Source organism: Nicotiana tomentosiformis, chromosome 5 (assembly GCF_000390325.3).
Source record: "Nicotiana tomentosiformis chromosome 5, ASM39032v3, whole genome shotgun sequence".
NCBI lineage: Eukaryota > Viridiplantae > Streptophyta > Magnoliopsida > Solanales > Solanaceae > Nicotiana > Nicotiana tomentosiformis.
Genome location: NC_090816.1, coordinates 28,515,187 through 28,659,365, shown reverse-complemented (window position 1 = coordinate 28,659,365; position 144,179 = coordinate 28,515,187). Strand labels below are relative to the sequence as shown.

The 144,179-nt window shown below is 37.9% G+C and overlaps 7 protein-coding genes, 3 long non-coding RNA genes, 2 other non-coding genes and 1 pseudogene across 19 annotated transcripts in view; 6 read left to right on the top strand and 7 right to left on the bottom strand.

The window, feature by feature from the left end:
* The window catches only part of LOC104094253 (double-stranded RNA-binding protein 2-like), a 4,437-nt gene extending 3,899 nt beyond the window's left edge, over positions 1-538 (bottom strand). Inside the window, exon 1 of the mRNA XM_009600129.4 lies at positions 1-538. This exon is cut by the window's left edge and continues 4 nt beyond it. Coding sequence (XP_009598424.1) covers positions 1-242 — 242 coding nt within the window. The 5' untranslated portion in view covers positions 243-538.
* A 4,724-nt stretch (positions 539-5,262) lies between these two features.
* LOC104094252 (uncharacterized) lies at positions 5,263-7,519 on the bottom strand. Its single transcript, XM_009600128.3, has 2 exons — positions 7,361-7,519; positions 5,263-6,148 (listed from the first exon to the last, which is right to left on the bottom strand). The coding sequence occupies exons 1-2, from the start codon at positions 7,500-7,502 to the stop codon at positions 5,496-5,498; spliced, it is 795 nt and encodes a 264-aa protein (XP_009598423.1). The 5' UTR covers positions 7,503-7,519; the 3' UTR covers positions 5,263-5,495.
* Positions 7,520-7,550: 31 nt separating this feature from the next.
* On the top strand, positions 7,551-7,622 carry TRNAP-AGG (transfer RNA proline (anticodon AGG)). Its single transcript has one exon. It is a non-coding gene; the product is annotated as a tRNA-Pro (tRNA).
* Positions 7,623-34,889: 27,267 nt separating this feature from the next.
* LOC117279171 (uncharacterized) lies at positions 34,890-35,306 on the bottom strand. The gene has a single exon (XM_033658660.1). It carries the CDS (start codon positions 35,304-35,306, stop codon positions 34,890-34,892), a length of 417 nt encoding a protein of 138 aa, XP_033514551.1.
* Positions 35,307-44,226: 8,920 nt separating this feature from the next.
* LOC138891770 (uncharacterized) lies at positions 44,227-45,234 on the bottom strand. The gene is made up of 2 exons (XR_011408094.1): positions 44,464-45,234; positions 44,227-44,362 (listed from the first exon to the last, which is right to left on the bottom strand). It is a non-coding gene; the product is annotated as an uncharacterized lncRNA (long non-coding RNA).
* A 6,728-nt stretch (positions 45,235-51,962) lies between these two features.
* LOC104106142 (uncharacterized) lies at positions 51,963-52,424 on the bottom strand. Its single transcript, XM_009614630.1, has one exon. The coding sequence runs from the start codon at positions 52,422-52,424 to the stop codon at positions 51,963-51,965; it is 462 nt and encodes a 153-aa protein (XP_009612925.1).
* A 3,237-nt stretch (positions 52,425-55,661) lies between these two features.
* On the top strand, positions 55,662-79,849 carry LOC104106136 (uncharacterized). Of its 3 annotated transcripts, XR_011407739.1 has the most exons (9): positions 55,662-55,775; positions 56,933-57,064; positions 57,310-57,611; positions 58,694-58,744; positions 77,039-77,329; positions 77,411-77,511; positions 77,780-77,967; positions 78,056-78,105; positions 79,617-79,849. It is a non-coding gene; the product is annotated as an uncharacterized lncRNA (long non-coding RNA). The 3 variants fall into 3 exon arrangements; XR_011407738.1 differs by having other exon boundaries at positions 77,780-78,105; XR_011407740.1 differs by having other exon boundaries at positions 77,039-77,333; positions 77,414-77,511; positions 77,780-78,105.
* LOC138891475 (uncharacterized) lies at positions 58,751-68,820 on the top strand. The gene is made up of 2 exons (XR_011407741.1): positions 58,751-67,919; positions 67,999-68,820. It is a non-coding gene; the product is annotated as an uncharacterized lncRNA (long non-coding RNA).
* LOC104106134 (protein TOC75-3, chloroplastic-like) lies at positions 70,335-71,624 on the bottom strand (annotated as a pseudogene).
* A 1,021-nt stretch (positions 79,850-80,870) lies between the features above and the next one.
* Positions 80,871-84,679, top strand: LOC104106137 (uncharacterized). 2 transcript variants are annotated; one of them, XM_009614620.4, is made up of 4 exons: positions 80,871-81,289; positions 82,959-83,113; positions 83,275-83,568; positions 83,988-84,679. In XM_009614620.4, exons 1-4 carry the CDS (start codon positions 81,265-81,267, stop codon positions 84,609-84,611), a joined length of 1,098 nt encoding a protein of 365 aa, XP_009612915.1. In that variant the 5' UTR covers positions 80,871-81,264; the 3' UTR covers positions 84,612-84,679. The 2 variants fall into 2 exon arrangements, with proteins under 2 accessions (XP_009612915.1, XP_009612916.1); XM_009614621.4 differs by having other exon boundaries at positions 80,873-81,225.
* Positions 84,680-95,635: 10,956 nt separating this feature from the next.
* LOC104106138 (uncharacterized) lies at positions 95,636-107,732 on the top strand. The gene is made up of 4 exons (XM_009614624.4): positions 95,636-95,782; positions 105,446-105,631; positions 106,220-106,259; positions 107,415-107,732. Exons 1-4 carry the CDS (start codon positions 95,780-95,782, stop codon positions 107,498-107,500), a joined length of 315 nt encoding a protein of 104 aa, XP_009612919.1. The 5' UTR covers positions 95,636-95,779; the 3' UTR covers positions 107,501-107,732.
* A 2,017-nt stretch (positions 107,733-109,749) lies between these two features.
* On the bottom strand, positions 109,750-115,814 carry LOC104106139 (auxin response factor 7-like). Of its 5 annotated transcripts, none has more exons than XM_009614627.4 (11): positions 115,656-115,814; positions 115,127-115,236; positions 114,437-114,532; positions 112,845-112,901; positions 112,611-112,763; positions 112,402-112,486; positions 111,940-112,030; positions 111,655-111,825; positions 111,456-111,569; positions 110,992-111,371; positions 109,750-110,892 (listed from the first exon to the last, which is right to left on the bottom strand). In XM_009614627.4, the coding sequence occupies exons 2-11, from the start codon at positions 115,133-115,135 to the stop codon at positions 110,249-110,251; spliced, it is 1,800 nt and encodes a 599-aa protein (XP_009612922.1). In that variant the 5' UTR covers positions 115,136-115,236; positions 115,656-115,814; the 3' UTR covers positions 109,750-110,248. The 5 variants fall into 5 exon arrangements, with proteins under 5 accessions (XP_009612922.1, XP_009612923.1, XP_009612920.1 ...); XM_009614628.4 differs by lacking the exon at positions 115,656-115,814 and adding an exon at positions 115,624-115,642; XM_009614625.4 differs by lacking the exon at positions 115,656-115,814 and adding an exon at positions 115,330-115,609.
* A 12,789-nt stretch (positions 115,815-128,603) lies between these two features.
* LOC117279172 (small nucleolar RNA R71) lies at positions 128,604-128,710 on the top strand. Its single transcript, XR_004509588.1, has one exon. It is a non-coding gene; the product is annotated as a small nucleolar RNA R71 (small nucleolar RNA).
* The last annotated feature ends 15,469 nt before the right edge of the window (positions 128,711-144,179 follow it).

Below are 144,179 nucleotides of genomic sequence, written 5' to 3'. Positions count from 1 at the left end.
ATTCTAGCAGCAAGCGAGTAGGAAGGACCGCGATTAGCGAGTGCATTTAATGCAACCTCAGCAGCAGAGTGCTCAGCCTGGCGAAGTGTAGAGCAGTAATTCGGACTCTCAAAGATTTCTCCATTGAAGTTAACAGTAGCCTTGAACCGCGGCGCGTGATCCGGACCTTCTCTAATACAAGTGTAAGACGGCAAGTTGAAGCAACTCCTTTGTGCCAGCTCCTGCAGCTGGTTTTTGTACATTTCTTCTAAATCTTAGACAAAAGCACAAAAATACTCAGGAGCAAGGATCAAAATGAAATCAGCTGAGATCAATGAAGTGAATCGGAGCTCCGTTTCCTCTCGCCGGCGGCATGGAGGACGATCGTCGGAAGAGGATCGGAGAGTTGCTAGGGTTTTGTATGTATAAAATGTGAGTGTTGTATGTAATGATTTTCTAGAGAGAGAACGCTAAATATCAGAAGTTTTACTGAGAGAGAGTGGAGAGAGATGTTGAGCTTTTTCTTCGTAAGCTAGAATTAAAATGTAGCCTTTGCTTTTTGTTCGCATTCATTAGATTGTGCATTAAATTCTCTGCACGCGTCCATATGACAAGTTACAGAAGGATAAATTTGCATCAGCTTAATTTTATATGGTTTGTTGACTGGATATAAAATTCAAAAACAATATCCGTTAAATACATATTAAAAGCACCATTATAATGTGTGATTTAAGCGTGAAATGATATTTTTATAATTATAAGAATATAATATTGAGCATAATAGAAATTTTTCAAAGCTAAACAGTTTTCATATATCAAATGGTTTTTCTTTTAAACAGATTAAAATAGAGGACAACATAAAATGATATTGAAAAACTATTCGTTGAATAATTGAAGGCAATATGTGTTGAAAATTTTATTCCACGAGATGAATGTAGTTTTATCGGCATGAATAATAATTTTGATCTTACTAGAAGTGACAATAATTATTCATAAGAACAAAATGAATTGAGTTGTTACAGACTTTGAGCCCCTTTGGATTGGCTTATTTTAACTGTTTTTAAACCAAAATCGCTTTTAAGCCATTTTGTAGTGTTTGAATAAAGTAAAAAAATACTTTTAAGCACTCGTTTTAAGCTAAAATGATAAAAATAAGCCAAAAATTAGAATTTCTAACTTATGACTTTTGATTTAAAAATCACTTACAACAAGTCCATCTAAACGGGCTCTTAAAGTTATATAAGTCAAAAGTGCATAATTAAAATTTACTTTTTTCAATGGAGATGATGGTAAGAAAATGTGGATTTCTATTAATAGTATAAATAATTTTTATATAATATAATTTTTTGAAGAATCGGTGAATACTTTGCTAAGAAAAAGGGGTTTGTCTTAGTTTAATTGAATATTGCAAGTTACCATTTTTTTTATTGTCAACTTGCACTTGCCATTAAGAAAGTATGTGTAGTTGGTTTTAAATAATTTAATAGTGTAAAAAGTGATCGTTTTCTTTCTTGTTTTTTTTATAAATGTAATTGGTAAAGTTGTTGACATGTGATCAGGAAGTCACGGTTTCAAGCCGTGGAAACAGCCTCTTGCAGAAATATAGGGTAAGGCTGCGTACAATAGATCCTTGTGGTCCGACCTTTCCCAGGACCTTTCGCATAGCGGGAGATCAGTAAACCGAACTTTTTTTTTTTTGTATAAAAAGTAAATTCGTTGGTTATTAATGAGAAGCTAGGGAGTGGATAAGCGAGGGAAAGAGATACTACTTATTAAATAACTCATCTGCCGTCCTTTTATTTGTTAGATTACTGATAAACAACACCTTAATAAATGAACAGAGGAAAAAGTTGAAATGGGATTCTCCTAATCTGAATGCAGCCAACTTCATGCTTTTCCTCGTGTGTGTATATATATAACTAGTTTTAGGGTACGCGCGTGTACCTATAGCAATAAATATAATTTTTTTTTAAAATTATATATATATTTGTTAAATAATGTGTTTGAGTTATTGAAAAACAAAGAAAAAAATGTAAGTTTCTAAATATAATGAATGTTAATCTCACTAAGCTAGCTCATTAAATAAATAAATCCTACTCCACATAAGTCTTTATGTGTCTTATTATGATTTATGATACATGAAATATGTATCTTATGAAAATTATTCTTATCTTTATTACCAAATACTATAAACAAATAACAAAAAAAATACTTTACAATAATTATTCAAAGATAATAAAACAAATTGAAGAATTTGAATCTTTTGGTCTTTTAGAAATTTGTGAGTGAAGAGATACAACTATAGCCCCTAGAAAAATATTGATAAATAACAATATAAAGTCTTAGTAGCTGATATTGAATTATAAAAAATAATGCAATACGATATGAAAAATATAGGGAGCTATCATTTATTGAAATGAATATAAAAAGAAAGGAAAATGATAATGGCACTTTTTTGAATACTTTTTGTCTTATGTTATATCCTTATTACTTCAACATAGCATTTTATCAATGTAACTTTTAATACTATATTATAATAAATTCTGCTCTATTTTCTTATTTATTTCACGGCAAATGCTCTTATCGTGTAAAACAATTTGTGTACCTTAAGAGTTTTATCAACTTGGCAAATAAGTTTACTTACATGATAATTTTGAAACAAAATTGAATTGACTTTTTTGCTGCTTTATTAATTCAAAGACTTAATTATTTGTTGAGATTTCATGCTTTTATGATAGTATAAAAGATACAAATTATTTTCGAACTTTTTTGGTACTCGAACATAATATCATTCTCTTTATCGGTTTATGTAATATTGAAAACTACATTTAATAATTAGAATAAATATTTAATTAGGTACAAAACCTCTTGCTAACAATATATAGAAACATGTTGTTAGAATTATAGGTTCCCTAATAAGAGGAATCAATGTGAGCATATTTCTATGGAAATTACCGTGAGTATACATAAGGAAAAGAAACGTAATACTCTTACTTCTCTTAAATAATATCTATTTTAAAGTCCTTAATATTAGGATTTCTTACTTAATTCAATAAGAAAAAATTTAATAATCGAAATTTTAGTTTCTTTTAAAGTCCTAAATATTAGGATAATAATTAAATGACTATTTTATCTAGTGTGAACTCTATTTTAAAAGGGTAAAAAAGGCAAACGATATTTTGCTAAGGGCCTTCGTGCTTTTAATATAGTATAGATATATAATCTTTAACTCATGGCAATTTTTTATACTTTTTCCTTTTACGAATTTAAGAGATATAATACTAACAATATATCAGAACAATTTTACAGATTACAAGGTCACAACAACTATCAATTTCAATATGTTTAACCCAAAAATAATTTCAGGATAAAATAGTTGAATCTATATTTGATGAGGTCACTAATAATCGGTTCAAATTAGAGCTTAATTAAATAAATCACTTGACTAGGCTAAATAAGTAATAAATGATAATGATAATATGATCGTCAAAGTGAATAAGCAAAAGAAAAATAATCTTATTGAGATTGTTTACGAGACACAGTACTACAAAGTAAAGATCGATTGCCCGGTTTGACAAGAGCGAAATACAATAGCTTATAATAATGGATGAGTAGAGCAGAATCTAAATGAATTACAAGTGCGGGTTGGAGGTATTTATAGCCTAAGCCTAACGTTCATATCCTTAATTTAACTCCCACATGTTGCTCTGGATGGTTATTAGTTACCGAGGTACTCGCCAGTTGTGAAATAAGCGTCAGGCATAGTGGATATAAGTAGATCTCGAATATTTTGGAAATGATTGAAAACCAAGCAAGACTCTGGGTTACAACTGCATCACTAGATTTACCGGGTCGTTCTCGTAGTGCTTCACCGAGGCATTGCTTCTGTCTCCCCAAAAAGAAGCTACCGATTAAAGATATTTCTTGTGGGGACAGACTTCTGCCGTTCATTCATCTCGCTATATAAACTACTCACATGTCAAAGCCAGATTTTACCAATACACAATCAAAGCTAAGAAGAGGAGTTTTTATGTACATCTTTAATATGTTCATAAGCTAGCTTTTTTATTTACCAATTTATGCTTATTATGAGCAGATATATTATAGTTTAATTTAATGAATTTAATAGTGTAACATTTTTTTATATTATCATTTAAAAATTAGATTCTACATTTATTCTTTATTTGGGTGAATGAGTGGGTGGGTGGGTGTTGAGGAGCCAAAATTTGACCATATGCTCCACAACTCTAGTAGTATAAAAACAAACTCATGTCTTAAGAAATCAAATGGTCTAAGTTGACTTTGAGTTAAAAATGTAGATCGTTTAATGGTCAATCCTACATGACGGCAGCAGATTCACCTACTTTTGAATACATAGACTCCTGGATAGTTTTTCAATTGTTCAAATATTTACTATTTGGTTTTCTAGAAGTACCTAATATTATCTCAATAAAACTTATCGATGACCCAACAAGATTCTCAAGATCTTTTTCACTTTCCAATTTAAGCAACTCAAAAGTGACTTATTAGCTGCTGATATATGGGTAAGCAGAATCTACCTCATTGATTTTCTCAACACCATCTTTTTGTCCACGAAGTTTCGAGTCAGTTTTTGTGCACCTCGACTTTTTCATTGAGTAACTGCTACTTCGCGTTAGTGTAGGTATCGAGTAACTCTGCCCATCAAGACTTAGGCAGATAAAAAGAAATCACTTAATAATTTTTGTCTCTATTGGATTTTGACATATAGTCTACAATTTTTTACCCCGTGTTATTTATCGCTAGGCCACAACCTTAGTCTTCCACCAAACAAAAAATTATATGTCCCAACATGTTTGGCCAAGATATCACTGAACGTTTCTTATCCACTAGGAGCAATTTTGCATTTAGTGCATGAAAAAACCAGCTAGCTGCTACTGGTTAAATACATCCTGTGTAAGTTATCTTATCTACCAATAGTCTCTCGAGCATTCAAGATTAGTTTATTTGATGCTGAGTTTTTCAAACAAATGAATCCGACTAATCAACCACTCTGACCCCCATTCTTCATCCATTTCTGGACACTAGCAAAAGGAACTATGAAAGAAAACTGCAACGGCATTAAAAGGGCAATCCGAGTCCGGTGCATAAATCATTCCACGTTCACGGTCCGAAAAAGGGCCGCTCCCCAAGGGGGTGTGATGTAACCTACCCTGATACAAGTATCAATGGCTGATTCCACGGCTCGAACACGTGACCTATATATCACGCGAAGACAACTTGACCGTTGCTCCAAGGCTCCCCTTAAAAAAACTGCAACAGCATGACAAAATATAATAGCCACCAAAGCTAGTTTAGGTACACGTAAGCTGGTGTGAAGACCACCATTATAAAAAGATAATAATAACAATAATAAAGATGACAGCCACCTAAGCTTATATATCTAAAGACTCCAAGTATTGAAACTTATAGTGCGCATGCATTACAATATCTTAAAAACCTCAAACCTCAAATTATTCTAGATGTTCTTCTCATCATCACAAGTTCTTAAAAGCTGACTCATGAGTTGGTTTCTGCGGGGTAAGTTTTGCCAATAGCGCCTTGTTGTGACAATGCTCGGCATCAACAAAGTAGAAGCTTCCGTTAGCCTTGAATGTAACGAAAGGTCTATTGGTTTCAGGAGGTCTGATATCTGAAAACTTAATTGTCTTTGGAATATAAGTTGCCAGCCAAGACATCATCTCCACTTCAAAAGAATCTGAACCTGGTTTCCACGTCAGTTTGTGAATATAAGGGCTCACAAACCAGTGAAGCGCAGCGGTAGTAGAAGCACTGAAGAATATAACAGTAGACGCAACTGCTCCCTTTAGTATCACATTCGAATCAGTAGACGTCATGAAGGTTATGACGGGGCCTAAAGACACAGAGAGACAACAAGTTGAAAGGGAGAGAAGCTTCACTTTCTTGATCGTGTTCGAGATAGGACCATAGTAGACAACTCCACCATCCTTTTCGTCATTTCCCGCTTCTCCTCCTTTACGAGGCCCTATGCTGATCTTATTGTCCTCTTGTGCTGTTGCGGACAGTGATAGCCACCTTTTATGAACAGCAGCTGGCTGTGTCGCACAATTAAGGTTAGTTTTGGTACCACCGACAAGTGGCCAAGTTCCATAACTAGCCCGACGACCACCTGAGAAGGTAAAGGGGAGCAACAAGCAGACGATTGAGCACAATCATCATGAACAAGTCATCAAACATAGAGTAAATAAAGCGAGAAGCAGAAACGGATGTGAGATGTTGTAGCTAAGGTTTACAAAAAATAAGTAGTTAACGAATTGATCTGAATATTTGACAGATCTTGGTAAAAATTTGATATTCTAACATAAACAGAGAGGCTGAAAATAAAAATTCACCAAGGAATGGTATGAAAAAAGCGAGGAAAGGCCAATCTATACAAATTCATCACAAGAAAAGGCCAGAAAGAAAACGAGCAAAGTCCAGCATTTGACATCCCTAAAACATAAAATTTAGCTTTTTGGATAGTTGTTACCTATTGTATTGTATTGTTACTTTAAATACACAGTTTGTTTTGGTTGTTACTTAAATTTTATTGTATCATATCGTTAAATTCGTCATTCATAACGACGAGAAGTGCCACTTTATGTAACGACCGATTTCGTGTGGTCACGTCGTTACCTTATTTTTTCTCCCATCTTGCCCTTCATTATTATTAAATAATACTATTTTATCCTTTACCCTACCTTTTTATATAGTAATTCTACCTCGTACGTTACTTTTTCTTTATAAAATTGCAAATTTATTCTTCATATTATTGTTCATGACATCGTAAAACAACGGCAAACAATACAATCTATTCATACATTGTATACATCAAAACAACACAGTACAATATAATACAATACGATACGGTACATTATGAAACGATACATAACAACCATCCAAACAAGCTGTTAGGAATAAAAATAAGTTAGAATTAGGGCTGAGAATCTACAATAACAAACTGCAATAAACCAGAAGTTCCATTTATAGCTATTCCAAGTTTCACCTCAAAGAATCATGCTTTCCTTTCCACAAATATGTTTCTAAAGAAATTTAGAGTCAAATATGAATATTGCCATCTAATACTCATGATCCGTCCCAATTCTCAAGTCCTAAATATGCGGAACTAAGAGTTCAGCATTTATTAAAAGCAAAAACTGGAGTCATCAAACCATTTGTAATGGGGGAGGGCACGAAAAGATAAAGAGAAGGGTGTTTCTTGCATTCATTTTCTTTCCTAGTGACCAAATATATATGTGGACACAGAAAAAATTAAATAGAAGGGGAAATTATACAGAAATGAAACTGGTAAAAAGAGCTAGAAGAGGATTAAACGCAAAACCTGATTGGAAATTCCTGGATTTTAGATAATTCGCTTGAGATCGAACCAAGCGAAAAAGGGCTCCTCTTGGCATCGTCAATTCTGATGCAAAAACCCACAACTGGAATCTCCGCTTTCCAGAAAGGTTTTTGGGTTCCTTCATCAGATGGCTAGTACAATATATATTATTTTCTTTTTGTACAAACGAGTTGGGCATTTGGTCTAGTGGTATGATTCTCGCTTAGGGTGCGAGAGGTCCCGAGTTCAATTCTCGGAATGCCCCTTCCTTTTTTAGACGATCCAATTTCTTTCATATTTTCTAATCGTAATTTCATTTTGATTATGGTGATGTCCAGATCATGGTAACTGCAGGCCGGCTCCAACCTTATGTGGAGTAAGGCTTGTGCCTTAGCTCCCAAATTTAGGGAGCCTCATTTTAAAAAATTAATAGGTTCATAGGTATTTAAAAAATAATATTTAGTATTTTTAATGCAAAACTAGAGTTTTTAATATAAAGGAAAGAATTTTTTTAGATATATAAATAAAATAATAATTTGACTTACTTAAAAATGTGTACATGAATAGTTTTCATAACTTTTAGTTTTCTATTTTTTACTCTATTAAAAAATTTGCCTTTTGTTCCTTAATTTGTCAAGTCAATCTTTCTTTTGTTTCATTCTCTCCATATTTCAGAAAACCCTACATATTCTTTTGTGTTTTTCTTATATATTCTTACTCACTTCTTTCTCCAAAATTTTATTACTCACCTTCTTTTTCTAAGATTTTACTAGTTCAAGTGTTCAGCAATACTTTTAAACTTTCAATATTTCTATACTCCACTTCTATTACTTTGTAAAATCTTATCTAAGATCAACAATATCTCAAGAAAGATTAAATAAGTTAGCTATATTATCAATCAAGCAAGAATTATTAGAGAAAATCGATTACAAAAAAAATTATTAATAACTTTATATCTCAAAAAGTTAGAAAAAAAGATTTCAAATAAAAACATATATTATAACTTTCTTTTAAAAATTTAGGCTTCGTATTAAACTTTGACTTTAGAGTATGTGCTTGAGTCGTCCATGATGGTAATAAATCACCTCGTGGAAGGAATACCAAGGAGACAATGGAACTTGGAACATCTCTTGTTTGAATGTGATTACTCCAGAATCATATGGGCGACACTGCTACAACAGATGGGAGAAACACACTAGATTGGAAGTTGGAATGAGGAAATTGAATGGCTAACTAAAAGGTGTACCTACATAATTCGAGCTCACATACTAGTATTTCTTCGCAGCTGCGGTCTACCATATATGGGCGAAGTTCTCCAACGAGGATTTCAAGGGAAAATGACCTTATGCACTCAGTGGATTAAAGATATTGTACTGGATTACATCTCCGAGGGCAGAATGAATTGAAATGGCATACCGTTTTGGAAAGCTAAGTGGGCGTTTGGACATAAGAATTGTAAAATTCCAAAACAAAAGTGAAAAGTTTTCCATGAAAATGGTATTTGAAAATTAGAGTTGTGTTTGGACATAAATATAATTTTGGGTTGTTTTTGAAGTTTTGTGAGTGAAAATTTTGAAAAATATCTTTTTGGAGTTTTTCAAATTTTCAAAAAATTTCAAAATTCATCTTCAAGTGAAAATTGAAAATTTTATGGGTAAAAGTAAAAAAAATTCGAAAAAATAAAAAAATTCTTATGTCCAAACGGGCTCTTAAATAACTAGCCTACCTAGTACGGGATTGAAAATGCATGTTGATCGTTGAGGAATTGTTTTATTTCTTTGGTCTAGCTCTAGAGTTAAAATGAGCTAGCGGTGTATATATTTATATTTGGTTAAATAAAATTTTGCTCGTTTAACCAAAAAAGAAAAAAAATTCACCTTGTGTTTGTTTGGGATTTAAATTTTAGTCTTCAATCCTCCTATGTTTTTTACCCTCTTCAATGGCCGCTAGGTCACATTTTGAAATAATATTTAATAGAACAACGTTTAAGAATTAAGATGTTGCATTGCATTATACCTTCTGGGAATAAAGAAATTAAAATAGTAAAATTATTGTACGGTTGTTGCTTTTTACGATCTCACTTCTTTTAATTGCTCTTTATTTTGTTTTATAGGATAATGTTCGAGAGAAAAAAGTTTAAGGTATCAAATCTGATTTTACCTTATATACGTAGTTATAGAGGAGTGATACAAAAATAATAAGTTAGATAACCAAATGTTTGGTATTTTAAAAAGAAATAAAATTGTCGAGTACTCCATATCACTAGCTTTTACGACCAATAAATGTTATCAATCTGTATTGCTGCAATAAACACTTAAACTATTAAACTTTCTGAAATATATAAACAAAACAAAAAGTTAGTAATACTTATTTAACGAAATAAATTCTGAAAAAACAGTATATGAATAAATCGAGCCAACTGAATACACAGTGTGTCCTTAAAGAAATTATTTCCCTCAAGTACCCGAGGTGCTGGAATATATCCTCCCAGGATAGAACTATTTAACTCACCGGAGTGTTGGTACTAAATACGTCGGTAAACAGCGAGCCACTCGAAGGCTGTAAAACACACTGAAATTTTTGTGCAGAAGAAGAAGAAGATCAGAAAATTTCGTAAGGAAAGATTCTGAGATTCAAAGTATATTTATAGAGTTGCTGGCATTGTTTCTGAAAAGGTTCGCAACCTTTCAGAAAATAGCCATGGCTGTTGGAACAGGTTATTTGAAATATTACGGGAAAACGGATTTAAAATAATCCGGGAGTTATTCCTGACTGAATTTTTCATTAATTATTTAATTAATCAATTAAATAATTGAAAGGAATTTTGTCCAAAAAGATTAATCAATCGATCTTTGACCAAATCCAAATCCAAAGCCGAGCAAGCGAGCGACGACGACGGCGCGAGGTTTGCCTTATTCTTAGCTCATTAAGAGCTAGAAGAAGAGCAATTATATATATACCCATCAAAAAAAAATTCTTCCTCCAATATGGGACAATGTCCTTTTGCCAAGGAGGAAAACTCAAATATTTTATTTTTTCTCCATTTCTCATTCACCCTGTTTAAGCTACACAAGCTTAAAATCCCAACAATCCCCCACATGAATGGGGAATGGCTATAAAATAAAGGAATGCACGGACGCGTGTGTGTTTTACATGCAAGAATTAATTGCATCTGGATAAGTAGGTTTCCCTTTGAACTTTCCGTAGTGAACTTATATCGGATATACTCGGTCAATCGATAGATTTGATATCTTTGAACCGTCGAGCTTTGTTGTATACCTAGACAACATAAGTCACACAATCAATCCTTTACCATTTATGGTTCTCACGGTTATGTTCGTTTCAGCCATGAACACCGCCTGGTTTCATGAGTGCTTAGAGAATGGGCCTTTACTTTCATTCCCCTTGAAGCGGCTTACACTTCACACTCACATAGGTGATTTCTAAACGTGTAATCCTATAGACACACTATCTAGTCATATCCTGCCAGACTTAGCAAATCATTAAAAAACCTTTAAGCTTTGTTGACTCATCAAAAAGTCTTAATACTTTACCTCGATTTCTGAACATTGTCTTCATCACGAGAATGGGTTGAGTTATTTGACAATTTTTAACCGTCATTCATAACTTTGTTTGATCTCTTTGAACCTATCTCGTGGGATCTCCAGTCTGCTAGGTAGAGTTACCGTCATGATAACTTGTCCTAGGCCTTAACCCCATTCCCTTTGATGATCTTTCAACTGCCTCTCTAGATAGGCCTTTTGTAAGTGGATCTGACACGTTATCTCTTGACTTTACGTAGTCAATTGTGATAACACCACTAGAGATTAGTTTCCTAACGGTATTGTGTCTCCGTCGTATATGACGAGATTTTTCATTATACATAATGCTCCCTGCCTTGCCTATTGCCGCTTGACTATCACAATGTATACAAATAGGTGCCAAAGGTTTGGGCCAAAATGGAATATCTTCCAAGAAATTTCGAAGCCATTCAGCTTCTTCACCGGCCTTATCTAAAGCTATGAATTCAGATTCTATTGTAGAACGGGCGATGCATGTTTGTTTGGATGATTTCCAAGACACTGCTCTACCCCTATTTGTGAAAACATATCCACTCGTGGATTTAACTTCAGATGATCCAGTAATCCAATTTGCATCACTATATTCCTCGATCACAGAGGGATATTTATTATAATGTAAAGCGTAATTTTGGGTATGTTTGAGATACCCCAAAACTCATTTCATTGCCATCCAATGTATGTGATTGGGATTACTTGTAAACCGACTCAGTTTACTAATAGCACATGCTATATCTGGTCGCGTACAATTTATGATATACATCAAACTTCCCAATACTCTTGCATAGGCCAGTTGTGAGTCACTTTCACCTTCATTCTTTTGAAGTGCATAACTCACGTCAATTGGAGTCTTGACAATTTTGAAATCCAAATACTTGAACTTGTCAAGTACCTTGTCAATGTAGTGAGATTGTGATAATGCTAGACCTTGTGGAGTCTTGTGAATTCTGATTCCTATGATCACATCAGCAACTTCTAAGTTTTTCATATCGAATTTGCTAGCCAACATGCGCTTAGTAGCATTTATATCTGCCATATTTTTGCTCATTATCAACATGTCATCAACATATAAACAAACAATGACTTCATGACCTGGAGTATTTTTAATGTAAATACATTTATCGCACTCGTTGATTTCAAACCCACTTGCCAACATTATTTGGTCAAATTTGGCATGCCATTGCTTGGGTGCTTGTTTAAGTCCATAAAGCGACTTAACAAGTTTGCACACTTTCTTTTCTTTACCAGGAACTACAAAACCCTTAGGTTGTTCCATGTAAATCTCTTCCTCTAATTCTCCATTTAAGAAAGTTATTTTAACATCCATTTGATGGATTTCAAGACCATACACGGCCGCTAGTGCCACTAACACCCTAATAGATGTTATCTTCGTTACTGGCGAGTAAGTGTCAAAGTAATCAAGGCCTTCCTTTTGTCTATAACCTTTGACAACAAGTCTTACCTTATATTTGTTATTAGTGCCATCAGCTTTTACTTTCCGTTTAAAGATCCATTTCGAACCTAAAGGCTTATTTCCCGGAGGAAGATCTACCAATTCCCATGTATGGTTATCCAAAATTGATTGAATCTCATTATTGACTGTCTCTTTCTAAAACGCTGAATCAGAAGATGACATAACTGCTTTAAAAGTTTGAGGCTCATTTTCAAGCAAGAATGTCACAAAATCTGGTCCAAAGAAAGTAAATGTTCTTTGACGTTTGCTACGCCTTGGATCTTCTATACTTGGAGTATTTTTCTTTGGTTCTTTCCGAGGTCGTTTAGGTCTTTCACTTAACGACTCACATTTAGTTTTATACGGATAGATGCTTTCAAAGAATTCAGCATTATCTGATTCCATTATCGTATTAACGTGAATTTCGGGATTATCGGATTTATGAACCAAAAACCGACATGCTTTACTGTTTGTAGCATATCCAATGAAAACGCAATCAACAGTTTTGGTCCGATTTTAACCCTTTTAGGTAAAGGAACTTGTACCTTTGCTAGACACCCCCACGCTTTGAAATATTTCAAGTTAGGTTTTCTTCTTTTCTATTTTTCATATGGAATAGATTGTGTTTTGTTGTGGGGTACTCTGTTGAGTATTCGGTTAGCTGTAAGGATAGCTTCGCCCCGATTTTTCCTTTCCGCAATTCCATTGGATTGAGGTGTGTAAGGTGCAGTAGTTTGATGGATAATTCCATATTCCGAACATATTTCTGCAAACGAAAATTCATATTCTCCACCCCTATCACTTCTAATCATTTTGATCTTTTTATTCAATTGATTCTCCACTTCATTTTTGTATTGCTTAAATGCTTCAATTGCTTCATCCTTACTATCAAGCAAATAAACATAACAATATCGAGTGCAATCATCAATAAAAGTAATAAAATATTTTTTCCCACCTCGAGATGGTGTCGACTTCATATCACAAATGTCAGTTTGAATTAAGTATAAAGGATTTGCATTCCTTTCAATAGACTTATAAGGATTTTTTACAGACTTAGACTCAATCCATATTTGATATTTTGATTTATTACACTCGAATTTAGGCAATACTTCTAAATTAATTAACTTCCGTAAGGTTTTGTAATTGACATGTCCTAAACGAATATGCCATAAATCATTTGACTCCAATAAATAAGAAGAAGCTGGAATTTTATTCATACTGTCAACAACCATTACATTTAGTTTGAAGAGGCCCTCTGTGAGGTAGCCATTTCTAACATACATTTCATTCTTACTTACAACAACTTTATCAGAAACAAATAAACATTTGAATCCATTCTTAATAAGTAAAGAAGTATAAACTAAATTCTTCCTAATGGTAGGAACATGAAGAACGTTGTTGAGCGTTAACACCTTGCCAGAAGTCATCTTCAGGAATATCTTCCCATAACCTTCAATCTTGGCTGTTGCAGTATTTCCCATGGAAAGCTCTTCTTCGGGACCAGCAGTAGAGTAAGTCGCAAATGCTTCCTTGATAGCACAAATATGTCGAGTGGCTCCAGAGTCAATCCACCACTCTTTCGGATTTCCAACTAGGTTGCATTCCGAAAGCATTGCACACAGATCATCAATGTCATTATTCTTCTCTACTATGTTGGCCTGTCCCTTCTTCTTATACTTTTTCGGGAGACGACAATCAGGGGCTTTGTGACCGTTTTTTCCACAATTGTAGCAGCTGCCCTTGATTTTCTTTTTGTTCTTCTCCTTAGTCTGTACAGAAGACCTCTTTCTCTTCTTACTTTTTGGAGCAGTCTCCTCAACGATATTAGCTCCCATGATCGTTGAATTTCCACGAGACTTCTTCTCGGCTGTTTTGTTGTCTTCCTCAATATTGAGACGAATCACAAGATCTTCCAACTTCATTTTTTTGCGCTTGTGCTTAAGATAGTTCTTGAAATCTCTCCACAAAGGAGGCAATTTTTCAATCATTGCAGCCACTTGAAATGCTTCATTCACAACCATACCTTCAGCAATAAGGTCATGAAAAATAAGTTGAATCTCCTATACTTGGGTTCCAATAGTTTTGCTGTCTATCATTTTATAGTCTAGAAACTTGGCAACCACGAACTTCTTCAAGCATACATCTTCAGTCTTGTACTTCTTTTCAAGTACGTCCCATAATTCTTTCGAAGTATTCATCGCACTGTACACATTGTACAAATCATCCTCTAAAGTGCTTAAGATATAACCTTTGCAAAGAAAATCTGCCTGCTTCCACGCCTCAACAATCATGAATTTCTCATTGTCCGGCATGTCCGCAGCATGCACTGGAGGTTCTTCACTAGTGAATTTCTGCATACCAAGTATGGTAAGCCAGGAGAATACCCTTTGCTGCCATCCTTTGAAGTTGGCTCCGAAAAATTTCCCCGGTTTCTCTGCCGGTGGAACAATAGTCCGGCTTGACGAGGCTATCGTCGTTGCAGCAACAGTCACAGAAGAATTTCCGTTATCATTTGCCATTTCTCACTGTAAACAATAGAAGCGTTCAATTAGTGGCAAAACCAGAACCGTAAACAATACTGTTATTAACAACAACCAGTATGTATAATAAATAAAACTGAAGTTTTTATATACTGTTTCATAGAAAACGATAAAGTTTTTATGTTCTTCAAATCGTTTTCTGAATTTTAATACTCTGATGAAGTTTTTATATCTTCAAATCAAAATAGTAAAATTCAGAAGGAGTAAAAAACACACAGGTTTTAATCTCCACAAATAAAATAAAGAATATAATAAACTAATTTCCTTAAGATTGTTATCAATCTGTATTGCTGTAATAAACAATTAAACTATTAAACTTTCTGAAATATATAAACAAAACAGAAAGTTAGTAATACTTGTTTAACAAAATAAATTCTGGAAAAATAGTGTAGGAATAAATCGAGCCCACTGAATACGCAGTGTGTCCTTAAAGAAATTATTTCCCTCAAGTACCCGAGGTGCTGGAATATATCCTTCCAGGATAGAACGATTTAACTCACCGGATTGTTGGTACCAAAAACGCCGGTGAACAACGAGCCACTCGAAGGCTGTAAAATATACTGGAATTGTTGTGCAAAAGAAGAAGAAGAAGAAGAAGAAGAAGAAGAAGAAGAAAATCAGAAAATTTTGTAAGGAAAAATTCTGAGATTCAAAGTATATTTATAGAGTTGCTGGCATTGTTTCTGAAAAGGTTTGCAACCTTTCAGAAACAGCCATGGCTGTTGGAACAGGTTGTTTGAAATATTGCGGGAAAACGGATTTAAAATAATTTGGGAAAGAAAACGGGCCTGAAATGACCGGGTCGCGGGTTATTCCGGATTGAATTTTTTGTTAATTATTTAATTAATTAATTAAATAATTGAAAGGAATTTTGTCCAAAAAGATTAATCAATCAATCTTTGACCAAATCCAAATCCAAAGCCGAGCGAACGACGATGACGCAAGGCTTGCCTTCTTCTTAGCTCATTAAGAGCTAGAAGAAGAACAATTATATATATACCCATCAAAAGCTTTTTCTTCCTCCAATATGGGACAATGTCCCTTGCCAAGGAGGGAAACTCAAATATTTCATTTTCCCTCCATTTCTCATTCACCATTTTTAAGCTACACAAACTTAAAATACCAACAATAAACTCATATACATTCTTTGTTTTAATTTAGGTGAGAATGTTTGATTGAGCATAAAGTTTAAGAAACAATAATAAAATTTTAATGGTCCAAATATTTATATTGCTATAACTCATTTCATTAAGAATAAGATGAGAGGTTTAAATTTAAATTATTTATATTGAAAGATATTATTCTTTTTAGAACATACTAAAAGAGATCTGGTAACGTTGTACAATACAACGACTACAATTTTACAACCACTTGATATTGTTACGTACTCTAAGGAAGTATGAAATATTGAAATGTGTTAATACACAATAACAATTATTTCTCATAATAATATTGGTAATTGCATATTAGTTTAGTTGGACAAAAAAAATCCCCCCATAAAAATTTATTTGTTTTTACACACATTTAACACATAACTAGTTTCTGAACACGTGCGTTGCATATATAATCCCATGTCAATTAGTAAAACAGTAAATTTGAAGAGAAAAGTTACTAATTCAAAGTGACGAACAATCAATTTAATTATTTGAATAACTTGATTACTGTATGCTAATTGAGTAGACATCTTCTAAACCTAAAATATTGAACAATTAAATTTAGTTAGGTCGGTGCGATGAGTTAATTTTTTGCGTTATTTGGAAAAACTTTATTTGAAAGCGCAAGAAAATCATAAATTTGTTAGCAGCGGAGTACAACTTTTTGCCCTATATTCTTTACTACTTTTTGGATAAATTTATGATATTGGACATATATTTTTTCGTAATGGTAATTTAAATGTTCTGCTCTAGGGTTATTTCTTTTTAAACACTTCAACGTTCAAGTTCTCAAAGAAAAAGAAAGAAAAATATTGTAACCATTTTTTGGGTAATACTATTCTCTTTTTGAAACTCTTGTAACTTCACTTTTAAAAATTATATTTCTCATATCTTCCACCTAGTCAAGTTGGGAAGAAAAAGAGAGAGAATATACTTGTTATAAATTTTACATTCATAAAAAAAAAATGAGTACCCCATAAAAAAAATTATGAAACTCATGTCTAAATCGTATTTATTCATAACAAATTTTAAAGAGACGGTAATCATATATGTGTACCATAGAAATTCATTTATTTATAGAGAATTAAACTGAAAGTTTTCTCTTTATCAATCATACATGAATTATTCCACGTAAATTTCTTTTCCCTGAAATTCCACCAAAAGAGAAGGATGCATTATGCTGTAGGGGTGCTTATCAGACGGATCGAGCGGTTATTTATACTTAACAGTTTGACTTATCGGTTTATCGCTTTATAAATGTAGTAATCCACAAGGGATCCAATAAGACATCAGACGAATTGGTATCAGATTAATGATTATCGGACGGTTTATCGGCTAAACAAAACAGAATAAAAGAAAAGTAAAGAACGAGAGAATTTGTCATTTTGTGTGACTTCAGACTTCAAATGAAGCTATCGCTATCTAGCTAAGCAAATATGTTAGAAGATTTATTTTTGAACCTAACATGTTCTACGCGTTGGCTACCTTATCAGCAGTGGCGGAGCCAGGATCTCCGCGAAGGGGGTTCAAGAAAAAAAAAGATCGTAGTTAGTGGGAATTGAACCTATGAATCTTTCAAAGATTTTGAACCCCCTTGACCACTAAGCTACACTTTTGGGTTATGTCAAGGGGGTTCAAAACTTAATATATAGAGGTAAAAAATAAATTTTACCTTATATATACAGTGTAATTTTTCGGCGAAAGGGGGTTCACACCCCGATCCGGCCTCCTAAATCCGCCCATGCTTAACAGTTATATGAATACGAAAGATCACGAAAACCTGAGAAATGTGACTACCAGCTGCTTCCTCTTATCAAACATGGATATTATGACTAAAAATATGAGCAGAACAAGTAGGGGAAAATGACCAGCTGAATATTGATGCAGAAGACAATGGCAGCAAATCTCTGATCAACCATGTAGAAGACCATAGAGGTAAAAGTATAAATATAAAAATTCATAACGGGTTAACGGTTTATCCGATAAGGAAATTGAGTAATTCGACCACAAACCGTTAAGCCATTAATTATAAAATTTTAATATGTTCACCAACCATTACCATGATAATCCGATACCAATAAGCCAATAAGCCATTTTTGCAGTTCGATTAATGGTTACGGTTCGGTTTTGGACATTGTGAACATCCTGAATCAAGCGGGATTTTGGGAAGAAGCTGGTTAGGGTTTTCTGTAGAATGTTCGAGAAGAAAGAAAATAAGAGAAAGTGATTTGTGGCTCAAAAACTGAATTATCCATTCAGCCCTTTTCTATTTATATGTATTTCTTTTACAAATAAGTGTTCATTACAAAAGAAGCCTAACTAATCAACTAATGGCTATGTACAAATAAAATAGTATCTGGCAAAGTCATTAAGGCTACCTTATTGGGCCCGCGGCCAAGTAGTCGGATAGACCAATCCCCCTCCCCCCCTTCAAGTTGGAGGGGGAGAACACCTTCAACTTGGACAAGAAGGACTGATGAAGTATACCAGTAAGAGGCTTAGTGAAGATGTCGGCAAGTTGATTCGATGTGGAAACATGAAACAACTGGATCAAGCCATCTGCTAACTTCTTCCTGACAAAATGACAATCCATTTCGATTTGCTTGGTTCTCTCATGAAACACAGGGCTCTTAGCAATGTGAATGGCAACCTGATTGTCACAAAAAACAGAAACAGGATAAGAAATAGGAACAGAAAGGTCAAGAAGCAGCCTAGTGAGCCAAGTTAGTTCAGCCACCACTTTTTCTAGAGAGCCCTATATTTTGCCTCAGATGAGGAGAGGGAAACAACATGTTGTTTCTTAGATTTCCAGGCCACCAAACAGTCACCCAAAAAAACACAAAAACCAGAAACAGACTTGCGAGTAAGGATGTTCATATTTCGGTTTGGGTCGGTTTTTCCCTTAAAAAAAACCAAACCAAGTAAGTCGGTTTTTCAAATATTGGAACCAAACCAAACCAATTAAGTCGGTTTTTATCGATTCGGTTTTTGTCGGTTATTTGTTTTTTCAGTTATTTGTCGACTTTTTTCTTAAATATGAGACATATACTACCAACCGCATATTCCGGCGACTACATTTTCAACGTAATGCTATCAAACCAATTGCTCTTTGAGAAATCTATCATTTACCAAGATATATTGATGATAAATGATTCAAATAGTGATGAATAACTTAAGTACTCAATTAAAAATCGATTATTTTTAACATGAAATAAATTTTTGTACTTAGTAAAAGAAAACTACCAATCAAACTAGAAGGCAAAGAATTAGATTATTATAATAGCAAAGAACTAGACTAAAAATACAAATGGCTAATATGTACCATAAAATTTTAGAAACTTTATATAAAAATATACATATATATAGGTGTAATAATAAATTTAAATAGCTACCTATATAGTCGGTTTGGTTCGATTTTTTCGGTTATTTTTTGATTAAAACCAAAATCAAACCAAATTTGATCAGTTTTTAAAATTTAAAACGAAAACCAAACCAAACCTAAAAATATCGGTTTTTTATAAACACCCCTACTTGCGAGTATCAGGACAAGCTGTCCAATCACTATCAGAATATGATGTGAGAGTGCAATCAGGAGAGTTAGAGTAGAATAGCCCAACATCAATGGTGCCTTTCATGTATCCCAACATATGGAAGGCAACAGTCACACCAAAGCAGAGATCAGGTCAAGTATGAGTCAAGAATAGAAGCTTTCCAATTAGACTCTTATACCTTTCAGGATGAGCAAACAACTCCCCAGAACCAGCTTTTAACTTGGAATTCAAATCCAAAGGAGAAACAACAGGGGTCACCTCCAAACAGTTATATTCTTTAAGTAAATCCAAGACAAACTTTCTTTGATTTAGGAAGACATCATCAGGAGAAGTACTGACGTCAATGCCCAAGAAATAGTGTAACAGACCCAAATCTTTTATTTTAAACTCATTATCCAAAAATTCCTTTTAAGCAAAAATCTCAACAAGATTGTTCCCTGTTAAGATGATATCATCTACATATACAGCAAGAATTACAATATCACCAGAAGACCCTTTTACAAACAAGGAATAGTCATTTAAGGAATGAGTGCCCTCTTGAACACAAAAGTTTGGGACAACTTTGCATACCATTGTTTGGAAGCTTGCCTCAAGCCATAGAGGGATTTCTTTAGCTTGCAAACTAAGGGGGCAGATGAGGAAGATGAAGAAATGGAAAGACCTTGAGGAAGCTTCATTTAAACCTCTTCATATAAATCACCATGAAGGAAAGCATTATTCATATCAAGGTGAAACAGAGACCCACCTTGCTTGATAGCAACAACTATAAGACATTTAATAGTAGACAACTTCACAACATGTGAAAAAGTTTCAGTGAAATCCACTCCCTCAACATGTGTATCACCCCTAATCACAAGCCTTCCTTTATACCTTTCTACACTACCATCTGCTTTATACTTTATTTTATAGACCCACTTGTACCCAATAGGTTTTTTTCCAGCAGGTAGTTCAACAATATCACAAGTCTTACCGGCATCTAGTGCCTCAAACTCCTTTCTCATTGCTTCTTTTTAGGGTGGAATAGGTGCTGCCTGAGCATAAGTGTATGGTTCAGATTCAGTAGGCTGAGCAGAAGAACAAGAAAAAAAGGCAGGTAGCTGACATTTATAGTCCTGTAAATAGGATGGAAGATGGTGTGGTTTGTCAGATCTCCTTAATGGAGGGGCATTATGTACAAGAATAGGAGGAAGGATGTCAGGATTGAAAGTTGGGGATTGAATAGAGAAAGCAGGATTGGAAACAGTAGGAGAATTAGGTGGAGTATGCAGATAAGCAGAAGGTGCAGCTGGAGAATTAGAACTATGAATAGTATAAGTAATAGAGGGTGATACATGAGAGGATGGATAGGGACTGTTGACATGAACAACAAGAGTAGGTGGCTGAGAAGGTGCAGAATTAATAGTGTCATTAAAAGGATCCAGCGCAACACTGGGAGGAAGAGTATGGGACTGTAGAGCAGGAGATGGAGAAGGAGAAGATTTATCAAAAGGAAATACAAGCTCATGAAATACAACATCTCTAGAAATGAAAAATTTGTGAGTATCTAAACAATACAGCTTGTATCCCTTTTTGGCAAAAGGGTATCCCAGAAATACACGTCTCATGGCCCTTGGTTGGAGCTTATCTCTTTGTGGAATTGGTACAGTTGCATAACACAAGCAACCAAAGGATCTTAGGTGAGAATAATATGGGACTTTCCCATATAATATTTCAAAAGGTGATTTGTTGTTGAGTAATTTAGAAGGAAGTCTATTGATGATGTAAGTGGTTGTTAATAGGCAATCACCCCAGAATCTAAGTGGTAGTTTGGACTGAAAGAGAAGTGATCTAGACGCTTCAAGTAGAGTTCTATGCTTCCTCTCTACCACACCATTTTGTTGTGGTGAGTGAGGGCAGCTGGTTTGATGAATGATGCAATTATCAGAGAAGAGGGAAATAGCCAAGTGACTGGACCCAAGAGGGAAATGGCCAAGTGACTGGACCCAAGCTCCAAGGCATTGTCACTTCTAATGGTTTGAACATTCATATTGAATTGAATTTTGACCATGAGAACAAAAGCTTTTAGAATAGAAAATGCATTACTTTTAGACCCCATTAAGTGAGTCCAAGTAGATCTACTAAAATCATCCACAATTGTTAGAAAGTATCTAGAGCCATAGTAAGTAGGGGTGTGATAAGGTCCCCAAGTGTCAACATGAATAAGTTGGAAAGGTTTATTAGTCTGAATACTACTATCAGGGAAGGGCAACCTAGTTTGTCTAGCCATAGGACATACATTACAAGGAAAATATTGTTTAGAAGAAACATAGATAACAGAAATAATTTTCATTCTCACAAAGGAACATGTGCAAGTCTTTGGTGCCAAACAATGTCCATATCATCTTGTGCAGCTTTATTACAAGTGGAAATGGAAGTATTTACAGAGGTGGGAGTGTGATTAGAAAGATCAGAATATAAGCTGCAAGAATTAAAATTTTCAGCAACAGAGTTGTGTGGGAGAGATGTCAAAGGCAACTCTCACTTGTAGAGTCCATCATCCATTCTACCAAGCTCCAGAGGCTTCTTCAGAAAATGGCCCTGGATAAAATATCCAATATGAGTGAACAGAACTATACAACGCAATTATTGTACCATTTTATTCACAGATATTAAGTTATGATGAAAAGAAGGGACATAAAGGACATTGTGTAAAGTGATAGATTCATTTAATGAGTAGGAACCTATACTGGTCGTGGAAAACTATCTAGAATTGAAAGTGTTTTAAATAATCAATGATTAGATCAGCTAAGTTTGGTATATCCCAAACCCTACACCTGAGAATGTAAGTTATCACAGGTATTAAAATTAATAACTGACCTAATTCAATTAGTAAGATATTTAGGAATGATAAGGTGTGACATCTGCCTATTGATTAACCAGTTTGCTAACCTACTTGTCGGCTACCCGCACTCTGTAACCGGAATAGGGCTTGGGACTTAAAATCACCCACTTTTAGAAGTATGGAAGGTGGCGCCTAAACTAATCGGACTTGCTTGAATCGATAGGCTAACCAGACTTCTCTGTCTATTCAATTGATTTTGTTGCAGACTCTTCCCCATGCCTATTTGTTCCCCCGGCCCTGTAGCTAAAGTCAAGCCTCTTCATCCATTCATGGCAATCGGTCTAGTAGGTAAGAAGTGAGTAAGTTCAAAGAGTAACCTTTAAGAAAAAATGATAGGAATACTCGGAACCTAGCTCTATCGGAACTTACCTCAGCAACTTTCACTTCCTATCAGCTTCGGACCGAAAGAGAGTGAGATGGAACCCAGAAGAGATATAGCCATTTGGAAGAGATACTAGATAAGGAATAGTTAAGGGAATTATATTGAAAAGGACAACTTTATTTGAGGTCTTGTGATCAGTGGCACAAGAATCAATTATCCAGATTAACTTTGTAGAGTTGGTGGTTTGTGTCAGCATACAAGAACTAGAACCAGACACTATAGGATTAGACAATACTATACCAGCAAAATTGGCAGATGTCATGAGATGAGGTGGAGTGATTGAATCAGATGGTTGAGAATGCTGAAGCAGATTTATCAACTGAGTGTACTGCTGCTGTGTTACACCAGGTACTGCAGACCTTTGACGCTCAAAAGACACAATAATACCATTGTTGGCATTAGGAGTGAGGCCAGATGAATTTGAGTTGGAATCATTGGGAAATTCACTTTCTGTAGTCACATTGGCTGCAATTCTCTTGCCTTTGGTAAACTTGAAATTAGGAGGAAACTTGTAACGACCCGGCCGGTCGTTTTAAGAGTTATAACCCACTTTTCCCCATTCCTACTTCTTTTTGTATTATTCAGCTATATTATGTTATATCGGGTAAGTTGGTTCGGGTCCGAAAGAAAATCGGAGTGAAATGAGACACTTAGTCTCATAATTAAATATTTTAAGTTAGAAAAGTGGACCGGATATGGACCTATGTGTAAACGACCTTGGATTTGAATTTTGATGATTCCAATAGCTCTGTATGGTGATTTTGGGCTTAGGAGCGTGTCCGGAATATTATTTGGAAGTCTGTAGAGGAATTAGGCTTGAAATGTCGAAAGTTTTATTTTTTTGAAAAGTTTGACCGGAGGGTTGACTTTTTGATATCGGATTCGGAATCCGATTCTGGAAATTGGAATACCTTTGTTATGGTATTTAGGACTTGTGTGCAAAATTTGAGGTCAATCGGACGTGATTTGATAGGTTCCGGAGTTGTTTGTAGAAATTAGAAATTTCAAAGTTCATTAGGCTTGAATTGGGGTGTAATTCATGGTTTATTGTTGTTTGAGGTGATTTGAGGGTCCGACTAAGTCCGTATGATATTTAGGACTTGTTTGTATATTTGGTTGAGGTTCCGAGGGGCTCGGGTGAGTTTCGAATGGTTAACAGGTTGGATTTTTGACTTGGAACTCTGCTGGAATTTTTCTGATGCACCATCTGGTTTCCTTCATCGCGTTCGCGAGTGGAGCCTCGCGTTATCAAAGGGGAACTGAGAGGCTGGCAATATTTTCTCTTCGCGTTTGCGAAGGGTGGACTGGGTGTGCATCGCAGACGCGGGAGGTGTTGCGCGTTCGCGAAGAAGAGAGGAAGCAGCCAAAGACCCCAGGCAATTGGTCTACGCGTTCGCGTAGGGGGTGTCGCGTTTGCATAGTGAGGGGGAAAGAAGCATCGCGTTCGCGATGGCTCGAACGCATTCGCATAAAAGGCATTGAGGCAGAGGCATTTTTGTGCTTCGCGAACGCGAGGGTAATGTCGCGTTCGCGAAGGAGGAATTTGGACGGGAGCTATTTTGTGCTTCGCGAACGCGAGGCACTGACAGTGAGTTTTAAGTTTTGAAAATGGGAGTTTTTTGGCGATTTGGAGCTCGGAAGTGAGGCGATTTTGGGTGATTTTCAGAGGAAACAATGGGGTAAGTGTTCTTAACTCAATATTGGTTAAATTACCTGAATCCATGGTTGTTTTATCATTTAATTGGTGAATTGATTTGGGTAAATTTGAAAACCCTCTTGGTTTAAATCGAAGATTTGAGGGTCGAGTTGGGGTCGGATTTTTGTAAAATTGGTATGGTTAGACTCGTGGTTGAATGGGTTTCCAGATTTTGTAACTTTTGTCGAGTTCCGAGATGTGGGCCCTACAGGCAATTTTTGAGATAATTTTTGAATTTTTATGGAAAATCAATATTATCTTGTGGAATTAATTCCAATGAATTTTATTGACTGAAACGAATTATTTATGACCAGATTCGAGACGTTTGGAGACCAATTCACGAGGAAAGGGCATTGCAGAATAAGAATTTCGTGGGTTGAGTTAAGTAACGATTGTAAATCTGGTCCTGAGGGTATGAAACCCCGGATTTCGTATCATTCTACTATTTTGAAGTTACGCACATGCTAGGTGACGGGCGTGTGAGCGTGCACTGTTGGGGAATTGTGACTTGGTCCGTCCTATAGCAATTGTAAAGTTGCATACTTTGTTGAAACCATTTGATACTTATATGTTTTAGAAGGAATTTCTGTAAATTGGGCTGAATGCCATGTTTGGGCCTTGCGCCAATGCTGTTTGGACCCTTAGGGGCTGTTTCTTACCATCCTCTCAGATTATAGCGTTTGGGTTGAAGGAGCCCCTCCAGAGTCTGTACACACCCTTAGTGAGCGTAAGTACCTACTAAGTGCGAGTGCCGAGTGCCGAGTGACTGGGAGGCAAGAGTGATTGTAAGGTATGCCTGAGTGGCAAGAGTGATTGTGAGGTATTCCCGAGTGGCAAGAGTGATTATGAGGTATGCCCGAGTGGCACGAGTGGCTGTGAGGTTTGCCCGAGGGGATGTTTATTATTTAATCATTTTTGCTCTCCTTTGCATTGAGCCTTTGTTTGAAAAACTGTTGGAAAATTGTCTTTAAAAATGATTTTTACTGGAACTGGGTTTAAACGAGATGTTTGATTCAAATCCTGATTTTTAAGAGCATGTGGTATTTTACTGAGATTTCCTGATATGAACGTTACATGCTTTAATGCTCGTCACTACTGCTCAGTCTTTATTTATTGTTGTTACTTACTGAGTTGGCGTACTCACGTTACTCCTTGCACCTCGTGTGCAGATCCAGGTGTAGCTGGACACGGTAGCGGTTATTGAGTGTTCTGGTTGCAGATTTTCTTGGAGATAGCAAGGTAGCTGTTTGGCGATCGCAGCCTCTGCTCTTCTCCCTCTTATCTTCCTCTAGTTGTATTTAGCTATTTTCCGGGCTGAGTTAGCCTTGATATTGTTAGACATATTGTAGTATATGCTCATGACTAGTGACACCTCGATGTCATGCTTTTCTTTTTTGCACTTCTATTTTTCTTTGATTTGAACTCTTTAAATGAAGGTTGTGTGTTAAATAACCTTGAAATTATCTTTGAAATAAAAATATCGGTTTGTTTTGGAAATGAGTCGGCTTGCCTAGTTCCACGATAGGCGCAATCATGACAGGGGTTAGTTTTGGGTCATGACACATTGGTATCATAGCCTAGGTTACATAGGTCTCGCGAGTCATGAGCGGGTTTAGTAGAGTCTTGCGGATCGGTACAGAGATATCTGTACTTATCTTCGAGAGGTTGCAGAACCTTTAGGAAACTTCACATTCTTGAATTCTTGTCGTGCGAATTTATTGATTCTAGTAATTAAACATATGTTGTTTCATTCTCTCACAGATGCTGAGGACTCGTACTACCGGTCAGGAGGGCCAGTAACCAGTACCACCAGCTAGGGCCGCGAGAGGCTGAGGTAGAGGCCGTGGTAGGGGCAGGGGTGCAGCTCGTACAACAGTTGGGGCAGTACCTACAGATCCACCGGTTGTCCCAGATCAGGATCAAGTTCCAGTTGTTGATGCACCAGCTAAGGCACCACTTGTGCCTACTATGATTCCAGGCCTTCAGGAGGCCCTTGCTCAGATTCTGACAACGTGTACTGGCCTTGCTCAGGTGGTCTCTATTTCGACGGCCGCAACCACTTCTCAGGCCAGGGGAGGCACTCAGACTCCCGTCGCTTGCACACCCGACCAGGTTATTCAGGGACTTCAGACACCAAAGGCACCATTAGCCCAGCCGGTTGCTGTTGCTCAGAATTATGTGGTTCCTACTATGCCTAAGGATGATCAGCGTAGGTTGGAAAGGTTTGGGAGACTTCAGCCACCACCTTTCAGTGGCACAGAGAAAGAGGATGCTCAGGACTTTTTGGACAGGTGTCAGAGGATACTCCGTACTGCTGATATTTTGGAGACTTGTGGGGTCTCATTCACTACCTTTCAATTTTCTAGGGATGCACTCAGATGGTGGGAGACTTACGAGAGGCGCAGAACTGTTGGCGCAGCACCCCTTAGTTGGCAGCAGTTCTCTGTGGTCTTTTTGGAGAAGTTCGTGCCTCGATCCCGCAGAGAGGAGCTGCGTAGAGAGTTTGAGCGGCTCCGCCAGGGTGATATGTCTGTGATGCAGTATGAGATGCGGTTCTCCTAGTTGGCCCATCATGCTATCTGGTTGGTTCCCACGGGCAGAGAGAGGATCATGAGGTTTATTGATGGCCTCACTTATCAGCTATAGTTGCTCATGACCAGGGAGCGGGTTTCAGGTGCTACCTTTGATGAGGTTGTCGACATTGCTCGGCAGATTGAGATGGTTCGCGGTCAGGAGAGGGTTGAGAGGGAGGCAAAGAGGCCTCGTGGTCAGGGTGGATTCAACGATGCTCCTTTTGAGGGTCAGTTCCAGCATGGTAGAGGCCGTCATTTCAGACAGGCTCAGTCAGCTCGGCCATTTTATCGGGATGCATCATCTGGCCATGGTTCTCATAGTTCTCATCAGGGCCACTCATCACTTAGTGCCCTTCCAGTTCAGAGTTCGTCCCGTGCTCCACCTATTCAGGGCTCTTCCATGCTAGGTTCTTCTATCAGTTATCCGGGTGCCAGGGGTTCCCTTTAGTTTCCGCTGCAAGCACCAGGGAGTTATTTTGAGTGTGGGGAGCTTGGGCATATGTGGAGGCAGTGTCCTCGTCATCATAGAGGTCTATCTCAGCAGAGGAGTCAGCCTCCGACTACAGCACTAGCTACCTCACCACCCGCCCAGTCAGCTCGGGGTAGAGGTCAGTCAGCTAGGGGTCGCCCTAGAGGGGGAGGCAGATCAGGGGGTGGTCAGGCCCGTTTCTATGATCTCCCTGCCAGACCAGATGCTATTGCTTCAGATGATGTGATTACAGGTATTGTCTCAGTTTTCCACAGAGATGCCTTAGTATTATTTGACCCTGGTTCCACGTATTCATATGTTTCCTCGTATTTTGCCCATTTTCTGGATATGTCCCATGAGTCCTTAGTTTCATCTGTACATGTATCTACTCCTGTGGGCGATACTATTATTGTGGACCGCGTATATCGATCATGTGTGGTGACTATTGGGGGTCTGGAGACCTGAGTGGATCTATTGTTGCTCAGTATGGTTGACTTTGATGTGATATTGGGTATGGATTGGTTATCTCCATGTCATGTTGTTCTAGATTGTCACACTAAGATGGTGATGTTGGATATGCCAGGAATTTCGAGGGTTGAGTGGAGCGGTTCTGTAGATTATGTACCAAGTAGGGTGATTTCATATTTGAAGGCTCACCGCATGTTTGAGAAGGGTTGCCTATCTTATTTGGCTTTTGTGAGGGATGTTAGTGCAGAGACTCCTGTCATTGATTCTATTCCGGTGGTACGTGATTTTTCGGATGTGTTTCCTGTAGACCTGCCGGGCATGCCGCCTGACAGGGATATTGACTTTGGTATTGATTTGGTGCCGGGCACTCAGCCCATTTCTATTCCACCGTATCGTATGGCACCGACGGAGTTGAAGGAACTGAAAGAACAGCTTCAGGAACTCCTTGATAAGGGGTTTATTCGGCCTAGTGTGTCTCTTTGGGGTGCACCGGTTCTATTTGTGAAGAAGAAGGATGGTTCCATGAGAGTGTATATTGATTACAGGCAGTTGAATAAGGTCACAGTCAAGAACAAGTATCCTTTGCCTCGTATTGATGATTTATTCGACCAGCTTCAGGGAGCGAGGGTGTTCTCCAAGATTGATTTGAGGTCCGGTTATCACCAGCTGAAGATTTGGGATTCAAATATTCTCAAGACGGCTTTTAGAACCCGATATGGCCATTATGAGTTCTTGGTGATGTCTTTTGGGATGACCAATGCCCCAGCAGCATTCATGCATCTGATGAACAGTGTATTCCAGTCCTATTTGGACTCATTCATCGTTGTATTCATTGACTACATCCTGGTGTACTCTCGTAGCCAGGAAGAGCACACTAAGCATTTGAGGGTTGTATTGCAGAGATTGAGGGAGGAGAAGCTTTATGCAAAGTTCTCTAAATGTGAGTTTTGGCTCAGTTTAGTAGCATTCTTGGGGCACGTGGTGTCCAGTGAGGGTATTCAGGTGGATCCGAAGAAGATAGAGGCGGTGCAGAGTTGGCCCAGACCGTCCTCAGCCACGGAGATTAGGATCTTTCTTGGTTTGGCGGGTTACTACCATCGCTTTGTGGAGGGATTTTCATCTATTGCATCTCCCTTGACCAAATTGACCCAAAAGGGTGCTCCATTCAGGTGGTCGGATGAATGTGAGGAGAGCTTTCAGAAGCTCAAGACTGCTTTGACCACAGCTCCAGTGTTAGTTCTGCCATCAGCTTCAGGTTCTTACACCGTGTATTGTGATGCCTCAAGGATAGGCATTGGTTGTTTTTTTTATGCAAGAGGGTAGGGTGATTGCCTATGCCTCGCGCCAATTGAAGACCCATGAGAATAACTATCATGTCCATGATCTTGAGTTATCAGCCATTGTTCACGCCTTGAAGATTTGGCGTCATTATTTGTATGGGGTTCATTGTGAGATCTATACTGAACACCGGAGTCTACAGTATCTGTTAAAGCAGAAGGATCTTAATTTGCATCAGCGGAGATGGTTGGAGCTTCTTAAGGACTATGATATCACTATTTTGTACCATCCGGGGAAGGCCAATGTGGTGGTCGATGCTTTGAGTCGCCAAGCAGAGAGTTTGGGGAGTTTAGCATATCTTCCAGCAGCAGAGAGACCTTTGGCATTAGATGTTCAGACCTTGGTAGGCCAGCTTGTCAGATTGGATATTTCGGAGCCTAGTCGGGTATTGGCTTGTGTGGTCTCCAGGTCTTCTCTTAATGACCGTATCAAGGAGCGTCAGTATGATGACCCTTACTTGCTCGTTCTTCAAGACAGGGTTCGGAGAGGTGATGCTAGGGATGTGACTATTGGTGATGACGGGGTGTTGAGAATACAAGGCCGGATATGTGTGCCTAATGTAGATGGGCTTCGAGAGCTGATTCTTGAGGAGGCCCACAGCTCGTGGTATTCTATACATCCGGTGCCGCAAAGATGTACCACGATTTGAGGCAGCACTATTAGTGGAGTCGGATGAAGAAGGATATAGTTGGGTTTGTGGCTCGGTGTCTAAACTGTCAGCAGGTTAAGTATGCGCATCAGAGACCGGGTGGCTTGCTTCAGAGGTTAGATATCCCAGAGTAGAAGTGGGAGCGGATCACTATGGACTTTGTAGTTGGGCTCCCACGGACTTCGAGGAAGTTCGACGCTATTTGGGCTATTGTGGATCGGCTGACCAAGTCCGCGCACTTCATTCCAGTTGGTACTACTTACTCTTCAGAGCGGTTGGTTGAGATTTATATTCGAGAGATCGTTCGCCTACATGATGTCCCAGTTTCCATCATTTCAGATAAGGGTACTCAGTTCACATCGTAGTTTTGGAGGGTCGTACAGTGAGAGTTGCGTACTCAGGTTGAGTTAAGCACAACTTTTCACCCTCAGACGGACGGGCAGTCCGAGCGCACTATTCAGATATTGAAGGACATGTTGTGTGCTTGTGTCATTGACTTTGGGGGTTCATGAGACCAGTTTCTGCCACTCGTGGAGTTTGTATATAACAACGGTTATCAGTCGAGCATTCAGATAGATCCGTATGAGGCTTTGTATAGGAGGAGATGTAGATCTCCGGTTGGATGGTTTGAGCCGGGTGAGGTTAGGCTCTTAGGTACAGACTTGGTCCAAGACGCATTAGATATGGTGAAATTGATTCAGGAGCTGCTTCGCACGACGTAGTCCAGGCAGAAGATCTATGCGGATAGGAAGGTCCGTGATGTGTATTTTATGGTTGGGGAGAAGGTTTTGCTGAATGTATCACCCGTGAAAGCTGTTATGAGGTTTGGGAAGAGGGGCAAGTTGAGCCCCCGGTTCATTAGGCCTTTTGAGGTGCTTCAGAGGATATGAGATGTGGCTTATAAGCTTGCCTTGCCACCCAGCTTGTCAAGTGTGCATCTAGTATTTCATGTTTTCATGCTCCGGAAGTATATTGGAGATCAGTCCCATGTTTTAGATTTCAGCACGGTTCAGTTGGAGGGTGATATGACTTACGATGTGGAGCCGGTGGCTATTTTGGATCGGGAGGTTTAAAGGTTGAGGTCAAAGGATATAGCTTCAGTGAAAGTGCAATGGAGAGGTTAGCCTGTGGAGGAGGCCACCTGGGAGACCGAGCCGGAGATGCGGAGCAGATATCCACGCCTATTCGAGACTCCAGGTATGTTTCTAGACCCGTTCGAGGACGAACGGATGTTTAAGAGGGGGAGGATGTAATAACCAGGCCGGTCGTTTCGAGAGTTATAACCTCATTTTCCCCATTCCTACTTCTTTTGTATTATTCAGCTATATTATGTTATATCGGGTAAGTTGGTTCGGGTCCGGAAGGAACTCGGAGTGAAATGAGACACTTAGTCTCATAATTGAAAATTTTAAGTTAGAAAAGTGGACCGGATATGGACCTATGTGTAAATGACCTCAGATTTGAATTTTGATAATTGCAATAGCTCTGTATGGTGATTTTGGGCTTAGAAGCGTGTCCGAAATATTATTTGGAAGTTCGTAGAGGAATTATGCTTGAAATGCCGAAAGTTTTATTTTTTTTGAGAAGTTTGACCGGGGGGTTGACTTTTTAATATCGGGGTCGGAATCCGATTCTGAAAATTAGAATACCTCTGTTATGTCATTTAGGACTTGTGTGCAAAATTTGATGTCAATCGGACTTGATTTGATAGGTTCCGGAGTTGTATGTAGAAATTAGAAATTTCAAAGTTCATTAGGCTTGAATTGGGGTGTAATTCATGGTTTTAGTATTGTTTGAGGTGATTTGAGGGTTCAGCTAAGTCCGTATGATGTTTTAGGACTTGTTGGTATATTTGGTTGAGGTCCCGAGGGGCTCGGGTGAGTTTCGAATGGTTAACGGGTTGGATTTTTGACTTGGAACTCTGCTGGAATTTTTCTGATGCACTATCTAGTTTTCTTCATCGCGTTCGCGAGTGGAGCCTCGCGTTCGCGAAGGGGAACTGAGAGGCTGGCAATATTTTCTCTTCACGTTCGCGAAGGGTGGACTGGGTGTGCATCGCGGACGCGGGAGGTATTGCGCATTCGCGAAGAAGAGAGGAAGCGGCCAAAGACCCCAGGCAATTGGTCTACGCGTTCGCGTAGGGGGTGTCGCATTCGCGTAGTGAGGGGTAAAGAAGCATTGCGTTCGCGATGGCTCGAACGCTTTCGCATAGAAGGCATTGAGGCAGAGGCATTTTTGTGCTTTGCGTACGCGAGAGTGATGTCACGTTCGTGAAGGAGGAATTTGGACGGGAGCTATTTTGTACTTCGCGAACGCGAGGCACTGATCGCATTCGCGAAGAAGAAACGTCTGGGCAATGAGTTTAAGTTCTGAAAGTGGGACTTTGTCCCATTTTCAGTTTTTTGGCAATTTGGAGCTCGGAAGTGAGGCGATTCTGGGTGATTTTCAGAGGAAACAACGGGGTAAGTGTTCTTAACTCAATATTGGTTAAATTACCCGAATCCATGGTTGTTTTTATCATTTAATTGGTGAATTGAGTTGGGTAAATTTGAAAATCCTCTTGGTTTAAATCGACTTGAGGGTCGAGTTGGGGTCGGATTTTTGTAAAATTGGTATGGTTAGACTCGTGGTTGAATGGGTTTTCGGATTTTGTAACTTTTGTCGAGTTGCGAGACGTGGGCCCCACGGGCGATTTTTGAGTTAATTTTCGGATTTTTATGGAAAATCATTATTATCTTGTGGAATTAATTCCAATGAATTTTATTGACTGAAACGAATTATTTATGACCAGATTCGAGGCGTTTGGAGACCAATTCACGAGGAAAGGGCATTGCAGAATAAGAATTTCGCGGGTTGAGGTAAGTAACGATTGTAAATCTAGTCCTGAGGGTATGAAACCCCGGATTTCGTATCATTCTACTATTTTGAAGTGACGCACATGCTAGGTGACGGGCGTGTGAGCTTGCACTATTGGGGAATTGTGACTTGGTCCATCCTGTAGCAACTGTAAAGTTGCATACTTTGTTGAAACCATATGATACTTATATGTTTTAGAAAGAATTTCTGTAAATTGGGCTGAATGCCATGTTTGGGCCTTGCGCCAATGCTGTTTGGACCCTTAGGGGCTGTTTCTTACCATCCTCTCATTGTTTTCGATTGAAAATCTATACTCAGTCATGTTTATACTTGTTTACCGCATAACTCTGTTTTATGACTCTATTTTGATGCATATAAATGTTTTGGGCCGAATGCCCTGTTTTACTGAAATGCCCGAGAGGCTTGAGATACTTATGACTGAGTGAGGCCGAGGGCCTGATTTGTCAGGATGAGTGTGGATCGGGGATGCCTGCCTGCAGCATACTTATGACTGAGTGAGGACGAGGACCTGATTGGTGAGGATGAGTATGGATCGGGGCTGCCCGCCTGCAGCATACTTTATTATTATCGCACGTGAGTTGTCCGTGCAGATTATAGCGCTTGGGCTGAAGGAGGCCCTCCGGAGTCTGTACACACCCCTAGTGAGTGCAGGTACCTACTGAGTGCGAGTGCCGAATACTGAGTGACTGGGAGGCAAGAGTTATTGTGAGGTATGCCCGAGTGGCAAGAGTGATTGTGAGGTATGCCGGAGTGGCACGAGTGACTGTGATGTTTCCCCGAGAGGCTGTTTATGATTTCATCATTTTTGCTCACCTTTGCATTGAGCCTTTGTTTGAAAAACTTTTGGAAAAATGTCTTTAAAAATGATTTTTACTGGAACTGGGTTTAAACGAGATGTTTGATTCAAATCCTGATTTTTAAGAGCATGTGGTATTTTATTGAGATTTTCTGATATGAACGTTATATGCTTTATTGCTCATCACTACTGCTTAGTCTTTATTTATTGTTGTTACTTACTGAGTTGGCGTACTAACGTTACTCTCTGCACCTCGTGTGCAGATCTAGGTGTTGCTGGACACGGTAGCGGTTATTGAGTGTTCTGGTTGCAGATTTTCTTGGAGATAGCAAGGTAGTTGTTTGGCTATCGCAGCCTCTGCTCTTCTCCCCCTTATCTTCCTCTAGTTGTATTTAGCTATTTTTCGGGATGAGTTAGCCTTGATATTGTTAGACAGATTATAGTATATGCTCATGACTAGTGACACCCCGATGTCGGGTTTTTCTTTTCCGCACTTCTATTTTTCTTTGATTTGAATTCTTTAAATGGGGGTTTTATGTTAAATAACCTTGAAATTATCTTTGAAATGAAAATATCAGTTTGTTTTGGAAATGAGTCGGCTTGCCTAGTTCCACGATAGGCGCCATCACGACAGGGGTTAGCTTTGGGTCGTGACAAAACCCATGAAGCTTGTAACACTTATCAACCAAGTGCCCAGGCTTCTTGTAGTATTTGCAAAAGAGATTACTCAGGTTTCCTTTGGTCTGGTTAAAATTAACCCTTTGCGTATACTATCTTTGAGGTTGAACAAAAGGTGCTTTGTTGTTGAGACCAGACACATTAAAGGATGCAGACTCAGAACTTAATTATGAACCAGGATTCACTTGTTTTTATTTTTCATCTTGTAACAGGAATTTATAGGTGCTATCAAGTTATGAAAGTGGTTGCATCATCAAAATATTACTCTTAACCCCAACATATATCTCATTCAAACCCATAAGAAATTGGTGGACTCTATCTTCTTCTTCCTCTTTCAGAAGTTCAGCTTTAATAAGACATGCACAAGTATTTACTTTATTACTGTGCATTACCCTCAGTTCATCCCATAATTTCTTAAGTTTGTTGAAGTCGGAAGCTATGTCAAGAGCTCATTGCATAGTGGAAGCAAGCTCTTTCTTTATCTCAAAAACCTTGGTCCCATTAACTGCCCCATATCTTTTATTTAATTGTTCCCAGATGCTTTCAACAATTTCTGAGTATTGAACACTTTCAGCAATTTCTGGAGAAAGTGAATTGGTCAACCAAGCGATGACCATATTATTACATTTGTTCCATTGTTTAATGTGTGGAGAATTTTCAGCAAGTTTGGGGCAAGTACCATCTACGGAACCAATTTTATTCTTAGCAGACAAAGACACAATTATACTTCTTTTCCACCTACCAAACCCAGTACCAGAGAAAAGTGTGTGGACTAAGGAAATCCCAGGTATATCGTAGGGATGGAGGAACATTCGATTCGAGGAATCAATAACATTGTTATTACTGGTTCCTTCAATACTACCCATTGTTCACAATACACCAAACACAGAATATGCCAAACACAGATATCACAACTACGAGTGTACATAGGTCGGGTTGGTTCGGATTTTGAAATTATCAAACCAAACCAATTATATCGGATTTTTAAATTTATAGACCAAACCAAACCAATAAAAGTCGGGTCTTTCAATATCGGATTTTCTCGAATTTTTTGGGTTTTTTCCCCGCTAAACTTATGCTCCAAATATTTCTATAGTCCTAAATATAATTTTACCAATAACAACCATGTTTTTATTTTTTAGCATTGACCTCAACTATGCTACTCAATAGGTTGTATGGTTCTACTTTATAAAGGTCTCTACTTTATAAATTATTTTTCACTTTACACTAAAATGCTAATAAAAGCTTAAAGCAATTGACATGTCCAACTTTAATTGAACCTTAGATAAATAATTAGAAAGAGCAGGTTGGAGTATCATAGACAAATCAATTATTTTAAGAATTGTAAAAAGTCTAATTTCTCCAACTGTCAAATCAACTGAACCTTAAAGAAACAATGTAATACAAAATCTTCTTAAAGAAATAATGTAGGAAATACATCGCTCTTAATTTTACATAGTCCATATTATTTAACCAAATGATTCAAAATATAAGTAAAAATATTTCAATATCTTTTGAAGTAACAGTCAATTACTCATGTTAATCATCTAAGAGAAACAAAATAAACAAATGAATTCGATAATAGGGAGGAATACAACAGATTTGCAAAAAAACTCGCTAATCGGAAAAATAAAAATCTTAGTTAATTGGAAAAAAGTAAGGCGTATGTATGCAATTAAAAGAAAACATGTAAAATGAGAAAGGGAAGAGCCTTACCGATGAGAGCAAAAGAGAGTTGATAGGGTTTGAGCTAATTGGGGGTTTTTGGAATGAAACGATAGGGTTTCTTGCTTTTGGAGAAGAGACAAATTGATTTTAATTGTTTAAGTGTTTAGAACAGCTTTAGGACTAATCTAGTTTTGCTTTAGGACTAGGTTTTGGTTTGGACTCAATTATTCTTTTATGGGCCAGAAAAAAACAAACATTTACATGGGCTATAAAATCAACTTAAAATATTATGCTAAATACAGAAATTATAAAAGAAATATTTATAACTTACATTCTAATAAATATTTTTATCTATCTAATATATAAAATATGCATACATGTAATGTCGGGTTGGTTTGGTTTCGGTTTGACTTTTTTTAGTTAATACCAAACCAACCCTATTATGGTCGGATTTTATTTTTCAATACGAAACCAAGTCAAACCAAACCACTAGTCGGGTTATTTTCGAGTTGACTCGGATTTTCGGGTTGGTGCGGATTATCGATTTGGTTTGTACACCCCTAATGACAAAAATAACCCTTAGAGTTCGAGGAACAATCAAACGTTACTGTAAAACACAGAGTTTTGAGAAGGAACGATATTACGAAGCTCTTTTGCAACTGAAAAGAGTACGGCATTGATAATCATGAGAGTATCCAGAAAACTAGAAGTTGAAGACACAAATGAAGACTGAAACTTGAAATCCTAACTTTGACGGTGGAACTTGAACCCTAGCTTCAAAGTGAGACTTGAACCCTAGCTTCGACAACTACAATCACCAGCTCGAAACCAAGAGAAAACCTCATATCGACCGAGGTATTGAAGATATAAACTGTAAATTGCAGAGAATTCGAAAAAAAAAAGTATTTTTCGGAGAAAAAAAAACGATTTTGAATCTTCCTCGAAAATGAACATGGGTACCATCGCTCGATTCAGCGTGGCGAGATCAATCAGGATCCATGCTCTGATACCATATGAACATCCTAAATCGAGCGAAATTTTGGGAAGAAGCTGGTTAGGTTTTTCTGTAGAATGTTCGAGAAGAAAGGAAATAGAAAATGATTTGTGGCTCAAAAATTGAATTAACCATTCAACCCTTTTCTATTTATATGTATTTCTTTTACAAATAAGTGCTCATTACAAAAGAAGCCTAACTAATCAACTAATGGCTACATACAAATAAAATAGTAGTTGGCCAAGCCATTAAGGCTGCCTTAGTGGGCCTGAGGCCAAGTAGTCGGATAGCCCAACAGACATCCCTATTCTACTTAATATGTATCATCAATTCTATTATCTTCATTTAGTCAGAACCTTTCAAACTCACATTATATTACTCTTATTACAAGCACCTTCATTAATATCCTTTTTTTTCCTCAATAGATCAATGGTATTCAATGAGGTCAACACTTTTGACTGCATGATTGACAAGTACGTTTAATGATTTTTGCAGAAAGTTAAATAATATTACATGTCACCCAATAAATATACCTCTTTATATAGAAGGCAGTAGTAAGAAAACAAACTTATCTAATAAGAAAAAGAAACAAATTTACTTGTGATCTACTACAGATAATGCTGAGTGAAGTATCTGAAAACGGAATTTGTGAAAGTAACAACATAAATATGACTTTTTGGTGTGCACTTTTAATAGATTACAGTAAAGAATGTCAAAAATGTTTGACAAAAAAATATAAATCTTGGTTCAACTAATTATATTTATATAAATGAGGGTTAATCTTAGTTAACAATAATATCCCAAAGATGAAGTTCTCAGAAGTTTAATAAATACTACGTAGATATATTTTAATAGCACCAGCAACACACAATCAATATTTATGAAGTCAAAGGAAATAATATAGCATTAAATATTGATGAATGGCAATAAATGTCACTTAAGTAAATAGAATGAATGAGTCACCCAAGAAAAGATAAAATCAGTGAATGTTCTTTCTGACAATGATGAGTTATGGAGAATCCTTTGAATATCTGAGTTATTCTCGGATCCAGTAGAAAAGTATAGACAAGAATCGTAGTGAAAAGGTTGTGTTTGTATGCTTGCAATAATATCTGATTCTCTCCTTTAAAGTCAAAGTATATTTTACAAATGAATATTACATGTCCCCTATCATTGTGTCTCTTTCTATTTATCAGGAACATATTCCTAAAAACCCTAACAGTACAAGTATAGAGAATATCCACTAAAATATTCTCTTTTATGTCCTATATTGAAACTAGTCGTTATAACTCTGTCAATGGTGCTCGATCTCGTCCTCGATCCTTGATGAGTCTTCGGCTTCAGCCCTTGTTGACTCTTCAATCATGGACTTCACCATTTCTTAGATTACTTTGACAAGTGACAGTTGGGGACGTTCCACCAATACTGTTTTGACTTAAGTATTCTAAAGATAGATTTTGACTGATTCAGTTAGTCCCTCCACATATTGAGGCTAGCTTCGCGGACGGATTCGATAAGCGGATTATGTTGTAGGTGGTCGAGCTAATCAAGTGGACTACGTTGGTCATGGTTGATGCGACGAGTAGGTAACGTGCCTCTGTGGGCCGCACATTTCGAGTGCTTCGAATTTCCCTGGCGATTTGCTGGAGTTATGCTATCCACAAGTTAGGATGACGTCATGAAGTTATGCGTCATTATGACGCATATTTACGATGCGTCATTTTATTTCGCGTGTGGCCTTTGATTAGACATTTCGCTTTGGTTCCGGTGCCAATCATGATGAGCCATTTTTGGTTTCGGTGCCATGACCTTTATAAATAGAGGTCTTTGAACACGATTTTGGAGTTTAAATCTTCTAACGCTTCAAAATCCCATACCTTTCTCTTGCTCTCTTCTTCTCCGAATATCTCTTCTCCGTTTTAGTGACTTACATTGTTCTTCATTCCCTCTCGTTGGTTATTCTCCTTTCAGAGGCTGGAGAGGGGAGTCATGTTACTCCTTTGGCAGTGGTGTTACCCTCCCATGGGGAAAGCGTTCCTGCCGCCGTTGAGGATGAAACCTTCTCATCGGTGAAGGAGATAATCCCCAAAAACTCTGATTCCAGATCCGATTTTACCAAATCACCAGAGGTCGCACCTGGAGCTTTTCGGTCAACGATGACAGCAAAGGAATTAGCGGAGATTAAGGCCAAGTTCGGCTTTCCCAATCATATCGAGTTGATCTCGATCGAGGGGGATACGGTACAGGTCCACTGTCTTGGGTATTGCGCCATTTATGCCTACCCCTTCCAAGTCGGCTATTATTTTCTCCTCCTTCTGCTGGTGGAGGAGTTTTGTCGTCACTATGGCATTTGTCCTACTCAGCTCGCCTCGTACGTCTATAACGCCATAAATATGCTCACCAATTTGCTGAGCTTGCCGGGGTAGAATTGACACTGCGACATTTAATTGATCTATTCGCTCCTAGCTTTTATAGAGGAACGATGTTGAACCTTCGCCACCAAGGGGGCAAATGCTTGGTGGTGAAGATTGACGACAAAGCTAGACATTAATTCTGGTTTAACTTCTTTTTTATCAGAATCGAGACGTTGTGGCAAATATCAACAGCTTTCCTGAGGCTTAGAACTATACTCGTAAGTACTTTCATTTCTCCTCCGTGTTCGGTCCTGAATTTTGACTTCTCGCCTTCTTCTTTTGCAGCCAAGATCTCGCCTCCTTCTTTGGATGCTTATATTTCTGACTGGGTTAAGCGGCTCCTCCCTCACATCGTAGGGAATCGTGAATGGACAACTTTTTTCAAGAAGTTTGGGCATGCCCTCCCTTCGACTTATAATTTTCTTTTTACCATAAGTGTCTTAATTTTTTTTTTTTTTCCTTCACTGATTTTCCCTTTTCATGTTTTAAATTACCATCCATTACAAAGGTTAAGAGCAGCTGATGATGCTTTAGACCACGTAACCTTTGTCTCCAGGAACCCAAATAGGCAAACTTTAGAGTTGTGCAGAAATGGATTCATTTCTTTCTGCTTGTCTTGCCTATTTAGTCCCCGGGCATTCCAGAATCCTATTATATTCATTAGGTGGAGGGGCTCCTCCTCCCCTCACATTACTTGGCCATGTTCCACTTTTCATCTGTGTTCCTTTGTTGCTAGTAGCCTCCACTGTTGTACAACTTGTGTGTTGTGTTTCTTGCCTCTTTGTTGTACTGCTCCTGTTTTTTCTTTGTTCATCTAGTATTCCATTCTGATTTCTCTTATTCACCGCCCCTACATGAGCTTTTGGTTTCTCAGGGTGCTCCTCCAAAGTAGCAAATGAGTTTCTCAATGTGGTGGTAGCTTGTTGGACTACTCCTTGCCTGATCTTTCTCACCTCTTCCTGCACTTTCTTCTTGCCTTCTCCTCTTTGCATTTCAACTTGAACTTTGCCATTTATAGGTTTCCATGCTTGTGCTGCCTGGTTCGTTTGTGCACTTGTCTGTAGTTTCCTATAGTGTTCCTTGATGTGTCCATAGTTTCTGCAATGATCACACAGTGTTGGCTTCCATTCATACTCCATTGTTTGTTCTATTATTTGCCCAAGCTCATTCTCAAACATTATTATATCTGGATATGTTTTATTCATTGGTACTTCAACCATCACCCTAGCATACATTAATTTCTCCTTCCTTGTAGTTCCAGTATCATCTTTTATAGGCTTACCTACTAATCCTGCAATTTTGGCCAAAGAAGCTTGACTCCAATACTTGAGATCCAGTCCCACAAGCCGGATCCAAATTGGAACCTGCTCCACCACTATTTTACTCATTTCCATTCCTCGCTTCTATGGCTTCACCACCACTGGTTTTCTATCAAAAGTTTAGGTTCCCCCTTCAATTGCTTTTGTTCTTCCTTCTGCACTATGAAATCTTACCATAAAGACCTCTTTGTTAGTTTGAGCCACCTTATCTAGCCCCAAATGACCCCATATTCTATTGAAATACGCCTCTATTACAGTTAAAGGGGGATTCGATCCCAAAACATAGCACACTACTGCAGACTGCCAATACTCAATTTCCTCCTACACATCTGCCAAAGTAATTTTGACATTTGCAGAGGTTTCCCCTTCCCCTTCCAAATCAAAGCCCTAGCTGATAATCACTTTTCCCACTACATTACTCCACGATTTAGGCTCTAGGGTTTGAGCAATACCTGATTCACTTTGGGATATTCCTTCATTTTTAACCTGATCCACATAGGAATTCTTCCCAGAGCTCTGTGCATTTTGGTTGCTTGTCCCCACTGAAGTTGTCAATTGATTGTTTGCCATCAGAGTCACCATTATTGACGGTCCAGACATTGGTGTTTGCTTCAGTTCCAGTGGTATTATGTCTTGTATCACATTCAAACTTCTAGTTTTTTTTGCATCTTCCGATTGGGGAACACTTTTTCTAGCCATATTCCCCCATTGATTTACACTTCCTTCGTGCCCTCACCCTCCAGTCCATGACTTCTTTGCCATTCAGCCTTAGCTGAGAGAAGCTCTCATTCTAGAGAGGGAAAGCGCTTGGTCCTGAAGCGATGGTGCTTTGTGGAGGAGCATTGCTGGCCTTGCTTTTAGGATGAGTGTTTGTGCTTCAACCTCTTTTCTCTTCTTTTTATTTTTTGTTTTTCAAGGCGTCTTTGGTTCTGACTTCTTTCTTCTCTTTCCTTTTTATGATTGCAGACGGTGATTTTGGAGATCGAGAGCGCTCGGAGGGAGAAGAGGCGTAAAGAAATATTTGTGAAATTGAAAGATAAGTTTTTGAGTATCGTGGCAAGTATCAAGATCTCTGTAGGTGATTTCGCGAAGGTGGAAATATGCAGGCCCTTCGAGACGAGTTGAAAGAGAAGGTGAAGGCCATCGAGAAATGTAGCGTCCTTGAGGGGACGTTGAGGAGTAGGGAAGAGGAGCTTTAGGTCAGCAGGGGCATGGAGGCCCAATGCAGTGACCTTCAAGCTCAAGTGGTCGAGTTGCGGGTGCAGTTAGAAGAGTGCCAACTTTAGCTGGAGGTCCTCAATGGTGAAATAGCCGAGAAGAAAAAGGAGCTTGAGAAAGTGGAGTCCTATTATTTGGATACTCATAGGAAGACAGAGATGCTTGAATTGGCGAATAGGACTCTCTGAGCTGAGTGGGAGAACGATTAATCAACGGCAAGAGCTAAGGAAGATCGACTCGAGGAGAGGAGAGGTGGAGAAAGATAACTCAATTCTTCATGATCAAGTGGCTGCTTTGGAGGCCGAGATGGTTCAATTACTTGCATAGCCGTCCTCTTACCCTATTTTAGATTTTTCCAATATACCTCGGGAGTTATATGATGAATGGATTCATGTCGAGGCCCGGTTAGATGTCTTTCAAGATTTGCATGCGACGTGGTCCGTTTCTGAGGCTGCCCTCGAATATGCTTGTGTTAAGGCTCGTGAAGCTCGGGTCACTTGTGGATATGTTCCCGCTATGCTTGAGGCCAATGAGGAGGATAGGGACGAGGGTGTAGATGGCTTGAAGAGAACGCCTGGTACGATACCACCTATCCTAAGGGCTAAGGTGGCAATGGCGAGGGTGATCGAGATGGTGAGGGTATCAGTGGTCAGGGTGGTGACGCCACTGAAGACCGAGTTGGTGAGGGTACTATAAGTCATGATGGTGGCGACCAGTAGTTTTCTTTTTGACTTTTTTGTGTATTTTTGTCGGCGTCTTCACGAGCCTTTGTAAACAGTTAATTATGAAATATTAAAGTTGTTCCTTGTATCTTTTTCTGTTCCTGTGGTTTATTTTCTGTACTTGTATTTTTTTTGCTTCTGTTGTTTGATCGTTTCGCTTTTGTCCTTCTTATTGTTGTTGTCTTTTAGCTGGTTGTGGCCTTGGTGCCGAATATTTATAGGTCGCGTGCGTTTCTTTGATGGAATGTGGCCGAGGGCCGATAGGTGTTTGTTCGAACGAGGTCGAACATAACCTTTCATTAAATCGCGGTCGAGGGCCGATAGGTTTTTGTTTAAGCTTAGTCGAACATAACCTTTCGTTAAATCGCGGCCGATTTCCAGTAGGTGTTTGTTCGAGCGGGGTCAGACATAACCATTTGTTAAATCGCGGCCGAGGGCCGGTAGGTATTTGTTCAAGCGAGGTCAGACATAACCTTTCGTTAAATCGCGGTCAAGGGCCGGTAGGTGTTTGTTTGAGCGGGGTCGGACATAACCTTTCATTAAATCACGGCCGAGGGCTGGTAGGTGTTTGTTAGAGCTTAGTCGAACATAACCTTTCGTTAAATCATGGCCGGGAGCGGTAGGTGTTGTTCGAGCGAGGTCGAACATAACCTTTCATTATATCGCGGTCGAGGGTCTGTAGGTATTGTTCATAGGGGTGGGCATTCGGTATTTTGGTTTGGTATTTAAGAATTTCGGTTCAATATTTTGGTATTCGATTTATCAATTGTGTATACCAAATATCGTACCAAATTATTTCGGTATGGTTCGGTATTTTTTATTTTGGTTCGGTACGGTTTCGGTTTAATAATCGCTAAATAAGTTTATGACGTCTGACAGCTTAGTAGCTTACAACACAATGAATTCACAATTCACTGACAGCCCTCTCCTAGCGGTTTGTCTCCTTTACCAAGAACATGAAGCAGGATGTTAAATGCATGAAAATCGGGTGAAAATCCATTTTGACCCATTTCATCTAACAATCTATGAAATTGATTCAGTTGTTCACAATGAATTCACAATTCAGTTTAAAACCATAAACACAACATTTAGAGATCTTTGATGCCACACATTGACGATCGACTTTGCTGTCAAGTGCAAAACCATAAACACAACATTTAAGACATGCAAAACCATAAATACAGAACCATAAACACAGTCAAGAAAAGAAAGCAGCATACTAATTTAAGACACTACATGCATAAGCTAAGAGAACACAACAGTAACAACAGACTCTAAAAGTAGCATCAGAACTAAACATAGTGCAACAAAAAAACAGAGAGGGCATCCCTCAATTCAAGTTTACACTAATAGTCTCGAATCAACTTAGTCTTAATTCTTAAATACGGATTTCAGGAAGACGCTCAAGACAACACCTAATATGCTTCCTTAAATTATATGTGACATCCCTCTTTGGATGAACATTATAGACTCGACCACAATGTTTGCACTCTACTTTGCGAACTTCTCCGTTATCTTCTTTCACCTCAAAATATTTCTAAATATGATAGCGTACTTTCGGAGAACGGGGCATGATTGCACTTGAACCTAAAAAAAAGGATAAATCATAAGTTAGAATATTAATTTTTGATGATAATAAAACAAAACTACAAAAGTATATCACCAAACAAATAGAGTATTAAACTTACCACTCAAGTTGCAAGTTGCAACTATATATCAAATAATGCTAGTAGTGCTTCCATTATTTTCCATATCTAAAGATAATTTGACCAAATATGTCATAAAAATAAACAAGTATGATATATTATTTTGAACTAAAATACACACAAAATATTAAAGCATGCCAAGCTCGAGTTCCTCAAGATACTCAAGTCTTCTTCAACACTAATAGGATTCTTCTCTTCTCTAAGCCAATCTTGAACACAAACAAGAGCTTGCACACATTTAGGAGTCAATGAACTCCTAAATGAATTAAGAATACGGCCACCGGTGCTAAACGCACATTCCGACTCAACACTAGAAATTGGAATGACCAACACATCATGAGCCAACTCCGAAAGAATAGGAAATCTAGGAGCATATGTTTTCCACCAACTTAAGATATCAAATTCTTCACTAAAAGGCTCTTGTTCTTCACTAATGTATTTATCCAACTCCGATTTAGCACCCCCACTTCCTTTGTCTTCCTTTTGTTTCTTCAAGTGAAGCTTTGTCCTTATTAATGATGCAGTTATAACACTCCCACTAGATGTATTAGATATGTTATTAGATGAAGTAGAACTAGATGGAGATTGAGGACAAGATCCGTTTGAATACTTTTTTAGATACTCTTCAAACAAAGAATTCATATAAGCATACACCTCAACATTTATTATCTTCCCTTTTTCCTCCCCAAAAAGCTCTTCAAGTGCAAGGCTAACATATTCAAATTTGTTATGTGGATCCAAGACGAAAGCAATAAAAATCATTTTATTCATCTTTTTAGGCTCACCCCAATACTTTTTGAAATTTGCTTGCATCCGCTTAACCATTTTTCTCAAATGCTCATCCTCACTAATTAAACACATTTTCAAATGACAATAAAGTTCAGATACATCCTTAAAATGAGAATTACAAGTGACATAACGTGAACCTGAAACTTTTTTGGTGAGCTCACGAAATCTTGCAAGAAACTCTATCACAATCCTTACATTTACCCAATCATCAGATTCAAGAGGACCTGCACTACTGCCATCTTCACAAAGATGAGAACATTGATAAGCAGAAAATCCATCATCAAAAAGATGAAACTTGTCAAAGGCCTTTTCAAAGTTTTGTGCCGTATCCAACATCAAATAGGTGGAATTCCACCTAGTAGGAACATCCAAACACAATGTTTTGGTACATTCTACCTTTACATGTGCACAACACTATTTAAACTTTAAGGTCCTTGCAGGCGAAGATCTTACATACCTCACAATATTTCTAACACGTATGACAGAAGCATCAATTTCTTTCAAACCATCTTGCACAATTAGATTTAGTATATGAGTCATGCATCTCACATGAAGATGTTTACCACTCATCATATTAGTTTTACACATATCTAACTTTTTAGACAATTCATTGACTGTGACATCATTTGAAGAAGCATTGTCCACGGTAATAGTGAATACCTTGTCTAATTTCCATTCAAGCAAACAATTAGAAATAGCTTTAGCCATCTCTTTACCCTTATAACTAGTGATAGGGCAAAAATTTAGTATTCTTTTATGCAACTTCCAATCCCTATCAATGAAGTGGGCTATCAAACACATATAATTTATTCTTTGTAATGAAGTCCATGTGTCTGTTATGAGACAAAATTTTGGTTGTGCTTCTCTAAAAAACCTTCTTAGATTTTGCTTCAATTCACCGTAAATTTCATAACAATCCCTTGTTATTGTTCTACGAGAAGGAAGACGAAATAGTGGTTGAGTTATTCTCATAAACTTAATAAACCCTTCCTTTTCTACAAAGCTAAATGGTAGTTCATCAATAACTATCATCTCAATTAAGGCCCTCCTAACCACTTCTTGATCAAATTTCCAAAGTGATCCTCCATCATTTTGGCAAGATTGAAAATTTATCTTTGTTTGACTATTATCTTTATCAATGTTAAGTGGGTATTCTTTGCATCTAGCCAAATGATTTTTCAATACTGTTGTTCCATTCCTAGATGAATTAGCAGCATAAGCTTGCTTACAATATCTACACCTTGCTTTACCGACCCCATTTACCTCAAATTTATCAAAATGTTGCCAAAGTTCGGATCTAGGTTGCATGGCTTTTCTTTTCTTAGAATCTTGAGTATCAATTGTGTTGGTGTTGCTATCTTCAGTAATAGGTAAACTTTCAGTTGGACCGGCATCACTTGCTCTACTTTCATTTTCCATCTATATAAAATTAAAACAAATATAAACACAAATTAAGACTTGTATTTCATAACTTCATTTCAATTGCTACTAGTTGCTATTGCTTAAATAAATCTGTAATATCCTTAATAGATTTTTTTCTACAATGTTGGAAATGAAATGATAAGATAAAAGAATTTAAGTCTTGTACATTGGTAAGCCATGTAAAATAATTATATAATCAAATTAAATTTATCTTTATAGCATGCTTGATATTGTAACATGAAAATAGAGTGATAGTTTGTTATATCCAAATTAATTATAATAATTATATATTAAAAAGTTAACACGAAAGTAGGCAGTATATGTAACTTAGTCCTAAATAAAAAGAAAATCTAAGAGAGAGATGAAGCCTTCATTAGTGGATATTTTACAAAAAAGAATAATTGAAACTTAACTTCAGTAATTAAGATAGGACTTCAGAATAGGTCTAATGAAACTAATAATCCATTCATTCCCCAATCAAGCAAACCAAGATTATTCGATAAAACACGTTAAGATTCAGAATTCGTTGATCACTTTAAGTATAAACAAGTAAAAAGGAAATCAATGTATACGACTCAAATGCCCAAAATATCAAACCTATTCAAGATTCAAGACAAGATGCAAACTGGATATGACAATCAAATTGGATATTCAGAGACAGAAAGAAAAATCAAAGGAATGGATGGAGAGAATGCTTTTCGATTTGGTTAACGTCAGAAACTTTTATTTAACGTCGGAGGAGATTAAGGTCACCACCAAAAATTTATTAATAAAAACATGATACCTTTGAAGAAACTAGAAATATACCTTTAATTCTTTGTAGTCACAGTAGCCAATCTCTTAGTATTCTCACACCAACCGTTCTCTTTGAAGTTTGAAGTCTTCGTTCTGGCTAAAAGCCTGAAAGGCAGAAACTATCGCCGTTTGCCGTTTCTGACTTTCTGAAACTATCCCCTTTTCTAAATTCCCTAATACCTAATCCCTAATTGAATGAAGAAATAAGGGTTGGGCTAGGGCGCTGGGCCTTATTGGGTTGGGCTGGGGTTCTGGGCAGTATGTATAGATATAGGTCCAATTTAAAAGTCTTCAAAAATTTGGTATTTCGGTATACCGAAATTTTAAGATCCTAATACCGAGGACCGTACCGTTATACCGAAATACCGAAAATGTAATACCGAATTAGACCGAAATACCGAAAAAATCAAAACCAAAATACTGAATTAATTCGGTCCGGTTCGAAATTCGGTTTTTCGGATTTTATGCCCGTCCCTAATTGTTCGAGCGAGGTCGAACATAACCTTAATACGAAAAAATATGTCCTGATAAATGTAAGTTTCTTAATACTTTGATATTGTTGATTTGGTTACATACTTGGAGAAAGTTATAGATTTTGGGTGTTGGATGGTGTTCCAGTTTCAGTCCCAATCTACCTAGTCTTTTCATTGTTTGACTTGGAAAGTACTGAGAAGTCGAGCAATGAAATAGTAACATTGGTCCTACCCTCGCATACTTCGACTCGAAGTGTTCCCTTCGCTGCCTCGCTAAAAACCTCCTTAAGCAAACCTAATGGGACAAAACTCAAGTGAGGGAAAAAGAGTACAACTTGGGGACATTTTCTCTCTCAGAAGTTGAAGTATTTGAGGTGACTGATGTTCGAGTTGTTTGGTAGTTGTTTTCCTTCCATTGTCTCTAGTTGGAATGAACCCTTATTCGCTCTGGCTATGATTTTGTACAGACCATTCCAATTTATTCCAGTTTGCCTTCCCGGGGATCTTTGCTCGCTTGAGTTTTGGCTTTCAGTATGTAGTCCCCGACTTTAAGCGGACGGACCTTTGCTTTCTTGTTGTAATAGCGTTCTGCTTGTTGTTTTTGGGCGACCATTATTATGTACGCTATATCTTTTCGTTAGTCGATTTCGTCGAGTTCCTGCCTTCTGCTCCCATCATTATTCGTGTTGCTTTCGTGGGAGTACCTTTGGCTAGGTTCTCCGACTTCGATCGGTATTACTGCCTTGGTCCCATAGACCAAAATGTAGGGCGTCTCTCCTATGCTCATCTTTGGAGTTGTTCGGTAGGCCCATAATACTTTTGGTAGTATTTCCGGCCACAGTCCCTTGGCGTCTTCGAGCTTTTTCTTCATGATAATTAGTATGGACTTGTTGGAGAATTCTGCTTGCTCGTTACCAGCTGAGTGATATGGGGTAAAAAGTATCCTATTGATATGTTATTTCTCTAAGAACTCGGCGATTTTCATTCCCGTGAACTAGGGTCCGTTGTCACAGCTGATCTCCTTGGGTAGGCCGAATCGGCAGATGATGTTTCTCCATATAAAGGTGATTACCTCTTGTTCCCATATTTAGGCGAATGCTCATGTTTCCACCCATTTAGAGAAATAGTCAGTTAAAATCAAAAGGAATCGCATATTATCTCGCCTTGCTGGGAGGGGGCCCATGATGCTCATTCCCCATTTGATGAATGGCCAGGGGGAGATAACTGAGTGGAGGTTTTCGCATGCTTGGTGAATCATTGGAGCGTATTTCTGGCACTATTTGCATTTCCTCACGAAGAGTGTATCGTCCTTTTTCATGGTGGGCCAATAGTATCCCGCCCGTATAAGGCATCTAACTAGTGCTCGATTATCGGAGTGAGCACCTCAATGTCCTTTATAGATTCCTTCGAGGATGTGCTGAGTTTGGTTCGGGCCCAAACATTTCGTCAGAGGGCCGTCGTAAGTCCTCTTATACAGGTCGCTATGAAAGAGATTGTATCTGGACGCTTGCATTCTTAGTTTCTTAAAGTGTACTGTCCTGCAAATAAGCGATAATACAATTGCGCAAATCCCAAGTTAAGTTGATAGTTCTTACCACGATTTGGTCTAGTGATGAGTTGAGGAGTTAGACTACGCTTTTATCCCCGGGTGTGTGGCTTTTGGTAGCTGCGGCTAATTTGGCGAGGCCGTCTGCTTTTGAATTTTGCGCTCGTGGGATCTGATCGAGCTGACATTTGTCAAACTCAGGTAATAGCTTGCAGATTTTGGTCTAGTATTTTTGCAACCTTTGTTCCTTGATTTGGAAAGTCCCTGTAACTTGGTTGACTATGAGCTGGGAATCACAGTGGAGTTTCAACCGTTTCGTCCCATACTTGAGTGCTAGCCTCAACCCTAAAATTATGGACATATACTTGGCCTCATTGTTAGTCATATCTGGACACCCTATGGACTGGCGAATTACTTCGCCTGTAGGGACCTCGAGTACGAGTCCCAGTCCGGACCCTGATGCGTTGGATGCGCCATTAGTGTATATGACCCAGAGGTCCTGTGTTTGGAGGGAAGCTTAGACGTATTCCCTTTCGACTTCAGGCATTATTTTTGCGTTGAAGTCGGCGAGCACCTGCGACTTTATCGCCGTTCGCAGCTGGTATGTGATTCCGTGTTTGCTTAGCTCGATGGCCTACTTGGCCAGCCTCCTTGATAACTTGGGTTTATGCAAAATTATCCTAAGGGGAAAGGTTGTGACGACCGAGATAGGGTGGCACTGAAAATAGGGTCTAACCTTTCGTGAAGCTATGACCAAGGCCAGGGCCAATCTTTCGAGGCACGGGTACCTCGTCTCAGTGTCGACGAGTGTTTTGATAATGTAATAGATAGGAGATTATGTACCTTTATTTTCGCGGATCAAGATTGTGCTTACCGCTACTTCGGAGATGGCTAGATAGACGATGAGCTGCTCCCCATACTCAAGTTTTGAAAGCAAGGGTGGTGATGATAGGTATGCCTTCAGTTCTGGCAGAGCCTGGATGCACTCGAGAGTCCATTCGAGGCCGTTGTCCTTTTTGAGTACAACAAAGAATTTGTGACATCTATCAGAAGACCGCGAGATGAATCTTGATAGGGCGATGATTTGTCTCGTCAACCTTTGGACTTACTTCTTGGTAGTCAAGAGCTCTAATATCCCTTCGATAGCTTTGATTTGGTCCGAGTTGACCTCGATCCCTCGCTGTGACACCATAAAACCCAAGAACTTTCCCGAGGCTATGCCAAACGCGTATTTCTCCGGGGTTAGCTTCATTCCGTACCGTCTTAGTTTGTCAAAAGTTTCTTTCAAATGATCAATGTGATCCTCCGCCTTTTTCGGACTTGACCAACATGTCGTCTATATATACCTCCATGGTCTTGCCGAGTTGGTCTTTGAACATCTTTGTAACCAATCTTTGATATGTAGCCCCCGCGTTCTTTAGCCTAAACGGCATGACCCTATAATAATATGTTCTTGTGTGGGGGGTGAATGTGGTCTTCTCATGGTCTTCTTCCTCCATAAGAAATTGGTTATAGCCTGAGTAAGCGCCTCGTAAACTCAATAGTTCATTCCTGTCTATTGCGTCAATGAGTTGGTTGGTGTGGGGTAATGAGAACAAATCCTTCGGACATGCTTTGTTCAAGTATGTGAAATCCACACACATCCTCCATTTCCCATTTTTCTTTTTGACCATCACTACGTTGACGATTCACTTAGGGTACTTCGACTCCCTAATGGAGCCGTATTCTAGCAGATTTTCTACCTCTCCACGGACTGCATTGTTGATGAAAGATTTGAATTTACACCTGACATGTCTTACTGGAGGGATAGAATAGGCCGACGTTTAATTTATGTGTGGCAATTTCTCTTGGGATGCACGACATATCTGCATGGTTAAAGGAAAATAAATCCGCATTAGTTATTAAGAATTGACTAAATTTACCTGGCTCTCGAAGTTTGTAGCTGATATAGGCCTTTTTGCTAAGGTCATTGAGGTTCAATTGAACGGGTTTGAGGTCTTCTATGGTTGATTCTACAGCCTCGACTGTTTCGGGATCCATGATGACATCCCCGGTCTCTTCTTGCGTTGACCTCGGCCCTGTTGATTGTTATGCCTCTTTTTCCTTGTCTTTTTTTTTGGGTTGTCGTGTTGTCTAAGGAAATGCAGTAGCATTCCCGTGATATGTGTTGTTCTCTGTGTATGCTGAATATTCCCCATGGTGTTAGGAATTTAATTACTTGGTATAGGTTGGAGGGGATGGATCCAATGGGATGTATCCATGGTCGTCCCACTATGGCGTTGTATACAGTGGCTTGGTTCATGATGTGGAATATCGTCTCCAGATTCACGATGCTGGCCAAGACGGGGAGTGTAATTTTCTCGAATGTCCGCTCAACTACATTATTAAAACCGGTTAGCGTGATGCAGCGCGACACTATCTTATCCTCGAGTCTCATTTGGGTAAGGACTCGGGGATTATGTGCCACTTCCATCGTCCACCATGATACGTTTGGCATCGGTATCTAAAATGCGTAAAGTAATAATGAGGGCATCATTATGAGGAAAAGTCAAATCGTCGGCATCTGACTCGTCGAAGATGATACTTTCTTCGAGTCCATCGTACCGTTCGCGAGTGATAGACAGCTTGAGCTTATGAGTGGTGGTGAATTTCATGTAGTTGATAGAGGCATCATCGCCGCCGCCAATGATCATATTGATAGTACGAGCTGGCGGTGACAGCTTCGGCGGTCCTTGATGTTCACGCCCTCTAGCGAAGTTGGTTCTCCCCTTATCGCTTAACAGCTCTTTGAGGTTCCCTTGCCGCAACATGTTTACGACTTCTTCTCTGAGGGCGATGCAATCTTTTGTTTTGTGCCGATGTTCCTGGTGGAACTCAAAGAGGGCGCCAGATTTCCTGGTGTTCGGGTCTGATCTCATCTTCGACAACCACTTCACCTTTGTTCCGAGTTTTTCAAGAGCATAGACTATTTATGTAGGTGACATACAAAAATTGTGAGCAAATAATAAAGGTGTGGGTGGGGAGGGGAGAGAGGGGAGTCCATGTCCTTGGTCTGGATGGGCCTTCTTCACGGGGGAAGGTGCAATGATATTAGCCGGTGAGTTGGCCCATTAAGGTCGTCTTCATCTTCTCGGACCTCGGCGCAATAAGTATTACGGACCTCGTCCCAAGTGGCTAGGGGATATTTCATCAATTGGCTCAACAGTTTTCTAGTCGCTCTTGAACCATCTCTACTCAACCCATTCTGGAAGCTGCGACCGCTATCCCTTCGGATACATTCGACAGAGTCATCCTTACTCTGTTGAATCGGGAGAGGAAGTCCCTTAGTCCCTCTCCCAAGGACTACTTGATAGCGAATATGTCATTTATGCTTGCTTCGGCCTTCTTGGCTCCGGCATGGGTAGTTACAAACTTATCGGCCATTTCCTCAAAAGTTTATATGAATCGGGCTGGTAGTTGTGAATACCATGTTAATTCCCCTCCCGTAAGGGTTTCTCCAAACTTCTTCAGCAAAATAGAGGACACTTGTTCCTTAGCGAGGTCGTTGCCTTTCACGAAGGTGATGTAATGAGTCGCATAATCCCCAAGATCGGTCATTCCGTCGTATATCCTGAGATAGGGTGACATTTTGAAGGTCTTTGGTATGGCATGCATGGTTGCGTCATCGTTGTACGACTGCTCTACGAACGTGTCGGTGTGCCTTTTTGGCAGCAACTTAGGAGCGTCCGATATCTTGTCGACTCGTTCTTGGTGTGCTTTCATATGGACTCGGAGTGCTTTGTTTTCATTCTCCATTTGTTCCATCCTCTTTAAGACGGCAGCGAGGGCGCTGTCACCTGCACTGTTAGTAATATTGTGAGTTATATATGTCATCGGAGGGCTTGGCCAGTTGCGTTGCTTGTCTGTTTGTTATATTATGCAAGCTCTTGCGGTTTCTATAGTCATGCATGTGGAGGACTTGTTGAGGATGCTCGCTAGCGTGTCGGTCAACCATGCTTCGAGGAGTTTTTTCACAGCTGGGGGTGTCCCTTCTTTTGAGGACGTGGAGGCTCCTTTTCCACTGTGTTTTGTTATGCTGCAGTGAGTGGGGTGACCTCTCGCGCCTAGGGAAAGCGTTGGGTGTCACGTCCTCGCCTACTGTTTCGCAGCTCTCGTTGATAGCGGTCATGAGGTTGCTAGAGAAATCACTTACTATTTTTATCCTTTCTCCTTGGTTACTTGCAATGTTTGTTTTTGTACGTACAAAGAGAGAATATCTCAGGATTTGTGTGGTTAGTGACTTGCGGTAGCTGCAGATCTAGAGAAAACTAAAAATTTAACTAAAATATCCCCACAGACGACGCCAAATTATTTGACCAAAAAATATAGATCTTGGTTCAACTAATTAAATTTATATAAAGGATGGTTAATCTTAGTTAACAGTAATATCCCAAATATGAAGTTCTCAGAAGTGTAATGAATACTACATAGATATATTTTAATAGCAGCGGCAACATACAACCAATATTTAAGAAGTCAAAGGAAATAATGTAGCATTAAATATTGATGAATATCAATAAATGTCACTTAAGTAAATAGAATGAATGAGTCACCCAAGAAAAGATGGAATCGGTGAATGTTCTTTCTGACAATGATGAGTGATGGACAATACTTTAAATATCCGAGTTATTCTCGGATCTAGTGGAAAAGTGTAGGCATGAATCTTAGTGAAAAGGTTGTGTTTGAATGCTTGCAATAATATCCGATTCTCTCCTTTAAAATCAAAGTGTAATTTTACAAATGAATATCACATGTCCCGTATCATTGTGTCTCTTCTATTTATCGGGAACATGTTCCTAAAACCCTAACAGTACAAGTGTAGAGAATATCTACTAAACTATTATCTTTTATGTCCTATCTTGAAACTAGCCGTTATAACTCTGTCAAGGGTGCTCGACCTTCGCCTCAATCCTTGATGACTCTTCGACTTAAGCCCTTGCTGACTCTTCGACCACAGACTTCACCATTTCTTAGATTACTTTGGCAAGTGACATCTGAGAACGTTCCACCAATACTATTTTGACTTAAGTATTCTAAAGATAGATTTTGACGCATACAAAAAGATTGTGCAAAAATATTATTATAGTGGAAGATGAAAAGAACAATAACAAAGGATGAAGTGTGAAATATTTGTTAATAATAATTAAGAAAATTTACATAACTGACATGTTCAATGTATAAGAAGTACTAAGAAAATGTATAAAAAGTTTGAGTTTCATTATTGAGTTTTGACACACATCCTAAGAAAACCAATGCCTTAATAAAAGATTGGTTTAGAACCCGTTTGGATGAGTTTATTTTAAGTGACTTTTAAGTCAAAATGGCTTTTAAACCACAATACACATCATATTATGTTGGTTTTGAGTGCCATAATTAGCATATGTAATTACAACGGTTTTAAGTATTTTAGTCGGTTTTAAAATGCCACAATTATTTTTTTCCTTCTAATATTTAACTTTTTAGGTCATGTCACTATTTGGATTTTTTCCCTTGTTATTTTTCATTTCTCTCTCCCCAAATTAGAAGAAGCACAACTTAGCCTAATAGTAAAAAAATCAGCTCATTTTAAGAAGTACTTTTTAGTACTTTTGGAGAAAAAACAGTTTGTGTTTGGCTAATCAATCTAAAAAACACATTTGAACAATAATTTGTATTTGACCAAACTTTTTAAAAAGTAATTTTAAATATCAAATTACGAATAAGGAAATAGAGAGATTTACTTAACAGTTAATATTATATAAATAAAATAAGTAATCTCAAATATTTATTATTGAGATTATAATTAATTTTTTTTCATTTTATTTAAATAAAACATAAAAATAAAATTAAAAAATATTTTAATTCTTTCAAGGTGATTTAAATATATCAAAAAATCATTAAATATATTTATATATTAGGAGAGTTCTCAATAATATAATCTTTAATTTTAAGTATTAAGTTTAAAATAACTGAGGTTATTTTGGTATATACTATATTCAAAATTATTTTGCTTCTTTCCAAAAACAGTCCTGCCCTATCCCGGTTTCCTAAGAAAGCCTTGGCCAAACACGTAAGCTGAGAAAAAAAAAGCACGTTTTTGAAAAGAAAGTACTGTTTTGGAAAAAAATAAAAAAACACTTTTCACTAGCTACTTGTTAAATCAGAACTTGGGGTTTTTTCTCTTTTCCTTCTTCACTGTTCTGAAATCTCCAGCGACTAGCAAACCTTAGGCTAAATCTAAACGCTAAGAGGTAAAACTTTTTTCTCTTCTCCTTCTTCACTCTCTTTGCTATTTCATTTTTGAATTTGCTTTTTGATTTTAGTGTTTGTTCTGATTTGACTATCTCTTCTCCATTGTGTTCGATGATCTTCTTCGAATCTAATTATGTGTAGGTGTGTGAGTATTTTTGCTTATGTGATTATCTCTTTTTACCTTGCATGTCTCTGTTTTCGCTTCTTTGCCTTGTTCTCTATTATTTCCATGTCTTTTAGTTTTTGTTGTTATTTAGCTCTTGTGTAATTTTGAAGTTAAAATTGAAGTTTTAGGGCTCAATTTAATCTCCATTCGGTGAATGCAAGTTTAGATTGCGAGACATTGATTCGCTATTTAATTGATTTTCACTTCGCTACGATTAAAGGTTTCATATTGTCTTATATTCTACGTTTGAGATTGCGTGACATTGATTTCGTCTCAGAATGACTCGAAATTGAAAAGAGAATTAGGGTTTTGGGGATTTAAAACAATCGACTGCTATATGTTTCACATGTCTGTGATTTTTCGCTATAGCTAGTCAAACTCAAGTCGTCGATTTCCACTTTGTTAATTGTCACCGCTTCTGTGTTGCTATAGAAACTACTTTTTGATATTTTTTGGGTCTTGGTAACATGAATGAAACACTACAGTTAACAAAGATCAACTGCATACTTCTATCCCTGAACTATATTGTATGAGATTTACAATTTTCCTAAAATTTACATTGAAATTGTTCAAACTTCATAGATTATTGGAGTACTATAAATGAACGGTCGACACCATGTACAAATTCGATATGTATATGTTTTTTAAGGTCTACATATGATCTAGGAATACTGGATGCTCTATTGGAAATTGACTAAATATATAGAACAATAATATTATTTAAGCGGTAATACAGTTTTCCATTACCATGCAATTAGTGTTACTCTGTGCAAGACGGTAGTAGAAGACTGTAAATTTGTCATTTTGGACACTTTCATTTGGATTATAAGCTCTTTCCAAGCTACAATAATTGCTTGTTTAGAATGTGCTCACATTTGATAGCCCTACATATTGGGAAAGATAAAGAAGTTGTGACAGAACATATTTTATATCAGATAATAGCCTTAAAAAAGCATGAACTTTATAATTACTCTTTCTGGTGCACTGCAGTGTACTCTGGTTTGACTGAAGTTGAAGCGGCGAAGTGACGGAGCAAAGTTAAAGCGACAAAGCGAAGTTAAAGCGATGAAGTGAAGCTAAAGCGATGGACCGTCGAAACTAAAAGATACTTACAGTTCTTTGGTAAGCTTGAATTGAGGCGAAGTTAGAAAATATCCACAACTTGGTCAAAATACTCTACCAATATTCTTCTTCTCCTTTTCTTTCTTCCTGTACTGTTGCTTCTTCCCAGATTTTTTGCATATTGATTCTGTTTCCCCCCTAGTTTTCAGCTTCCTTTTTAGTATTAGTTGCTTCTTCTTCTTCTTGAACCTATCCCAAAAAATTACGTTTTTCGTTATTTCACTCAATCTATTTCATGTATGTAGAGATGCCGAAGCAAAACCGAGTAAAGAATCTCTTCAAATCAGTCACAGAGGCTTCAGTGCAGTCACAGGCTTCATCATCTACTAGTCCATCAACGTCATCTGATAGAATCTCTTCTCAGCATGATATTCCATCTTCACCATCTGAAGAAGTCTCTTCTCAGTTTGTCGTTCCCTCTTCATCATCTGATGGAGTTTCTTCTCAGCATGCCGTTCCAACTAACCGTAAAGCAAATGATGAAAGATGAAACCCCCCATCGTGATTGGCTTGTCGACGTTATACGTATTTCACTTTCAACTTCAGAGTAATACCACTTTCTTACTGTTAATGACAACAAAATCGTTGAATGCAAGAATTCTGTGAAAATGACTAGTATCTGCAGGTAGTGGCGGAGCCAGGATTTTCATTATGGGGGGTCAAAATATAAAGAAATAAACTCAACAAGAAGTTGAGGGGTGTCAATACATAGTATACATACATATTTTAAAAAAAGATTACTCCCTCCGTTTCAATTTAGATGAGGTAGTTTGACTCGGCACGAAATTTAAGAAAAAAAGATAACTTTTGAAACTTGTGGTCTTAAAAGCTTAAGGGGTAAAGCTTTGTGGGGCCACGATATTTGTAAGGTTATAAAAGTTTCTCATTAAGGGTAAAATGGGTAAAATAAAGAGTTTAAAGTTGAATTATTTCCAATTGTAGAAATGTGTCATTCTTTTTGGAACAGACTAATAAGGAAAGTGTGTCATCTAAATTGAAACAGAGGAAGTACCTAGCTACACAGACTACATATAGGAAGAAAAGATATAAAATAGACTTATATATGCATAATGATGGAAGGAACCAGACGAAATTATTATCCTATATGTAGTCTTTTATTAGTTTTACTATTTTATTTCGTCTATTTTATTGATTCTATTGTTAGCCGAGTTTCTATAGGAACAACATATCTCACTCTCCCCAGACTCCACTAATGAGATATCATTAGGTTTGCTGCTGCTGTTGTTATATATAATACTTAGACTTATATTATATGGCCCGACTAAGGTGAAACAGGTTAGTGGGTTGGGCCAATGGAAAAATAATCAGACCATAACAAATAGTATCAACTAGAAGGTGGATCCAAGACTAGGATATTGTTGGATAGTTTAATTACTGAATATGGGTCGTGGCCTACTAGTAGTTGAACAAAATATATAACGTTAGGGCAAATGCATTTTGCCTATCGCTTCCCGTCTTTGAGCATATCATTTGATTTCCATCGCTGCTAAGGGTTTTTGTTTCAACAAGATTGCAAGTTATAACTTTCCGGTGGGTTGATTTTGTTTGTCAACACCTTTTTTCTGCTGATTGATTGGCTTTTTGTTAATACGATTCTAGTTTTTGCAGACATTTGGTTGCACGCGGTAGGGGTTTGACACCACAACGCAAGCAAATGAGGCAAGCTCTTTCTGCTTAGTTTTGATTTCCATAAGTGAATACTTTTTTTTGGCTGATTATTGTTTTTAATTGTTCTGTCTCCTTGTACAAAATATTGTTTCCTTTAATTGGTGATGCTGCCAAAGTAATTAAGCTTGCTAGCTATGAATTTTACCCTTTCTCCTCGCCAAAGAAACAAGTGCTTGTTAAATATTTCACGCCTCTACTCAACTATATGTTTGCACCACCAATTCCTTCTCCTTGCTTTGAAGTTCTTCGTAGCTAATCTGAGACTCTCTTCATCTCTACCAAGTCTCCAATAAAGTCCTATTTTCTCCAAGTCATCAAAGAACATTTGAGTATTGTACATTGATTCTTTATTTGCCATTGTAAATTAATTTGTTGGAGTCCTTGACACCTTGAAGATTTAACTCATTGTTGACTCTCATTCTCTTTTTTCTTTTGAGTTTTAACTTTCTTTATATTTGATTGTGAGTTCTTATGCTTGCTCTTTACTACTTCTTGTCACCTATAACTCCTAGCTTATGGAATAAGGCTTCTTCAACCGTCGACGAATTAACTGCTTCCTCTATGACCCAGTAGGATTGTCAGTCGATTTCAAATGAGTAGACTTCTTTTCTTTCGTTAATGGAGGTTGGGTGTATTTCATTGTCTTTATGCACCAAAACTCTACCCATTTTTTCACAGAAACCTTTGGGTCATTGCCACTTCCCTCTCGGAGCCGATGGAAGGCATCAAACAAATGCTCACAAGTCTGGTGAAGAAACCTTCTTCCCTTGTCATACGTGCCTGTAAGTTCAATATATTTGGCACAACTTCCTCGTAAGGAGAACCTGCTATAAGCAGACCACCATTTTTGCATAAATCCCAAAGTGATATGGATAGTTCTCCCGTAGAGGTAAGGAATGTATTTGTCACAGGGCACCATGCCTCACAGAAGGCCTACATGATATTTGTATTATGGTCATATGTGAAGAGTGAAGCATATACAACGTCATAAATTCTTACGCCCTCCAGGGTTAGACGACACCTACTTAAGACATCTTCTGCCCATTCCCAATAGCCAGGATTGTAATGACATTGACCGCCAAACGGTGAATCATCACCCCAATGAGTTTCCTTATTAATAATTCGCGGCCCCAGGCTTGGCAAGGCACTCGCGACATTCCAAGCATGATGATTAGGGGTGCAAAGCATCTACGTCTTGGGAGGACGACTATTGTATTCAAGTGTCCAGTCTGCCAAATAAGGTGGATCCCTCAAAGGTACCCACGAAGCTGCAGCATATTGGCCGACTAGTGGCCTATCAACTAATAATCTCGTCTCCACCTTGCTCACCTTATGGTCCGAAATAACAAGGTATTGTGAATTGGAGGAAGAAAGTCTTGAGTCTTTGAAGTAAACCATGTTTAGACTGCAAAAAGAGAAACATGTTCGTTAGCAATTAACTTAGAAAGGTAATATTTATGGTCTTAAATCCATAATATAATATGTCCTATCTTAAGACTAATCCTACCAAGCATGAAAAAGGCAAAATCTTTGACTTAGACGGTGTAATGATCTTTGCCTCAGATAAAGTAAAATCTATGGCTTAGACGGTGTAATGGTCTATGCTTCAAATAAAGTGAAGACAAATCTTCAACCAAAATAAAGTCTTTAGCTTAGACGGTGTAATGGTATTCGCTTAAGACAAAATAAAGTATTTAGCTTAGACGGTGTAAGGGTCTTCGCTTCAGACAAAAATAAAATCTTTTGCTCAGACGGTGTAATGGCCTTCACATCAGATAGAGTAAAGTCAAATCTTCAAACAAAATGAAGTCTTCAGCTTAGACGGTGTAAGAGTTTTCGCTTCAGACAAAATAAAGTCTTTAGCTTAGACGGTGTAATGGCCGTCGCATCAGATAGAGTAAAGTCAAAATCTTTAAACAAAATGAAGTCTTCGTGTTAGACGGTGTAAGGGTCTTCACTTCAGACAAAATAAAGTCTTTAACTTAGACTGTGTAATGGTCTTCGCTTCAGATAAAGTGAAAGTTTTGGCTCAGATGGTGTAATAGTCTTCGCCTCAGATAAAGTAAAGTTTTGGTTTAGACGGTGTAATCGCCTTCGCCAAAAAAAGAAAGTCTTCTACTTGAGACGGGGTAAATTTTAAGCACTTCATATTTTTGTTTTATCAAAACTTTGGAAAAAAAGAAGAAGAAAAATATAGAATAATTTCAATGATGGTGAAGGAGATGAGTTACCTGTTAAAAAGTCTAAATAACTCAAGTCTCCTTAATTCCTAAAAGTATATTCTATTCTTGTTGCCTGCAACGAACCAAAAGTCTAGTAAATTATTTGGTTTGCTTGGTGAATGATAGATGTGGTTTGCACCAATTCAAATCAAATAATTAAAGAAAAGAATTGCAGAAAAGAAGTATAGAACATGTGGGAGAGTATAAAAAGAGAAAAAGAGAAAAAAATAATATTTACATGCTCTAATTGATTTTAATCGCTTAAGAAGGAACTCAAGAAATTCTCAAAGACATGTCAAGTTGGCTTTTAAAATACTATGAGAATATTGTTTTTTGATGAAATAATTGGCTTCATTGATGTCATCAAGAAGATGCAAAATATTACAAGAAGCAGAAGCATAGAAGCTTCAAAAAGCAAAAAAAGACCACATGTTAGCTTACTACATATATGCTAACTTAGATACAAAGAGCTAACATAGTTCACAAATGTTTCGGGGGAAAAAAATAATATGAGAATATTAAAGCCAAACAAATACTCAATGGACAAAAAAAGACTATACAAGTCCAGTGAAAAAAATTCTTGGTCATGTGATGAGAATTTTGAAGTGTGCACAAAAAAAAAATGATAAAAGGATATTAAAATTATCATGAAGTTTTGCTACTTGATGTAAATAAAGGTGAAGTATCACACTAAAAAATTATTTACATCACATGTTCCCAAGGGAAATACTTTAAAAAATGGTCTATCATTTACTTGATCAAATTATAAAGATGTATATTCTCAAGAAGGCATAAACTTTTTCTCTTAAGTAAAGAGAAAACGAAGATATGATTCTAATCCACACTTTAAAGCATGTCAAGAGAAAAAGATATCGTGAATGACATTTACATGGACATTTCTGCGTTTTCTTTTCAAGATAGAGTTTGAGACTAAAATATTGTCAAAATTAATGGGTTGATGGTACGGCATATGATAAATGACACAAAATTCAAGATCTTTTCACCCGATGTCATCAAAGTATATCACTTCATGTGATGATACAAAAGCAACTTTATATTGTACTTGCTGAAAATGACATAAAGCAAAAAAGAGTTGGCATTGACTTATTCTGCAACTTGAAGTGAAAAAAAAAGCATCGAAAAAAATTTATCTAAGCCATTGAAAGCTACCAAGTCAAAAAACCTTTTCTATGAAATTGGTATGTTCACGTGGGTTGTTGCAAAATGGTGTGTCAAGAAAAATGAATAAAGACAAAAACAAAAAGTTGACATGACAAGAATCCACGTGTAGCCTTAAGTACATACACTATTCAAAGAAAGTAAGATTTGACATGACATATTATTCCTATATGGATAGAAGCTTATATGTTCATACGAAAAAGGGATGAAATTAATCGAAGGCGCAATTTTTAAACTCTCTCCATTGCTTTTGCGTTTTGAGTATGCTTCAACCAAGACTGGTGGTGACCCTCTTATATAGATGTTTGAAGGAGTACTCCTACTTTATTTAGACGTATAATAGCTGTGGTCTTCTCAAACAAATATGATTCGATCATATCTCTAAAAATTAGGAGATGATAAAGTTATTACTATCCTTCTAAAAAAATGATTTGAGTTAAACGTTTGAATTCTCCAATTAGTACTAGCTTTTGGTAGTAAAAGGTTTATCTTCTTAGAATTCAAATGAGTGAAGCAAGAATTCTAATAGCTAAAAAAAGTCCAGGTGCATAAAGAGTCAAGGACAAATCAACAGAAATGGAACGATAAAGAGGACTTCTTATGAAGGAGAATAATAAGATCTTCCTCTCAGAATCTTATATGAATCGTACTTGTGCATGGGAAAATCCAACTAGTCGTGATGACACTTAACTCAACCCATGCTAGGTAAGCCAAATAAAAGTGAACACAGTTTAATAATAAAATTAAGAGTCAAAAGTGAAATAATTGAATCTTTATACAACTCCCCAAGGATTGTTAGTACAAGTTAGGGGTGGGCATCAGTCGGTTCAGTTCGGTTTTGAATGTTATCGGTTCGTCATATCGGTTATCGGTTTATAAATATACTAAACAGATAACCGAACCGATAAGATATCGGTTATCGGGTATTGGTTAGTCGGTTATCGATCCTTATCGGTTTACCAGATAAGAATAAAAAAATCATGTTTTTACTATAGAAATTGTGATCATACTATTAAGAGAAAGGAATTGAATTTTTGCTCTTAAGAAAAGAGGGATTGAATTTCAACGTATAAAACAAAGCTTTCTTTGCATTTGAAAATCCCAATGAATGATCTCAATTTTCAAAGTTATAAGTTAATACTTAATAGGAGTAAGGGATAAGACATTCAATAATCTAATCTTAACTATCTCACTGCGGGCGGGCATAATTCACAAAAAATAATAAAATCCTAATTTTGTAAATACTAAAGAATCCGTGCAACAAAAGAAACAAATAGAAAAACTAAAAATCTGAACAATTAATTCTTTAAAGTTTAAAACTAAAAATCTTAACTGAAAAATTAAAATGAGAAATTCAAAAAGTTTAAAACTTACTCTAAGGATTAAGGTCAGAAGATAAGAGTAACTACCGAGAGAATTGAGAGAATGAAACCATAAGGTGGTTTTATATATTTAGTGGGTAAAATTATAATTTTGTTAAAGCTTATTGGGCTATCTGTTAAACCGTTAATAAAATTGGGCAAACTGGGACTCCAACCGATTACCCAATAGTCAAATAACATTAAATTGTTATCGAACTATTTACCCAATAACCCGATACCGATAACCCAATAGCATTTTATCGGTTCGGGCTATCGGTTATACACAATATCTGCCCAGCCCTAGTACAAGTCATGAGCCACTAAGACTTAGATTTACAAACTGAAATGAAAAATGATACAACATCTGTTTGAAATGTACATGAACAAAATCTCAAATCTAGAACTACCAAGAACTAGTGGTAGCGAAAACTGGAACGCGGGTACATCTTCAATGCCAGCTCTCGCCATTCACAACAACATCAGCTCCAAGATCTGCCCGCATGGTGCAGAACTGTATTATGAGTACAACCGATCCCATGTACTCAATAAGTATCATAACTAACAAGTATAGAACAAATATATGATCAAATCAGGAAATCTCAGGTAAAAACACCTAAGATTTTTTTGAATAGTGTATGTACGTAGGCTACATGTGAATTCTTGTCATGTAAACTTTTTGCTTTTGTCTTTATTCATTTTTCTTGACACACCTTTTTGCAACAACCCACGTGAACATACCAATTTCATAGAAAATGTTTTCTGACTTGGTAGCTTTCAATGGCTTATATAATTTTTTTTTCGATGTATTTTTTTCCACTTCAAGTTGCAGAATAAGTCAATGCCAACTCTTTTTTGCTTTATGTCATTTTCAGCAAGTACAATATAAAGTTGCTTTTGTATCGTCACATAAAGTGATTTACTTTGATGATATCATGTGAAAAGGTCTTGAATTTTGTGTCTTTTATCATGTGCCTTATCATCAACCCATTAATTTTGACAATATTTTAGTCACAAACTCTATCTTGAAAGAAAAAAGCCAGCAGAAATTTCCATGTAAATGTCATTCATGATATCTTTTTCTCCTGACATGATTTTGATGTTTGGATTTGAATCTTCTCTTCTTTTTATGCTTAAGAGAAAAAGTTTATGCCTTCTTGAGAATATACATCTTTAAAATGTGATTCAGTAGATGATAGACCATTTTTAAAGGCATTTCTCTTGGGAACATGTGATGTAAATAAATTTTTAGTGTGGTACTTCACCTTTATTTACATCAAGTAACAGAACTTCATAATAACTTTAATATCCTTTTATCATTTTTTTGTGCACACTTCAAAATTCTCATTACATGACCAAGAATTTTTTTCGCTGGACTTGAATTGCGTCTTTTTTTCTCCATTGAGTATTTGTTTGGCTTTAATATTCTCATAGTATTTTAAAAACCAATTTGACATGTCTTTGGGAATTTCTTGAGTTCCTCCTTAAACGTTTAAAATCAATTAGAGCATGTAAATATTTTTTCTCTTTTTCTCTTTTTATACTCCGACAGGTTTATGTACTTCTTTTCGGTAATATTTTTTAATTATTTGATTTGAATTGGTGCAAACTACATCTATCAATCACCAAACAAACCAATTAATTTACTAGACTTTTGGTTTGTTGCAGGCAACAAGAATAGAATATAGTTTCAGGAACTAAGGAGACTTGAGTTGTTTAGACTTTTTAACCAATAACTCATCTCCTTCACAATCTTTGAAATTATTCTATATTTTTCTTCTTCTTTTTTCCCCGGAGTTTTGATAAAGCAACAATATGAAGTGCTTAAAATTTACCCCGTCTCAAGTAGAAGATTTTCTTTTTTCGGCGAAGGCGATTACATCGTCTAAACCAAAACTTTACTTTATATGAGGCGAAGACCATTACACCATCTGAGCCAAAACTTTTACTTTGTCTGAAGCGAAAACCATTACACCGTCTAAGCTAAAGACTTTATTTTGTCTGAAGCGAAGACCCTTACACTGTGTGAGTTGAAGATTTCATTTTGTTTGATGATTTGACTTTACTTTATCTGAAGCGAAGGCCATTACACCGTTTGAGATAAATACTTTATTTTTGTCTGAAGCAAAAACCATTATACCGTCTAAGCTAAAAACTTTATTTTGTTTGAAATTTGTCTTTACTTTATCTGAAGCATAGACCATTACACCGTCTAAGCCATAGATTTTACTTTATCTGAGGCAAAGATCATTACACCGTTTAAGTCAAAGATTTTGCCTTTTCATGCTTGGTAGGATTAGTCTCGAGATAGGACATATTATATTATGGATTTAAGATCATAAATATTACCTTTCTAAGTTAAGTGGTAACGAACACATTTCTCTCTTTTTGTAGTCTAAACATGGTTTACTTCAAAGACTCAAGACTTTCTTCCTCCAATTCACAATACCTTGTTATTTCAGACCATAAAGGGGAGCAAGGTTGAGACGAGGTTATTAGTTGATAGGCCACTAGTCGGCCAATATGCTACAATTTCGTGGGTACCTTTGAAGGATGCACCTTATTTGGCAGACCGGACACTTGAATACAATAGTCGTCCTCCCAAGACGTGGATGATTTGCACCCCTAATCATCATGCTTGTAATGTCGCGAGTACCTTGCCATGTCTGGGGTGAATTATTAAAAGGAAACATTTTGGGTTGATGATTTACCGTTTGGCGGGGAATGTCATTACGTTCCTGGCTGCTGGGAATGGGCAGAAGATGTCTTATATAGGTGTCGTCTAACCCTGGAGGGCTTATGACGCTGTATATGCTTCACTCTTCACATATGACCGTAATACAAATATCATGCAGGCCTTCTGTGAGGCATGGTGCCCTGTTACAAATACGTTGCTTACCTCTGCTGGAGAACTATCCATATCACTTTGGGATTTATGAAAGGTCGGTGATCTGCCTATAGCAGAATCTCCTTACGAGAAAGTTATGCCAAATGTTGAAGAACTTACATACACGTATGTCGAGGGGAGAAGGTTTCTTCCCCAGATTTATGAGCATTTGTTTGATGCCTTCCATCGGCTCCGAGAGGGAACTGGCAATGACCCAAAGGTTTTTGTGAAAAAATGGGTAGAGTTTTGGTGCAGAAAGACAATGAAGTACACTCAACCTCCATTAAGGAGAGAAAAGAAGTCTGCTCGTTTGAAATCGACGCACAATCCTACTGAGGTCATGCAGTTAATTGGTTGACTGTTAAAGAAGCCTTATTCTATAAGCTAGGAGTTATAGGTAACAAGAAAGACGAGACATACGTGGCCGCTTTTCTATCTTGTTGGTTATGTATTTTTGTGCTCCCTTCAAAAGAAGGCGTCTTCATTTGTCCTGGGACCTTTAAGATTGCATGTCTTCTGGCGTGTAAACGACGATTTAGACTCGCGATCCCGGTCTTAGCTAGCATGTATAAGGATTTAAACGCGATTTCAAAGTGCCTGTTGCTTGATCTTTGTTAAGCTTACTTTCCAGCCCATTATGTGTATGGTTGGTTAGTCCATTACTTTAAGACTCATTTCCCGTATGCAAAGGGGCCAATTGTTCCTCTTATGGCCGCATGTTCTAGTGAAGGTGTTGCTAGATATTTCGGAAAAGAGGAAGCAAGGAAGCGTATCCATAATGGAGAAAATATCAATTGGACTTCGACGATGCCCCGCAGATCTGATCCGTACTACTACTATGATGATGGTAAGGCAGACGAGTTCGAGTTAAATTTCTTTATGAGTATTCGCTCGAATTATCTTCCTTTGAGGGATGGAGTCGACTTTATTATTAAACCTTATAGCTCTCACCGATTTAGCTGCCAATTTGGTTTTTATCAAGATACCCTTGGTCGCTTGAAGCGGGATTTTCGTAAGGCCTCATTAGAAGAAGGGTTAAGACTTGCACGAATTTGTGTGTTGATTAGATCCAAGTCAAGGGCAGTATTTCCTCCTTTTGGGTCCAACATGAAGAAGTTTACATCGTCTAGCTATAAATCTTGGTGGGCAAGGGCGCATTGAAGCTTTCTTGAAGACCACTTACAATTTTTGATGAATACTGTTGAGCCAATCACAAATACTCTTCAAGAGCGCAACAAGGATGTCCTAGTGATTGATAAGCTTCCTGCTTTAAAGTCTAAGGTAGTTGAGACGCGCACCGGCAATGAACCTCAGCTACACAAAGAAGTTCAAAGAGAAAAGATCCATGCTCCAGTTGACAAAAGTCTCATTCCATTAGATGTAGTTGTTGATGCCTCTAACGAGCGACTATCCTAAGAGGAGAGTGATAGCAGCAAAGGAGATCAATATTGGAAAAAGAAAAGACCTAACCCATGAGTTGTAGAGGTCCAGAGCTAACACTACCAGCTTATAATGAGAAGGTAAAAGAAAACGTAAACTTTTCATTTTTGAACCCCGGCCAAATGACTTTGCTAAAATTTTCTTACATTTGTTTTGCAGCCAAATAACATTTGAGCGTTGCAACGAGGAAGGCCACAAGATAATGGTGAGTCTATAGCAGGACCGGACCCGCATAAATCATCTTCCACAGCTAAGGCAGATCAAGATGCAACTTCTATTTCTCGTGATGGAATTAGGGCAAAGTTGGGCTCTGATATTCGAAATGAGTTTATCTTGAAGCTTTGGACTTCGATCCAACGTAGGTTGAAAGGTAGTGACGCAGACAAGGTCTCTGAGCTAGAAGAGAATACTAAAGTGATCCTTGAGGCAATGGATGTGGATGATATGGATATTTTCCCTTTGAGAAACTTACTGGAGTCCCTTTTTGAGTTTGCTGCTTCATATGACAAGACACGATCTGCTTTATCTGAGAAAGGTTGAGGAGACTGCAATATCAGAAGTTGAGGTACACCTTAAAAATGCCTTGATTGAAGAAGAAGAGAAGGCTAGAGAAGTGTCATCTATCCGTTAGTCCCTAGTTACAGTAAAAAAGAAGATAGAGAAGCTCCATGAAAAAGAGAACAACTTAGAAGCCCTTCTAGAAGTTGCTGAGAAAGAAGTTGAAGAAGCCAAGTTAGGAGCCTCAACTCCTAGAAAGGAGTATGACGCATGCTGCAATGTTGCCTTGTTGACTGCTGATGACTTGGCCGATTTGGAGAAGAAAAAGAAATACTTGGAAGCTATGCTCAAGGATTTGGCCAACTACAAGCTGTGTTTAGATTAGGCTATAAACACTGTTTTATTTGTTTTTCCCTTTCTTCTTGCATTTGATTGTTTGGTATATGTTCTCATCAACAATAAAACTTCTTTCGTTTCACTTTATATTACGCATTCTCATTAATGTTCCCTTTTGTTCTTGCTTTTTTTTTAAAAAAATTTATGCACTTCAACGATCAGGACTTGGTAGTTTATCCACGTATTCTAAAGAATAACCTCATTTTTCTTTCTATTAAGGTGACTGCACTTAGAATAAGAACTCTAAGCTGCCTATGTACCTCAGTGAAGAGGATCAAGTCATTACAAGTTCATAACAAGTGAGCTCTTTCTTTTAATATTTTGTGGATTTGAAGACTTGACGGACTTGAAGACTGCAACTTTAAGACCTAGCGGGCTTGAATACTTCAAATTGATGATGTAACAGACTTAATAAAATCAACTTGACTTAGAATTGGAGACTTCAACTTGAATATTTAGCCTCTTACCATAAAAACTACAAACATTTCATTAGGGATCTCAATTTGACATGGAGGGCTTGCCCCCATTTAGCCATCAAGATAAGACAGTGAGTTCAAACATATACACCTAATTTTCAAGTGTATTTTTTGAACTCATATGACTGAACTTAGAATAAAACTCTAAGCTGCCTACGTACCTCGGTGAAGAGAATCAAGTCATACCGTAATTCGAAATGGGTGAGTGTGTTAATTGCATCAACCCTTACACCGTCTGAGCTGAAGATTTTATTTTTGTATGAAGCGAAGACCCTTACACCATCTAATCTAAATACTTTATTTTGTTTGAAGCGAATACCATTACACCGTCTAAGCTGAAGACTTTATTTTGTTTGAAGATTTGTCTTCACTTTATCTGAAGCATAGACCATTACACCGTCTAAGCCATAGATTTTACTTTATCTGAGGCAAAGATCATTACACTGTCTAAGCCAAAGATTTTGCCTTTTTCATGCTTGGTAGGATTAGCCTTGAGATACGACATATTATATTATGGATTTAAGACCATAAATATTACCTTTCTAAGTTAAGTGCGTTCGAACACTTTTCTCTCTTTTTGCCGTCCTAATATGGTTTACTTCAAAGACTCAAGACTTTTTTCCTCCAATTCACAATACCTTGTTATTTCAGACCATAAGGGGAGCAAGATGGAGATAGGTTATTAGTTGATAGGCCACTAGTCGGCCAATATGTTGTAGCTTCGTGGGTACCTTTGAGGGATCCACCTTATTTGGCAGATTGGACACTTGAATACAATAGTCGTCCTGCCAAGACGTGGATGCTTTGCACCCCAAATCATCTTGCTTGGAATGTCGCAAGTACCTTATCATGCCTGGGGTGGCGAATTATTAACAAGAAAACTTATTGATGTTATGATTTGTCGTTCGATGGTGAATATCATTACGTTCCTTGGGAATGGGCAGAAGACGTCTTAAGTAGGTGTCGTCTAACCCTGGAGGGCGCAAGAATTTATGACGTTGTACATGCTTCACTCTTCACATATGACCGTATACAAATATCATGTAGGCCTTCTGTGAGGCATGGCGCCCTGTTACAAATACATTGCTTACCTTTGCTGGAGAACTATCCATATCACTTTGGGATTTATGCAAGATCGGTGGTCTGCCTATAAATCTCTGTTGGGTTTCCTTTGACATCTTTTGAACTCCCAAGATCATTTCCATGTTCTGCAAATGCATAAACATGTGTGTTTCTCTCAGGTATCCGCAGCTCAGCAGCCTGCTCCAGTATATTTCTAGCTGCACCTATCTCTCCCATATTGTAAGCCCCTTACTGAATAAGGTCCCCCAAGTGTGAAAGCATCATAGCTGGGAAGATCTCCAACACATCCACCAGAGTGGCCATGGAGGACTAGGACAGGTGGTGGTGCCTTACCAACACCTTCTTCTACTTGCTTCAGTTGGAAAAATCGGGTCATTGTCAGCTGGTGGCGGTTAAAGAATGGAAACTTACTGCCAATTCTAAGTCCTTGATCAACCTGGAAGACATTCCCCTCACCAACAATTGTCCCATTTATAAATTTGGTGTTATCTCGTGTGATGTTAGCTTGTAAAAATGCCATGAGGTCAATGCCAGTTTCACTAAGCGTTGTGGGAGGTCCATCCACACTAATTCCATCACTTGGCAGTACCCTCTGTCCACGAGAAGAAATATGGCCACTTTCATTGCGTGTTGTTATCTCTTCCATCACAAGTCCATAGGTGAATTTACTCTGACGAGTGAAATACTCAGTAATGTTGGCTTTAAGTCCAGCTCGATCAACCCATATAGGAGGGACTTCATCTACTCCAGGGCTCCTAGTAAAGACAGTACTCAACTTCCTGCTGTTGAAGCAGCTAGCTTTGAGCCTACGGTTTCGCGAATTGTAAACACCATCTAAATACGGATGAACATACTCTAACTTAAAAGCAAGATCATCCTGAGGATTGAGGAAGTTACTGGTAGTCACAGAACCAAGAATTGACCGATTGAGCCCCTTAAGATTCCGATGCTCAAAGGAAACAGTTCCACCAGGTTGAATTGAAGCCAATGTGGGGCGACATCCACGTCCAGGGACAATGCTCCATTCAGTACTGACTTCAGCTGACTTCTGTTCCAATTCCTTGAGCTTAGTTTCAACAATTATCCCTCCCTCATTCCTTTCATCTGGGCGAGAATATTAGAGAAGAGAGCTAGATAATTTATATTTCTCAAAGCCTGTTTTTCAGCTTCAATGTTGAAAACTTGTCCTTGACGAAGCGGCCTAGGCAATTATCTCCGAACAACCGGATATTGAGTGTTTCCCTCACATACATTTCCCAGCTTATCCTGAAACTGAATGACCATGTGAGAACAAGAAGCAAGTAGAGATTGTGGATCAAAGATTGCAGATTTTTGTACAAGCTACGAGTTCAAGCCCTCAAGCTACAAGTTCAAGATCAAGAACGAAGGCAAATCAAATACCAAGGCGTTCAAAATCAAATTACTTGTTCGTGGCGGATAATTCAATCAAGTTCAAGATAGAGATTCAAGATCAAGCTATATAAGCCCTTGAATCAAATCAAAATCAAGCTCATCAAGATAGTTTACATTCTTGAAGAATCAGAGGAATACTATAGAGATTGTAACACTCATCATTTATTGAAATCCAATACTACATTTGTTACGCAATTTTTGTAGTCTTGATTATTTATTTTTCTTGACGCGATTGTTACAAAGTTAATAAAGACAAAAGCAAAAAGTTGACACGACAAGAATTCACATGTAGCCTTAAGTACATATTCAAAGAAAGTAAGATTTGACATGACATATTCTTCCTACATGGATAGAAGATTATATGTTCATACGAAAAAGGGATGAAATTACTCACAGACGCAGTTCTTAAACTTTCTCCTCTGCTTTTACGTTTTGAGTGTGTTTCAACCAAGACTGGTGGTGATCCTCTTATATAGATGTTTGAAGGAGTACTACTGTATTTAGACGTATAATAGTTGTGGTCTTCTTAAAAAAATATGATTTGATTATATCTCTAAAAACTAGGAGATGATAAAGTTATTACTATCGTTTTAAAAAAAGGGATTGAGTTAAGCGTTGAATTCTCCGATCAGTACTAGCTTTTGGAAATAAAAGGTTTATCTCCTTAGAATTCAAATGAGTGAAGCAAGAATTCTAATAGCTAAAAAGAAATCGAGGTACATAAAGAGTCATAGAAAAATCAACAAAGATGGAACAATAAAGAGGACTTCGTATGAAGGAGAATAATAAGATCTTCCTCTCATAATCTTATATCAATCGTACTTGTGCATGGGTTTAGGTACTGGACTGTTCTTTTCTCCTTAAAAAAAAAAAGAAAAAAGGAGATAAACCTTTTTCGTCTTTATTAAATTCAAAGATAAAGAGGAGTCCTTCATCTTTGAGAAAGTACGATTCATAAACCCAAGACTGGGATAGGAACCAGGAGAAATAGCTGGCTATTTCCTAAACCCTAATTTTTTTCTAGAATTAGGGTACCAATTCTATAGCGCAAATGGTTTTAAAAAAACTAGACTTAAATTTTTTTTAAAAAAAGACAACGACATTCTAGGAATACAAACCAAGTTCATATGGCAAATGTTGCGAAATTGAATTAAAGAAATAATTGCGTCAGCAGCTCACCAGGCCCATGGAACTGGAAAAAATAAATATTTTGCGTCTCGACCACTCCAAATATACATATTATGTTGACTCGTACGTCAAGCCTAGTCTTGGAAGATTAATATTCGACAAGTCTTGAAGTAGGGGGCATTTGTAAGTATTTAATATTTTATCGGATTTAAATCCATAAAATAATTTGGACCATATTAAATTCAAGACATTAGTCCAACAAATATTGTGGCTAGTAAATTGGGCTAATTATTTAAATTCAATATATATCTGTTGGGCTAGTCCATTTAATTGAACTACAAATTAAAGGAATTTTTATCTTCCTATACTACATATGAAACTTTATTACCCTCCCTAGTCAAGTTTTAACTTAATTACATGGCCATATACAATTTACCAATTATATACCAATTAGTTTTAAATGAGTATCCCCTTTATATTAGGAATTGAATAAGGAATCTCAGTTATTTCCCATCCATGTTCTCTCTCTCATGCGCTCTCTCCGTCTCTCTCTCTCTCTCTCTCTCTCTCTCGCTATCTCTCATTCTCTGTTCTTTCCCCAATTTTTCTTACTTTGATGTTCTCTACTTTTTATCCTTTCATGTTGTATATATTTTAATGGAATTCATCAATGGATTTCAATCGTTTTACTATAGAGTTTTAACTTAGCAATTTCCTTTTATGTTGCACAATTGGTGTTCAAATTGAAATTGCCAATCAATAAATTTTGAAGGTGTTTGACTCTCCACCATTGATAGCCATTAAAAAGCTTTGAATTTGAATTTGGGTTTTCAAAAATCATTATTTGTTTGGATTGGGTGTTGCAAATAATTGAGAATATTGTTGGGAGTTTATATCTCAATTTTGAGGGTGTTTGGTGAAAATTAGACTTGATTTTGGATGAATTTCAGATTGAAACTCGAATAAGAAGAAGAACACATGACATACAATATACTTACGGAATTGTATTAAAGTTGTATTATAATTGTATGTAAATTGTGTTTAAGTTGTATTCTGTTGTAGTTATATATTTTTTTATTTGACCGTTGTATGAAAGTTGAAAAATAGTTGTATAATGTATGAATCGTTGTATAAAATTTGTATTAAAATTATAAATACTATCTTTTTACATAAAGTTGTTGATATATCAAAATTGTATTAAAAGAGGAAATTTTGATTGAAATTTCAGAGAGGAAGAAGAACACACTACATACAAAATATATACAAATCTTTTACAAAATACATACAGAAGACATATTGTATAAAAATTGTATGAAAATTATATTTAAGTTGTATGATGTTGTAGATGTATTTAACTGGGTAAAAATGATGTATGAAAGTTGTAGATAAGTTGTAAATAAGTTGTATACTATATAATTAGTGTAACGACCCGGCCAGTCGTTTCGAGTATTACAATCCCGTCTCCCCATTTACTGCTCAAATTGTGCTTACGGTTGTTATTTGACTTGCCGGGGTAATTGGTTCGGGCCCGGTGAAGTTTTGGAACACTTAGTTCCAAGATTTAGAACTTAAATTGAAAAGGTTCACCGGATGTTGACTTATGTGTAATGACCCCGGAAAATTTTTGCTAAGGAAATTAAGGTTTCGTGGTGCCGAACTAGGCTTACGTGTGGCTCAGACTTTTTGGGTTGAACAATGCGTTGGTGAGTAAAGGAAAATTTTGGGAAAAAATAATACATTTTTGCAGCCCACTATGCGACCGCAGAATCACTCTGTGGACCGCATAATGGCCGCAGAGTGAAGCAGGTTAGGCCAAGTTTGAAGATCAGGTTTGCGGCGCATTATGCGACTGTAGACCAGTTTTGCGGTGCATTATGCGATCGCAGAACAGGTATTTGGGCCGCATAATGACCGAAGCAGTGTTGCCCAGTTCCGGAGGGCCTTTTTGCGACCCATTATGCAGGCCGCAGAAGCATTATGTGGTCGCATATGCGACCGCACAGTGTGTTTCGGGGATTCATTTTTCTAGTTTTATAAACCCGACTCCATTCTTATAAAACACTTTATTTTGAAGGGTTTCATCTGATATTTTAGAGAGAGGTGAGAGCATCTTAGAGAGAGAAAGTGAAGACCTAGCCATTTGTCCATCAATTCTTGTTCAAGGTTTGAAGATTTCACAAGGATCTTGCTAGGGATTCAAAGAGATAAGAATTTCTAACCCTAAGTCTTCAATTTCGAGTTTGGGTAAAGATGGGTGATTGAGAGTATGATTCTTAGGTGTAAGAGTATTATTTATACATACAGATTATTGAGTTCAAATGGGTAAAGATTGGGTTGAAAATGGTATAAATCTTCAAAGACTTTAATTGAAGATTTGAGGATCGAGTTGATGTCGGAATTTGGTGAAATTTGTATGGTTGGACTCGTGGTTGGATGAGCGTTCATAGTTTGTAATTTTTGTCGGATTCCGAGGGCGATTTTTGAGTGCAATTTCGAATTTTGTTGGAAAATTAGTATTTTCATATGGAATTAATTCCTATAATTTGAATTGATTGAATCAAATTAATTGTGACTAGATTCGAGGCGTCCGGAGGCCGATTCGCGAGGCAAAGGCTTATTAGAATAAAGAATTGCTCGGATTGAGGTAAGTAACAGTTCTAAATTTGGTCCTGAGGGTATGAAACCCCGGATTATGTGTTATGTGATCGGTTTTGAGGTGACGCACATGCTAGGTAACGGGTGTGTGGGCGTGCACTGTAGGAATTGTGACTTGGTCAAATTCTATGGAACTGTGTAGTTGAATAATCTGTTGTTATCTGTACATTCTCTATGTAGTAGAGAAATTGAACCACAAATCATGTTTAGATTATGTGTTGGCACTGTAGGGACCCACAGAGGTCGTGTACATGTTGAACTATCTGCTTAATTGTTGTTTTGTACTCAGTCACAGTTTACTTGTTTATTTTATCTCAGTCTCTATTGTTCATTATTGATGCATCATATCATTGTTGTTTGGGCTGAATTCATGATTATTGAGAGTCCGAGAGACTGGAGAGATTTATGACTGAGTGAGGCCGAGGGCCTGATTGTGAGATATTATACTATAGCACATGAGTTGTCCGTGCAACATGTGAGTTGTCCATGCGGATCCATATATTATACTATATCACGTGAGTTGTCTGTGCAGCACGTGAGTTGTCCGTGCGGATCCAGATATTACTATAGCACGTGAGTAGTCCGTGCGCGTGAGTTGTCCGTGTGGATTATAACGCTTGGGCTGTAGGAGTCCCTCCGGAGTCTATACTCACCCCCAGTGAGCGCGAGTACCTGCTGAGTGCTGTGTGCTGAGTGACTGTGGTCCTGAGAGGATGCATTTGATTTCATTCTTATTGCACTACAGTTGTCATATATCCCTGTTTTGGATAATTTCTGAAAGATATTATCTATTGTTTCAGTCAAACCTGATATGAAATTACTGTTTGGGCCCTAAATTGTTGAACTTGCAAGCATGCCTACTTTCTTATGTTGGAAATTACTGTAATTGGACTTAGCTGTGAAGCTCGTAGCTGCCTGGCGTGCGCAGACCTTGACTCTCTTTCCTTTCAGTTTTTGTATTGTTCTATATTTTCAGACAGTGTTTTAGTAGTTAGACTTTGTTATCATTTAGATGCTCATGTACTCAGTGACACCGGATTTTGGGAATGTATTTTTTTGTCAGTAATTTGCAAGATTTTCTACGAAATTCAAATATTATGTTTTCAAACTTAAAAGAAATTATGGTTTATTGAGATTGTCGGCTTGCCTAGTATTGAGATAGGCACCATCACGACATGCAGATTTTGGGTCGTGACAATTAGTTGTATGAAATTTATCTTTAGAATGTATGTTGTTGTAAATATATGAAATTTGTATTAAAATTTATACGAAATTTGTTTTTAAATTTGTATATTGTTGTATGATACATTATTATTATTTTATTCAATTTGTTAAAGAAAGAAAAGTAGAGAGTGAATTTCAAATTGACTCATGTGCACTGATACATGACATACACGTTTCAGCCTATAGACTTCAAATCTGATTGAACTAGAAATTGTTCGTGGAAAGTAAAGTCAGCAACAAAATAAAAGTGACTTCACCTCTTAATGTATGCAGTTTACTTAATTTCTATTTGTTCCTCTGATAATTTTTGCTTGATCTACTTATAGATTTCTATACCTGGGATGATGGATGCTGTCTTGAACCTTGGATTCAATGATGAAGTCGTTACTGGTTTGGCTGCCAAAAGTGGAGAAAGGTTCGCAAGATTCACCCTACTTTTAACTTGTAGGAGCTTTGCAAGAGGAATCAACTAAATCGAGAAAAACAAAAGATTCCTCATACCGGGGGTGCTAAGAGTTTGGCTAGGTTCAGGGATGATTTGGTAGTTTTATTCATTGTGCTTAGTGATGCATGCTTTGGATAATTGATTCCTCTCTACTCTCCGGAGTAGGGGTAAGGTATGTGTACACACTATACTCCCCAGACCCCACTTGTGGTAATTCACTGGGTTGTTGTATTTTACATTTTAAAATTTTCAGAAGAAAAAGGGGATATCTGTCGATTGAGGCAATTTTGGATTGAGACGCATAAAAGGAAAATAGATGGGAATTACGTGAATGATGAGGCCAGAGAAATCGGAGTAAGTATTATTCTAAATTCTAATGACCATTTTACTGCTTCTTCTATTCTGCTTTGGCATTTCTGGCAAATATATGGCCATTTTCTGCAAAATACATATCTGTCTTTTTTAAAAGAAAAAAAAATCCTTTAGCACACTGTTGTGTACGTGCTTGTGGCTTTATTTGTTCCTCTTTTGTGGCATTCTAATGGCTTCATTTTGAAGTAATGTCCAATTCTAATTGATCCTCTTACAAGCAGTAACCAGCTTAATTTTATCTTTCATGTAGGAGAAAATTGAAGAGCATAGACGTCAAATACCAGAATGTAATGCAGAAATTTCTCCAAATGATGCAGTTGGTATTGCCTTTGGTCCGGAGTGCGACGGTCGTGTTCGAACGTTAGGCTTGGCTGTAGTTTCTACTGTAGCGTTCAAGAAAACATCGACAAGAGTTGGTCGTGTGGTGCTCCACCTTCGGTAAATCCTCATCAAAAGTGTGAACAAGAAATGGCTACTATGAGAGCACAAGTAAATGCACTACTTAGTTTGTATCTAATGAACACAGGGAACATTCCGGAGGAGTTTGTTCACCTATTTCCGAATCTTCCTTCACAGGTTACTTTTCTATGTTTTCTTGCTCCACAAGTAAATTCATCTTGATCTAGCTTGTTTAGTATGCCTATATTGAAATATATTCAGTCTCAGCAGAAACGTATCTTTTCACTGCTTTTGCAACTCTGCATAGTTTGTCTCTGTTCATTTCTATTATTCCCAGAGAAAAATAACTAAATGCCTGGAAACTTTCTTATTTGTTGTGTTCGTGACTTTATGACTCTGGCCTGAACTTTTCTATTTTCTCCTTTTGAAAGTAGAAAGCACATCGCTGTCGATTGCACCATTCTTAAATATGGCTATTTCTTAAAAAAATTAAAGCTATGGCTACTTTTCAAAACGCAGTTCGGAAAGTGGCTATTTCTGAGTTTTACCCAAGTTTGCCGAACTAAATAGTTCATTAACTACTGATGTATGAGAATAGGATGAAACGACATCGACAGAAATAATAACACACTTATGAAGATCAAAGGAAGGGGGATTCCTTGATGCAGTAAGCTTGGTAATGTCTCATTTATAAAAATATTAGAGACTTAAGATGGCAGGCTTGCGACACCTATGACAGACTGACACTGAATATCATCTTATTTTGAACTTTCTAGGTTGAAAAACACTAAACCCATAATTGGATTGATTAGACTCAGAAATACCATTCCCTTCATTCTCAAAAGATTGAACTATGCAGTATGCTTTTTACCTTTCTGATTTGAAGTAGAGAATTATTTGGATTACCATAAAGCTTATAACATTTTTCTATCGATTGACCAGGTCTATATGATTGCAGCAGTGTTGTTTGAAGCGCGCGCTTCGTCGCTTAAAGCGAGAAGCGAAGCGAGGCGCAGGTTCATCGCTTTTCAGGCAAAGCGAGCGCTTTTCACAACACTGGACTTAATAGCACATTGATATGTAATATAATTTATATTTAATAGAGAAAAACCTGCTTATATTTCTTTATAATTATAAATAAAGCTTCATTTGTTTAAATATTTATTTTTGTTGAGTTATTGCATATTTAATTATTTTGTTTATCTTTGTATTGCTTATTTTAGTTTAATTTTAAAATTGTGCTTCGCTTAAGTGAAGCGTGCGCTTCGCTTCGTGCTTCGGGTGAGGCGAGTCCTCGTCGCTTTTTTGCGCTTCGTGCTCTCCAAAACAGTCTTGCAGTATTTACAGAAAACATTAGATTTGTTACCCTACTTGATTTCTGGCAATGCTTTGTCCTTAGTCTAATAGACCATGTTTTTGGAGTTGATGTTAATTGCTTGATCCATGTAGTCTTATGTCTGGATTGTTAACTGAGTTTGTTCAAAGTAAGCTCGTGAGTCTGCTTTTTTCACTCAAGTCAAATGCACGTTGGCCTGTTGTTTCTCTCTTCTTCTTCTTCTTCCTTTCTTTGGCGATTTGTACTGATTTGATGTATGGCTTTGTAGCGGAGTTTATTAAGTCATTTCGTGCATCTCTTATATCACTACTTTTTTCTTTGAAATTGCTGACGTTGCTCTTTTTTTTTCCAGGGACAAGATTTAGGAAGTGGTGCTCTCTCACCAAATGAGAATAGAGGATCTTTTGATAGAAGTAACAAGGGAAAGTAACAATGGAGATGGAGATGGAAGCAACTAGTAATCAATATTAAGATCATCAATGTTTGTTTTTGGGTATTGTAATTGAAAAGTTCGTTGAAACTGTGATACATTTGATGATGTAATTTTGGAAACTGATGTTTATATGATGGCTCTTTAATCCTTTATATTTTGTGTTGAAATTATTGTGAAGCTTTTAGAAAGTTTGATGTATAATGGCTCAATGGATAGGGTTCAATGTGGAGTTGTTGAAGTTAGTTCTAATGGCAGAAATCTGCATATTTAGTTTCAATTTTAAATTCAAACAATAGAGGGAAAATGAAACTGCAAGTTACTAAAATAAATAAATATGTATATAGATTATGACGGTTTAAAAACGCCAGTATCTATATCTATCTATATATTATTAAAAGTCAAAGAAAAAGGTATCACATTAATTCAAGTGGTTGCCTAGAAAAAAGCCACATGATATAATTAGTTAATAATTAATTATTAATTATTAGGATTAACAAAGAAATTAATTACCTAAAATTAACTACTCAAACATGGGTGAGGGTTGCCATGTTTGAGGGTTGGTTTAGGTTAGTTAATTTCTTTATTTTTTTTAAATAATTTTCGTTTTTCCTTTTAAAAATAAAAAATAATTTATTCAGAAAGCAATATTGAGAGTAATAGAATAAAATATAAAATAAAAATATTTCAAGAGTAATAAAATATATATCTTCTATTATATTACAAAAAAAAAAAAAAACAGCAGGCAAAATTATTAAATAAATTAATATGCTAATAATTTTTTTTATTAACAATGCAATTATACTAAACATTGGATAATATAATTAAAGAATACAAAACAAAAACGTTATATAAATCTTTTTAATTTAATAAAGATTTTATTATTGGGTATTACGTAGTAACAAAAAAGATTGTAATTGAAATTTATTAAAGTAATACAATCTAATATGTTCAAACAAGCCCGATCACAATTTAATTTAATTAATATTGTTTCTTGCTGGCGGTTTCTATTACCTATTTCGACGATTTTTTCGAAAACCGCCGCTATACGTTTATGTCGGAAGGGAACCGCCGTTACTGCATTTTGTCGCGGTTTAAACCGTTGCTATACGTACAAAAAACCGCCGCTAATGATCCGTTTTCTCTGTAGTGCACAACATCGCAACTTCGTTAACGAAGATCAAATAAAAAACGATTTGGTTGCAAAAGTATAATGAATAGACATGAACAATAAAATTGAAAAGTTTTTATAGCGAATGAGCAAATGGACTTTTTCCCTTTTTATTATATCTTGAAGTTTCAACAAAAGTAGGAGTAAGGGATTAGTTATTCTGTCGTCAAGAAAAGCCCGCGAAGAGACATTCTTATTTGGCGTGTGGTCAACACAGCGTCATATTTGCTCTTTCTCTCTTCTCTTCTTCCTCACCTACACATAAACTGCTCCATCTCCCTTCTCTTTTCCTTCTTCTCGTCTCTCTCTTTCTTCACAGGATTTTTTCTTCTGTTTTTTCATACTACTATTTGTCCTAAGGTACATTTGCTTTTCAAATTCACTACATTATTTATTTCTATGTATCAACAATTGAATTGTTCAGGTAATTTCAGTTTGTGTTTTTCTTGATTTGGGTTGTTGATCGAATTTGACAAAGTGGGTATTAATTCTGATAGTTGTTGATTAATGAATTTTACTTAAATAGACAAAATTCAGAAATTGGAAAGAAACAGTCCAAATGGATATGCAGGATTCATATAACTGACTCCAACTAGTTTAAGATTGAGTTGTAGTTGTTGCTGTCATCTTGCAAATGGGTTTTGTGTTCGAGTTGAGATTGGATATATATTCATCTATGGCATACGGAGTATCTATTTTAATCTGAAAATCGTTTGCTTTTATCTTGATCTGTTATTTACTTTTTAGCCTTTTTGGTTTGTGTTATTTTTTTTTTGTTGGTTATAATTACATATTGTAGAATGGATGCCCAGGAAATGGTTAAATAAAACAAATAATGTATAGTTGCCCCAGTTAAAAGGTATATGGAGCAAGGTTCTTTGAAGGTTTTAGGTGTTAGAAAATACTTATGGAAAATAGAATTTTAGCTTGAGGTGTTTCAATCCTTAAGGATATTTCGCCTACGTAGTGAATGATATAAGACGTATTCCCCAGGTCAACAAGCTCTTCTAGTTATAAACTAGAAACAAAAAATATTAGAATTTTAAAAAGAGAAAACCCAACTTAGAAGAGATAGGAATAAAAATGAAGGAATTAAAGAAATCCGTATTTAGTTCTCCAAAATACCATGTATGTATAAGTATTGATGTAACAGCTAGTTAATGGCTAGTTTGACTTTTTCAAGTAAGGGAAAATATTAAACAATAGTAAGTAATAAATATAAGGGACACTTCCTTTTCAGATGTCCATTAATTTCCAACATTAGGTTGGCTTCAACAAACATATGAGCTTTTTCTTAATAGTTAGTTTAATAGTACCTGTTATGATGAAAAACAGTTATTAGACATTTACCAAATTCAAAACTACTTGCTCAAACATTTTTGTTTATAAGCAATATGTATACTTGAACTTGGACCTCATAGTATTCTGGTTCTAAGACATAAATGTACTTGAATTTATACCTTACAAATATTAAACCACTTGGCATTGTTAGTGTTTTGTGCTCAACTAGTTTTATACATTTCCTTTCCTCTTCTTTCTCATCCTCCCCCTTTCATGTTAAGTACATTTTGTCCAAAAAATAAGGAATATAATAATCCTCCTCTGTCCCCCCTCATATGACAATATTACTATTTGAACAGTTGAAACATTTTTTCTACTACAACAAGATTTTCAAACCTTTTAGACTATTTTGACTATAAATTTAGTGATTATGGTACTTCTTTATCTATTTAAGATATTTAAATTTTGCTTCAATTTTTTTTTTAATATTTTGTGCGAGTGCATACTGAGTGTTAGTATGTTGACCTTTGTATTCTGAAAATATCTGCAGCTGTTCTTCTATATTGCTATTTTTATACAGTTTGGCTTTCGAAAGATCCCTAACTGGGCTCTTCTATTATTTGAATAGAGATTTATGTTTTGTATATGATTTTAGTTGTGTTCTACAACTTTTTGTGGATTCTTTTCTTGACTTCCTTAATGCTTGATGTCATCAAAAAGTGGATGGCTTGTGATTCTTTGTCCTCCATGCTTGCTTTAATAATTAGTACTTGAAGCTTCTGCTGCTCAAATTTCTTGTGATTTTTGTGTAGGTCATCCTTCTTCTTGTAAAATGGAGTTTTTCTTTAGGAATACAAGTGATGACACTTCAAGTTTCAAGCAAGACATTGTTAGTTGCCCATTTTTAAAGAATATCAATGAGCCGACAAATTTTTCATTCTCAAGTTCCGTTGCTTTCCCCAATCCTGTAAGTTGTTAATTGTTCACTGATTTGCAGAAGAGCTTCTTCTTGGCGTCTTTGTAAAATAGACGCCAAGGATTAATCCTGCTAAGGCCTCTCATTTTTTAGTATGATATACTAAAATTGAAGTGATGTCTTTCTCATTATTACCCTTGCACTTGAATCAGGTACGTGGAGGAAAATGTCCTATCTTTGAGGATGGTCCTAACTTTGATATGGCATTCAGGATTTTCCATGGGCAGAACGGTGTAGTTCCACTTTCAGGGACACTGTCAATTAGTAATGAGCAGCCAGATTCTGAACGTGCACCGTCTCAGTTCAACCCTTTGGCGGCAAAGGCAGCTACCATAAGCCTCTCAGCTTTTGGAGCTGGAGGACCTTTTGGTTTTGATTCATTCTCAGACAAGTGGAAAAACCAAAAGAAGAACTCCAAATCATCTAAAAGAGAATCTTCATCACAGGTACAATACCATTAATTATGTCTTTATTCTGCATCTGGCATGCTTTCTTAGCTGTTAAAACGGCTGAATATCTTTTTAACTTAACAACAACAACAACAGACCCAGTGAAATCCCATACGTGGGGTCTGGGGAGGGTAATGTTTACGCAGACCTTAACCATTCCTTATGAAGGAAGAGAGTCTATTTCCGATAGACCCTTAGCTCAAGAATAGTGAAAAGGACACAATAAATAAAATAATAACAATGGCAAGGAAATAAGACAACGGAAGCAAATGGCACATCGTGTAGTAACAATGATCTAGGAATACGAAATATAATTGTTGATTACTTTAACAAACCTTTTATACTGTGAAAGCATAAGCATAGTTCACTTATATTTACTGCTTGCTAACCTTTTCTTTCTTTGTTTGTTTTTTCAGGGAGGAGACTCAAAACATGAAGCACCAAGCGATGAGTGGTTGCATAATGGAAATTGTCCTATTGCGAAGTCGTACCGTGCCGTGAGTAATGTCCTTCCTCTTGTAGCAAAGGCTTTTCAGCCCCCTCCTGGTGTGAAACTCAGGTGTCCACCTGCTATAATAGCTGCCCGAGCTGCTCTATCACGAACTGCCTTTGCGAAAAACCTGCGACCACAACCTCTTCCTGCAAAAGTATTAGTAATTGGTGTTTTGGGAATGGCTGCAAATGTTCCTTTAGGCATATGGAGAGAACACACTGAAAAGTTTTCTCCGTCATGGTTTGCGGCAGTACACGCAGCTGTGCCATTCATAGGCATTCTGAGGAAATCTGTGTTGATGCCTAAAACGGCTATGGCATTTACCATTGCAGCATCTGTTCTGGGGCAAGTGATAGGCTCTAGAGCAGAACGACAACGGCTCAAAGCAGTTGCAGCAAGTGAATTGATTCTGACGAAAAATGCTACTTCAGCGCACGGTCAACTAGCAGTTAGCGGAGTTAGAGCTGGATACTGCAGTGAGATTGTTGTTTATAACAAGGTTCCTTTTCATGCCAGTTCCATTTCACCAGCTAGTGTAGTTAGCTGATGCTTGGCATCTTTAATGTTATATGATTAATTTTATGCAGGTTGGCTGCTGATATATTTTGTTCTTTACATTTTTAGCAGTCCATAGGGCAAAGTTCCACAATAGATATAAAAGTGAGAGGATGAGCACTATTCTTGTTAGTGACAATATATACATATACACTACTAGAAAACTGCATTGAAAAAAAAAATGAAGTATTTGGTCGCAAAAGTCAACAAAAATCTGGCTGACAGCAAAAAAAAAAAAATCCGACCGATATCGGTTGGAAATTGGTCAAATATTTGGTCATACTTCTATATAATGTACAAAAATAATTATTTATTAAAAATTTTCCAAATTTCCGACCGAATTCGGTCGGAAATTGGTCAAATATTTGGTCATACTTGTATATAATGTACAAAATAATTATATATTAAAATTTTTCAGAATTTCCGACCGATTTCGGTCGGAAAGTTTGAATTTTTGGTTTCCCGCCCAAGACAAAAATTATATATATTTAATTAACCAACTGAAAAATAATTCAATATTTCCGACAGAATTCGGTCGGAAAAATGCTTTTATACAAATTAAAATATAAATTTAATAATATTTGTGTGTGTAAATAATAAAGAGCTTTTAAATAAACAATATTTGATACTTATTTGATATATATATATATATATATATATATATATATATACTATACTATACTATACTATACTATACTATACTATATAGACATCTTAATATAGCTAATGTTATATCGAATATAGCTTATATACTATACACATAGTATATATATAGTATATTATACTATACTATATATTTGTGTGTGTAAATAATAAAGAGCTTTTAAATAAACAATATTTAATACTTAGTTGATCGCTATGATCCTTTTGTAATTGCAGAAAGAGTTAGGCAAGTGTACTATGTTCCATATCCATTGCGGAGGGATAAGGCTGATTGGTTGGTTATAATCAAAACAAAGCCTGTTGGTAGGGTGGAAGTTAAGAATGTGCTAGATGTTGCTTATCAAAATGATACCTCAAGTGTTAACCAAATGGTGGATGATTAGATAGAAAATTACTTGGAGCATCCTCAACGCATATTAGAAGAAGTTGATATGGAGGAAATAACAATCATAGAAAATGAGGATGAAGAATCACCTAATGAAAATGAAATAAGTGAAGAGGAAGGATTTTCAGACGAGGAAGGATACGTCGACGAAGACGACTAGCATGTTAGTTTTTTAAAGCGCTCTTAACTTATATAGATTTATATTCTCAATTCTAACATTTTCTTTAATTTATGCAGATGGCCGGTAGGGGTCGAGGTAGGTCTAGGAAGGATAAAAGGCCTATTGATCATGATGATGGTGCTACACCCTCGCTTCCTTCTACTCCACACTTGCATCCCTCTTTTGCTGATGGCCGGCAGCAATCTTCTAGGCACAGATCTATTCCACCACATTCATCTACTCATTATACTACCCACCATTCGCCCGCCCAGCAATATTATCACCATTCTCCGCCACAGGACTACACCCCGCTTCCTCCACATGATCCTACAAGTAGTTACATGGGTGCATCGAGTCACCAGTCACAGAGCCATGTGGTACGCCCGTCATCTGCTCCATTTGCTTCATCTCCAGCTGGATCGCATCCATCTAGATTTCAGCCGGCCGGATCGCAGCAGGGGTCTAGATCGATGCAGGGGTGTGGATCGCAGCCATCTTCATCAGGGACCCCGTCTCGCTCTCCACGGAGTTCGTCTCCTAGAATTTCTAGACTTCGTCTTCGGGATAGTAGCACTGAGCCAGATGCCCCCCCCCTTCTGCACACGCTTCAGATTCATCGGAGGATGATGATCCAGATGAAGTGCGTTATGATCGTTATCATAGGATGATATCAGGCCCGGCAATGAGTAAGATTTATTTATTACTTTTTTATTTTTGTTGAATTATAATAGCTACTCTTGTTTATTTAATGTAATTGCTATGTTGCAGGTTCATTCCTAATCATCAAGTTACAAAGATAATCACTGATATTCTTGGCGGGTTGTATAATGCACCCTATCTGACTTGGAGTGACTTTCCAGAGGATCTCGTGCAACAAATGTTCAACCAATTTAAGGTTTTAATACAATTCTTATCTATTTAAGCATTATATTAACAATATTTTCATCTAACGTTACATACTTTATTTGCAGACTAAGTGTGCCTGGGAGGACCGGTATAACCGTGAAATTTGTGCAAATTGGGAGTACAAATGCCGTAAGAGATTCTCTGATTCCTTCTGCTCCGCTCGAAAGGTTAACAAGAAGCCTTCATGGGTTCTACCGGATTTATGGGAGGATCTGCAGAGGTATTGGGCCACCGAGAAATTCGAGAAGCAGAGTGAACTGGGAAAGAAGGCCCGAGAATCTGAGAAGGGTGGCTCCTTGCACTGTCTGGGTTCAAGGAGCATATGGGATACGAGGAGACAACTGGTAATTCCTTAAAATATTTCGGTCTATTTTATCGAACTATATTTATATATATTAATTTCGTTAACACGTTTTATTATATTTGTAGGAAAAAAATATGGGAGAAAGATGAGTCATGATGAGTTCTTCATGGAGACTCACATCCGGAAGAAGAAGGCACCGACAGATCCAACTAGATGGGTCGAGGACCGGGCGGAGACTACACATGTAAGTTTCATAACTACTATAAATATTTATAATATTATATAGTTAGTAATTTTCTATCTTCTAAATAAATGGTCGCTACAAGATTAATGTGGAGGAGTACACTCAGAGCTTGCCACCGAATGAGCAAGGCGAACGACTACCCATTTCAGACGAAGAAGCGCAGAGGATATGGTTGGATGTTGTCGGTGATCCTAAAAAGGGGATAGCATACGGCCTTCTAGATAAATCTTTCGGCGCTACAGGGTTGGATTGCAAGGTATAGGGACTTCCGCCCAAGGCGAGGCGATTGATAGATCGACTATATCGTCTAAGGAACAGAAGATCGCAAAGTTGACAGCAGAGCTTGAAGAGACAAAGGCTAGAGAAAAAAAGAGAGATGAACAATTTGGTACCCTTCAAGTTCAGCTAGAAAGGTGGGACGAACAATTTAATCTCGTTCAAGATCAGCTGACCAATCTTTTTGCTAGTGGTGCTTTCCCCATTCCCCGGTCTCGTGAGCCTTCCCCATGTGCCGACGGTGAAGGTTCTAGGAGTGAAGATGGAGATGATGCTAGATAAAAAACTCATTGAATGGTGTGTATTGCTAAACAAAGTATTGAACTTGTCAATATTTAGTTGAAACTAGTTTTGAATGATGATTGTATTGTTATTTTGTTATTGAACATTTTAGTAGTTGTTGTGGTTGTTCTTAGTTGTTGTGGTTGTTATTAGTTGTTGTTGTTGTTAGATAATGGTTGTTAGTGTTAGTTAATAGTTTTTGTTAGTTAATTATTGTTGTTGTTGTTAGTATATTCATTGATGTTGATTAATTATGGTTGAATGGCAGCAATGTAATGCTGCCATTATAGGATGGATATTGGTTGTAATTGGCAGGTGGTGTAGCTTAAAAACATGCATTTTCTGCCTAGTTTTTACCCAGATTTCCGACCGAATTCGGTCGAAAATTTCAAATAAATTCTCCAGTTTTTTGAAATTTCCGACCGAATTCGGTCGGAAATTATGAATTTATATTTATTTTTAAAAATAAATTAACAATTTATTACAATTTACAACTAATTATTTAATTAAATAAAATTATTATTTTTTTAAATTTCCGACCGAATTCGGTCGGAATTTGAAAATTAAAAAAAAAAAAATTAATAGTTTCCAACTAATTTCGGACAGAAATTTGAAAATTAAAAAAAATATATATATTTAATAGTTTCCGACCGATTTCGGTCGGAAATTAAAGTTTGACAGTCAGTCAACGCTTTGAAATTTCCGACCGATTTCGGTCGGTACATAGCGACCATCGTTTTTTCGACCAATTAAAATCGGTCGGAATTCGGTTCAAAAATTATCAATATCCGACCGATTTCGGTCGGAAATGGCGGACAGAATTGCACTGTTTTTTAGTAGTGATACATACATACACATATATATTTACGAGTAACAGTGATATTTGAGTGTGTTTCCTGTGGCAAAGTACACAAAAGTGATTTTCTTCGTATGGTTTTGTTTTAAATGACAGAATTGTTTAGTATTTGACGGTGAGTTGATTCCTCCTCTGTTACAATCTAATGTTAATTGACTGGTAAAAGATCATTTCACCTTCATGATGATACCTTGCAATTAGGAGACAAACGAAAATCGGAATCTGAGTTGAAAGATAGTGGTTTTGACTCAGCACTGATCAGTCTCACTAAACAACCTCCATTCTTTATTATCTGTTATCCTATTTGTGAACTTGCTCTCATTCGATAAAATTGACAAAGAAAGAAAGAGAAAAATTAATTAGAAAAGGAAAAAGGACGAAAACTAGCATAGTAATTCTTGAGCTCATAAAAATGGGACTATTCCCTTGCAATACAACAAAAAAGGTCTAGTGTTATTGCTTGCTTAATGTACAACAGAATGCAGAAGTAAGTTGAAGTAGACCAGTGAATTGAAAACAATTGTTCAACTTTTCCAAAATAAAAAGAAATAGAAGAAAATACTTATGATATGAAGATAACACATAATAGAACTTTTTTAGGTGACTGAACTACTGGAGAAGTGAAATGTCGAAGCTCCTTGTTACTCTGAAAAATTAACATATCAACTTCTCTCAAAGAGATTAGTGCATTTATCCTATCTCCCCCTGGGTCATCCAAGAAAATAATGCATTTCATCATTTGGATTTGTTGCTGGGGTCACTCTTATAGGCCTAACCCCTCCAAAATCAATCATATTTACCTGAAATTGCAGAAGCTACTGGTATACATAAATATCATATATATTCCTCCTTGAAATGTACAATTTGAATTTTTCAAGCGAATATGAGGCGACCTGATTTGGATTCTTATCCTTCAACTCTTGAACTGTTGTTTAGGCTTCCTTACTTGAGCAACGATGTAAGGCACTTGTATCTCATCTTCTGTTGCTGCTATTGTGCAGCTAAAGAAAGAACAAGCATTTCCAATGGTGTTTAGGGGCAATGGGGGCGTAAATTCACCACACGGTACAATAGAGATGGTCTGAGCAAGATAGAATTTGCTTGTGATATAGCAGCTGCCACTCCACCTTTATGAATAAGTGCTGTAGCAACTTCAACGCGAGTTGGATTTTTCACTTCTTAATTCATTGAAACAATATCTTTGAGTCTGCCCAAACTAGAGGTTGAGAAATGATACACTTTTGACACACATCCAGCGCAATATCAGGTGCAGCAGCTAGAGGAAGATCAACCATTATTGGGAAGGAACAATCTGCATCAAACTGTCGCGCTGTAGCACCCCAATCATGAAGAAACTTACATGTATATATCCATCAGTAATCTGGGACAATATACAAATACTAACTTCTATTCCATCACAATCGAAACGGGTTAATGGGACCACTAATAGACTTCTGTTCAATGAACTACTCCAAGGCAAATCTTGGGACGCTCTTCATTGCCTGCCATATCTATTGGCTGTGGTTGGATTGCGATGTCCAAATCTCTTTCTATTCTCGTTCTAGCTTCGTGTTCCCTTCTCACTCTATGTAATGTTCGTTCGATTTCTGGATCAAGAGGAATGAGGTTGTTTGCACTTCTACTCCTCTGCATTCGAGAGTAAACCCTGCGTTGACACAAACCAGGCAAACTGAAAATTAAAACTTGAAAACAAATATCTAATAAAAGCTTAACTTAGTCACGTAGCTAATTTCTAAGTCCCCGGCAACGGCGCCAAAAACTTGTTGCGACCAAACACACTCACGCAAGTATACGCGGTCGTCAAGTAATAAAGTGACTAAAAGTCGGATGTCGAACCCACGAGGACTTATGATTAACTATTAACTAAATTAGACTATCCTAATTATCTAAACAAGAATTAAACCTAAAAATATTTTATTCTAAACTAATTAAATATAAAAATATAAATAATAAACTTTGAACAGAGAAAGAGCAGATTTTTATGATATCAATGTAATGAAAACGATCTAGGGTTATGGGCTATCTAATAATCCTATTGTATTCTTCAATTGAATTGACCGACTAATTTATCTAGCTTATTGGTTGACAGGGTTAATATTGCTCATAAGAATCTGTCGAGTTCTTACTCGCCTATTCAAGCTAACCTAACGCCTATATGTCTATGGAGTTAGAATCAACAAGAACGCATTTATAATTCCTGTAAATCAACCAAGCAAGGCAATTAGGTATATGTCTATCCTAACCACGAATCCGTTCCCCGATGCCCGAGTTCAAGAACTTGCCCTACTCAATCCTATATGCAATATAGAATTCCCACTTTCGAGTTCAATTCTAGATTCGTAGATAATATTCAATTGGTGATCAAGCAATTAAATAATTAAGTGCAAGATTGAATAAATAAACTATTATGATAAATCAAGAAGTCAAAATCAATATCCGAATAACAATAGTCATGAAAGAACCACAACCCTAGAACGTGAAGTTTAGCTCCATATAGACATGGTAGCCAAACAACAAATCATACATAGAAACATAAAAATTACTAAGTTTGGTGGGAGAAAGATGGAACTTGATGAATTCCGGCCTCCACAGCTTTATCGTGGCTTTTTTCCCCTTCCCAATATGTTAGATGACCTAAAAGAGGCGTTTTTGGCTTATATATTGCGTACAAAAGTCGTGGGCCAAAGTTCTCCTATTTCTAATCCAAATCAGCTTCAGGGATTGATGCTAGGGTGGATGCGTCGCATCCACCTCGTCCTCCACTTCTCAGCTTCGCATGCTAGGGTGGATGCTTCGCATCCACCTCGTCATCCACTTCTCAGCTTCGCATGCTAGGGTGGATGCTTCGCATCCACCTTGTCCTCCACTTCTCAGCTTTGCCCAGGTGCGGATGCTAAGGCGGATGCTATGGGCCGACTTCACTGCTAAGGGTGCACGAACTATGATTTTTTTCTAGATTGGATTCGACGCATCCAACCCCTCTTCCTCTAGCTAGAGCACCTTTTCTTCATATTTTTGCACTCCAAATACCCTAATTCATCACACACAACTCAATTAGTCATAAAACCAATAATTAAACCATGTTGGGCATTTTAAGGATCAAATAGCATCAAAAAGCGGTTAAAACATGGGTAAAGTAACATCAACACATATCGAAATATGCCCAACATCACCACCCCACACTTAAACCTTTGTTCGTCCTCGAACAAACCATCAATATAGTAGACGAAACAAAATTAAGCTCTTATCATTCAAACCACACTACACATATGACCATGGTTATTTGCTACAATTAGGCTCTAGAATATGCATCATATACACTTCCCTTTTCTTATGTCATTCTTTAAAAATATTCAAACAAAGACAACATGTTCACAACAATCCTAACCTCAAAAACCAACTCAATGTCACTATGCACTCATGGCTTGAATACCCAACATCATAGAGAAGTCTAATAACGTTATCTATCCCTCGTGAAACCATGTGCCCTCACAACAAGAACAAGAAAGCGAGTTCAATCCACACATTCAAATCTCATGATCAAATATATTTTAATGGCTCACATATATCAAAGAAAATCGCTCACTCTCACAAAGAAGTCACATGCATGCAATTGGTACCATAGGCTTGCCCTTAATGTAAATCTCTACTAATGTAAGCTTGCTCGATCTAAAATCAATTAGGACTTTTTCATGGTTGTACTGTGGGCTAAGGGACGGGTAGGATATATTTAAGGAATAGTGACTCACCCTCCTAATCACTTTAATACATATCAAAATTACTTTAAGCGTATTTTCTTCAACACCACTTCAATTTCACAAACAATATCACTTAAATAAAAAAATATAAATAATAAACTTTGAACAGAGAAAGAGCAGATTTTTATGATATCAATGTAATGAAAACGATCTAGGGTTATGGGCTATCTAATAATCCTATTGTATTCTTCAATTGAATTGACCGACTAATTTATCTAGCTTATTGGTTGACAGGGTTAATATTGCTCATAAGAATCTGTCGAGTTCTTACTCGCCTATTCAAGCTAACCTAACGCCTATATGTCTATGGAGTTAGAATCAACAAGAACGCATTTATAATTCCTGTAAATCAACCAAGCAAGGCAATTAGGTATATGTCTATCCTAACCACGAATCCGTTCCCCGATGCCCGAGTTCAAGAACTTGCCCTACTCAATCCTATATGCAATATAGAATTCCCACTTTCGAGTTCAATTCTAGATTCGTAGATAATATTCAATTGGTGATCAAGCAATTAAATAATTAAGTGCAAGATTGAATAAATAAACTATTATGATAAATCAAGAAGTCAAAATCAATATCCGAATAACAATAGTCATGAAAGAACCACAACCCTAGAACGTGAAGTTTAGCTCCATATAGACATGGTAGCCAAATAACAAATCATACATAGAAACATAAAAATTACTAAGTTTGGTGGGAGAAAGATGAAACTTGATGAATTCCGGCCTCCACAGCTTTATCGTGGCTTTTTTTCCCCTTCCCAATATGTTAGATGACCTAAAAGAGGCGTTTTTGGCTTATATATTACGTACAAAAGTCGGGGACCAAAGTTCTCCTATTTCTAATCCAAATCAGCTTCAGGGATTGATGCTAGGGTGGATGCGTCGCATCCACCTCGTCATCCACTTCTCAGCTTCGCATGCTAGGGTGGATGCTTCGCATCCACCTTGTCCTCCACTTCTCAGCTTTGCCCAGGTGCGGATGCTAAGGCGGATGCTATGGGCCGACTTCACTGCTAAGGGTGCACGAACTATGATTTTTTTCTAGATTGGATTCGACGCATCCAACCCCTCTTCCTCTAGCTAGAGCACCTTTTCTTCATATTTTTGCACTCCAAATACCCTAATTCATCACACACAACTCAATTAGTCATAAAACCAATAATTAAACCATGTTGGGCATTTTAAGGATCAAATAGCATCAAAAAGCGGTTAAAACATGGGTAAAGTAACATCAACACATATCGAAATATGCCCAACATCAATCATCGTTTGACAGAGAATTCTTGATTGCACCATTTTTAGCTCTCTGTTTTGTGAGAAATGTGGAGGAAATGAAGACAGTTATAAATATATTTGAAGCTCAACAAATTAATGCGTGCATTCATTTATATTTTTCCAAAATTTAATTAATCATTAATTTTGTTTGAATGCTGAATTCATTTATTTTAGTTTTAGGTTTTGTTAAAAGATAAATAAGTAAATAAAATATTTTTTAGGTTTTGTTAGATTCTGAGTTAAGGGTCTATTGGAAACAGCCTCTCTACCTTCACTAGGTAGGTGTAAGGTCTGTGTACACACTACCCTTTCCGACATATCTGTGGGAATATAGTGGGTTTGTTGTTGTTGTTTAGGTTTTGTTAGATTTTTATTCAACTTAACTATGGTCTTGTAACATTAACTTAATCATGGTTAAATACTAACCGTTCAAATAGAACGACACATGAACTTATTTCTTTAATACTTTGGAGCCTTGGTGTTAGACATAGTTGCTCGCTACCAGTACTGATAAGAGGTAGCAGCATCTCGTTGAAATAATTAAGGTGCGATTATTTCTTTTAGTGCTTAATTAAGCGCACGCAAGTTTTTCTCGGTTACTAGGGACATAAGTTTCTCATTTTTTCTAATAAAAGTGTTTGAAATTTATGCTAAAAAAGAATTTAGTATTAGCTGCAAAACAACGAGGACAAAGTTTATTAAAAATTTAGATACTTCCAATATCATATTCTTTCATCATAATCGTACTTCTTGATTTAAGCAGAATAACTCTTTGCCCTTAATCAAAGCTTTTAAATTCAATCCTTAGAAATAAAAAAAATTCAGGTTAAGAGTGCTTTCCCTTGTAAAACCTTACGTGACGTGAATGTAAATTAGTCGGGCCAATCGATTCAAGATACTAGGGGTGTACATAGGTCGGGTTGGTTCGAATTTTTCAATTATCAAACCAAACCAATGGTGTTGGGTTTTTAAATTTATAAACCAAACCAAACCAACAAAGTCGGGTTTTTCAATCTCGGTTTTTCTCAGAGGTTTCGGGTTTTTTTCCGGTAAGTCTTCATAACATAAAATATGTAATTTGTGTTCCAAATATTTCTTAAGTCCTAGTAAAATACAACTATATAATGTGTTTTTCAAGAAACTAACACAATAATATGAGATAAGTCATAGCATTATACTAAAATATTCAACAACAAAGATAAAATAATAAAATTACATAAAATAAATATTGTTAATTAATAAACCATAATGAAAATTAACATAATCTGAAAATACTTTATAGGTCATGCTAAAATAAGTATAGCTAATAAGTACTAATATTAATTACATAACTCAGCACTAAAGAAAAAGATAAATTATGTTATGCATTTTCATTATAAACCAATGTAAAACTAAGATAATTATCCAACACTTTTATCATTCCTAGTATTGAATTGAATTTCTTTTGTTAGCATTAGTATCGATTTGAACTTTATTTGAGTTACTACATTTATGGGCTATAAAATTTATTTACCATTCAAGAATGTTAAGTCTAAACTTGAAATAATACGTTAAAAGATAGAATTATGAAAAAGTTTAAGAAATATTTATAAATTATATTACAATATATATTTATATGTATAAAATATTTTTAAAAATTATATAAATGTACCATCGAGTTGGTTTGGTTTCGGTTTGACTTTTTTAGTTAAAACCAAATCAAACCAATTATGGTCGGATTTTATTTTCCAATACCAAACCAAATCAAACCAAACAACATCGAGTTTTTTTTTTCCGGTTTGACTCTGATTATCGGTTTGGTGCGGTTTATCAGTTTTCTTTGTACACCCCTACTAGATACCATGCTTTAAAAATGGACATTTCTCTTGAATATCAGGGGCAAATTGATATATTCTAAATCTTTAAGGGTCAATTCCCATTTAACGCTATAACTTTCCACCCCAAAGCCCAACATTGGGCTTCAAGAACCCAACTGCCAAAGATCATCCTTTTGACAAACAAGAAGAATCACCGACGATAGACACCATGGTTTGTGCTTAGTACTTTCCTTTAATTCACCCTTTAATTTTTCAATTTCCTGTCATACCCAACTGCATTCTTTGATTTTCTTATCCATGTTGATGTGTTTATGTGTGTGTGTGTTTTTTTTTCTTCTTTTCAATATGTATATTGTCATAATTTTATCTCCATTTTGCTTCTCATATATCTAGTTGGTTTGCACCTGCTTCTTTTCCTCTGTATAATTCTGGAAATGGTCACATGGGAGTGGGGCGGAACTAATTCTTATTAGCTGTTTAAGTTCTATCCACGGATAATGTTAGAAATATTTACACAGTTAGGTTATTAGATAATTACAAGTAAATCTCTTAATAATCATTAATTGACTAAACTACTAACACGTGTTAATTAACCATTAATTTGGTAAAAATGGTAACTAATTCACTGATAATGTAAAAGAATCTATAAACCTCATGGCAATACAATGCTAAATAAGGTTCAAACTACAATCATATGAGCAACTTATCCACATAGTTCAATCAATCAACTACCTCACACTCCCAAAAAATTGGGACAAGTTGGATTGGTGGGCGGTTATTAAAACTAAGCCCGTGGGTCGTGTGGAAGTTGAGAATGTATTGGATGTTGCATATAAAAACGATATATCTAATGTTCAACAAGCAGTGGACAAAGAGTTAGAACATGAATTGGAGCATCCTCAACACATATATGAATAAATTGATCTCGAGGAAGAAATTTTCGTGACAAATGGGGAGGAAGAACTATCAGACGACGATGAGTATACTTCTTATGAGTCAGATTCGACAGAAAATAATGGAACAAGTGAAGATGAAGAATTGGCAAGTGGTGAAAATGAAATAAGCGAAGATGAAGAATTGGCACATGTTGAAGATGAAATAATCGAGGAGGATTAAAAAGAGAGTTTTCGTTGGTTCTTTCTGTATTTGAATTAGTTAAGTTTTTTTATTTGTCTAACTTTCTATTTCTTATATGAGATTCTCTCCACCATTTTATGATAAAAATGGTCACGAATTTTATTGTGTCTATTTCTTTTCTTAGCTTCTATTTCATGTCTTTCTTTAGCGTGTTGTTAATGACATGTTATTTGTTTAGTTAATTATTATTTGTTTATCTCTTTTTGTGGTTATGGCTCTAACCTCTCTCATCTATTGTGATACAGGTTCAAAGATAACAGGTGTTTTTATTCAAGTCGTTATTTACTTAACGCAATATGTTATTTTTAAGCTTCTGTTAAGTTTAAATCAATATTTAACACAATTTATTTTTATACTTTAAATCAATATTTTTTACTAACTTATTTTTTAACATTCTTATTATGTAGATGGCATCGGGTGAGAATAATGATCGACGTCGGAGTAATACTTTTCATGAAGGTGTGACTAACAAGAAAAAAGGAAAAGAAAATGCTACAGTGTCTAGATTGAGTCCACCTCATTCTTCCCATCCTAACAAGAAAAAAGGAAAAGAAAATGCTACATGTCTAGATCGAGTCCACCTCGTTCTTCCACTCCATTAGTGCATTCTCGCTCACAGGGCCTGCCACCATTATCATATCCTTTCTATGGTATGCCTTCCTCGAGCTACCCACCGATACCTCCCCGGGTCTATCCCGGGATGCCTCACTCGAGCTATCCATCTATGCCTTCCCCAGGCTGTAGCTCGATTCCTCCCTCGGGCTATCCCGGGATGCCATCCTCTGCTCCTTTTTCCAATATGCCTCCTCCCGGCTATAGCTCGAAGCAACAGCCTATGGGCCATACATATGGCATGCACTCAGCTTATCTCGCTGCCACGGAATGATCTACCCATCATATGTCCGGGGGTTCGGTAACTCAACCATCTCCAGAGTCTCCATCATCAGAGGCCACTCCATCTCCACGTCTTTCTAAGTTGAATATTAGAGCGAGCAGTCTGAGGCATTGCATGCTCTTTCGACTCCGTCTTCAGTTGATGGTCCAAATCTTCCACCACCTGGACATGTAGATCTTCCACCATCCGAACATGCAGATGAGATAAATAGAGTACACCTCATTGATGAAGGGACCGGGTAAGCTTAATATTTTATGCTATTTAATGTTTATCTTATATTTTAATTATTGAATTAACAATTTTGTAAATGTTTCTGTCATTGTCTTGCAGGTTTTATACTTCTAGACCAGCTGCAAATGCAATTTCAATTTCCATTAGAAGGATTTATAATGGTGCCTACCCGACTTGGAGTCATATTCCATATCATCAGCAGCAAGCGATGCTTAATGAGTTTATGGTACGAATACCTTGTTTGCAAAAAAACTATATATCTATCTAACTTTATTTATCAACTAACACTATATATTTTGATTGCAGAAAAGGTGCACATGGAGCCCTGTCGAGGATCATGTTATTAGAAGCAATTTTGCAAAGAGGCTAGTCATCGATTATCAGACAAGTTCTCCGATGCTCGGGGCCAAAATATAATGCCTGAGTGGGTTCGAAAAGATCATTGGGAGGAGCTTCTTAAATACTGGGCCACTGCGAAATTTAAAAAGGAGCAATCAGGCAAAAGCCGCTCAAAATTTTGAGAAGGGTGGCTCGTTGCACACTTGTGGTTCTGTCCATGAGGACTGCTAGAAGGACATCAGTAATTATTTCAACTAATGTTAAAAAAAATCAAGACTAAGATCTTTAAATAATTACCAATTTCCTCCTAGCAATCCCCATGGATACTGAACCACAAGTGTGCAACGAGTAATCCTTCTCAGAATTTCAAGCGGTTTTTGCCTGATTGCTCTTGTTTTTAAATTCCTTGGCCAGTATTTAAGAAGCTCCTCCCATTGATCTTTTCGAACCCAATTTTCGAACCCACTCAGGCATTATATTTTGGCCCCGAGCATCGGAGAACATGTCTGATAATCGATGACTAACCCTCTTTGCAAAATTGCTTTTAATAACATGATCCTCGGCAGGGCTCCATGTGCATATTTTCTGCAATCAAAATATATAGCGTTAGTTGATAAATAAAGTTAGATAGAGATATATTTTTCTGCAAACAAGGTATTCGTACCATAAACTCATTAAGCATCGCTTGCTGCTGATGATATGGAATATGACTCCAAGTTGGGTAGACACCATTATAAATCCTTCTAATGACAATTGAAATTGCATTTGCAGCTGGTCTAGAAGGATAAAACCTGCAAGACAATGACAAACATTTACAAAATTGTTAATTCAATAATTAAAATATAAGATAAACATTAAAATAGCATAAAAGATTAAGCTTACCTAGTCCCTTTAACAATGATGCGTACTCTATTTATCCCATCTGCATGTCCAGGTGGTGGAAGATCTACATGTCCAGGTGGTGGAAGATTTGGACCATCAACTGAATAAGGAGTCGAAGGAGTAGGCGATACCTTAGAACTGCTCGCTCTAATATTCAACCTAGAAAGACATGGAGTTGGAGTGGCCTCTGATGGTGGAGACTTTGGAGATGGTCTGAGTTACCGAACGCCCGAACACATGACGGGTAGATAGCTCCATTGCAGCGAGATAAGCTGAGTGCATGCCATGTGTAGCTGTAAACGGCTGTTTCATCGAGCTATAGCCTGGAGGAGGCATATTGAAAAAAGGCGTAGAGGATGGCATCTCGGGATAGCCGAGGGAGAAATCGAGCTACAGTCTGGGAAAGGCATAGATGGATAGCTCGAGTGAGGCATCCTAGGATAGATCGGGGGAGGCGTCGGTGGGTAACTCGAGGGAGGCATACCATAGAAAGGATATGATATTGGTGGCTGCCCTGTGAGCAAGAATGCACTGATGGATTGGAAGAACGAGGTGGATTGATCTAGACACTATAGCCTTTTTTTTCCCCCTTTATTCTTGTTAGGAGTGGAAGAATGAGGTGGACTCGATTTAGACACTGCAGCATTTTCTTTTCCTTTTTTCTTGTTAGTCACACCCTCACGAGAACTATTACTTTGACGTCGATCATTATTCTCACCGGATGCCATCTACATAATAAGAATGTTAAAAAATAAGTTAGTAAAAAATATTGATTTAAAATATAAAAATAAATTATGTTAAATATTGATTTAAACAGAAGCTTAAAGATATATTGCGTTAAGTAAATAATGACTTGAATAAAAACACCTGTTATCTTTGAACCTGTATCACAATAGACGAGAGAGGTTAGAGCCATAACCACAAAAAGAGATGAACAAATAATAATTAACTAAACAAATAACATGTCATTAACAACACGCTAAAGAAACACATGAAATAGAAGCTAAGAAAAGAAATAGACACAATAAAATTCGCGACCATTTTTATCATAAAATAGTGGAGAGAATCCCATACTAAGAAATAGAAAGGTAGACAAAAAGAAAACTAGCTAATCCAAAGAGAGAAAGAACCAACAAAAACTCTCTTTTTAATCCTCCTCGCTTATTTCATCTTCAAGAAGGGGAGCCCATGTGACCAGGAGGTCACTAGTTTGAGCCGTGGAAACAGCCTTTTGCAGAAATGCAGGGTAAGGCTACATACGATAGACCCTTGTGATGCGGCCCTTCCCCGGACCCCGCGCATATCGGGAGCTTAGTGCACCGGGCTGCCCCTTTTTTTTTTCATCTTCAACACCTGCCAATTCTTCATCTTCGCTTATTTCATTTTCACCGCTTGCCAATTCTTCATCTTCATTGTTCCATTACTTTCTGTCGAATCTGACTCATAAGAAGTATACTCATCGTCATCTGATAGTTCTTCCAACCCATTTGCCGTGAAACCTTCTTCCTCAAGATCAATTTCTCCATATATGTGTTGATGATGTTCCAATTCATGTTCTAACTCTTTGTCCACTGCTTGTTGAACACTAGATATATCGTTTTGGTATGCAACATCCAATACATTATCAATTTCCACATGACTCACTGGCTTAGTTTTAATAACCGCTCACCAATCCAACTTGTCCCAATTTTTTGGGAGTGTGAGGTAGTTGATTGATTGAACTATGTGGATAAGTTGCCCATATGATTGTAATTTGAACCTTATTTAGCATTGTATTGCCATGAGGTTTAAAGATATTCGGTTTTACTTGTAAGAAATCTTCTTCTGGATATATTATGACCGAGAGAAAACTCCCCTCAATTGCACTGTGCTATTGTGTATTGGTGGGTTACTTTCAACTCAAAACACTCGTTAACTTGGTGCTATTAGGTAAATATGTTGCTCCAATGCCATTTGGTTTTCCAAAATTTGGTGGTTACTCTGGAATAAGATGATCATTAACATGTTCTATGCTATTATGTATTGGTGGGTTACTTTCCGCTCAAAACACTCGTTAACTTGGTGCTATTAGGTAAATATGTTGCTCCAATGCCATTTGGTTTTCCAAAATTTGGCGGTTACTCTGGAATAAGATGATCATTAACATGTTCTTCTGTTAGCCACCAAATGGTGTTTGATCAAAGAGTTTGTGTGAATTGTAACCTCTGTTTGGTTTGATGTTGACAACGGTGCATTTTCCTTATGAGCTTTGCTCCTTGACATTCTTTTTGGGGTTGACGGAGGGACTTTAGCAGAGAAGTGTTAGTAGAATTTGAGCATAAATAGGTTATGATTAGATGAATCTTTGAGCTTAGAGTTGAGCGCGAGTGGACCCAACCAGTTAGGTAGTGTTAATCGAGGTCGACTGGATCTTCCATTGCTTATTTTTCTGGATTAAAGAAAGATCAGAGAATTTCATTTCCTTCTGTAGACAAATATAAGTTTTTATTACAAGATAAGTAGAGGTACTTATTTCTTGTTTATGATCACTATGTAAGTCTTGCCGAGCAACAAAGAAAGACATGCACCAATGGTTTATATAATAAATACGGCATTGAGCTATCATTGGCCAATCTTCACAAAGCCGAACTCTATTGGAAGGTATGCTGGAAGGACAAATGAAAGTTGACTGTTTATTTGTATTTTCAGACTCAAAAACGATGGAAATATGCAAATCAACATGGATATAAACCTTGAAAAGAAAAACCAATGAACTAAATGGATCTAGATAATAGCATATAAACCTAAATACTATTTCAAACACTACTGAGTACTATAATATATGTAATTATGTATGTGTATTTGAACTTATAGAAGCATAGATAAGTGATGAGAAAAGAGAATGTGATGCTGATGGATTATATGATATAATAAATCAATTTGGTACTTTAATATGAAGGTTTGGGAGAGGGTGGTGGAAGCCAGGGTAAGGAGGTGCGTATTTATTTCCGAAAACCAATTCGGATTCATGCCGGGGCAATCAACAACGGATGCTATCCATTTGGTAAGCAGACTAGTGGAGCAGTGCAGGGAGAGTAAGAAGGACTTGCATATGGTGTTCATTGACATTGAAAAAACGTACGATAAAGTCCTGAGGGAGGTCCTGTGGAGGTGCTTGAAGGTTAGCGGCTCCCCGTTAGCGTACACTAGGATGATTAAGGATATGTACAATGGTGCTAAGACTCAGGTGAGGACTAGGGGTGGGAATAAAATCCGAAGTACCGAATTTCGAACCGAACCGAATTAATTTGATATTTCGGTATCGGTTTTTTCGGTATTTCGGTACAAATATTGCAGTATTTCGGTACGGTATTCGGTATTGAGTTTTTGATATTTCGGTATACCGAAATGTCGAAATACCGAAATTTTTAAGTCCAAGTCCCCACCTCTATCTCTGTTTCTATCTTTCAGCTCAATAAACCTAAGCCCAACACCCCAAGCCCCCTAATTCCCTAATCCCTTAGTGCCTAGCGACCTCCCTTAGAGATTTACGACAGTAGGCATTTTCAGTTTTCTTCCCCTTTTGTATATCTTTTTCTAAGTTTGCCTTTGAGTCAAAGCAACTCTTGATGAAATCAAAGCAGAAGAGAAAATACATTTATGTGCACAAAGAGGTTGAATTCTCAGCAGAAGAGACGTTAGGCATAATCTTGGGAGATTTGAAAGACTTTGGTATAATACCGAAACCGTACCGAACCAAATAAGAAAATACCGAACCGTACCAAACTACTTTGGTACGATATTTGGTATGAACAATTGATATACCGAATATCGAAGTACCAAACCGTAGTTATTAAATACCGTACCGAAGTACCGAACGCCCACCCCTAGTGAGGACTATGGGAGGAGACTCGGAACACTTTCCAGTTATGATGGGGCTGCACCAGGGGTCAACTCTTAGCCCGTTCCTATTTACCCTGGCGATGGATGTGCTGACGCGGCACATCCAAAGGGAAGTGGCTTGGTGCATGTTTGCAGATGATATAGCGTTGATAGACGAGACTCGAGGCAGGGTTAATGCGAGGTTGGAGGTTTGGAGACAGACCTTGGAGTCTAAAAGTTTCAAGTTGAGCAGGACCAAAACAAAGTACTTGGAGTGCAAATTCAGTGACGGGACCCTTGAAGCTGACGTGGATGTGAAGCTCGATACTCAAGTCATCCCTAAGAGAAGTAGTTTCAAGTATCCCGGATCTATTATACAGGGTAACAAAGTCAAAGGGGGGAGGGTCAATTTTTCTATTGATCGAGAAAGCTTGGGGTAGCAGGAAGATCGACAAGGATATCACACATCGTATTGGAGCGGGATGGATGAAGTGGAGGCTTGCATCCTTCTATGTAATAAGAATGTGCCGTCAAAACTTAAGGGTAAATTTTACAGAGTGGTGATTCGACCAACCCTGTTGTATGGGGCGGAGTGTTGGCCAGTCAAGAACTCCCATGTGCAGAAGATGAAAGTAGCAGAAATGAGAATATTGAGATGGATGTGTGGGTGTGCCAGGAGGCATAAGATTAGGAATGAAGTTATTCGGGACAAAGTGGGAGTGGCCTCCGTCGAGTACAAGATGCGGGAGTCGAGGCTGAGATGGTTCGGGCATGTTAAGAGAAGAAGCGTTGACGCTCCTGTTAGGAGGTATGAGAAGCGGGTTTGATAAGAGGTCGAGGCAGACCTAAGAAGTACTGGGGAGAGGTGATTAGGCAAGCCATGGCGCGGCTCAAGATCACTGAGGACATGACCCTTGATATGAGAGTGTGGAGGTCGAGGATTAGGGTATAAGGTTAGCAGGTAGTTGAGAGTTTCCCTCTTTCTTACCAGTAGTACTAGTAGCACGCATGTACTTTCCTATTTCTCAGATTTATATTACATCATGCTGTTTAGTTTGTTTCAATTATCGTATTTTCCTGTTGTTACTATTTTGGTGCTACTTATTTTGATATACCGAATATCGAAGTACCAAACCGTAGTTATTAAATACCGTACCGAAGTACCGAACGCCTACCCCTAGTGAGGACTATGGGAGGAGACTCGGAACACTTTCCAGTTATGATGGGGCTGCACCAGGGATCAACTCTTAGCCCGTTCCTATTTACCCTGGCGATGGATGTGCTGACGCGGCACATCCAAAGGGAAGTGGCTTGGTGCATGTTGTTTGCAGATGATATAGTGTTGATAGACGAGACTCGAGGCAGGGTTAACGCGAGGTTGGAGGTTTGGAGACAGACCTTGGAGTCTAAAGGTTTCAAGTTGAGCAGGACCAAAACAAAGTACTTGGAGTGCAAATTCAGTGACGGGACCCTTGAAGCTGACGTGGATGTGAAGCTCGATACTCAAGTCATCCCTAAGAGAAGTAGTTTCAAGTATCCTGGATCTATTATACAGGGTAACAAAGTCAAATGGGGGAGGGTCAATTTTTCTATTGATCGAGAAAGCTTGGGGTAGCAGGAAGATCGACGAGGATATCACACATCGTATTGGAGCGGGATGGATGAAGTGGAGGCTTGCATCCTTCTATGTGATAAGAATGTGCCGCCAAAACTTAAAGGTAAATTTTACAGAGTGGTGATTCGACCAACCCTGTTGTATGGGGCGGAGTGTTGGTCAGTCAAGAACTCCCATGTGCAGAAGATGAAAGTAGCAGAAATGAGAATGTTGAGATGGATGTGTGGGTGTGCCAGGAGGCATAAGATTAGGAATGAAGTTATTCGGGACAAAGTGGGAGTGGCCTCCATCGAGGACAAGATGCGGGAGTCGAGGCTGAGATGATTCGGGCATGTTAAGAGAAGAAGCGTTGACGCTCCTGTTAGGAGGTATGAGAAGCGGGTTTGATAAGAGGTCGAGGCAGACCTAAGAAGTACTGGGGAGAGGTGATTAGGCAAGCCATGGCGCGGCTCCAGATCACTGAGGACATGACCCTTGATATGAGGGTGTGGAGGTCGAGGATTAGGGTATAAGGTTAGCAGGTAGTTGAGAGTTTCCCCCTTTCTTACCAGTAGTACTAGTAGCACGCATGTACTTTCCTATTTCTCAGATTTATATTACATCATGTTGTTTAGTTTGTTTCAATTATCGTATTTTCCTGTTGTTACTATTTTGGTGCTACTTATTCTGTCCCCCCCCCCCCTTCTTTTTCTTCTTCTTCATCTCCTTCCTCCTCCTCCTCTGCCTTTTCCTCCTCCTCCTCTTCTTCTTCTTCTCCTCCATGCTTTTCTGAGCCGAGGGTCTATTGGAAACAACTTCTCTACCTTCACTAGGTAGGGCTAAGGTCAGCGTACACACTAACCTCCCCAAACCCCACATGTGGGAACATACAGGGTGTGTTGTTGTTGTTGTTGTAAATTCTTCTGTCTATGCAGGCAATGTATATCCGTGTCAAGCGTAATAGGACCACCTACTTTATTCAATGTGACCCAACCGAGACAATTCTACAAATAAAGGAGAAATTGTATAACCTCATAGATCAACCAGTTAATGATCAGCGATTAATCTTGATGCCTGCTGGAGACGTGTTGGAAGACTCGAAGTCCCTAGCTGATCAGAAGGTAAATTGTCCATCTTTATCATCATCGTTTTTCAACATATATTATGATCTATTGGTACAACTAGAAAATATTATATCATATGGAGTAGTACTTTGGATAATCAGCAGATTTTCAGTCTATTTTTATTGATTGTAGACATACAGATACATATTCTACTCCTATTACCAATGATCTGTCCAACTTTCCCTTTTAGGTTGTTCTAAAACTGGTGTCCACATTCTTGAAAAGGAATTTTTTCCCTTTAGACTTCTTCAATACTCTTTTTAATTATCATATTAACTGAAAACGAGATATGGGAGCCCTTTTAAGGGATCAACCTGTTGATGGAATAGAGAACAACTATGTACGTTTGAGGAATAGCCTCAACCTGCATCTATTTTAGGTTAAGAAAAATTCTTACTTTAATACATATACTGGATCAAAATATGACATCTGGAATGTGATGGAGAGAGTCATATGAGTATATACTGATAGCAAGAAAGAAGTCCATGAAATATTTTTCTCAAGCAAATAATTCCATACTTCTTTATTTAATCTAAGCTTATGGAGGTTTTGTTATTTTTTTTAATGCTTTTGAACACTTTTCAGGTTGAAAATGATGCTGTGGTGGCACTGACTCTGAGAAAAGGTTATCTTCCCTTTGCATTTTTCTTTTCCAGTTTTAGTGGAAATTTCTATAGTTTATTAGCTGATAATTCTGTTTCATAAGTCCATTTGTTTGTTCTTGACTGGCTTACTTAACTAAGAAATGCTCACAGTGACCGCACCTTTTCTATCGAACAAGTAATCATTGGCTGTCTTGTCTTCTAGTCTTTGGTGGCACTGATTTCTTATGTTGATTAGAAGGCCGTACTCAAGAATCACCTTAGAAAAATCCTAGGGATATTAGCTACAAAAGCTGATAGGTATTGATTTTGGAAGATATACCACAGAAATGTGTTGAAATCCATGACAATCATGAATTAAACAAATGACACTTGTGCATAATATCAAGAAATGAAGATAATAAAGCTGAGAACAATCACAACTAAATCTAGAAACAGCATCTAATGATTGAGTTCGGCTCAATCAAGGTTCATGATAACATGGATGATACTTTTCTTTCAATTTCCAGTGAGACCAGTTATTCCTAGCAATGTTTCCATTTCGTAGCTGATTGGTATTATTTTTGCTGAGAAGGAGAAAGGAAATGCAGAGAGAGGTAGGGAAGACTGAAAGCTGGACAATATAGACTGAGGAAATTCAGGGTTCAGGGAAAAGAACATATCATATGGTTTGAAGAAGTGACAGAAAAATATGGTGTATTATCAATACTATGACAATATAGCGGAGACATTGGGAGAGATTTCGTCTTTACATAGTTTATATATTTAGAAGAGACAATTAAGAATGGGAGGAAGAAGGGTGGAATGAAAAAGGAAATTTTTGTTCTCCAGAATTGGGTTCTTATTAGGACTTGATCCTATATTGGTACTCAAATTATTTGAACTTCTATCTAGTCAAATACTTAAATGATATTGAAATTTAGTGGCGATGCAAGTACTCATGCAGTCTAGCATGTCCAAAATTACAAGACATTTTAAAAGGTAAACCAGTTGTGCTTTTGATTCCTATGGTGTTTTTGAGGTGGAATTTATTTAGCTTTTTGGTTGTGATCTCCATGTCCTCCCAGAGCATTTTAATTTGTGAACATTTGCATTTGATTTTATATTATACTTGGCTTTATGATATGCATTTTAGTCGAACTTTTCTCATTATGACTCTGCATATTTCCTGCTTTTAGATGACAATGCATTTGAGGATGTAAATATTGTGAGACCGAATGACTTTTACCAGTCCCACGATTCAGAAGGTGGTGCTAATTGGTGACACACATTCTGATCCTCAACAAAGATGTGTATACTTTTACACTCTGATCAGGGCAATTGATTTACCAGCGGCTGGTTTGATGAAATACTTACTGAGATAGTTGTCGAGTTTCATTTAGCACGAGATTTTGTGATAAAAAGTATTTCCAATCAAGAACTTTTAGTAGGATTAAACATTTTCATGGATGGATGAAAATTGCTGGCCAATGTGTACCTTTATCTTCTTGGTTGCATGAACACCTCCCCCCCCCCCCAAAATCGTACATTATTCTTCCACAGATGCAGGTAATGCTATTTTGAATGATGATCTCTTGCCTTAAACTTCTAAAATGGATATTTTACATTGACGCCACAACTCTAGTTTTCTAAGGATTTTGACTATGAAACATGTTGATTATAAGAATAACAAAGTGAACATATATCAGTTGACTGCACTTGTGGTCATTTAGATGCTACGGAGTGCAAAAATTTCGAATTTTTTGAACTCTAGATTGAATGCCTTAATTGCATATTAAACGTTAATAATTCTACATTAACCATTCTTCTTTTTGTCGCCCCCCTTTTTACCACCCCTGCAAAAGATATATGTTGTGGTGATGGGAGTTAAAGAGTTAAAAAGATTTTTCAGCAGGAATTATTTTATTTACATAGTCATCACTTGAAATGTATTGTTGGTGTTTCAAGTCACTTTTTTTTTTTAATCGGTAGTTAGAGGAAATTTTGACTCTATGATTATTTGTCCGCAAAAATAGGAGACTGGGTAAGGGATTCTATTGATCGGGGAGAAGGTGTGAGGCACTTTCCGAATCATGTGGTTCTAGTATGATCGCTTTTATTGACTAAAATTTGGCTTATATTTACCTTAAATTATTATTGTCTATTGCCTTACTAATTATCGAATTTTATTAATTATATTGACCTAGGAGTATGTGAGCACACAAGACCTTTATTTGCTTAGATGTATTAAACCAAGGAACGTGTTAGTACACACGATTAATTATTGAAGAGCATGATTTATTATTTAAGAATCAAGGAGCGAGATTGCTCACATAACCATTTTTATTAATTTATATTGACCAAGGATCAGGTAGAAACACTTGGTTAATATTTCAAACGTCCTTAATATTTGCCTAGCGTTAAATTGTTTGAATTAAGCAAGTATTGTTTATTAAAGAAAAAATGGGCTGAATTTATTTATAGATGAACTTAAAATTTTCATGTGGCACCCAATTTTTTAGTAACTTCAGATTGCATACTACATTCTTCTTAATTGCAAAATGAGTTTGTTAAATTTGTTATTGTTTTAACAATTTGATGATTGAGATTCGTTGTCTATGATATTGGAAAGTTATGTTTCAAATTTGAGCTCAATTGGAGTAGATTTGGGTGTTGAAATTCAAAGAACAAGTTTATGTTTCAAAAATCTGAAGTTTCTGAAGTTATATAAAATTGAACTAATTAGCTAGCGTTTGACCATAGATTCCCAAATTTGTTCTAAAAAATCTGATTTGGGTGGTGAAGTTTGGTTTGAAGATGAAAATGTGTTTGGACATCAGTTTTCAAAACATATTTTTCAAATTTATTTTGGAAAAACATGAAACATGACTTATACCCACAAGTTCTAAAAACTATCACAAATACCCAACAGTATCATTATCAATAACATTCATTATCTTATCGCAAACCATAGTCCTGCACATAAATAAATTTGATACACAATTATCATTTTTATAATGAACTACATGATACATTATCAGGTGACCAAGAAAACGAAGCAACATTGTTACAAAATAATAAATGGTGGGCTCTTTTATAAAATACAAAAGTTTGGGATAATTTTTAAAAAATATAATAGTGATATTTTGGCCCAAAACTAGCTATTGAGCTGATTTTGGGACTTGAAATTTTGCCAAAATGTAGGCAAAATCTATGGCCAAACATGTGTTTGCCAAATAAAACCCAAATTTATTTTGACAAAATCTATGGCCAAACGGGTCCTAATAAAATTTCAGATTTTGAATCTGAAGTTGTAATTGGAGGATAAGAACTTCAGATTCAAAATCTGAAGTTGCTTTGAAGAGCTTGAATTAATTAAGATTTGAATTTCTGAAATTGCAGTTGAAAATAGGAGAACTTCATATTTGATTTCTGAAGTTGCATTGAAGTGATTGAACTAATTCAGATCCGAGAGAATACACTTTGCAAAGTTTTGTGCAATGCGGGTATAAATTCAATGGTGACCCCAAAATATGAGTATATATGCAAATGCCTCGTTATACTTATCATAAAAGGAGAAATTTACGCCTTAGTATACAAGAAGTCAAGAATTTGCAACAGAACACAACAATGTCACAAATTTAAAGACAACTCCTAGAGCTCATTATGCACTAATAAAGCTATTATCATGCCAGAAAAAGCCCAAAATAGTCCATTATCTTTGGACTTAGTCTCGGAACGATCCTACTTTTTCCTCATGGAGCACTCATAGTCCACAATTTTGATAAAGTGGTGCACTTCCAGTTCTAAACCAAACGTCTATGAGAATTTTAACGGATAAAATCTCTCGTTTACTAATAGGTCTCGCCAATTTGAAAACAAGGGTTCTAAAAAATTTGGGAAAGAAATGGAGGACATACCCGATCAATTTTGACGTAAGATAATGAAAATCTACATGAGGCGCGCACTGTGTTGGGATATTAATTTCTCCTTACCATGCAGTCAAATAGAAAGAGGATAAATTTACTGAAAGCTACAACAGACCTTCCAAAACAGGGTGGAATCTCATGGGGGGATTTGGTCCAACCTTTAGAGATAGTTGGTGAAGCTCCTTGTTTATACATCCAAGCTCCTCATCCAACTGCCTAAATGTAGCTAAAGTGTCCCCCATTCTAAGTGTGAATACTTGTCGCCGTTGCAGTACATTTTCCATACTAAATGCTCCATCGATATGTGCTAAACGCTTTTCAAGCCATCCTAATTCAATGCCACTTAACTTTAAGTCCCAGAGATGTTGCCCAGCAACATTGAACTGATCCTTGGACAAGTTCATTACTGTAAGATTATCAAGAAAGTAGACTAATTCTGCCAATATTTCCAAACACACTGACTGAAATATGCTACTTGTAACCTTGAAGTTCACGAGTGAATCAGGGTACCGCGATACAACCCTATTGAGTATTGGTAAACATCGTCGTGCTACTTGATAGCTTCCCCAAGGAACTTGCTCGTCACCACGACCAGGTCCTTCATAGGGAATTCGACTTGGGGTAGAAGATATAGACATCACTTGGGAGGATGTTGGTTGCTCTAATATGGAAGAGGTCTGTCTCGAGTGATCTTCTGAACAAGTCTGCAGACCCGGAGGATTAGTTTCTTCAAGCCATTCATCAAAATCTACAAGGAGAAAATTTAGCTTCTTAAAATGAAAATGGACAGACCAAAAACTTGCAATTCTAGTTTGGAGTATGAGTCATTTTATGATATAAATATTACCTTGTATAGTGGACCGGAGATCACTATCCCAATCCAAAGTTATAGTATCAAGACTAGTGTTTACAAAGTCTGGAAAGTCAGTTTCTTTGAATAACTCATCAAAGTTCTCATCTTGAGCTTGAATGGCCACAGTTTCGTTCGGAATAAATCTCTCGTTATTCTCCCTTGCAACTGCTGTATGCGGTTGCAGTACACTGTCCTCTATATGATGGATATTGTTAAGCGATTCAACTGACTGTTGTCCGATCTCCAAAGCCATCATAGTAGGTCGAGCAGAATTGGATATTGCTTCTGAGTCTTGCATATATTGATCCTCCTCGAGCAAAAGATTTGTCTTGTGTTGACCCTGAGGAAATGACATCTGGTCCATACCACTTGTTCTGCATATCGAAAAAACAAATCAATGTACATAATTTTTTTCTATCAAAGACTAGTATCTAATTAGGAACTCAATGTTCCACAACCTTTTCACATGAGAATCCAAACTGCTGTGTTGCGTTCTAGATATCGTGCCAACTCCAGGCCCATGGTTTCCACCTTCAAAATAGTTGCTCAAGCTCATAATAAATTGACTTGATCTGTAACATTCAACCAAAAGCATATCTATGTAAATATGATTGCGAAGTTCTCATTGCAAACTTCATTTTAGTTCACAAATTTTACCTATTGTAGCATGGCTTGTAGTAGACAGAAAAGAGACTTCGGGTTGCAAAGGCATGGGAAGCAACTGCAAGAACCCCTTCCATGCTTTGCCTTGAAAATGTTGATGATCCGACGGAGTTGCATTGATAAGATAAACGCCTAATCCCGACATGTAGTTTGCCAGTTTCATCCCTTGATGAAAATAAGAGGGAAAGAAACCAAATTAGGAAGGAAACAATAAAGATGCTCCAAGATAATATAATTGCAGGACATGCAGCACAACAGTAACGCCCATAGGGAAAGTACCTTAAGAACACAACTAAATCCCCGGCAAGCAATTTCTTACTAGTAACAAATGTACTCCAGCCATTTGTGAGCAAATGCCTCCGAGGTTGACCTATTCATGGAGAAATTAACTCAGACGGTGAGAACAAAATAGCAAGATATAAATCATGCACTTAATTTCAGAGTGTTCTTTGGATATAAGCTAAAAATTAAAAAAAGAGAATCAAAGGTAGAAACATCTTAAAGTGATTTAGTTTAGGCAAAGGTGTATAGCAGATTCAATGAAAATTAAATACAACAATGGTTTCCTTTTAACATTCACATTGTTTGATAGTGAACACTAGTAAACGCTACGTCCTACTATAGCAGCTATATTCCTAGGTTCAATTCTTCGTCATGATGCTTATGCATAGTAGAATAACACGAAAAGAATTCAGTCTCACAATATTCAAATCTGATTAACATAAGAGAGGAGGAAATTGCCTTGGAATACATGCTTAAAGCGCCATTCATTGCCTTGAAGATCGTTGACTATCAATTCTTGGGTTGGTTTTTCTTGCATCATGTCCTGATCATGGACGAAAACAGCCCCCGAAAATAAAAATTAGTCAACCAGATAACTTACTATTCATGTAAGAAATGTACAAAGAGAACACACAGGAAAAACTATTGAAATAGGTATAGTGCATTACCAGGGGAGGGAAGCATTTGTTAGCATCTTTCCGGTGCACAGACAATCCCCAGTTACTTTTTATATCAGAGGTAGTTAAAGCCTTGCAAAATGACTGATACTGGGGCCTTGGAGGTTCAAGCGGACAAAACTCTGGAGTTGATGGCTCATTTTGCTGCAAAATAGTTATTTTCGTGCTGAAAATTTATATGTGATGCCAGAAAAACTTCAAATAGCGAGTAAATTAAGTTGTTACTTCTTGATTTGGCAACAATATAGTTTCAGCATAGACCTCTTCTGTGTCATGTTCGACCTGCATATAGAAACAATTACTGTAAATAAATGGCTCCACGGATCTTCCTTTTAAGCAAAGACCGTTCATAATAATGTCTATATATTGTGATACAACAGAAAAAATATTTGAACTAGTTTCTTTGTGCATTGGTTAGTCGTTGCAAGAATAAAACTTTTCATGCTATGTGCAACTATCCCCTGTAAGAGCATGAAAAATAAGTTAAATATCTAGAGTTAGGATTCATTTCCCTAATTCTGCTCCTATTCTTGAGGACAAAATGCGTGAAATGGCACCTAGAAATATGAAAAATGAATCTCAGTATGATTAGACCAATAAGCTAAGTACAAAAAGAGCCAAGAAAGTTTAATTTCTTTCACTATGTTTTGTTCTCTACTACTTGGAAAACTATGCTGCTATGCTACATGCTAAAACAGAGAAGAGAAAAAGAAATTTTGGTACCTCAATTTTACTAGTCTATGCGATTTGCAAAAGCCAAAAAGCAAATAAGGATATAGTCATTTTCATTAAATAATTATCCCAACTCAACAATTTTTTTGTTCCACCAGAATCAAATTTAGTAAGACTTCTCAAAGAGAATAAAATGAGACTTATATAAAAGGCAGGGGCGGCCCAACCTCATCGGAAAAATCTTAATAAGAGGCCTTAATATATATATATAAAATTTAATGAACATCATTTTTAAAAAATTAGACAAGTGAGGATGTGGAATTAAAAAAAATGAGAACTTAGTTTTATAAAATACAGAAAATTAAATGAATTTAACGTTGATTGCATCACAACTGAAATGGGAGAATCAAAAAAACATAAGTGACTCCTTTTTTTTAGTAAGTCTCTTTCTATATTTGGTAACAATTCAACTTTAGATTTTTCTTTTTACCATTAATGAGATGATTTCTAGCCCAAAAACTTCTATGATTTATTTAAGATTACAAGTTTCAAAAGCCTTCCTTTATTTCATAAAATACATGTCCAGTCAAATACTTTCATATAAATTGGGACGGAGAGAGTATAATTTATGTAAGAAAAATAAATAATAAGTTAGATTATTAGATATAGTTACGTGACCAACTAATGAATAGAGAAATATAATTAAGTAAAAAAAGTAAAATAAGATTGACAGAAAATTATTTTAGTTATATTAATTAGAGGAAGAAATCGAGTTATTAAAAATTAATATGACAATAAAGAAATAAATTTATCAATAATAAAAGATAATTGTATAAATAATATACTACTATATATAAAGAAATACTAGTATTTTTGGGGAACTTAAATATTTGGGGCCTAACGCTAAGTGTTTCACTTGTTTTAGGGTTGGGCCGCCCCGATAAAAGAGATTGGCGATCCTAATTAATCCTAAAAGTAACAAGCAAGTTCATAAGATCCATGCCCACCCCCTAATGAAAAGCAAAGTTCATAGGGTCCATTCGCAACCCCCAAGAAGAAGCACCTCTAAATATTTATGGACTAGAAGGTAAAGCATTTGAAAAAGGAAAAGAAAATGGTGGACGATAGAGTAATGTCAAGCATACCAGAAGACGAATGTGAAGAACACGACATAGGATCTTTCTGGGAAGATGGGACAGTTGTAGTCCTTGAATCCATTCCAGATTGGATGATTGCTCCAACTGACCAGAAAAGTAGGAATTTGTTAGGGGGAAGAGGTGTGTATAAATTTAAAACAAGTTTTCTAGCAACCACACCATTAAATCAGTCGTGCCTCAATCCAAACCAGTTGGAGCCACAATATGAATCTACATCTATTAGCCCTAGTGATTCATTTCATTCTAATACGTACTTACAATGACATTTCTATGTCTATAAGAGCATATCATTGATTGCAAATTATAGAAGTTTATACTAGTAAATAGTTCCAACTACATAAATGCGTCATTCTTTTTAGAAAAGACTAAAAAGAAACAACGTCGTATTAAATGGAACTGAGATTACAACAACAACAACAATCCAGTATAATCCCACTAGTAGGGTCTGGGGAGGGTAGGTGTACGCATACCTTACCCCTACCCTGGGATAAATAGGCTGTTTTCCGATAGACCCTCGACTCCCTCCCTCCACAAACTCACCACCTTGCTATTGGGGTGACTCGAACTCACAACCTCTTGGTTGGGAGTGTTTGGTGCTTACCGTTAGAGCAACCCACTCTTGTCAGTTACTACTATCATTTAACACTACCAAAAAAAGAAAGAAAGAAAGAAAAGAACCTGATCCATGTGAAGTCTGGGGAAGTAGTGAACTCTCTCCCCAAGCTTGGGAACATCCAACAATGAACCAGAACATGCCCTCCATATTTCCCTACACAGAGCATTATCACCTGGAAAAAAAAATCACCCACCCACCTCACTAGAAAAATGAAACTAAGAAAATAATCAAATAAATCAAGAATTTGTAAGGAAAATTCAATGACCTTCAAAATGTTTTAGCTGTGAATTAGACCCCAGTAAATCGACCATAACTGAAGCAATGCAACAACTTGCTAGTTCTCAATTTTATTAAGAATACCCATCTATTTCTTGATAGCAAAAGAAAAAAAAAGAAGATAAGAAAGGCAATCTTTTTAGGCTAGAATTTATCTGAACAAAATGCAAACTTTTTGGCTAAAGGTTTACTAGAACAAAATGCTTTTGTTAGTTACACTACAGTAAAGAGAAAAGAAAGTGAAAAGCCAAAACAAGATTTATATGCTGATGTCTCTTTGTACCTTCTTCTTTATTTTTTCAATTGTTTTTGTACCTTCTTATCATTTTCATCTTCTGTTCTTGTCTGTTTCTGTTTCCTCTATGTTTATTTTTTCTCCATTAACGCGGCTTAGTCACTTTGTGTCATCTGATAGAACTTAGAAGTCAACTAACACGTAACTGCGTGGGGAATAGTGTGTAGAAAGAAGTGCACGCGCGCACACAGGGGCAAAGAAGATCAACTTGAATACTCCTCCTATTTCATATAGCAGTACATATTATGGTGTTTGATTGGAGCTAGAAAATAATTTTTTCTTACACCTATCAGAATAACCTTAGAACTGTGATTTAAAAATATCATGACATGACCCTATGTAAAATAAAGAATTTAAACCTAGAATTATTTTGATATAAAAAATGATATTCTTTTAAAGTAGACTAAAAAAAATATCACGTAAAATAACTGAGTTACTTTTTACAATGATTCATAAGTGATTAAAACTTTTAAAATCTCGTAGATATTCTAGAATATTCTGGCATCCTGTAAATATAGTATAGCTTAATCTTACTCTTTCATTGAGATTGCTCGTACTCTGCTCGTACAATCTCATGTTTCGTTATATTTTTTAGGGGCTACAGTTATCACATCGTGTTATGTTATCAATCGTATGCCATCCACGACTATCTAGAATTAAGTTTCATATTCTGATTTCTTTCTCCACCTACCTTTATTCTCTTTCACCTCATGCCTTTACGAGTATATATATATTGTCCATAACCTACCCCACGAAAAGATAAGTTAGCTTCTTGTACTCTTAAATGCATATTTCTAGGTTACTTGAGTGTAACGGCCCGATCGGTTGTTTTGTGTAATTGCAGCCCGTTACCCCTTTTTATTGATTCACACATAACTTGCGGGGTCGGTCAGTTTTGTTCCGGAAAGCTTTCGGGTTGATTTGAACCCTTTGATTTAAATTAAAAAATGTTAACCAACCTTTGACTTTTGTGAAAATGACCCCGAACTGTGTTTTTGTGGCTCTGATAGTTTCGTATCGTGATTTCAGACTTGGGCGTATGCCCGAAATTGATTTTGGAAGTCCGCAGGTTGATTTATGTTGATTTGCCGAAATTTGGGAATTTGAAGTTGCAAGGTTTGACCGTAGGTTGACTTTTAGCTATCGAGATCAAAATTTAATTTTGGTACATGGAATAGGTCCGTTATGGTATTTAGAACTTGTCTGCAAAATTTGGTATCGTTTGGAGTTGATTTGATAGGATTCAGACGTTTAGTTGTAATTCTAGAAGTTCTTGAAAATTTTCTTGAAATTCATGCGTTTTAGTGTTCGATTCGTAGTTTTAGATGTTATTTTTGTGTTTTGATAGCGCGAGCGATTTCGTATAATATTTTTAGACTTGTGTGGATGTTTGGTTTGGAGCCCGGAGGGCTCGGATGAGTTTCGGACATGTTCCAGAGTGGTTTGGACTGAAAAATAGCAAACTCTGGTGTCGCAAATGCGAACACTAGGGTCGCATTTGCTAAGGTAGCATAAGAGGAGCAGTTTTCGCAAATGCGACTTCCCCTTCGCATTTGCCAAGCCAACAGAAATTGGACAGTATTCGCAATTGCGAACAAATGTTCGCTTTTGCGAGGACCCTCCAAGTCGCAATTGCGAAGACTCTATCGCAATTGCAATGAATGCTGAGTCTGTCACGATTCGCAAATGCAAGCCTTGGTCCGCAATTGCTAGGGTTAGCAAATGCGAACCCTGTGTCGCAAATACGACATCTGCTGCTAGTTAAAGGGCTGAGAGACGGGATTTTTGAACTCATCTCTCATTTTTGAACCCTCGACTCGGTAGGAGACGATTTGGAGAAGGGATTTTTACCTACAAACCTTGGGTAAGTGATTCTAATCCATTTCTAATCATATTCCATCAACATATCTTAGATATTTACATCAAAATCATATGAATCAAAGTGAAAATTTGTGAAACTTTGTCAAATTTTTGAAAAATAAGAAATTGAGTTTGAGAGTCGATTTAGACTCGAATTTTGAAACTAATCACATATATGAACTCGTGGATTTATAGGTAGACGAAATCTACCATTGGACCCGAGTTTTGACCGGGCGGGCCCCGGGTTTACTTTTGTTGACTTTTTTAAAAAAGTATAAAGATTTTAGCTTTATCTATTGCAATTGAATTCCCTAGCATTGTTTGATAATATTAAGTCAATTTTGGTTGGATTTGAGCAGTGTGGAGGAGAATATTAAGGGGAAAGCTATTTTTGAGTGTTGATTTGGCCTACTTGAGGTAAGTGTCTTGCCTAACTTCGTGTGGGGGAACTACCCCATAGGATTGGTATTGTTGATTGAATTGTGCTAAGTGAAATCCGTGTACGCAAGGTGACGAATGGGTACACGGATTGTGCGTAGTATTTGACTAGTTTAGGCTACTTAGACTATTTTCATGCTTAATTGAATGCCATATCATGTCCTAATTCTCTTAGTCAATCTATAGTTACTTATGTTAGTCTATCCTTACATGTCTTAAATGATTTTCTTTACACTTACTCTACCTCCTAATTGATAATTTTCTCTCATGCTCTATTTGAACTTGTTGCCTCTTTTATTGTCACATGCTATTTCTTCATTGTTGATTATCATTATTTGAAGTCATTATACATGTTATCTCTTTCGTTGTTGAATATCATTAATTGAAGTTGTTGTTCATGTTACCTCTTTCATTATTTATTACTACTACTTGAAGTTATTGTTCATGTTATCTCTTCCATTGTGATTTATTCTTATTTAACATTTTTGTTATGCATCGTCTCTCATTATTGATTTGTTGGTGTTGAAGTGGTGAAATCCGTTATCACGTTAAGGCAAAATTGTTATTGTTTAAACATCTTCCTTTTGAGCATCTTATATTCATTGTTGTTGTTGATATTCTTGTACCCGTTGTGGTGGAGCCGTGGGCTATTGTTGTCGAAACATTTATATTGTGGATTATTGGGAAATTGTGATATATGGGCACATGTCGTGTGAATTGTTATTGTAATGTGTTATTGACGTGCATGCGGCGGTATAAGGCTTGGGGTTGATGTGCATGCGGCGGTATAAGGTGGGACTTATGTGCGTGTTGCTTGTAGGGAAACTACGTGAAGTCACGCGGTGTCATAAGTTGGGCTAAAGTGTGTGTAGCTATTTCGGAAAAGCTGTTTTCAAAACCTATTTCAAATGTAAGTCTCACGCGACGATATAAGGAAAGATTGTGATTGAAATTCAATAGTGTGAATACGAGGCAGTACCTCGGTTGTGATTCTTGATTGTACGAGGCGGTACCTCAGTTGTGATTTCATTATACATGAGGTGGTACCTCGTTGTGATTCTTGCCGTTTATTTCATGTTGCAAAGAGTTTGGTGGGAACATTCTTGTTGTTTCATTCTTATTTGTTCTAGCAGTTGTTGTCCGTATATGATCAGTTGGGTTCTCTTCAGTTACTTCTTTTATGTACTCCCATGTTTAGTTTCCGATATTTGTTCGGGTTTTTATCTTGTTCATATAAGTTATATCTTGCTTTCCATTATTTGTCCTTATTACATTTCCATACTGCTTATTTATATCCTAGTAGGTGTCTTGACCTGTCCTCGTCACTACTCTACTGAGGTTAGGCTTGATACTTACTGGGTACCGTTGTGGTGTACTCATATTATGCTTCTGCACATTTTTGTGCAGATCCAAGTACGTCTACTCGTGCCGGTCATTTGAGATTACCTGTTAGTTGCTTTTATCAGAGACTTTAAGGTATGCCCGCCCGACGTCCGTAGGCCTCAGAGTCACCTTTATTTATTCTCATTTACTGTTGTATTTTCTTTCGGACAGGGATGTAGTAGTTACTCTAGTTATAATCTGTAGAGCTTATGACTCAGTTCCACCAGTTTTGTGGAGCGTATTGTTGAGATTGTGTTTTGTATCGGAATGTTATATAAGTTATTCAACTTTGTTTTTAGCATTTTGATAATTATTTCTGTCAAGTATATTTGCTAGGCTTACCTAGTCATAGATACTAGGTGCCATCACGACATCCTACAGAGGAAAATTGGGGTCGTGAAAAGTTGGTATCAGAGCTCTAGGTTCATAGGTGTTAGAATCATCATCGAGTTTAGTAGAGTCTTGCAGATCGGTATAGAGACGTCTGTACTTATCTTCTTGAAACTATGGAACTGTTATAAAAACTTCAACTTCTTTGATTCCTTATCGAGCGAATTGGTTGAATTCAAAAACTGAATCTTTGACTTTTTATTCTCTCACAGATAGTGAGGATACGTACTGCTGGATTCGACGATTAGACACCCGCGCCCCCTACTAGAGCCGAGATAGGACGGGATACGGGCTGAGGCAGAGGCCGAGGCCGAGGAGGGGCACGTGGTGCAGCTATATCACCCACTCGAGCTGCGATAGAGGAGCCACCAGTAGCTCCAGTAGGGGGACAGGCACCCGAGGCGCTAGTTGCCACCCCAGCACTTCAGGAGACCCTCGCACAATTCTTGAGCATGTTTGGTACCTTAGCTCAGGCAGGGTTGATTTCACTAGCATCAACCACATCTCAGACTGGGGGGGGGGGAGCACAGACTCCCACTGCCCGTACCCTAGAGCAGCGGGTCCAGGTTGATCAGGTCCCTGAGGATATAGCGGTACAACATGTTACTCCGGTTCAGCCCGTGGTTAGGGCAGTAGCATCTGAAGAGGAGCGACTTAGGTTCGAGAGGTTGTATTACCCTCATACTTTCAGTGGTTTGGCTTCAGAGGATGCACAAGTTTTTCTTGAGGAGTGCCACCATATTCTCCGCACTATGGGTATTATGGAGATGAGTGGGGTTGCTTTTACTACCTTTCAGTTGTTCGGAGCGGCATATCAGTGGTTGAGAGTGTACGAGGAGGGTTGCCTAGCCGAAGTAGTTTCACTTACATAGACCTGGTTTTCAGAGTTATTCTTGAGATAGGTCATCCCTCATACCCTTCGGGATGCATGGCACGCGAAGTTTGAGCAGCTGCGCTAGGGTACTATGATAGTGTAGGAGTATGCCGTCCGATTGAGTGATCTGTCCAGACATGCACCTGCGTTGGTTTCTATATTTAGAGAACGAGTCCGTCGATTCATCGAGGGCCCCAACTATAATATTAGATTCAGCGTGGCTAGGGAGTTGGAGTCAAATACTCTGTATCACCAGGTGGTTGAGATTACACGGAGGTTGAAGGCTATGCGAGGCCGTGGGAGAGATGATAGGGAGGCCAAGAGGCCTCGAGGTACAGGAGGATTTGGTGGTTGTCATGCTGTAGCTACAACTTGTCATGGTAGAGGCTATGTGAGTCGTCCAGTTTATTTAGCACTTCTAGCTTCTAGTGGTGCTCCGGGTATTCCGAGGTCTCTGGTTGCACACTTTGCTTAGCCACTTTCTAGTGCACCTTTTGCACGTGGTGCCTTCAGCGGTCAGTCCATCCGGCCAGGCCTGAGCTAGTCCCAACCGCCACGCCCACCGAGATCTTGCTTTAAGTGTGGAGATACCCGCCACATGGTTAGAGACTGCCCCAGACTCTGGAGGGGTGCACCTTCCCAGACTACTCAGGCTTCAGGGATTCAGTCAGGTCCACAGACTTCTCAGGCCATGATTGCTTCCCTAGTTGCCGCTCCACTCGCACAACCAGCTAGGGGTGGGGGACGGGCGGGTAAAGGTCGCCCTAGAGAGGAAGTCTAGGCCAGATTCTATGCTTTTTCGGGTAGGACAGAGGCAGTTGCTTCAGACTCAGTCATTACAGGTATGGTTCCGGTTTACCATAGAGATGCATCAATCTTATTTGATCCAGGATCCACTTATTCATATGTGTCATCTTACTTTACTCCGTACTTGGATATATCTCGTGATTCTTTGAGTTCTCCTATTTATGTGTCCATGCCCGTGGGAGATTCTATTTTTGTGGACCGTATATATCGGTCGTGTTTAGTTGTTATTGGTGGTTTTGAGACTAGAGTTGATCTGTTGTTACTTAGTATGGTAGACTTTGATGTTATCTTGGGCATGGACTGGTTGTCGCCCTATCATGCTATTCTAGATTGTCACGCCAAGACTGTGATGTTTGCTATGCCAGGTTTACCATGGTTAGAGTGGAGGGGTGCATTAGATTATGTTCCTAGCAGGGTTGTATCATTTCTAAAGGCTCAGCGGATGGTTGCGAAGGGTTGTGATGCTTATCTAGCTTTTGTGAGAGATGTCAGTGCTGATACTCCTATCATTGAGTCAGTTCCGGTAGTGAGAGACTTCCCAGATGTATTTCCAGTGGATCTTCCGGGCATGCCGCCCGATAGGGATATCAATTTTGGTATTGACTTGTTGCTGGGAACTCAACCCATTTCTATTCCACCATATTGTATGGCCCCAGCGGAGCTGAATGAGTTAAAGGAGTAGTTTCAAGAGTTGCTTGATAAGGGTTTCATTCGGCCTAGTGTGTCGACGTAAGGTGCTCCGGTCTTATTTGTGAAGAAGAATGATGGTTCTATGCGTATGTCTATTGATTATCGACATTTGAACAAGGTTATAGTGAAGAACATGTATCTATTGCCACGCATTAATGACTTATTTGATCACCTATAGGGTGCCAGAATGTTCTCAAAGATTGATTTTGCGGTCAGGTTATCATCAACTAAAGATTCAGGATCCGAATATTTCAAAGACTGCCTTTAGGACTCGGTATGGTCACTACAAGTTCCTTGTGATGTCATTTGGGCTGACCAACGCCCCATCAACAGTTATACACCTGATGAACAATGTATTCTAGCCTTATCTTGATTCATTCGTTGTTGTGTTTATTGACGACATCTTGGTGTACTCCCGTAGTCGGGAAGATCATGAGCAGCACTTGAGGATCATGCTCCAGACCTTGAGAGAGAAGAAGTTGTATGCAAAATTCTTAAAGTGTGAATTCTGGCATGATTCAGGGGCGTTTATGGGTCATGTAGTGCCGAGTGAGGGGATCAAGGTAGATCTGAAGAAGATTGAAGCAGTGTAGAGTTGGCCCAGACCTTCTTCAGCTATTGAGATCTGGAGTTTTCTTGGTTTGGCCGGGTATTATCGTTGTTTCATAGAGGTATTCTCATCTATATATGAACCTATGACCAGATTGACCCAGAAAGGGTGCTCCTTTCAGATGGTCCGAGGAGTGTGAGGCGAGCTTTCAAAAGCTCAAGACTGCTTTGACTACAACGCCAGTGTTGGTGTTGCCTACAGGCTCGGGGTCTTATACTATGTATTGTGATGCATCACGTGTTGGCCTTGACATGGTGTTGATGCAAGACGGTAGGGTGATTGCCTACGTGTCTCGATAGCTGAAGACCCATGAGAAGAATTACCCAGTTCACGACTTGGAGTTGGCAGCCATTGTTCATGCATTAAAGATATGGCAGCATTATTTGTATGGTGTCCCTTGTGAGGTCTTTACCGACCATCGGAGTCTACAATATCTGTTCAAATAGAAAGATCTTAACTTGCTGCAGTGGAGGTGGTTAGAGATGCTTAAAGACTATGATATCACCATTCTATATCATCCCGGGAAGGCCAATGTGATGGCCGATGCCTTGAGTTAAAAGGTGGAGAGTTTGGGTTGTTAGCATATCTACCGGTAGCGGAGAGGCCATTAGCATTGGAGGTTCAAGCCTTGGCCAACCAGTTTGTTAGATTGGATGTTTCGGAGCGCAGTCTAGTCCTTGCCTGCGTGGTTTCTCAGTCTTCCCTATATGACCGTATTAGAGAGCGTCAGTATGACGACCCCCATTTGCTTGTCCTCAAGGACACGGTTCAGCATGGCAATGCCAAGGAGGTTACTATTAGGGACGACGATGTGTTGCGGATGCAGGGCCGGTTATATGTGCCTAATATGGATAGGTTGCATGAGTTTATTCTTTAGGAGACCCACAATTTGCGGTACTCCATTCATCAGGGTGCCGCTAAGATGTATCAGGACTTAAGGCAACACTATTGGTAGAAGAGGATGAAGAAAGACATAGTGGAGTATGTAGCTCGGTGCCTAAATTGTCAGCAAGTGAAGTATGAGCATAAGCGACCAAGTGGTTTGCTTCAGCGACTTGAGATTCCTGAGTGGAAATGGGAGAGTGTCACCATCGACTTTGTTGTTGGACTCCCACAGACTCAGAAGAAGTTTGATGCGGTATGGGTGATTGTGGACAGGTTGACCAAGTCAACTCATTTTATTCCAGTAGTTACTACCTATTATTCGGAGCAGCTGGCTCAGGATTTTATCCGCGAGATTGTTCGACTTCATGGCGTGCCAGTATCCATCATCTCTGACCGGGGTATGCAGTTTACATTGCATTTTTGGAGAGCTGTACAGCATGAGATAGGCACACGGGTTGAGTCGAGTACAATATTTCATCCTCAGACGGACGGACAGTCCGAACGCACTATTTAGATATTGGAGGATATGCTTTGCGCCTGTGTTATGGATTTCGGGGGTGCTTGGGATCGGTTCTTGCCACTTGTGGAGTTTTTCTACAACAACAGATACCAGTTGAGTATCTAGATGGCTCCGTATGATGCTCTATATGGGAGATGGTGTCGTTCTCCAGTTGGGTGGTTTTAGTCAGGAGAGGCTAAGTTATTAGGAATGGATCTGGTTTGAGATGCTTTGGAGAAGGTCAATATGATCCAGGATCGACTTCGTAAAGCCCAATATAGACATAAGAGTTACGCAGACCAAAAGGTTTGTGATGTGACATTCATGGTTGGATATCGAGTCTTGCTCTGGGTTCCCCCATGAAGGGTGTGATGAGGTTCCGGAAGAAGGGCAAGTTGAGCTATATGTATATCGGGCCTTTTGAGATCCTTGAGAGGATTGGGGAAGTGGCCTACAAGCTTGTTTTGCCACCTAGTTTATCTGAGGTTCATCCGATGTTCTATGTCTCTATGCTTCGGAAGTATTATGGTGATCCGTCTCATGTTCTAGACTTCAGCACAGTCTAATTGGATGAGGATTTGACTTATATTGAGGAGCCTGTGGCTCTCTTGGACCGACAAGTCCTGAAGTTAAGATCAAAGAGTGTTGCTTTAGTAAAAGTTCAATGGAGGGGTCATCCGATCGAGGAGGCGACTTGGGAGATCGAGCACGACATGCAGAGTCGTTATCCTCATCTGTTCACCACTTCAAGTATGTCCTTATGCACGTTCGAGGATGAACGCTTGTTTTAAGAGGATGAGAATGTAGGACCTGATCGGTCATTTTGTGTAATTGCGGCTCGTTATCCCTTTTATTGATTCACACATGACTTGTGGGGTCGGTGAGTTTTGTTCCAGAAAGCTTTCGGGTTGATTTGAACCTTTTGATTCTTGACTTAGAAGTTTAAATTAGAAAATGTTGACCAACCTTTGACTTTTGTGAAAACGACTCCAAATTGTGTTTTTATGGCTCTTATAGTTTCGTATCATGATTTCAGACTTGGGCGTATGCCCAAAATTGATTTTGGAAGTCCGTAGATTGATTTATGTTGATTTGCCAAATTTGGGAATTTGAAGTTGAAAGGTTTGACCGTAGGTTGACTTTTAGCTATCGAGCTGGGAATTTAATTTTGGGACATGGAATAGGTTCGTTATGGTATTTAGATCTTGTCTGCATAATTTGGTGTCGTTTGGAGTTGATTTGATAGGATTCAGACGTTTAGTTGTAATTCTACTGATCTTGAAAATTTCCTTGAAATTCATGCGTTTTAGTGTTCGATTCGTCGTTTTAGATGTTATTTTTGTATTTTTTCGCGCGAGCGATTTCGTATTATATTTTTAGACTTGTGTGGATGTTTGGTTTGGAGCCCCGAGGGGTCGGATGAGTTTTGGACATGTTCCGGAGTGGTTTAAACACCAGGGTCGCATTTGTGAAGGTGACATAAGAGGAGCAGTTGTCGCAAATGCAACTTCCCCTTCGTATTTTCCAAGCCAACAGAAGTTGGACAATATTCGCAATTGTGAACAAATGTTCGCTTTTACGATGACCCTCCAAGTCAATTGCGAAGACTCTATCGCAATTGCAATGAATGCTGAGTCTGTCACGGTTCGCAAATGCAAGCCTTGGTCCGCAATTGCTAGGGTTAGCAAATGCGAACCCTGTGTCGCAAATACGACATCTGCTGCTGATTAAAGGGTTGAGAGACGGGATTTTTGAACTCATCTCTCATTTTTGAACCCTAGACTCGGTAGGAGGTGATTTGGAGAAGGGATTTTCACCTACAAACCTTGGGTAAGTGATTCTAATCCATTTCTAATCATATTTCATCAACATATCTTAGATTTTTACATCAAAATCATGTGAATCAAAGTGAAAATTTGTCAAATTTTTGAAAAATAAGAAATTGAGTTTGAGAGTCGATTTGGACTCGGATTTTGAAAGTAATCACATATATGAACTCGTGGGTTCATGGGTAGACGAAATCTACCATTGGACCCGGGTTTTGACCGGGCGAGCCCCGAGTTGACTTTTTTAAAAAAAGTGTAAAGATTTTAGATTTATCTATTGCAATTGAATTTTCTAGCATTGTTTGATGATATTAAGTCGATTTTGGTTGGATATGAGCAGCGTGGAGGCGGATTTTAAGGGGAAAGCTATTTTTGAGTGTTGATTTGGCCTAGTTGAGGTAAGTGTCTTGCCTAACTTCGTGTGGGGGAACTACCCCCTTATGCCCCGAATGTCAGCCAAAGTCCATCCAATTGCCTTTTTCCTTCTTTGAAGCACCGCAAGGGTGGAGTCTACCTGTACATTAGTTAGGCAAGCAGAAAGAATAACAGGTAATATGGAAGAAGGGCCTAAGAATTCATCCTGAGGTGTGAAGGCAAAGGTTTCAACTCCAACATTGGTGGCTCCTCGATTGAGGGTTTTGTTGGTGGAGTCTTCTGGTTTTCCAAGTCCAATGAAAGTTTACGGGGCCCATATGATTAGGATCCCATTCCTTGCAACGCATTTGCACATTCAACTAAGCCTTCCTTTTCATCATCCTCATGGTTTAGCAACACAGCTTCCAGAGGGTCTTCCACATTGATCATGTCACTCGTGTCATCAACTATCACCTCCGTCACAAGATCCACAAAAGAGCAAACTTCATTGCTATTTGGTTGACTCATTGATTTACACACGTGGAATATAACTTTTTCATCGCCCACTCAGAAGGTGAGCTCCCCTGCTTCCACATCCACCAATGCCTTCCCTGTTGCTAGGAAAGGTCTCCCTAATATTATAGTCACCTCATAGTCGACTTCGCAGTTGAGAATCACAAAATCAGTAGGCAAAATAAACTTGTCGACCCAGACTAGAACATCATCAATAATACCAAGCGGCCTTTTCATTGTCCGATGTAATCTCATGGAAGTAGCTTTTGGTTGCCCAATACCTAGTGTCTTGAACACGGAATATGGCTCAAATTAATACTTGCTCCCAGATCACACAAGGCTTTTGCAAAATCGGCTCTACCAATGGTGCATGGAATTTTAAAGGCACCTGGATCTTCAAGCTTTGGAGCAATCGAGTGCACAATGGCACTCACTTGATGAGTCATTTTGATGGTCTCACAATTCATAGATCTCTTCTTAGTTACCAAGTCCTTCATGAACTTGGCATATCCCGACATTTGTTTAAGAGCTTCCACCAAGGGCACATTGATTGACAAACTTTTCATCATCTCAATAAACTTCTTGAATTGGTTTTCATTATTTTACTTTGCAAGCCTTTGAGGATACGGTGGAGGAGGCCTTGGTAAAGGGGCCTTGGATTTAGGCACTACCATTTCCGGTATGTCTATCACGTGTTCCCTAGACGGGTTCACATCATTTTGAGTCTCCTCCATGTTGTCATTGCTCTAGATCCTCACTTCATCATTCACATTCTCATCATTGGCTTGAACCTCATCATCTTCTTGCAACACACCATCTTCACTCACCATCTTCTTTGGATCAGAAGTACTTGCATCTCTACCTCTACCACTTCTTGTGGTCACCGCCATAGCATGGCCTGTATGGTTCCCACCCTTCGGGTTTACTACCGTATCAGTTGGTAGTTCCCCCTTAGGGAGAGTATTCAATGCTTGAGAAATTTGACCTAGTTGTACTTCCAAGTTGCGAATAGAGGTAGTATGGGAGGCTATTTGGGTATCGGAGTCAGCATTCCTTTCCAGCATTTGTTTGAACATATTCTCTATTCGCCCCATCTCATTGTTTGAAGAACTTTGCCCTTGAGATGAATATGGAGGTGGATTGTTTGGTTGTTGATACATCGGGGGTCTTTGGACGCTCGACCCCCGGTTGCCTTGATTATTATTATTCCAACCCCCTTGGTTTCCATTTCCGCACCAATTGTTATTGTTATTCCCCCAATTCTTATTATTGTTGTTGCCATTGTTCTAATTCCCTTGGCCTTGGTTACCCCAATTTTGATAGTTCCCTTGCGATCTCCATTGTTGATTTGGAGTATTTCTCCATTGACCTTGGTAGTTATTGGCATATAACATTTCCTTACTTTGATCATCATAAGAATCGTCTTGATTGTCTCCACTACCACTTTGCTCATATTGATCTTGATTGTTTTGCACTTGTTGACCACGCTGTTTCCTCCTGTTGACCATGACATTTACCCCTTCCATGGCATTTACTTGCTTTGTACCTTGAACTTGCTGAAGCTGGGCCTTTGCTAACTGATTCATAGTAGTTGTCAACTCAGCTATGGCTTGTCCATGATCATGAAGTTCCTTATGAAGATGGATGACATTAGGGTCACCCTGAGGAACATTTGCCCGACTCTGCCAAGCTGAATATGTGTCAGCCATCTCATCAAGTATGTCACAAGCATCGACATAAGGCGTCTTCATAAAATTATCCCCAGTTAGCTGATTCACCACACACTGGTTGGTCGTGTTGATGCCCCTATAGAATGTCTGCTGAATCATTACTTGAGTCATATCATTATTTGGGCATTCCTTAACCATTTCCCGATATCGCTCCCAAATTTCATGTAGGGGTTCATTAGGTTCTTGTTTAAAGGCTAAGATCTCATTCCTCAATGTTACCGTATGACTCGGTGAGAAAACCTTTGTTGTAAACTTTTCTGCCAACTCATCCCATGTGTGTATGGAGTGGTTGGGTAGCCTCTCGAGCCAGTCCAAAGCTTTCCCTCTAAGTGAAAATGGGAAAAGTCTCAATCTCAGAGCGTCCTCCGATACATTCGTCTGCTTGCTCCCCCAGCATGTGTCTACAAAATCCTTTAGATGCTTGTATGCGTTCTAATGAGGAGCTCCAGTGAAGAAGACCCTTTGCTCCAATAGGGTCAGCATGGCATTTGTAATTTGAAAATTGCCCACCCGAATCCGGGGCGGGACAATTGCACTTGCGTAACCTTCGTTGGGTAGCACCCGGTGTGCTGCCCGTGGAGGAGGTGGGGGAGGGTTTGGAATGTTGTCATTTTCCTGTTGGCTTCTTCTTTGAACTTGAGGTTCTAGATTAACCTCATCCTCACCATTGTCATCTACCTCCTCCCCTGGAAGAATATGTCTGAGAGCATCATTATGAGCCATTTGGTACCTAAAGCGATAGATACACAAAAGTTAGTAAAATAGAAGGAAAAAAAAACAAGACACACAAATAGTTAGATAGATAGTCAACACCGTCTAACTCCCCGGCAATGGCGCCAAAAAGTGATCATGGCCAAACCTACACCACTATATAGTAGCAAAGAGTGGTCGATGTAGTTTTACCCGATGAGGTCGGGATCGATTTCCACAGGGAGTTAATTATGTTTGGAGTCGGGTATCTAACTAATCTAGATGTGCGTGTTGTTTCTAATTGCACTTTCAAACATTATTGTGATTGATTCTATTATAATTTTTATACTATTGTATGCCAAGTGTAAGCTAAGTACAATATTTTTGGTGAAAGTTTTCAAGTGTTAAAAGGCACTAGGGTAGTGACTTCCGCCTATGTGAGTATCTAATTGGTGTCAAGAATTTAGGACAAGCTTGTTATGATTGGGGTCGTGATATAACCATCACACATAAGTGCTCACTCTAGACCTCTCGATAGTTTGAGTGACTTTGCCTGATTTGGCTTTCTCAAGCCCAAATGGGTGTTCGTACAATCCAAATGAAATTGGCTCAAGTCAGGTATTACTATCTCTAGGTTTAACCCTTTAATCGGGGCTATCAATCTCTTGAGTTCACCGCAATTCCTTGTTAGCCTAATTTTCCTAGACTTAGTCTCTCTTTTTCAAGTAGAGCCTAAGTCATAAAGGCATGAATCAGTGTTTGCAACCACTAATTCTACAATTTTAGCATAAATTAGGCTAAATATTACTAACCCATAAACAATTAAGCCCTAAATTTCAAAACCCATTAAATACCCACACTAGGATTGGGTCACCACCCTAGCTATGGGGTCTAGCTACTCATGAATACAGCAGAAATCAAATGTAAAGATGAAATATAAGCCATAATATTAAAGTACAAGATGAAAATCTAAAGTTTTAAGGTAAATCTAATATAAAATTTCCCAAAAGGGGAAAAACCAGCCGTTCACGTGCTCTGATCTACAAAACTTAACCTAAAAATGTCAACAAGATCTATTTATGCACAGTTGAAATTTCTGGACAAAAATGCCCCTGCGGAGGATTCGCGGACGCGTAATTCTGACCGCGTCCGCACTTGAGCTTTCGCGGCCGCATAATAATAAGCACAGTCCGCGTTTCTTCAATACTGGGCTTGCACTGGACTAGGTTTCACGGACAACATAAATACATTCGCGTCCGCGTTAGCTTCAATCGCGACCGCGTATTATGTTCGTGGACCGCATTCTTCAGTTAGGTTTCACTTGCCAAGTCTCTGAACCTTTTATCATGCTCCCAGCAGAATTTCCACCGCGTCTGCGTCTGGTAACTTCACATCCATGTAATGCAGACGTGGGCCGCGTTCTTTGTTTGAGCCAAGATTTCAAGGCCTCTGAACCTCGATTCTTGACATCAGCGTAATTTCCCTCGCGGCCGCACCACTAGTTTCACGGCCGCGCTTTTGTAGCGTGGTTAGCGGTGGTGTTTTCTCTGGATTGCAGCTTCTCTGAACCTCTATCTCGCCGACCGCGGAATATTATCTGCCTTAGCGGTGAACCCTACGTGGTCGCGCATTTCCATCGCGGTTCGCGGTTTAGTTTCAGCCTTTGGCTTGTGCAAGTTTGACTCCTTCATGAGCTTATTTTGGCTTCTTTGCCTCATTTTCACCAAACCCTGCAAGCAAGCACATTATGTTAGTTTTCGGGACTAACGTTTTGCTTTTTTCCCCCCCAAAACCTAAGCAAAAGAGAGCAAATAATACGCTAAAATCCCTAGTTGTCATATTCCTTCTCTTTGGATAACAAAGCCCACTGCTCTTATGCCGTATCAACAAGTTCGTAGACATGGGGCCTTTTAGCCGGCTTTTTGGATTTGTCATTCACCGTGACTTCCTTTCTATACCAATCAGGATACCCAGGTAAAACCTCACCCTTAGACAAATCATGTACTCGGGTGTTTGTCCCCAAATACTGGCACTCGCTCCAAATTTGACGGACCACATCTACTAGAAATTGAGCATCAAAACGGATCTTGACCACTTGAGTACTAAGGTCCTCATCTTTGGGAACTACCTGACATCTTCCCAACTGTCTCAAAACCCGATATGGGGCATATGGCCGGATACTGCAGAGACTCATTAACAGAAAGTAGGGACCAGTGGACGGCATATGAACAATCTCATCAACAAGAAGCCAACCAAATGTCCATTCTATCTGATCCTCAGTCAAAGAACAAAGGCAGGTGATCCAACTCCTGACTCCTTCTGGCATTACGAATCCTGTCACCCGCGTACCAAATTCCTCGATGCAGCTTTTCCCGGTAGAACATTAATTCATGTATTTGGGACAGTGACAAAGGTGCTCAATCATCCACATCTGTAGGAGCAAATTGCACCCCTCAAAAAATAAGGCTCCGGCCTTACAGAAGGTCAAGGCTCGGAATATATCTGATACAATCATAGGTGCGAGGGTACTTTTGGTCTGAGTATTCAAAGCATGGGTGATTTCGGCTAGATGCAAGTCAATGTGCCCATCCTCCTTTGGAAACAGAAAAATGCCTAAAAATGCCACCATGAAGGCAAATCATCTATGCACCTCCCACTTTGACTGGTTACTTTTACTGCAGAGTCCACTTTATGGGTTTCTTGAATCCCTCTCGATGACTGTACCGCTGGTATAAAAAATGAAGAGTGTAATCCCTCCGCCAGACTTTCTGTCTTGATTTGTCTATTTATTTTCAATAAATCTAAAAACTTATGGGGAGTGACGGTCCTTGGAGACACCAGATACTTATGCCTCAATCCTTCTGTACTCCCGGCATAGTCTGCTATTTCTTTTAGAGTGGGTGTGAGCTCAAAATCCGAGAAGTGATAAACATTGTGGGATGGGTCACGAAATGACACTAGTTCCTCTATCAAATCACTTCTAAGCTGAATCTTTAATAGTCCGGTGAGCGCCCCCAAGTACTGATTGACTCGGCCTCGGTCTTGTTTTCCTAAATCTTCCCACCACATGTGGAGTGTCAGTGGGATCTGGTCCACAACCCTCACAGATAAATGTTGAACAGTGCTCATTCTACACATTTAATAGGGTGGCCGGGTTAAAACAAGTAAAATTGGTTTTAAAAAACTGACCATAAAACATTAATTTGCAAAACCCAAGTTAAAACAAATGTGGCTACTTTTGCAAATACGACTCTTCAGCACTTCGAAAAGGAAGATTTTAGGGTTGCTTGCTAAGTGGCCTAAAATTTGGAAAAAGGACCATATATGGCTATTCTTGCAAAAATAGCCTTCCGGCTTCCCGACGGGACATTTGTGGTTGTTTGGACAAAAACAACGTCACCTGACTTTATTTTCGACAATTTTACTTCATTTCATATTTTTGGTTATTTTTGCAAAAGCGAGTCCGAACCCGATGAAGGTTGCCTACGTATCTCACATCCGGTGAGAATTAGACCCATATAATCCGTACAGTTTTGACAAAACAAGAAAAACACGACTTTTGAAAATTATTAGCACATTTGGAAATGACTTTTCTTTTTCTTCTTTTTTCATAATTTTGTCAGAGTTTCAAGATGTTTCAAATACCTGGATTTTTCATAAATCGGGTAAATTTTCTCTCTCCTACCTCTTACTCTTGGTTCTTCTCGATTTGTATTCCCTACTCTAGAAGCCGGTTAACATGGAAGCCGAAACAAACAAATGCGAAAATGCATCAGGATGGTCTTTTAATTTGGGTACACCTGTCCTAGACGGACCCAACCCCTTTGTTGAGTCCCCAAAGTCTAATGCACATTATGCAAACAAACGTTCCTACTAGGGATTCGGTATGAGGCTATGTTATTCTAGGTTTAAATCTTGGGGTGTGTTGTTCTAGACCTGGCTTACCCGAGCGGAAAGCTAGAGCCGAGTGGGGGGCAACGTATAAGGAACCAAAAGGCCATCCGACTTTGTAACTGATCCGATCCTCGTTCTAAATTAGGGGTGTGACACTCTAATAGAAAAGAAGTCACGCCAGTGTGCGCTTCCCAGAAGATTTAGAAGACTCAGAGAGAAGAAGGGTGGCGTAACAGTTTATATACAGTTCACGACAATATCAAAGCGGTAAAAGCGACAATTAGTATATTAGGCTCAAGCATGTAATATCAGACAATCACAAGTAGCCAAGTATAATAGTTATTCTAAGCTCAAATTTTGAATCCTGAACCAAAGATTCTGGGTTCGTTTCCCCAGCAGAGTCGCTAGAGCTGTCACACCTCCTTTTTTGCGGGGAAAGGAGTTTTTCCAATAAAGTGACATTATTCAAAATGAGATTATTTATTTAATTAGAGTCGCCACTTGGAATAATTATTATGGTGTCCCAAGTTACCGGTTTATCTTAAATCTCAAATCCAGGAAATTGACTCTATATAAGTCTGTGAAACATAGAAGACCCGGGTAAGGAATTTTGTTAACTCGGGAGAAGATATTAGGCATTTCCGGATTCTGTGTTTTTAGCACGGTTTCTTAACAATTAATACTTATCTTAAATATACAATTATGACATGTTTTAGAACATTTTGTGCATTGCCGCTTTTATTTTTAGCCATTTTTAGTATTTATGGAATTTATTTGAACAAATCGCGATGTCGTGCACTTGTTATTTTTGTACATATTGCAAATCACGCCACGTGAAATGTACCCACGATTTGCAACATATTTAATTTATTATTATTTGAAGTTGGGGTCAAGTCACGTGAACGTGCACTTGAAGTTGGGGTTATGTATCATGACTATGCCACGAGAACCGTACCCATAGTCGCGATGATTTATTAATCGCGCCTAAAGAAAGCTACGAATATTCAAAATTGTTTATTCTAATCTAATTGAGAAATTTTCAGAAACCACTATTGTTTAGTGGCTATTAACTTGATATAGCTACCATTTACTTAATTACTTCCTATAGCTATGGTTTCACTTGTTATAGAGTGTATTCTATGTATTCAAGCTATTGTATTCATGAATACAGTAGCAAAACTTGGTGGAAAACAGGGAAGTCCAGCTAAACATAGACTGTATTCATATGTATTCGCGAGCTGTATTCATGAATACAGTAACAGAAATGTCACGACCTAAAATCTCACATGTCGTGATGGCGCCTAACTCAATACAAGGCAAGCCAAAAATCTCAATAAACCACCATATCTTTAAGTTTGAGAACAAAATAATTAAATTCAGCGGAAGAAACTCACAATTTAAAATATAACACTCCCAAAACCCGATGTCACTGAGTATATGAGCGTCTAATATGAATACAAAGTGTGATGGATAAAAATCAGTATTTGAAAATATAGAACAGTACAATAATTAAACATGAAAGGAATCAAGTCTGCGGACGTCAAGCAATTACCTTGATAGTTCCCAACAAAATTAACTTCGAAATCTAGCAGCCGCCATAGCCGGGAGTACCTGGATCTGCACACGAGGTACAGAGTGTAGTATGAGTATAACTAACTCAATAAGTAGCAAGACTAACCTCTGGGCTGAAAGTAGTGACGAGCTCCGCAGGTACAGTCCTGTCACGACCCAAAATCCAACAAGTCGTGATGGCACATAACCCAACCCGCTAGGTCAGCCAACTCGATTATCCAATTCCAATAACAATTATTAAAGCAATTTAAGTAAATAAAGACCTTAATTTTATACATTCTTCAAGAACTGGTAGTACAAATCATGAGCATCTAAGAATAAAGTATACAAAGCTAGTATGAAGTAAATACATCATCTGTTTGAAAAGTACATAAACAGAGTTCTATGAATCTACGGCTACCATGAACAAGAGGCAGCTACAACCGGAACGCAGGTGCATCTTCAGATGCACCTCCCAGCGAACGCAGCAACAATAACAGTCAACATCTGCATGCAAGGTGCAGAAGTGTAATATCAGTACAACCGACCCCATGTACTGAGTAAGAAACAAACCTAGCCTTAGGTTGAAAGTAGTGACGAGCTTTTACCAAGGTCGGGTCCACCACCAAATACCAACAATAGTTCATAACAACGTAAAGAAAATAATACAAGAAGTAACTCAGAGATAAGATGCTCAGCAAAATCATGATTTCCGAAAATAGTTCTTCCTTTCAAGTACATTAGTGCAAACCCAAATCGTTTACCGAAGTTGCCAAAAATATGAATAAGTTTGAAAATAATAATTTTCCCAAAATCCTTTCAATAATAAATGAGATATTTCATTTTTCTTTCCAGATAACCCGTGTAAAACAAATGCATCACCATGCCCATCTGTCAACATGTGTGAGAAATCATGAATGATGTGATACTGTACAGCATGAGGAAAATACATCTCTATGCCTGTATGTCATGTGTGCCTGTCAATGAGATGCAACTCAGTGATGAACTCATGTACTCACACTCTTAGAGTACTCAATCTCACTTTCTCACATATTCCACTCATTATGCCCAATCACTCAGTACTGTATATGGCCAATCCGGCCCAGGAAAGATCCATCCCAGAATATACACATCAACTGATCATCAGTCACTCAGTACCGAGTAGGGCCAATCCAGCCCATAGAGAATATCCATCTACAGGTATATAATGCTTCGGATAAGATCCATGTCCAGGGAAGATCCGTCCCTCAATAATATCAACCACGCTCACTTGGGGTGTACAGACTCCGGAGGGGATCCTTAAGCCCAAGCGCTATAATCTGCACGGATAACTCACGTGCTGCACGGACAACTCACGTGCTATAATAAAGCCTATAAAGCCTGCTGCAGTCGGGCAGCCCCGATCCACATAATAATCCTCACAATCAGGCCCTCGACCTCACTCAGTCATCAATCTCTCCAGTCTCTATCTCATGGGTTCACAATGTCATGAAAATAGCCTAAAAATGATAATATGATGTATCAATAGATAACAACACAGACTCAGATATAATATGTAATGGCATGAATATGACTGAGTATGAATTTTCAATTTAAAATAAATAATTCACAACAATATGACCATTGTGGGTCCCAATAATACTGACACATAGCCTCAACATGATTTTTAATATGCTTTTCAGTTCAATTTCGTTAACACATAAAACCGCATAGAAAATGCCAAGATTATTTAACTACAAAATTCTACAGAAACAATTATGTCACAATTTTTATAGTGCAAGCCCACACGCCCATCACCTGCGCCTCCGCTTGTGCAAGCAAAACATTGCATTTGCGGACTTCACTTGCCTGCCCAGTTTGCGTATCTGCGAGGAAACCATCGCATTTGCGAGGCCGCATCTGCGGGAAAGACATCGCAGATGCGCAAAATCCTCAGCTTACAGCCATCTCGCTTCTGCGCGCATCCTTCTGCATCTGCGACCAATGCCTCACAGCCCCCTGCCCGCATCTGCGCTTGCCAGGCTCACTTCTGCGAGCTCGCACCTGCGATGGAATTTCCGCAGGTGCGATTCCATCAGATGGCAGAAACTTCAGCCTTTTCTTCTAAGTCTGAATTTGATCCGTTAACCATCCGAAACTCACCCGAGCCCCTTGGGACCCCGTCCGAACATACTAACAAGTCCCATAACATAACACGGACCTACTCGAGGCCTCAAAACACACATAACAACATCAAAACGACAAATCACTCCTCAATTCTAAATCATTGAACTTTGAAACTTCAAATTCTAAATCTTGTGCCGAAACACATCAAATCAATCCGGAATGACGTAAAATTTTGCACAAAAGTCACATTTCACATTACGGACCTATTCCAATTTCCAGAATCGGATTTCGACCCCGTTATCAAAAAGTCAACCCCCGATTAAACTTTCCAAAAATTCAACTTTCGCCATTTCAAGCCTAATTCCACTACGAACCTCCAAATAATTTTTCGGACACACTCCTAAGTCCAAAATCACCATACAGAGCTATTGGAATCATCAAAACTCCATTCCGGCGTCGTTTACACATAAGTCGACATCCGGTCACTATTTTAACTTAAGCTTTAAACCTTGGAACTAAGTGTTCCAATTCATTCCAAAACCTCACCGGACCCGAACCAATTAACCCGATAAGTCATAAATCAATTGAAAGGAATAAATTGAGTAGTAAATGGGGAAACAAGGTTGTAATACTCAAAACGACCGGCCGGGTTGTTACATTCTCCCCTCACTTAAACATACATTCATCCTCGAACGTGCCAAGAGATGTTTCCAAGCCGTCAAATCACTGTTCCATCTTACCACACACGTACCCACGGGGTGAACCCACGTCACCCTATTCCATATAAGCTTGACAACACAATACAACTGAAATCATTGATTTAACTTTAGCCCATAAACCTTGGAATTTAATTTCCAACCTTTAGAATTTCTTTCAAGACACGAATATTACATTTACACACTGTATGAGTCTGAACAAGTTGTATCTAGCAGTAACCATAACCATAACCACGGACATAATCACCTAACATATTACACAACTTGCATGCGTGTATCACCATTCCTGATCACAGTGACTACTCCAAAACCAACCAAATACTAGTATTAAACCCATATCGAACAGAACCTCATCCTAAAACCTTCGTACACTGTTGATAATAAAAGAAGCAAGCGAAATTTTATGACCACTTACCAGATCAACAAGTCACGGAGCTCTCTCGTCCCAACCAGAACCATAATCTCTTTCTGAGCCAACTTTCAATATTATCCTTCCGAACATACCGTAATCAAACCTGATACTACCCATTCTACGTCCAATGACCTTATATTACTAAACACAACTATTCCACAGACATGCCGCACCAAGATAACTCAAAGCCACAACCCGCGCCATCCGTGCACCAATACGTAACAATTCAAATGTACTCAGTCATGGAAAAGTGACTCAAGTGAGAGATCTCCCCCGCCAGATTAACGAGTACCACCACAAAGGAATGCTAAAAATCTAGCACACACCGTAGAACCATCACACGATTCTAACACAAGGTTCATACCTTAACATAACTCCGCTACAATGTGTGACCCCATCCAAACGCTGGTCTATATTATATACCTCGAGCCACCCCGCTCAAAATCAATAACCACGGAGAGGCAAATGACACAATGCCACACAAAACCTGAAAGAACATAGCCAATATGCAATACCCAAATACTCATCTCGCTCAAATTTCGCCATAAGGCCCCCAATAGAACCGCACTATGTGTGCACATAACCAATGAATTACAACTCCTCGTAGCATAAAGGAGTAACTCACAGATCGTCTCAGAACATGAATAATCTCAACATCAACCGAATGGCACATTCTTCGACAATAGTAGTATGGAGCCAACCAATCCGACTCGGTATATAATACACCTCCTAATTGGGCCTACAATGGACCCCCAAATCAACTCTGGTCACCCACAGTAGATAAATAACCCTCCGAAAATTCACAACGACGGAGTCATAATACATACCATTATCTGGCTAGCTTCGGCCACGACTTCACAATCCGCAACCATGAAACAATCTGCTCCAAATCCATAGAACACACGAATCACCATTTCTGATTCCATCTCCACCGCCTGAATGTCTAACATATCTCTCATACACGATCATCCCACGAGGAATATTTCTCCCATTCTTTCGTTCCACATAGCAATGTCATAAAATCAGCTGTCGAACAACCAGGAAAATGCCGCAATACCTATAAAATATCCATAATTCAAAGCATAGTGCGCCTTCTGAAATATATACTCTACTCGCACAATACCAAATAGTGATAGCATTCATCTAAACATCGAAAACTGTTCATCCCCTCTAAGAATTTATGACCTCCCTTTCAAAGCTAAACCGTGACCTTGCACACGCCAACCTTAATCCCACACAACACACCGCATTTATCAAGCTATCATTTGAAAAATACGAGAACCTCATAATCATTCCGAGTCTCAAATAGATACATATCCGATCAGCCAAAAGCCTTCCATTTGATCCCATCTGGTAGAAAATCACAACACTCAACATGCTCCTCAGGCCGATAGGAAAATACCTATCTCAAACTGTGGTAGAAATACTCGAGAATGCTTTGGAATCCATTTGCACATAATCAAGCCATCAGAGTTGAATCTCTCTAGATTAACCAAGCCACGCAGGTCGCCAAACCCAGGTGTATTGCCACAAAGCACCTGTAGAAAACCCCCCACATCATAAACACCCAAGGAACCGATCATATCCATTACCATAAATATCCAAACCTACTACCCAATTGTCTTATTTTCTCCGAGTTTCTTTCGAATTTGCCTTCAGATTGATACTTCTCCTTGCTAAAATGCCATGATCTTTAGCCACAGCTCACCCCACAAACCTAGCATAGAACCACAACGCCCTACAGCCCATAAGCAACTGTATTCTTCTTAAGCACCTTTAAAAATACCACAACTGTAACACTCACTCTGAGAATATCTTATGTGAATTTGAAATTATTCTTCTTACCTTCCTTATACTAAAATGTAGAATCCATAGTGATACAGAATTTCCGCAAGTCCAGGCACCATCAAATGCAAATCTCAGATTTTATCCATACACAAGTCCGGAGGAATTCTCAATTGCTATATGTAAACCTCGGACCTATTGGAACTTTCTCGAGAGTCACCCACTTTGCTCAATCCAAATTACACCGCCCAAATGGGCCAACAAACACGTTCCCCATAAGCACAACAACACTCAAAGAAGTAACTCTACTTTAATACCACCTATCAAATTCATACTCCGTGTGCACTATATCATTCACAATTAACAACTCACTCATTTCACGATTTTCATATACTCATAAGTACAATATAATCCGTATCCAAGAATTTCCTTATTCGAGTCATTTTCGAACTCCACCTCTGCAAGTCATCACTAATTCCCAAGTATACTTCAGACCAAAACAAAAATTTGACAAATACCCATAAATTGATTTGTCCATAGCAGACTCCACCACTTGGCTCAAAGCCATAGATTAAAACACTTCATAACTCACAATACTCATACTCTATTACTGCCATAATGCCACAGTCAGTTCAACGAAACTTCTTCTCAAACTCATGCAACGCCAACCATAAAAATACCCCAAATCATCCGTTAAGCTCGCAATCATTCTTTTGACACTCAAGTCAACTTTCTCAGCTAGATTCAAATTCAAATCTCCACACATATTCCCCACTGGCAAAAAAGAAACCCTCCACTCACATTACAAGGAACACACCTATGTAGATTACCCTCCAGGAGATAACCCACCACCCTAGACTCAAATTGGCATCTTGTTATATCTTTTCGTAGTCACAATTACTATGCAATCACTTAGTCTATCTGAGTCCAAACTCATTAACAAGACATGAGAATTTAATTTTTTCCAAAATTTAACAATCGTGAAAGATCCTTCAAAACATGCACACTCGAGACTGTACGTCACATCAAAACGAAAATCAAGCACCCAATGGCCTTTCCTTTACATTTCACAGAAACACTTCTCGTCACATTCAAATCGTTTTAACACATCCCACAGTTACATCGTACTCATCACAAGGCCATTCCACCGCTCATCGAGCTACAAATTCCACTCATAGGGACATTATCGGACATACGAGTCCAAATGTACAAGTTATAACTAAACCTATCGAGCTTAAGCTGTGGTCTAAACTTGGCCTCAAGTCCTCCAGACTGGCCCATCACCAAAACACAATATACACTCTCGAACTTCGTTCATAGAATCATAAGTCAGCGATGCACAACTGATACCGAGCGCTCATGTGCGCATACGAATACGTGGAAGGAATTCAAAGAGTTATGTCTCAAGCTGAATCAATTCTGTACGATAAGGAAGGAAAGATGGGAACTAAATATCCTAAATGCCCTGTAGCCTCTCGAAGATAGGTATGGACGTCATCATACCTATCCACAAGACTCTACTAGACACTTGCTCATGGCTTGTAGAACCTATGAACCTAGAGCTCTGATACCACCTTGTCACGACCCAAAATCCAACTAGTCGTGATGGTACCTAACCCAACCCGCTAGGTCAGCCAACTCGATTATCCAATTCTAATAACAATTATTAAAGCAATTTAAGTAAATAAAGATCTTAATTTTATACATTCCCCAAGAACTGGTAGTACAAATCATGAGCTTCTAAGAATAGAGTATACAAAGCTAATATGAAGTAAATACATCATTTGTTTGAAAAGTACATAAACAGAGTTCTATGAATCTACGGCGACCATGAACAAGAGGCAGCTACAACCAGAACGCATGTACATCTTCAAATCCAGCTTCCAACAAACACAGCAACAACAACAGTCAACATCTACACGCAAGGTGCAGAAGTGTAGTAACAGTACAACCGACCCCATGTACTGAGTAAGTAACAAACCTAGCCATAGGTTGAAAGTAGTGACGAGCTTTTACCAAGGTCGGGTCCACCACCAAATACCAACAACAGTTCATAACAACGTAAAGCAAATAATACAAGAAGTAACTCAGAGATAAGATGCTCAGCAAAATCATGATTTCCGAAAATAGTTCTTCCTTTCAAGTACATTAGTGAAAACCCAAATTGTGTACCGAAGTTGCCAAAAATATGAATAAGTTTGAAAACAATAATTTTCCCAAAATCCTTTCAATAATAAATGATATGTTTCATTTTTCTTTCCAGATAACCCGTGTAAAACAAATGCATCACTATGCCCATCTGTTAACATGTGTGAGAAATCATGAATGATGTGATATTGTACAACATAAGTAAAATACATCTCTATGCATGTATGTCATATGTGCCTGTCAATACGATGCAACTCAGTGATAAAATCATGTACTCACACTCTCAGAGTACTCAATCTTACTTTCTCACACATTCCACTCATCATGCCCAATCACTCGGTACTATATATGGCCAATCCGGCCCAGGGAAGATCCATCCCGGAATATACACATCAACTGATCATCGGTCACTCATTACCGAGTAGGGCCAATCCAGCCCGTAGAGAAGATCCATCTCCAGGTATATAATGCTTCGGACAAGATCCATGTCCAGGGAAGATCCATCCCTCAAAAATATCAACCACGCTCACTTGGGGTGTACAGACTCCGGAGGGTCTCTTTCAGCCCAAGCGCTATAATCTGCACGGACAACTCACGTGCTGCACGGACAACTCACGTGCTATAATAAAGCCTGCTGCAGTCGGGCAGCCCCAAAATTAGAAGAGTTACTTACCTCGAACAAGCCAAATCCAATGTCGAGCAAGCTAAACAATGCTCCAGAAATCCCATTTTGCGCGTATCAACATACGAACGGCTCGAATCTAGTCACAATTAATTTGATTCAGCCCACAAAATTTATAGGAATTAATTTCATATCAAAATAATAATATTTTCCACAAAATCCAAAATTACGCCCCAAAAATACCCGTGGGGCCCACATCTCGGAATCCGATGAAACTCACAAAATACGACAACCCATCCAATTACATGTTCAACCATACTAATTTCACTCAAATCCGACTCTGAATCGGTATTTAAACTCAAAATATTCATTTTGTGACATTATAGAAATTTCCTTCTATTTCTCTTGAAGATTCGATAATCTTACACTAAAAATGAAGATTAATTCATGAAATATAATCACAAGGGAGTCAAGAACACTTACTCCAAGTTGTGTGGAAAAATTCCTCTCCAAAATCGCCCAAACCGAGCTCCAAAATTCAAAAATGGGTGAAAATGTCGAACCCTCAAATTTAAAGGTTCTGTCCAGTCAATCCGTATCTATGGAGAGTATTTGCGCACCTGCGCCTCCGCTTGTGCAAGCAAAATGTCGCATTTGAGAGGCTGCATCTGCGGGAAAGACATCGCAGATGCTAAAAATCCTCAGCTTCCAGCCATCTCGCTTCTGCGCGCGCATCTGTGCTCCCGCATGTGCGGAATTTTCCCTTGCACCTGCGACCAATACCTCACAGCCACATCTACGCTTGCCAGGCTCGCTTCTGTGAGCTCGCACCTGCGATGGAATTTCTGCAGGTGCGATTGCATCAGATGGCAGGAACTTCAACTTTTTCTTCTAAGTCCGAATTTGATCTGTTAACCATCCGAAACTCACCCGAGCCCCTCGGGACCCCGTCCGAACATACCAACAAGTCCCATAACATAACATGGACCTACTCGAGGCCTCAAAACACACATAACAACATCGAAACGATGAATTACACCTCAATTCTAAATCATTGAACTTTGAAACTTCAAATTCTAAATCTTATGCCGAAACACATCAAATCAATCCGGAATGACTTCAAATTTTGCCCACAAATTACATTTCACATTACAGACCTATTCCAATTTTCAGAATCAGATTCCGACCCCGATATCAAAAAGTCAACCCCCGATCAAACTTTCCAAAAATTCAACTTTCGCCATTTTAAGCCTAATTCTACTACGGACCTCCAAATAATTTTGCGGACACGCTCCTAAGTCCAAAATCACCATACAGAGCTATTGGAATCATCAAAACTCTATTTCGGGGTCATTTACACATAAGTCGACATCCGCTCACTATTTTAACTTAAGCTTTAAACCTTGGAACTAAGTGTTCCAATTCATTCAAAAACCTCACCGGACCCAAACAAATTAACCCGATAAGTCATAAATAAATTTTAAGGCATAAATTGAGTAGTAAATAGGGAAATGGAGTTGTAAAACTCAAAACGACCGGCCGGGTCGTTACAAGTCCAGTATAAATAATGGTACAAAAATGTAGGCATGCTTTCAAGTTCAACAGTTAAACTCAGTACAAGTGAAATAGATCAATACTGCATGATATGAGGAATGTGACATCTCAGTTGAAAGACCTCATGTAAATACTGGTCACAAATGATCCGGTCACTCGGTACTTTTATGGCCAATCCAGCCCTGGGGTGTTCCAACTCGTATATAA

Coding starts and splice junctions, on each gene's coding strand:
- LOC104094252 (XM_009600128.3), bottom strand. CDS start 7,502: ATGAAGGAACCCAAAAACCTTTCTGGAAAGCGGAGATTCCAGTTGTGG. Junction 6,149..7,360: donor ATCCAGGAATTTCCAATCAG/GTTTTGCGTTTA, acceptor TTACCTTCTCAG/GTGGTCGTCGGGCTAGTTAT.
- LOC117279171 (XM_033658660.1), bottom strand. CDS start 35,306: ATGGGTAGTATTGAAGGAACCAGTAATAACAATGTTATTGATTCCTCG.
- LOC104106142 (XM_009614630.1), bottom strand. CDS start 52,424: ATGAGATCAGACCCGAACACCAGGAAATCTGGCGCCCTCTTTGAGTTC.
- LOC104106137 (XM_009614620.4), top strand. CDS start 81,265: ATGTATCAACAATTGAATTGTTCAG. Junction 83,114..83,274: donor CCGTTGCTTTCCCCAATCCT/GTAAGTTGTTAA, acceptor CACTTGAATCAG/GTACGTGGAGGAAAATGTCC. Junction 83,569..83,987: donor AAAGAGAATCTTCATCACAG/GTACAATACCAT, acceptor TTGTTTTTTCAG/GGAGGAGACTCAAAACATGA.
- LOC104106138 (XM_009614624.4), top strand. Junction 105,632..106,219: donor AGTCCCTAGCTGATCAGAAG/GTAAATTGTCCA, acceptor AACACTTTTCAG/GTTGAAAATGATGCTGTGGT. Junction 106,260..107,414: donor GGCACTGACTCTGAGAAAAG/GTTATCTTCCCT, acceptor TCCTGCTTTTAG/ATGACAATGCATTTGAGGAT.
- LOC104106139 (XM_009614625.4), bottom strand. CDS start 115,375: ATGGTCGATTTACTGGGGTCTAATTCACAGCTAAAACATTTTGAAG. Junction 114,533..115,126: donor CCAGACTTCACATGGATCAG/GTTCTTTTCTTT, acceptor TTTTCTGGTCAG/TTGGAGCAATCATCCAATCT. Junction 112,031..112,401: donor CTTTAAGCATGTATTCCAAG/GCAATTTCCTCC, acceptor CTCCATGAATAG/GTCAACCTCGGAGGCATTTG.